Genomic DNA, 118,128 nt, shown 5'->3' on the forward strand with positions numbered 1-118,128 from the left:
TCAACCCACTATACTACACTAATAATTTCTTAACCTCTCAAAAGTATCTGTTTTTAGAAGGTTTAAAGCATCTCGTGCCTCTCACGGTTGGGAGGCTGTGAACAATCACATGTGGCCAGACAAACCTGTAAGGCAGGCTAGAGAACCTTCAGAGGAGTTTGTAGGTTGAAACACTCCTGTCACGCCCAGGAATTATTATTAACTGGAGCTCTAAGTTAACTCCTTCTCCAAAAGAGGTGGTGGGGGACAGCCCCCCGTAAAGTCAGAGGTGTAGGTGAGAGCACAAAGCAGTAAAGTAGGCAGACTCTGGTTTTAGGGGTAGATGCTTGAGAATTTCCAGGGGGACTCCTGAGGCTCGACCCCGCCTTTGCGTATGCCGAGCCTCCTTCCTCATGATCTTTGCCATGGGCGGAGTTCCTCACGCTGGCTCCTGGCACTAAATAGCAGAAGAAAAATGTAGGGTCTTAAAAAATACCAAAGAAATCTGAGATATGAAACAAAAAATTGTATTCTGCAAGCCAAAATAAAAAGAGATTTTACTTACAAAGAAATGCTACTCAAACATTAAGAGGTCTTTTGATTAGGAACACAGCACAAGCCTTGTCTCCAACTTTACATTAAAGGATCAGACTCAGTCTCTCTGAATATAGGGTGGACCATGACAGGATCTTACTAGCCACAGGCAGGTGATTAAATGTATGTGGATATGGTACTTATGTGGATATGGTACCATGTTTGTGAGGTAATTACAGTTAATTAACTCTTTACTAGCCATTCACTAACATCAGCAGTGGGTGTCCTCATTTCAACTTTCAAAAAGGAAACTCCATCTTCAAGATTTTTTTCTCTTCTGATGACTTTCAATGAAAGTTTTTTTTTTTTTTTTATGCAGAAAAGGACAGAACACAAAATATACTTGAAATGTAACATGAAAAGGCAAAAATCTGTTTTTCACCCTGTATTTTTGTAACAAAGTTCATGTACCAAACATTAACTGTGACATAGACACTGCATAGACCGTGGTTGAGGCCACCCAAGAATTTGTTTTAAAGCATTTTAGAAGAGGATCTACTCTTTATATGCCCACATTTTTGCTTTATGTCTGAACACTGTTGTGGAAATGAGAGGTTGAAATGTGTTGAGAACCGCAGATGCAGGGCAGGGCTTCTGTTTGCTGTGACCCTGGCTGCCTCTGCTAGTTCACTTGCTCCTATGCGAGTGCCCAGCTACTGCATTCAGTCCACGGTTTTTCCCTTCTTTCAAAAATTTTTTTATTATTTTTCAGTGGAGATATAATTGATATAAAATGTTACATTAGTCTCTGTCATGCAACATAGTAATTTGATATTTGTATATATGCTGAAATGGTCACCATACTAAGTCAACACCTCTCACTGTATATAGTTACAGATTATTTTTTTTCTTCCAAGACGAAGTTTTAAGATCTACTCGTTCCTTTTTTGGTTAAATATTTAAGCAGAGTTACTGTTTTTACAATTGACTGTATATTTATTTGCTCAAATTTGTGAGAATAAAAGGTTTCCTTTGACGATTTGAAGGAACGGAACAATGTGCTCCGACCTGGAGGCACATGGCGCCCATCTGCTGTGACTGAACGATGTCTGTCATCTCAGAAGCTCCTGTACACTCCAGAAACATCCATGCTGCTCAGGACCAGAGCAGATCCTGGTACCAGATGGGGAGCCTGAGTCCTGGCTCTGCCCCTGTCAGTTGTGGGACCCTGGACCAATCACTCACCCTCAGTCTCACCTGTCTCCGTGTAAATGGAGACAAGGACAGTACCGTCCTCCCAGGACTGCTACTCTTGCTGCCTGCAGAAGTTAGGGTTTGTAGTTAATGTCTGACACAGAGACATTCTGGTTTAGTCAACAAAATGAATTAAGTCAACATTATTTAGGTTATTGGGACTCTGAGGTATTTTTCAATATTCACAAATTTATACCTCTAAGAAAAATGTTTATAAAAATCTACTGTATGAAAGGTATGGTTATAATATCACAACCATATTCTATACATTTTACTTTGGAACTACTCTCAGTGGTACACACCACACAGTGTGAATAGCACTGCAAAGTCCTCAAAAACTGCAGTATTTGGACCTGCCCTTCAAGAGCAGGTAGGAACTCACATTCCATAACTAGGTCAATTCTCAGCTAACAGAAAAACTCAGCACTTGCCATCATATTTAAAAATACTTCCTAGAGCCCATAACCTAATATCCAAAATGTGCAGGATACAATGCCCAATTACTCAACTTACAGGGAACTCAGAAAATCTCAGCATCTTAATATGGAAAGGTAAATTAACAGATGTCAATCCTGGGATATTGCAGATGTTGGATTAACAGAGAAATTAAAGTTGTTACAGTGACCATGGGAGGAAATGGAAAGAGAGGCAGAGACAGAGAAGTAAAATCCCTAAGAATCATAAATGGAGAAATGGAAAAGGAAAGATAGGTGTTAGAGACAGACAAGTAGAGGGAGAGAAAGTGACAGAAATAGAGATGAAGAAGGAAATTGTAAAACAGAGGAGAGATAAAGGGAAAGAGGGAAAGGAAAGAAGTCAGATCTGGAAAAAAACAAAAAGACAGAGAAGGAGCCATGGTGGGGTTGCAATAAGAAAGGGAAAGATCTGTGGACAAAGAGGTGGACCGACAGAGGGATATGAAGAGCAGTACAGTGGGGGAGAAGAGAAACACAACAGTAGAGAGAGAAAAAGAGCAAGTCAAGAGATAGAGCTGTAAAGCAGTCAGGAAATTAGGGGCCACATATTGGTAATTATATATATATATATACCACAGCAACTTTATTTATCCATCTATGGGTACTCAACTTGTTTCTAAGTCTTGGCTGTTATAAACAATGAACATAGGCATTTACATATATTTTAGTGTTTTTGTTTTCCACGGATAAACACTCAGAAGTGGAATTGCTGGATCAGGTGGTAGTTCCACTTCTAACTTATGGAGGAAGCTCCATACCGTTTTCCATAGCACCACACCAGTTTACATTCCCATCAACAGTGCACAAGGGTTCTCTTTTCTCCACATCTTCAACACTTGTTATTTCCAGCCTTGCTTATAATAGCCATTCTGACAGGGATGAGGTGATACCTCATTGATGCTTTGATGTCCCTGAATTTCAAATAAATGACAACTGTTTTTTTTTTTTTTTTTTTTTAGTTTGTTCAAAATACTGCAAACCTCCTTTTTTTAAAATGAAATCTGGAAACTCAATATAAGGCAGCCTTTTACTTGAGAATGAATATAAATCCTCCATCAAATTGATTTATAAGACATGCACACAAACACCCATATATTTACTTTTAAGGAGAGTCAAATGTAGACCAACATAACTGATCTTAATTTTTATAATAAGGCAGATTCAATTCTTATTAGGTTTGAGAGTTATTGCCTCAGAGTTTGCTTACAGGTGTAAAAAGAATGATAGTTCAGGGAAAGAATATAAATTCGTTTAATCACCGGACAAGACCATGGCATCAATACTAACACTGAAACACTGAACTGATGGGAATTTAGCCCAGCTCAGCTCTGCTCACTCCACTAGGCCACAGGCAAGCTTGTCCACATTTCTCTGCCTGCCCCTCCATCTGATCCCTCTGCTTGCAGTTCTGAGCTCTCAGTGCTCAGGCTTCTCTTCTCCTGTGGGGGAGGCGGCTGCTCTCAGCTTGCCACAGGGGGGCCCTCCAGAAAGGCGTTGGTACAGAGAGGTGGGGCTCCTCCCCAGGTCTCAACCAGCCCCCACCCACTCTGGGCTCGGCCTGGTGGTCTTTAAGAGAGATATTCGCTGACTGACCTGCCTGTCACTTATACTGGGAATCTAGTCTGGCTCACTGTCCCAGGCATGATGCGGGTCCCAGCGCTGCTTCTGGTTTTCCTGGCTCCTGGTAAGTGTGTTGCCTGGATGCTGGGGGGATTGTTCTGTGTTTTGTGGCAATGGTGTATGTGTGTTGCGGGGCGGGGTGGTCATACTAAGAAATGATCTTTCCTCTTCCTCATTGTTTTTTGTTGCTTTTCCAATTTCAGTCACGCAGGTGTCTTCCAACACAGAAGGGGAGAAGATGTCTATCACTAAGGCAACTGGGTCTGGGTCGTCTGTTGAAATCATTTGTGATCTTATTACCCAAACCCTCAAATATATCCACTGGTACAAGTACCAGGAGGGCACAGCTCCCCGACGCCTTCTTTACTACGACATCTCCTACTCAAAGGTTGTGTTGGAATCAGGAGTCAGTGAAGGGAAGTACAAAGTTTATAAAGAGAAGAGCTATACTTTTGCAATCTTAAACCTGCAAGAAAGTGATTCTGGAATGTACTACTGTGCTGCCTGGGAGAAGCACGTTGGTTTAGACTTCCTTTACACTGCACTGGAAATTTTGCTTGTCACGGCAAAGCACAGCCGTGGTATACAGTATAGACCAGCCCTTGCCTCACTTACTGCCCCCAATCCTCTTTACTCTGAAGGAAGAGAAATCCTGAGTTCAGTGCCCATTCCCCAACATTTATATTCAATTACTACTCACCCCTCCTCTCAGAAGTCACATTTTTTCTAAAACTAGATCCCCACCTTTAGGCCTCAGGCAAACAGCTGCCAGGCAACATATTCTTTTAGCTCCCCTAGGAGCTAGTGGCGGAGAAGGCAATGGCACCACACTCCAGTACTCTTGCCTGGAAAATCCACGGTCAGAGGAGCCTGGTGGGCTGCCGTCTATGGGGTCGATAAGAGTCGGACACGACTGAAGCGACTTAGCAGCAGCAGCAGCAGTAACAGGAGCTAGTGGAGTCTATTTCACCTTCTCTTTAGGACAGACAGGGCACCTAGGATTGATCTGTTCCTGGAGATACTTAGGAGAATAGAATGAAATGATTAGCTATACTGAATCATTTATTTAATCATTATCCAAAGCAGATGACAGGGAATGAAGCACCTTCATTATTCAGGATTATGAAGAATGAGAAAAGATAAATGAAAACTTGGACTTTCTGAACCTCAAGCTGGTATCTGACTTATATTTTGAACAAACTGATATTTTCCTTACATCACCAACCAGGGCATGGCCAACACAGGGAAAGTGTAGGCAAAAGGTGATTGCTGTAGTTGGGCTAACTGTTGTATTCTACTTACAGCTTCTGTTCAACCCACAGCCAGAACTGTTCTGTTTTAAACAAGCAAAGCCAGAGATTCTTTCCAGGCAGTCTCCAACTTTGATATGACCAAATTCTAAACTGGAATCAGACTTATCAGATTATATTTTTCTCAATAATTCATCTGAAAAAACAATTTGGGTCAACAACCAGACAATGAGTGGTATCTATTTCAACTGAAAGTTCAATTAAGAAAGGGATGAGACTTTCTTATTGGGTTAGGTTTAAGAACATAAATTAATACTGAAGTACAGAAATGCCAGATTCATATGTATATGTCTCTTTTATACTGGATCCTTCAAATTTCTATCAGAACAATGTTTCTTAAACTGTGGTCCGTGGACCACCTGCATTAGAAATATCTGAATTTGAGTAAAAGTGCACGTTCTGGGCGGCATTCAACACCATGAACACAAATCTTGGACTGACAGCTGGAAATGAAGCTTCAATAAACTCCACATGAAAGTAAAAGTTGCTCAGTCATGTCTGACTCTTTGCGACCCCATGGACTATACAGTCCATGGAATTCTCCAGACCAGAATACTGGAGTGGGTAGCCTTTCCCTTCTCCAGGGAATCTTCTCAACCCAGGGATCCAACCCAGGTCTCCTGCATTGCAGGTGGATTCTTAAGCTCCATGCTGCTGCTAAGTCACTTCAGTCGTGTCCGACTCTGTGCGACCCCATAGACTGCGGCCCACCAGGCTCCCCCTTCCCTGGGATTCTCCAGGCAAGAACACTGGAGTGGGTTGTCATTTCCTTCTCCAATGCATGAAAGGGAAAAGTGAAAGTGAAGTCGCTCAGTCGTGTCCGACTCTTCGAGACCCCATGGTCTGCAGCCCACCAGGCTCCTCCATCCATGGGATTTTCCAGGCAAGAGTACTGGAGTGGGGTGCCATTGCCTTCTCAGCTGATTCTTATTCAAGTTGATTTATAAGAACTGCTGTGCTAGCAGTAACAGATAAAGTGACATGTCTCCTTCTGAAATGGGCTGATTCCCAGCCTGACACAGGAAAGCATTCTATACTATTGCTCATGCGCTTATCCCCAACCCCAAATCCCCCCTGTTCTGTTGCACCCTGGATGCTGCTGCTCTCCCTGGTCACCACACTTCTCCATGAGAATCCCACAACCACAAGTCAAGGTTTCAGGTCCTTCTCACTTCTGTGACTGCAAAGAAGAAGGGATTGGATAGTAAAGGAACAAATTTGAACTTGTTTCTCTGGGCCAGGGACCATGTATTTTAACTATTTTGCAACTTCAGAAAGCCTGAAGCATAAACTTAATGTCATTTATATTTTACCAATGTTGTTTAGGTTCTCTTCTGCACATTTATTTCTTTGATCTGCTTTGAATTCAAATTTTGGGTATGGGGTAATGTAGAGAACTCTCTGCAGAGAATATTTTATATAATAAATTTTTCCTGACATCTGAGTTCTAAGAATTTTTTATGAGAAAAAATAGGCATAACAACTCTATCGAGCCAAAGAAAAGTATCAGGATGGAACACAAAGACATGCCCCTTGATTATCATGTTTGGTACTGCACCGCTCCATTTCAGCCTGCTGGGAAGGACAGAAATATTCTCCATAGGTGGCAGGAAAAGAGAGCAGAGGACTTCCAGCTCAGTCATGGGCACTGAATTCATAGGTTTGTTTGACCACTTTCTTTACTGGAATTCTTCACTGAAATTCTTTTGGACACACTCCTGACCTCACTGGTAACAGCCTGAGAGCTGCTCAGAAATGTGATAAGAACCTGAGCACTAGGGTGTATGGTGTGACTAAGAGGTCACTGTGCCTGAGCTGGGAGAGGACAAGTTCATGGAGGAGGTGGCCACCACATTGAAAAAATTCAAAAGTGAATCAGGGATTTTCGGAAGCAGCTGTACAGAGTGCTAATTGACTTACTGTGTGCAGTTCAAAAATTGTGTTGGAGCATGTCCCTTTCCACCTATGACACCCTTTTTTTATAATATGTGTAGGTACCCACACAAGACATATAGCAACCTTGTTCAATGTTCTCAACTTCAGTCTCTCCATTAATTGAAAGGATGTAATGAGTGTTCCCATGTTGTAGGATTGCTGGAAGATTTATCGGGTCAATACATATAGAGAACTTAGACCTGTGCCTGTCACACACTAATAACCATTAGTGCTTGTCAATGTTATCTGTGGCCTCAGCCCTGAGTAAACAGGGTATTAGTGAGACAGACGAGAGTCCTCCACAATGAGCTTTCCTCCCAGGAGCCACTTGGAGCCCAGATGGTTGAAAGACAAAACCACAGCCTTGGCTGAGATAGGCCCATTACTCTCTGCTTCCTCTCTGCTGCCAAAAGCATTCAGCAAGGGCTGAGCACCAAGGAGGTGCAGAAGTCTTAGTGGAGCTAGACGATTTAAATTAATATGTAGCTGAATAAGAAAGGGCTTCCCTGGTAGATCAGCTGGTAAAGAATCCGCCTGCAATGTGGGAGACTTGGGTTAAATCCCTGGGTTGGGAAGATCCCCCAAAGAAGGGAAAGGCTACCCACTCCAGTATTCTGGCCTGGAGAATCCCATGGACTGCAGTCCATGGGGGTCACAAAAGGTCAGACAGAACTGAGCAACTTTTACTTCACTAAATAAGAAAATGAGAGGGTCTACTTTTGTCACACTTGGCATGGTTGAACCAGTAAGAGGGATCAGTATAACAGCTTCTGAATCGTTTTCTATACTGAAAGAATAGGTCTTTGGAGAAGAACATCCCAATGTTTCAAACTTCCTGTATCTCCTTGGCACAGAAAAAAATAGAATATTTGCACCCAGCTCCCTCTTTACCCTGGTTTGCTGTGAAGTGATTGAAATCTTCCTGAAGGACTTGGATAGGATGGCTCCCTACAACCTTGACCATGAAGCTCCACCGCACAGAGTGTGTATTGGGATATTAAAACATCTTTTTCTTTACTTTCAGCATTGTTAATAATTTGAATTTTTCATGTGAATACCTTAGAAATTCTGACAAACATGTTAATATTTATTGTACCAGCCCTTCTGTCCATCCTCACTGTCACTGTGGTAACCTGGGTCCTCAGACACCTCTCAGTGGCTTACGACGACCATCTCTGAAACATGTCCGCTTCCCTGGGATTGTGCCCTTGACCAACTCACCATCCTGCACTTTATCTTCCTAAAGCTCAGAGCTGCTCATGTCACTCTCCTCTCTACAATCTTCAGTATCTTCTTGTAATGAATTCTTTAAAAAAAAATTACTGATTTGGAAATGCTGTAGAAAGGAAAGATTGTCTACATTCTTCTTTCTTAAAAATTAAGTACGTCTCCTGTTCTCTTGTCATCTTTCTATTCCAAGTTTCTCTATCCAAGGACCCAATTAGTTTCCACTTGTTCTTTCTAGCTCACACCTCTAGATGTTTTAAAATATAAATCTAACTTATGGTGTTTGATAGAAAGCTATTTTTGTTTTTGCAACAAATAACTGATGGTTCAAATCTAGTTTTAAAATAATCTATCATTTCTCCAACATTTAAAGATGCTTTTATAGTTTTATTTCAGTATATACTTGGAGTATTGGCTAGAAGATTTCTGTTTCATTTATGTCTCAATATTCCTATACCATTATCATATTATTTGCAATAGCAGATGAGTTCTGCGATGCCAAATGTCTATTCATTATTATTCTTAAAAAATAATTTTTTAATTATTTCGTATTTATATAACTTAACTAGCTTACTCCCCAACGCTTGTAACATAGAACAAAACCAAAATATTTTCTTAATTCTGATTGGAATTCTAAGCATATACATGAATTTAGGAAAGATTAGCATCTTTATGATTTTCAGTTTTTCTTTTACAACTATGATATGTCTTCATTTATTCAGGTTTAATTTTAATGCCCTTTACTAAAATCTAATACTCTTCTTCTTATAGTTCTTGTATTTCTTTAGAAGTTAATAAATGATTAAATAAACGATTTTATAACCCCATACTTATATTTTGCATTTTATTATTCAAAACTTTTGTAAATTTTGAAATATATACAACTCCTAAAGCTCCTGACAATTCAATTCATGGGCTTAGAATAAGAAAAAAACAGATCACAAGGTATCAGAGAGGTACCGAGTAGGTATCATTCAAATCTAGATGGGGGCGGGGTTCAGGATGGGGGAAACGTGTACACCCGTGGAGGATTCATGTTGATGTATGGCAAAACCAATACAATATTGTAAAGTAATTAGCCTCCAATTAAAATAAATAAATTTAAATTAAAAAAAAACTACATAGGTGCAAAGAGTATTTGACAACTGAAAGCACTAATAACTTAATTTTTAATTACCAAAAAAATGTTTTCAGCAAAATATCCACCCAGGTCTCTCTTCCTCTTCTATGACGTTGAGCGATGTGGGCTGCTGTGAATGAGCAGTTGCCCACCGTGTCCTCTTCTTACTTTCATCCTCAGGGCAGAAGCAATGACTGCCTCCTGGACTAAAGATGGGAGCAGGTGGATCTAGCGAGGACATGGGAATAGTCAGGGCCTGTCCTCTTTGGGGCCTGGCAGATGGTCAGCTCATCTGTGCTCAATGGAGCACTCAGCTGCTTCTGGCAACTTCTTTTTCCCATGATTGAGGATGAATGGTTTAAGATTACACTACAGGCTCCAAGAGACTACTTTCAACATATCAGAGAAATGGATATTACTTTCAAGTTTTAGTTTAAATAAAGAATTTATTATTTCAAAGGAGAAAGAATTCTGCAAATTTCGTTCTTTATCCTAGGAAAAATAAGTTATCCCAGGACTTGTTTTCTCACCTTGTGTTGGCATGATAAAGAATCTTGTTGCCCGATAAATGGAGAACTTTGCTCACATTTCACAAATACACTTGTGATGGTATATTTGCATTTTCAGTTACTGAAGAGATTCCTCTTTTCAGAGATACATTCCCAAATTGCTAACAGACTGGCCCTGGTCATTGTGAGAACAGAAGAGACTTTATCTGATGCATTTTCTGAGCAGTTTCAACAGAGTTGAACATCTGGAAATTAAAAAAAAAAAAAAAGGTTTAATTCTTTGAATCCTTTTCCTGGAAATGTAGAAGAGTAGGTGGCTAACCAGTTGGTGCCATACTCTTTTTTTTTTTTAAGTTTATCAACAGTTACTCATATTTTATTATTCTAAATATTCCATCTAATAAGCACAGTTCCTCAAAGAGGGTAAGAGAGCACGACATCACTACTTTGCCTACCAAAGTAAAGAAAACCTCTTTTAATAACATAAAACATCAAAATAATGATAAAATCAGTATTACATAATCAAAAAAGGAGCTTATACACAAGGCACATGTCTACAAGTCTCAAAACATAGAATTAAATTTTTGGCACCCGATTAATAAAAATTGCAGAAAAATAAGTCTGAAAGATTTGAACAAGATTGGCAAATCCTTGATCTAGCTGACCTTTTTAGAACAATATATTCACTAACTGGAGAATACTCATTTTTTTGGCATTCCCATTGTGTATTCACCAATGTAGACCACAAGCTTTGCCATAAAATAGGTCTCCGTAAACTTAAAAGAACTGAAAATATACAATGCCTTCTCATCATAACAAAATTGAATTAGAAATCAACAATAAGATATCTAGAAACATCCTAATATCTGGAAAGTAGACAGCATGTTTTTAAACAATTCATGAGCCAAAGATGAAATGAAAAGTGGTAATAGGAAGTGTTTTGAAGGGAATGTACAGACATCAGCTGATACCAATGCTCATGGGATATAGGCAAAGCAATTCATAGAGGGGAAGACTATCTTCTATCTTTAGTGCTTCTAAATTCAAGGACTAAGGATCTACATTTCCAAGCCTGGGAAAGAAAAGTAAGTGAAACCAAGTAACTGGAAGGAAGTAAATAATAAAGAGCAGAAATCAATGAAACAGAAAAGCAGATACATGATAGAAAAGTTTAAAAGACAAGAGCTAATTCTTTGAAAAGATCAACAACGTTTACACATCCTTAAAATAACTTGACCGACTAAACAGTAAAAGAAAAGAATGAAAATCAATAATATCATAAATAAAAAAGCAAGGTTATCACAACAGAGAGAATGAGTGCAGTAACACTATGAAAAGAGTTTTTTTTTTTTTTTTTTTGTGGTTATTTTGGTCTCTTTCTCAATGGTACTTAAATTTCTTAAGTTATATCACTTTAGATGAGTCCTTATCATACCTTGGCGACTTTTCATCTCAGTTTCTTTTTTTTTTTTAATTAATTTTATTTTATTTTTAAACTTTACATAATTGTATTAGTTTTGCCAAATATCAAAATGAATCCACCACAGGTATACATGTGTTCCCCATCCTGAACCCTCCTCCCTCCTCCCTCCCCATACCATCCCTCTGGGTCGTCCCAGTGCACCAGCCCCAAGCATCCAGTATCGTGCATTGAACCTGGACTGGCATCTAGTTTCATGCATGATATTTTACATGTTTCAATGCCATTCTCCCAAATCTTCCCACCTTCTCCCTCTCCCACAGAGTCCATAAGACTGTTCTATACATCAGTGTCTCTTTTGCTGTCTTGTATACAGGGTTATCATTACCATCTTTCTAAATTCCATATATATGCGTCAGTATACTGTATTGGTGTTTTTCCTTCTGGCTTACTTCACTCTGTATAATAGGCTCCAGTTTCATCCACCTCATTAGAACTGATTCAAATGTATTCTTTTTAATGGCTGAGTAATACTCCATTGTGTATATGTACCATAGCTTTCTTATCCATTCATCTGCTGATGGACATCTAGGTTGCTTCCATGTCCTGGCTATTATAAACAGTGCTGCGATGAACATTGGGGTACACGTGTCTCTTTCCCTTCTGGTTTCCTCAGTGTGTATGGAAATAGAACTGCCTTATGATCCAGCAATCCCACTGCTGGGCATACTCTTCTTTTTCTCTTTTTAATTCCTTCATCTATTATCAGTATTTTCAATGATTTCTCCTCCAAGGAAAACAAACATTTGTGTCCATTTAGGTGAGGAAAACTTGTAAAATATCAAATGCTGTAACCCTAACCCTAACCTATGTTCAAGGACTTCCAAAACAATCCACAAGACCAAATTGCCAGGACAAACTGCTGTCATGGCCTGAAGCTTAGGAGAAGGCTAAGATTTTTGTAGGAGCTTTAATCAGTGTGACAGTCCAGGAAGGAATAAAATATTTGGAAAAGTGATTGAGCTCATAGTAGCTCCCCCTTGTCAGTAACTTTTTTTCTACTTTTACCTGGGTTATAAAAGACTGACAGATTTTTTAAAATTAATATTCCTTTTATCTGACTGTCACATTCTTGGCCTCAACATAAGAATAGCAATTCTTCAGCTACTGGTCATTGTGTAGGGAAACTAAATTACTTTGCAACTAATATATTTTCTGCTTGGATGTAGACTAAAATTCTCCTTTTAAAATACACACACACACAATAGACTAAAATTAGATAGTAAACCATTTTGAGAACCATGTATGCTTTATTGTTTCATTTATGTTTCAATATTCTTACACCTTTAATATACTATATCATTATGTTGGTAAAAGTTATTGGTTCAAGTTCCTTTTCTTATAGACAATATATTAAGTGAGAAACACTTTTCTTAATTATTTGTCCTCTAGAGTTTGAGATAAAGCGCAGTGCTCCTATCTCACAATAATCTTTAAAACCTATATTATTGGTTTTCATCTCATCCTTAAAATCTGTGCATAAAAATTCATATAGTACATGACTATGCTGCTGCTGTTAAGTCGCTTCAGTAGTGTCCAACTCTGTGTGACCCCTGAGACAGCAGCCCACCAGGCTCCCCCGTCCCTGGGATTCTCCAGGGACTATAGATATTGATAAATTCCACTGAACTTCTTGGAGAGAGCCTGAGATCAGTTGAAATTCCTGCAGTCACATATCTGGCTACATTGCCTGGATATGGACCAGTTTCATGGAATTTGTGAGCTCAATGAGCCATCTCAGCTCCAAAGTCCATGAAAAGGGTCTGCATGGTTGTGCATCCTCATTTACTTATTGTTTCAGCAAATACTTATTGAAGACATTTTCTGTGCTGGATGCTGAGATAAAAGGGTAAGCAAGACACAGATAGAACAAGTCCTAATGCTCAAACAGCTTCTACTCTAGGAAAGCATTCTAGATTCTGGCTTGGTTGGGACCCATGTTCTATGGTGTGTAGCTCAGAGGCAGGAGTTCTTGAATTGATGAGCTTATTTCTCTTCCTAATTGGTGTAATAGTTATTATGTTGGATGAAAGCATTTGATGAAACCTTCCTAAACCATCCTGTTGAATATTTTAATATTAGCTACTATTTTCTGAGGGCCAGACACCATGATAAGGCGTTTCAGTGCCTTATCTCTTTCCTCAACAGTAATCTTCTTATTCCCACTTTGTTGGTAAGGAAATAGATTTAGAGAAGTTCCGGTACTTGCTTAAAATTATGACAGGTTACATTACAAAGTTTAGGATCCAATAGAGACTTGTCTATTCTAAAGTGCATGGTCTGAACAATTAAGTCATATGAGAAATATTTAAGTCATATTTTTATGTTCTGAGTATTAACTGTTCCTAACAGTAGGAACCACTGTTTTTCAATTAGCTCATAAGTTGTTTTACTACTCATGTGTGAAAACAATGCTTCTGCTTCTAATCATGGCACTAAAATGACTTCTCTTCCCCCTAAGAAGTTTATAGAAGTCATATTGAATATAGACTTATTAAATATTCAAAATTGGATTCTTAGTGTATCTCAACAGAATGACACCATTGCACTGAATTTTCTTTCTGTTTTGCATCATATTTGTCAGAAATATTGAAGCTTTAAAAGAAATGGAGCATTTGTACTAAAGTTCATTGTACTTAATTTCATATCCCATGGCTGCTTCCAATCATGATGGAGGTAGAAAACACCCAGCCAAATACTGCAGAAAATACCAAACCCAATAAAAACCTCTTTTGAGCAAGATATGATATTCATTTAATGCCCTAGAAAATATCAGTCAATTTTCAAGTCAAAAGGAGCAGTCTTTCAGCAATGAATAGCTTACAAGCTCATCATTCAGAATTCAAAGTCTGTTACCTATAGTCTGTGAAATACGTCAAAAAGAGAAAAACAAGTATTGTATATTAATGCATATATATGAAACCCAGAAAAGTGGTACAGATGAACCTATTTGTAGGGTGGGAATAGAGACACAGATGTAGAGGACCAACTTGTGGACCCATGGGGATGGGGAGGGTTGGACATATATCCACTACCCATGGGGATTGAAAGAGTACCATGGACATATATTCACTGCTGCTGCTGCTGTTAAGTCGCTTCAGTTGTGTCTGACTCTGTGCAACCCCACCAGGCTCTGCCGTCCCTGGGATTCTCCAGGCAAGAACACTGGAGTGGGTTGCCATTTCCTTCTCCAATGCATGAAAGTGAAAAGTGAAAGTGAAGTTGCTCAGTCGTGTCCAACTCTTCGTGACCCCATGGACTACAGCCCACCAGGCTCCTCTGTCCATGGGATTTTCCAGGCAAGAGTACTGGAGTGGGGTGCCATTAATAGATGGCTAGTGGAAAGCTGCTGTATAACACAGGTTGCTCAGCCTAGAGCTTTGTGATGACACAGGTGTGTGGGATGGAGGGATGGGAGGGAGGTTCAAGAAGAGGATAAATTTATACACGGGGCTTCCCAGGTGGTCCTAGTGTAAAGAACCTGCCTGCCAATGTAGGAAGGTGGTTTTGATTCCTGGGTTGGGAAGATCCCCGGGAGGAGGGCATGGCAACCCACTCCAGTGTTCTTGCCTGGAGAAACCCATGAATAGAGGAGCCTGGCAGGCTACTGTCCATAGCGTTGCAAAGAGTCCAACATGACTGAAGCGACTTAGCAAGCAGGCACACAGCTACCGTGTTGCACAGCAAAAACTAACACAAGGTTGTAAAATAATTATACTGCAAAAAAAGTCCATAACAACTCATGTGGTCTCCTGAATGAGGGTTGATTCTGGAATGAAGCTTCTTTAGAATCATTTGACATACTTACACCTCAACACTACAAATCACAAAAATACCTGTAAAACATATTGAACACACACTTATTAAATGCTCAAGTATATTATTCCTATAAATATTCCTCATTGATAAGTAGAGACATATTAACTCTGCATCACACTCTCGGCAAAGAATTGACTTTATATATGAAAGTTTTTGAAAGGAGATTTAAAACATTCAGGCAAAATGGTGAGAAAAGGTGAAACCCTACTCCCAATTGATGTAAGACGGAAACAGACGTAAGCTAAGCAGCCCAGGCAGAGAAGGGACGGTTCTTCAGTTCCTGACACATTCATACTGTATGTTATTTGCTGGGAGTCACCTCTGTGTCATGGTAGCCCGGCCAATTTCTCTCTACATTTCTATAAGTATTGAAACAATATGGACACGATTTTAAAACAGGCACAATTTTTTAAAATTCTGTATATTGTGTATCTTTATCAAAGAATTAAGATTTGCAAACATATTATCTGATTCCTCCTGCCATATTGGAGTTAGAACTTACTAAATTATCAACCCCCAGGGTAGAAAAGGAAACAAGCTATAATGCACAGACTATTATTTAAAATGCTAGTTTAAATGCTAGTTTAAAATTTAAAATGCTAGTTTCCAAAATCTATTTGAGAAAACATAAGATAAAATACATAGGTACAGACCATGGCAAAAAATAAGACTAGAAGATCAAAGTCACTCAGGGAAGTAGAAGGAAAGAGGCCTGTGATGACCTAGCAGGAAGCACAGGATAAGATTTCAATCTCTTCTATCTCTATTAAAAAAAGTAAGCAAAAAATTTAAAAGATGAAAAATGTAGTGGAATAACAGTTATAATTAACTTTCGTGTGATAAGGGAGCACACCAAATTTTACAGTAAGATATGTTTTTCCTACCATAAAATTAGAAAGGGACCTCGATGCTGGAGTCTTTGGAAGGAAAATGAAGAAAAAGGGGATCATTGACTTCAACATCTATTCTATAAAATGGAAGAAATAGTCTTGAAATAAAGCCAGTTCATGCCTTAGGTGCATCAATAGTACAAGCATCATAAAATTTAATGTCATTCATTTGGTGACCCTGCAGAGAGGGTTAGGCAGGTAAGGTATTGGTGATGAGACATGACTGTCCACTCACCCACAAAAAATTGAATTTGAGTTACTTGTCTCTCTTTAGCATGCTTTATCCCATTTGGTGAGAAAAATTAGATTTAAATGTATGTTTTTGTATGTCCTGTAGAGAGATCATCATAGGTACCTGGTCTCCTTTTGTATACTCATTCCCACCATACCGCCTGAAAGTGAAAGTGAAAGTGAAGTTGCTCAATTGTGTCCAACTGAGACCCCATGGACTGAAGCCTATGAGGCTCCTCTGTCTATGGAGTTTTCCCGGCAAGAATACTGGAATAGGTTGCCATTTTCTTCTCCAGGTCCATACTACCTATCCTCCCTGAAATAGGCTCCCCTATGATAGACCAAAAGAGATTTTTTAAATATATTTTTTTCTAGTTTTTAAAATTTATTTTATAATTGGTGGAAAATTTCTTTACAATGTTATGTTGGTTTCTGCCATAATTATACACATATCACCTCCCTCTTGAGCCTCCCTCCCCTCTCCTCACCCCCCTTCTAGGTAATCATAGAGTGCCAAACTGGACTCGCTGTGTCAAATAGCAGCTTCTCACGAGTTATCTATATTACACTTGGTAGTGTATATATGCCGATTCTCCTAATAAAAGAGATTGTTTTAAAATGTGTTCATGAATGTTGGAAGCCTTGATATGGGGCACTTAAAAGTCACACCTCACTTTAACATGTGGAGAAAGAATGAAGGCCAACGTGTAATCTATCCTCTGTTACTTAATAGCTGGGACTTTTTTCAAGTTACATGATGGCTTGAATTTCTCTTCCCATTGAAAATAAGAACAGCAGTGACCACTAACCATCTACTGCAGATGAACAGCCAGCCTGTAATTCAATGGCAACTTTTCTTCCTTTTACCTCTTGCTGGGTTGTTTCAATCCACACCACGTTTGTATTTATCTAGCAACTCTTTTTAATGACTACTTTATTTTCCCCTACAGATAGAGACCTTGATGTAGACATGTCCCCCAAGCCCACTATGTTTCTTCCTTCAATTACTGAAATCAACCACGATAGTGCTGGAACATACCTTTGTCTTCTGGAGAATTTTTCCCTCATGTTTTTAAAGTTTATTGGAGAGAAAAAAATGGCAACAGAGCTCTGCCATCCCAACAGGGAAACACCACAAAGACCACTGACACATACTTGAAGTTCAGCTGGTTGACCCTGACTGAAAAATCCATGGAGAAAAAACACATGTGTATCATCAAACACGAGAAAAATAAAAGATGAAAAGATCAGGAGATCTTTTTTCTTAAGTTAATGAAGGTATATGTATATACCCAATGCAGCCTTCCAGAGGATTTTTTTCAAAGGTAAAACCCCATATCTTCTGTAAAGCATTAATGAAAAGCAAATATAAATCTTTTTTTAAATGTTGAGCTATTTCCTTACAGAATGGAAAAAGTGTAGGGTTTGAAGCTTAACAAAGAGATCAGTTCAGTTCAGTCGCTCAGTCGTGTCCGACTCTTTGCTACCCCATGAATCGCAGCACGCCAGTCTTCCCTGTCCATCACCAACTCGCCAATAAAGAAAGAGATAAATGTGCTTAAATATTACCCATCTTGATTTCATCAGCCAAAACATTAAGTTTATAATGATGCCTTTTAGGATTGTTATATGGTTTAAATAAAACAATGTATATTGTTTTACAATATAGGAAGCACCTATAGAGTTCATAGCATACTTACTGTTCAGTCTCTCAGTCGTGTCTGACTCTGCGACCCCATGGACTGCAGCATGCCAGCGTAAGCACACAAAGACAAATGCCACTGTTGTTGATCTTACGTGATCAGGAAGGAAGAATAATTGTGTCTTTTATGAATATTCTGCTTATCAAGCAAAGTCACCTCATCTCAATCGTGCTTACTCAAACTATGATCCATAAATGCGTATTACTGACAAAATGGTGTTTGTATGAGACAGTCAGATTGCAGCTCTATAGAAAGTGGAATAATTCAACTACTGTACTTTAGTCATGGTCCATGGTCTTGTTTTCAAGAATTGTGTTTTATATACCACCATAAGGTAAAATTTTGTAGACAAAAATAGGGTGAGGCTAAATTGTAGAGACTTACATTCTATATAATGAATGTATTTCTTGCTAATGGAAAATTCCTCCCACAACTCTAAGTGCAGCCTTAGCACATGCTGGGCCTGGAGGGATTTCTGGATGAACACACTGGGGTGAATTACTCTTCTAGGAGGATGCCCTACAGTAATGAGTATATGGCTTTTCTGTAATCACTCAAAAGTTCTGAATCACTTAAAGTCCTGAGTATGAACACAACTGCCCAAAGGTCAGTTTGAACTTTTTTCCCTTTGGTTAAAAACCCTTTTTAAACAATGAGAAGCATGACCAAAATATAATAAAATGTACGGAGACTTTTGCACTAAGCCATTCATATTTTTGAAGTAAGTTTCTCTGATCCTTAGTTTGTCCAGTGATCAAATTAGGTTGAACCACTTGCTTTGAACATTTTGTTCTGGGACTGCAATGAAGAGTAAGTGAAGTAATGACAGTGGAAATGCTTGCTTTCAAAAACAACACAGGCGTATTTATTCATGTATTCATTGTGGTTTTTTTGTACCTTTTGTAAGACTCTTTAAGATTACAAAATAGCCCCGAATCTTTATTTCCGTGGCTAAGAAATAAAGAGGAAGCAAACAGACAAAGTGCTGGTTTAATATAACTACGGACTTAATCGTCCTTAGATTTTAAGTTTTCTAGTGATCAGAAAAAAATAAGAATTCAAGTAACTTTCATGGTGATGTTATCATAAAGGAGAGAAGGTTAGGGTTATAATGTGTTACACTTGGCACTTAATTGATCAGACAAATGTTTCCCACAGGCTACTCACGGCATCAAAGTTAATGAGGGCATTTCTGTTAATTTCATTCTGCAGCAAATTTCTAAGGAGGAACCCAGTTGGCTATTGTGACTCTGCTTTCCTCTATCCAACAAACCATTATCTATACAAAAAATGTTTTACTTATATGTATGCCTTTAAAATCACTGCAGATGGTGATTGCAGCCATGAAATTAAAAGATGCTTACTCCTTGGACACCACCCTTATGGCAGAAAGTGAAGAGGAACTCAAAAGCCTCTTGATGAAAGTGAAAGTGGAGAGTGAAAAAGTTGGCTTAAAGCTCAACATTCAGAAAACAAAGATCATGGCATCTGGTCCCATCACTTCATGGGAAATAGATGGGGAAACAGTGGAAACAAAAATCACTGCAGATGGTGACTGCAGCCATGAAATTAAAAGACGCTTACTCCTTGGAAGGAAAGTTATGACTAACCTAGATAGCATATTCAAAAGCAGAGACATTACTTTGCCAACAAAGGTCCGTCTAATCAAGGCTATGGTTTTTCCAGTGGTCATGTATGGATGTGAGAGTTGGACTGTGAAGAACGCTGAGCACCAAAGAATTGATGCTTTTGAACTGTGGTGTTGGAGAAGACTCTTGAGAGTCCCATAGACTGCAAGGAAATCCAACCAGTCCATTCTAAAGGAGATCAGTCCTGGGTGTTCTTTGGAGGGAATGATGCTGAAGCTGAAACTCCAGTACTTTGGCCACCTCATCTGAAGAGTTGACTCATTGGAAGACTCTGATGCTGGGAGGGATTGGGGTCAGGAGGAGAAGGGGATGACAGAGGATGAGATGGCTGGATGGCATCACTGACTCGATGGATGTGGGTTTGGGTGAACTCCTGCAGTTGGCGATGGACAGGGAGGCCTGGGGTGCTGTGATTCATGGGGTCACAAAGAGTCGGACATAACTGAACGACTGAACTGAACTGAACTGATGCCTTTTTAAAAATTGCAAATAAATACAATTCTTGCCTCAGGTTTTCTTTAGTCAGGGGATTATAAATGTGATTTGACCTATTTTTCTGTCCTTTAAAAAATTCCACTGAAATGCCAAGCCCCCGTAATAAAACTGTCATTGCTAAGAATACTTGATATATATAGAAGAGAAGATGGTTTTAGTGTCCACAGTGATGGAATTCTGTTTTCACTCTATAGATTAATTTTTTGCATTTCTATGGATTATTTTTACAAGGCAAAGTGAAGTCGCTCAGTCATGTCCAACTCTTTGTGACTCCATAGACTGTAGCCTACCATAGACTGTAGTCAACAGGCTTCTCCATCCATGGGATTTTCCAGGCAAGAGTTCTGGAGTGGGTTGCCATTTCCTTCTTCAATTTTTACAAAGTACGTTCCATATGTTTTGTCTCATTTAATGCCCCACCGTGATCCTTGGAACGCTGGCTCTGCCATCATTGGTGTGACTCTCGGCAAGTTACCCTCTAATTCTTATTCCTGTTTCATATCATGAAATCTTCCAAAACACAGTCACTGTCCACTGTGTCCACTGTCACTGGGACAAGATATTGCATGTGAAGTATTTAAATTAGTGCCTGGCACAGTAATAATCACTCAGTGACTGTTAGACTCTCAATATTGTTTTCTTTATTCCCATCCACACCACATCTGTAGAATCTTGTGCAAGAGAAGCTGATAATGGGAATATGAGTGATGTAGAAAGGTGTGGCTGGTTGTTTATTTTTCCCAGATTGGAAATTTGCTTGAGCCAGACTCCTCCAAACATGAGATTCCACTTTAGTTTCTGGGATCAGATGAGTTCATTTTGATGCTGAATTGACCTACTGAATTGCACAGAATCAGACCAATTATTCCTGGATCATGGGGCTCCTATTTTTAATGAATGTTTCTTTGTCAGCAGAGTATATACTTAGATGTGTGTGTTACAATAACACATGTATAAACCCATGTGCACACTGTCAAATAACAGGCATGAAAAGTTTATTAATAACTGTTCTCATTTCTTGTAGTTGTCACTTCAATTGTCATTACTACTGAACTTTCAAATGGCGGTTTGATGGATGAAAGGGATAAGGTTTTGTATATGTTTGCCTGTAAGTCAGGCTTCAGTCATTTTTCCCTTCTGATTATTTTTCCTTTTGAAGTTTTCCTGGCTTAAAAGGCAACCCACTCCAGTATTCTTGCCTGAAAAATTCCATGGACAGAGGAGCCTGGCGGGCTACAGTCCATAGGGCCTCAAAGAGTCAGACAGGACTGAGCAACTGAGCAAAGTAAAAAAGACCAATTATCTGCAATTGAGGGGTTCATCATTGTCAAACTTTTAATGACTCCTCTTTTGTCTCTCTGTCAGGAGAATATACATACATATGTACAGATGTATGCACACAAACACACATGTACATGTACAGACATATGGACAGACTCTAAAATAATAGGTAAGGTTGACTGATAATATTTGATTCATTTCTGTTAGAAGGCACTGATATTTATTCTACAAAAGCTGTCCAACACAGGAAAATGGTAAATTTTTGAATATATATGCATTCTTTTCATCCTCTAGTTTTTCCCCCTCCTAATCAAATTATCTTTTTAACTTCCCTGGTCTGTAGTGGGAAAGACTATAGTGGATTTGTGGGGCTGATATTTTTAATCAGTATCTCTCCTGACTCTTTATTGGCAAAGTATATATTATATATATATATTTAAATATATATATATATATATATTTAAATACATAGATTATACATGATAAAATATGTAGATTATGAGTGTGTATATAGACACACACACATACATTCATATTACAGTGTCAAAAACTAGGTATGAACAATAAACTAATACTTGGTCTCCTTTCTTCCAGAAGTCACTGATGTTCATTCTACAAAAGCACGTCTGAACGATGAAAACAGTAGGTTTTGTCTGTGTTTGCCTTTATGTCAGGCTACAGCATATTTTTTTTCCTCTGGATAAACTTAAGTTTTGAACTTTCTTGGTTTAAGGTAGAAAAATCAGACTGGATTTGCAGAAATAGACTGAGTGATATTTTAATTCAATATACTATCATTTCCTGCTGCTAAGTCACCTCAGTCGTGTCTGACTCTGTGTGACCCCGTAGACGGCAGCCAACCAGGCTCCTCCGTCCCTGGGATTCTCCAGGCAAGAACACTGGAGTGGGTTGCCATTTCCTTCTCCAATGCATGAAAATGAAAAGTGAAAGTGAAGGTGCTCAGTCATGTCCAACTCTTCGAGACCCCATGGACTGCAGCCTACCAGGCTCCTCCATCCATGGGATTTTCTAGGCAAGAGTATTGGAGTGGGGTGCCATTGCCTTCTCCGATCATTTCCTAGGACCCATCTTAATATGGTAAATGCTGGTTTTGGTGTGAGTGAACTGTAAATTAGAGGATATAGTGATAGACCCTGAATTATCTAAACAATGGGCTTCATTCATTAGTGTGGCTTTGTTTCTTTTTAAAAATTATTTAAAATTTTTTTCTCTTTTTTATTTTTTAAATTATGAAAGTACAATAACACATTAACAGGAGATGTGGAAAATACAGAACAAACTTACATATAGTTTCAATATATATTACAGTTATTTTTTTAAGTAGATAAATTAAGATTTTAGTTGGAATTTCAATACCAAACTCTGAAAAATTAATAGAATGAATATACATAAAAGTAGGACGATATAGTAGATACGAAAAATCACTATGAACCAACTCAACATAATTAAGATTTATATAATTTTCAAACAGCAGCAGGATACAAATTCTATTTAAGTTCCCATAGACTATAAACCAGGAAACACTGCAACATGTCTGGGGACATAAAGCAAGGTGCAAAAATTTCATAGTTTTGTACTGAAATCATACAGTCTGTTCTCTCATCACTGTGGAATTATGTTATAAATCAATATCAAAAGATATTTGAAAACAGCCCACATATTTTCTAGTGCAGGCTAAGTTGTGTTCAACTCTTTGTGACCCTATGGACTCACCAGGTTCCTTTGTCCATGGGCTTCTCCAGGCAAGAACACTAGAGTGAGTTGCCATGCCCTTTGCCAGGGTATTTTCCTGACCCAGTGATTGAATTGTGTCTCTTTTCTCTCCTGCATTGGCAGGTGGGTTCTTTACCACTAGCGCCATTTGGGAAGCCTCATTTTCAAGGGCAACATAATGTTTACCAAGAGAAATCTTTGATTAAGCCATTGAAAGCCTCAATAAAGTTGAAAGACTGAGAAAACATAGAAAGTGATTATAGAGAAAGTGAAAGAAAGAAAGTGAAGTCACTTAGTCGTGTCCGACTCTTTGTGACCCCATGGACTGTAGCCCACCAAGCTCCTCCATCCATGGAATTTTCTAGGCAAGAATACTGGAGTGGGTTGCCATTTCCTTCTCCAAGGGATCTTCCCAACCCAGGGATCGAACCCGGGTCTCCTGCATTGCAGGCAGACTTTCACTGTCTGAGCCACCAGAGAAGAAAGCATTTAAATGAGAAATTAATATCAAAATGAGAGATTAATATCCAAGATACTTTTGAAATCCCATGGGTTTGGAAATTAAATGTCTACTTTTAAATTATGAGTGTATCTAAGAAGAGTGTGACTTTGCTTCTAATGACCAGGGAAACCTGATTTCTCTTTGCTTCTAGATATTTTTCATCTGTATTCAATGCTAGTAGCTAACACATGAAATCTGACACTAACTGAAAGCTTCTTATGAACAAGGTGTTGTACTGTCTCTTGCATGCGTGTATTTTCTGCTTAATCCTCATTCAACTCCCAGGAGGTGGTATAATATTTCCCCTTCAATATTATTGAAGGGAGCAAGCTATTAAAATTAAGTCCCTTGAACGAAGCCACACAGCTAGATCTGGGGATTCAACCCAGGCCATCTGAATAAATGGTTTATACACTTACTCAATTCTCTATTCCTCTTTTATGATATAGATATAGAGCAAGAATCCCAAAGCCAGGCCCTGAGACAGTAAGGCCTGTGGGCAAGGGTGTAAGTGCATGGGCTTCTGAGTATCACAGACTGAAATTTAAACACCAGTTCTTTTCTTTATACATGCACATCACCAGATGGTCAACACCGAAATCAGATTGATTATATTCTTTGCAGCTAAAGATGGAGAAGCTCTATACAGTCAGCAAAAACAAGACCAGGAGCTGACTGTGGCTCAGACCATGAACTCCTTATTGCCAAATTCAGACTTAAATTGAAGAAAGTAGGGAAAACCACTAGACCATTCAGGTATGACCTAAATCAAATCCCTTATGATTATACAGTGGAAGTGAGAAATAGATTTAAGGGCCTAGATCTGATAGATAGAGTGCCTGATGAACTATGGAATGAGGTTCATGACATTGTACAGGAGAGGGATTAAGACCATCCCCATGGAAAAGAAATGCAAAAAAGCAAAATGGCTGTCTGAGGAGGCCTTACAAATAGCTGTGAAAAGAAGAGAAGCAAAAAACAAAGGAGAAAAGGAAAGATATAAGCATCTGAATGCAGAGTTCCAATGAATAGCAAGAAGAGATAAGAAAGCCTTCTTCAGTGATCAATGCAAAGAAATAGAGGAAAACAACAGAATGGGAAAGACTAGGGATCTCTGCAAGAAAATGAGAGATACCAAAGGAACATTTCATGCAAAGATGAGCTCAATAAAGGACAGAAATGGTATGGACCTAACAGAAGCAGAAGATATTAAGAAGAGATGGCAAGAATACACAGAAGAACTGTACAAAAAAGATCTTCACGACCCAGATAATCACGATGGTGTGATCACTGACCTAGAGCCAGACATCCTGGAATGTGAAGTCAAGTGGGCCTTAGAAAGCATCACTACGAACAAAGTTAGTGGAGGTGATGGAATTCCAGTGGAGCTATTTCAAATCCTGAAAGATGATGCTGTGAAAGTGCTGCACTCAATATGCCAGCAAATTTGGAAAACTCAGCAGTGGCCACAGGACTGGAAAAGGGCAGTTTTCATTCCAATCCCAAAGAAAGGCAATGCCAAAGAATGCTCAAACTACCACACAATTGCACTCATCTCACATGCTAGTAAAGTAATGCTCAAAATTCTCCAAGCCAGGCTTCAGTAATACGTGAACTGTGAACTTTCTGATGTTCAAGCTGGTTTTAGAAAAGGCAGAGGAACCAGAGATCAAATTGTCAACATCCGCTGGATCATAGAAAAAGCAAGAGAGTTCCAGAAAAACATCTATTTCTGCTTTATTGACTACGCCAAAGCCTTTGACTGTGTGGATCACAATCAACTGTGGAAAATTCTGAAAGAGATGGGAATACCAGACCACCTGATCTGCCTTTTGAGAAATTCGTATGCAGGTCAGGAAGCAACAGTTAGAACTGGACATGGAACAACAGACTGGTTCCAAATAGGAAAAGGAGTTCGTCAAGGCTGTATATTGTCACCCTGTTTATTTAACTTCTGTGCAGAGTACATCATGAGAAACGCTGGACTGGAAGAAACACAAGCTGGAATCAAGATTGCTGGGAGAAATCTCAATCACCTCAGATATGCAGATGACACCACCCTTATGGAAGAAAGTGAAGAGGAACTCAAAAGCCTCTTGATGAAAGTGAAAGAGGAGAGTGAAAAAGTTGGCTTAAAGCTCAACATTCAGAAAACGAAGATCATGACATCCGGTCCCATCACGTCATGGGAAATAGATGGGGAAACAGTGGAAACAGTGTCAGACTTTATTTTTCTGGGCTCCAAAGTCACTACAGATGGTGACTGCAGCCATGAAATTAGAAGACGCTTACTCCTTGGAAGGAAAGTTATGACCAACCTAGATAGCATATTCAAAAGCAGAGACATTACTTTGCCAACAAAGGTCCATCTAGTCAAGGCTATGGTTTTTCTTGTGGTCACGTATGGATGTAAGAGTTGGACTGTGAAGAAGGCTGAGCGCCGAAGAATTGATGCTTTTGAACTGTGGTGTTGGAGAAGACTCTTGAGAGTTCCTTGAACTGCAAGGAGTTCCAACCAGTCCCTTCTGAAGGAGATCAGCCCTGGGATTTCTTTGGAAGGAATGATGCTAAAGCTGAAACTCCAGCACGTTGGCCACCTCATGCGAAGAGTTGACTCATTGGAAAAGACTCTGATGCTGGGAGGGATTGGGGGCAAGAGGAGAAGGGGATGACAGAGGATGAGATGGCTGGATGGCATCACTGACTTGATGGACGGGAGTCTCATTGAACTCCGGGGGTTGGTGATGGACAGGGAGGCCTGGCGTGCCACGATTCATGGGGTTGCAAAGAGTCGGACACGAATGAGCAACTGATCTGATCTGATCTGATCTGATCTTTTCTTTATTAGCTATATGAAAAATGGGTAAATCTCTTATATTTTCTGAGCAATACGTTCCTCTTTTGCTATCAGGGAACAGATTCCTTCGGGATTCTCAATCCCTTTGCTAGATCCCCAGATTGGGAAGACTGATGTGGGGCCTAGAACCTTCGCAACAGTGTGAGAACTTCTTTGATAGTATTGTTCTCCAGTTTGTGGGTCACCTACCCAGTGGGTATGGGATTTGATTTTACCGTGATTGCACCCCTCCTACCATCTCGTTGCAGCGTCTCCTTTGTCCCTGGACCTGGGGTATATTTTTTTTTGTGCATTCCAACATCCTCCTGTCTGTGGTTGTTCAGCAGCTAGTTGTGATTTTAGTGTTATTTCAGGAGAAAAGTGTACATCCTTCTACTCTGTCATTTTGGGATAGTCAACTCATTGGAAAAGTCCCTGATGCTGGAAAAGATTGAGGGCAGGAGGAGAAGGGGGTGACAGAGGAAGAGAAGGTTGGATAGTACCAATTCAATGACATGGGTTTGAGCAAACTCCAAGGAACAGTGTAGGCCAGGGAAGCCTGGCATGCTGCAGTCCATGGCGCTGCAAAGAGTCGGTCATGACTTAGCAACTGAACAACAATAGAGAACAATCACACCAACTCAGTTATTAGAGAGATAAGATCACATATGTGGAAAGTCTTCCACAAGGAATCCATTTAGCTAGCACAGAATCAGAACTAGTTGGTGGCCCTTTCTCCCTACATGAAAGTTCTTAGTGAATTTAGATGCTCTGGCTCTGGTCCTGCTGACCCCTCCTCCATTCCCAGTATCAGGGGACCCGGAATTCATCTAACATCTGACCTAACCAAGGGCAGTGAGTTAAGAGCATGTCACCTTCTGAGATCCTTTCCATACCAAATGCTAGTGATTCTGGAGTTCTGACTCTATTGAAATAAAGTGTGGAAAAGGAAAATTTCCACAGGAAGAAACTCAGCCTTATAGTTAATTGAGTAGACAAGTCAGATCCATCATCATTGTTGTTAGTTTTTGACATCATATATTTCTTGCAAAACTTCAAAGGAGAGTAAGTGCAATTTTCCTATAACATGACAGCTGTGATGTTAGAGATTGAAGGAAAACAGGTGAGTGAGGCTTGAGCTCCTAAAGTTTCAGGAACCTGGGATCAAGACTTTGATCCATTATTTACAGTATCCTCTTTACTAAAAGCCCCTGCCCACACGACTGTGAACCCCACCTGATTTCCATGGCTTGTATTCTTCTTAGGAATCTCATTGATGCACAGTATATAATGGCTCAGATGCCAAATCAGCAATTTAACTTCATATTTATACTAAACTCTGATGTCTGGAGTATTTATTGCACATGGAGATGCAGGATTACAGAGCAGCTAAGACTGTGTTCTTCAAAGTCATGTTGCTGCAATTGAAATGTGGTTTCTGGTAATTTTTAAATATAAGGCATAGGCAAATTATTTCTGTGTTCAGTTTACTGGTAAAATGGGATTGAAACTAATAATCTCATTGGTTATTTTAAAACTTATATAAAAGTAGAATTTTACATACAAAGCTCACAGAATAGGTGTTTGACATTTGATTAGTGGTTAGTGAATATTACCTATTATTACTCAGAGATGTGGTGGGGGCAAAAACAGGCTAAATGCTATTTATCAAAAATACTTTTTTCTATTGGACTCATTCATTAAAAACATAACCTTGCTTTTTAATATTTTGGGAGGATCTAGTCAATTTAGCTGAGGTTGTTGATTGACTTGAATTGTCAAGTGGGTTCTGCGTTGTACTGGTGGTGACAATGCTCATGGTGGTTGTACTTGTTTTCTTTGGGGTTTGATGGTGCAGAGGTGTCACTAGGTTACTAGAAATAAATAGTTGTGACCACTGCTTCCATTAATATATCCTATTCTCTCAAAAGAACACTTGAAACTAACCAAAATGACTTCTACTAGATACCCTGCAACTACAGCTCATGAACACCTCTGCCTATTACACCTACTTCTCTTCATCCTCAAGAGTGTGGTCTATTTTGTCTTCATCACCTTCTCTGTGTGATGAAGAGGCATCTGCTATGATGGAAAGAGCTCGTGACAGAGGGGACCACAAAAAGGTCAATTTTCCTTCATCATCTATCCCTAAAATTCTCTACTTTCTTGCTGGGTTTGGACTGTCTCGGTTCATAGGTGTATTTATCTATTATGTCATTTTTAGGTAGCAATTTTTCAAGCCATTGGGCAAACTGAGAGTTTGACTGTAACAAGGAATTCTGCCATTACTCGGGGCAGGGCCCAGGGCTGGTCCGGGGACCCTCTCCCACCACTGTCCCCACAACCTCAGCAGCTCCTCCCACCCCTGAATCCACAGGCCTCCTGAGCACACACAGCAGGCAGCTCCCCGTCTCCTCCCTCAGTGCAGCCACCCAGACCATGACCCTGCCCCTCTCTGCCCCATACCCTGTAGCCTCCAGCTTTGTTGCTTGAACTCTGAACTTTAATTTTCATAATAGGCACAAAATTTAAAAATACATAAAAAGTCCATTTTTGTCTGTACTTTAATTCCATGAAATCTAATCAAGGTAAGAAACAGCATGACAACTGAGCTATCAAATTCAGCATGGTTGTAATAATGGTCAATACCACATTTCTATGTCTGAGTGATTATGGTCTTTCTTTGGGACATTGGTTCCAAGAGGAGCCACAGATAAAGGAAGGTACCCATCTGGTGACTTCTCTTTCAAAGTCACCAGACTCATTGGTTTGGGATATTTGTATGTTGATACTGTGACACCCAGCATTCTTTGCACTGTTTGTGCTCAGATTGTACTGGAGTCTCACAAACACTGCCTCCTGATCCTCACATTAAACCCATGAGAACTGCTCCACACCAAAAGAGCATCAGATGGAGGGTAAAGCATGCAGACTATGACCTTTGAAGGCCTGCATTTGAACCCTGGACCTGTATTAGGATCCGTGTGACCTCAGCAGCAATTTGAACTCTCTGTGCCATCATTCCCTCATCTGTGTAATGAAGTTACAGAGCCCTGTCTCCTGGGCATGTGGAACAGATGAGTCAGTGATGTTTGATCCATGCAAGTCCTCAACAGCAACTAGTTTCTACTGTTCGTAGCTCTACTGTAGAATCAGTAGGTTCCACACAAACATGGAACCACTAAGAATCATCTCTAATTTAATTTCCTTCACACACAGGTTAGATGTGGATAAAACATCTAACATGTTGGATTAACATCTAACATGTTAGATGTTAATCTAACATTAACATCTAACATTAACATGTTAGATAAAATATCTAAAAGTGTGGATTAACATCTAACATCCCTAAAATAGGGATTCAGTTACTATCTTTCACTAGGTAATTTCATTAATCCTCTAAGAGCCCTTGAAGGAAGGTACAGTTATAGTCCACAGTTTAAAGACGGAAGAGGTGGAGTTATCTGCTCACTACAACCATTTTGTAGGTAATAATTATTTAGAGCCGAGTTTCTCTGATCTCTGTGCCTGTATTTTGTTGCCTCACATCTCTAATTCATTCATAAGAAGGAGGTCCCAGAGAGGCTAGGAAATACCCAAGGTTAAACACAGAGCAGTGGCAGAGTCCACATGGGCCAGGTCTGCCTGACTTAAATCCTGCTGCTTTTTTCAGTGTATCAGTGGCTTTCTTATTATAACTGTAAATAAATGATTACATTGATAAATAAATAATACATGCCTGCACGCTCAGTTGCTAGGTCATGTTCGGCTCTTTGTAACCGCATGGACTGTAACCTGCGGGTCCTCTGTCCATGGGATTCTCCATGCAAAAATACTAGAGTGGGTTGCCATTTCCTTCTCCAGGGGGTCTTCCTAACCCAGGGATCAAACCCATGTCTCCCGCATTGGCAGGTGGCTTCTTAACCATTGAATCACTAAGGAAGCTGAAGTAATACATAGATAATAATAGTAAATAGATAAATAAATAAAAAGTAATTAATCATATAAGAAAAAAAAGTTACCAGAGTCAGAGTTCATCACAGCCCAGATATCAGACTTTTAAAATCTCCTTCAATATTAAATAACTAACGTGCAGCCAGGTTGAGGCATGAAATAGCGACTGAAATAGTTCCAGCATTGCCAGCTCAGATCTCAGGCACAAGGAGCCATCACAGAACTCATTATACAAGTGTACAATGTGCTTTACTCTGAAAGTGACTTACCATCCACTTATCAATTTCACAAGGAAACAAAACATACATACTAAATTTATGTCCCTGGATGTTCATTCATTGTAGTACCATTTACTGCAACCCCTCGTGAACCATAATCAGCAATAAAAAACTGAAAATAAATGATGTCATGTGACAGACTACTCTGCATCTTTAAAAAATGTAGATTATTTTTAGAAATGGAACATCAATCAGGAAGTGTCATTGAAAAAATAATCTGCATTATGAAAGTGAAAGTCACTCAGTTGTGTCTGACTCTTTGTGACCCCATGGATTATACAGTCCATGGAATTCTCCAGGCCAGAATACTGGAGTGGGTAGTCTTTCCCTTCTGCAGGGGATCTTCCTAACCCAGGGATCGAACCCAGGTCTCGTGCATTGCAGGTGGATTCTTTACCAGTTAAGCCACAAGGGAAGGCCAAGAATACTGTAGTGGGTAGCCTATCCCTTCTCCAGTGGATCTCCCTGACCGAAGAATTGAACAGGCTCTCCTGCATTGTAGGCAGATTCTTTACCAACTGAGCTATCAGGGAAGCCAATCTTCATTACAGAATCCATCAAAAATTTTGGATAATATCTTTGCATGGATCTTAAATCAATCAAAACACTCTAAAAAATACACCAACTAACCTTGCTTGAACCATTGTATTTACTTTTCTTCCTCTTTAACATTCTGCTTTTGCTTTCTCTGAATCTTTTATAGCAAATATGAGTGTACATATGAATGTATATGCATGTATACATATTCTAACTTCCCTCTTTATACTCAAAGGTAGCATTCAGCATATATTGTTTTGAACTTCTCTGTACTTACACAACCTAGAGCTCTTTTTCTGCAAATGTACAGAGATACTTGAATAGCTAGGTTAATATATAATAATTTATAAAATAATTTCCCCTCATAATACACTATTATATTACACATTTTGCTTTTACTTTTAAAATGCTGAAATCATAATAGTGTTTTATATCATGAAGACTGTGTATGTTTGTCATTTTGATGGGAAAAAAAGTGAAAGTGAAAGTTCAATGGAAAGAATCCGCCTGCCAAAGCAGGAGACTCAGGTTCAATCCCTGGGTAGGGAAAATCTCCTGGAGAAGGATATGGCAACCCACTCCAGTATTCTTGCCTGGGAAATCCCATGGACAGAGGAGTCTGGTGGACGACAGTCCATGGGGTCGAAAAAAGTCAGCCATGACTTAGCAACCAACTTTCACTTCACTTTTTTTTCTCCATTCACAAAGTAGCTGAATGTCGGGACAGTGTTGTGAAATGTGCGATTTTGCTACTTGGACAAGTGAAAATAGAAAAAAACCTAATCTACTCAATTCCTTGTTGTTTAGTCGCTGAGGTGTGTCTGACACTTTTGGGACCCTAGGAACTGTAGCCCTCCAGGCTCCTCTGCCCATGGGATTATCCTGGCAAGAATATTGAAATGGGTTGCTATTTTCTCCTCCAGGGGATCTTCCCAACCCAAGGATCGAACTTGGGGTCTCCTGCATTGACAGGTGGATTCTTTACCGCTGAGCCACTTGGGAAGTCCAGATCAACTCCTTGGTTCTTAGGAATTTGATCAGACTTCTTTAGACGAAATATGTGGCCCTGGTCTTAGAGATTTGGAACTATTTATTCACTGTGAAAAAAAACAGTGTATTTAAGTGTAGAAGGCAAGAAACGGAAATGTGCAAATCACTGAAAGTTTTATGCAGCTGATGTCACAGTCAGGGCCCTGCTGGGCGTGTCTCCTGTGGTTTCCAACTTCTCAGCAACCTCCTGCCCCAACTTGCCCTGGACTGCCCTAGCCTGGGAGGGGCAGAGAGGGAAGGGTAGTGGGGCTGGGGGTGACAGTCTGCGTGGCAGCAGGAGGGGGTTGATATGCTGATGCGTTGATCGGGTTTCATTTTCTCAGGCTTCTTTGTTCACCTGCTCTGTGGAACGTGGTTGATAAATGGAAAATGCTCAAACTGGCCTCTACTGGTTGGGACTGTGCAAGGAAACGAGAACAGTTAAACCACAGCCAACTTTGCTCACTTTCAAAGGATCACAGCTAATGGAAGAAAAGATCCTTCTGCAAACACATGTGATTGTTATCAAACACACTCTAGACTGTGTGACCCGAATTCCTCATTATTTCTTTGTATAGTTCCTCTGATGAGCTCCTACATGAGTTGGGAACTTTATGCTCAGGATGTTCATATCTGTATTTTTGTCTATGCTCATGACCCTGAAGAAAGGAGCAGACAGGACCCCTTGCAGCACTAAGATCATCCCTGACTTTCCACCAGCCACCTAGGGTCTTCCATGATTTGTGATTTTCTGAGGCTGCTACTTCTCGGTTTCATTTTTCTCTGTGTAGACTAGGTGACATAAGACCCAATCTTTGAACCAAGCTTCATGGACAGATGTGACATGCTTGGTTCCTCACAAGAACAGAGATTTGGAGGCCTGATCTCACCTGTGCAATTGAGTCTGTTATGTACTAAGTCATGGAAGTTCTCTAAAAGGGAAAAAATGATTTCATAGTCAATCCGAGCAAGGCTTCCTAGGGGCACTAACATCAGGTGACAATGTAACAGGTGAGTGACAGAGGGCTGCTCAGACACATCAGCATGAAGAGCAGGTGTCCCACCTCCAAATATTGCAAAGCTCCTTGCTTTATTTATTTTTGTTTTTTTGAGAAACGTGGCAACCCAATGTGAGGTGGCTTTTTACTTAGGGATGAACATACACTCTCTATCAAAATGATTCGTAATGCAGACACACACACATATATCCCTTTACTGCTGCTACTGCTACTGCTACTGCTACTGCTAAGTCATTTCAGTTGTGTCTGACTCTGAGAGTCAAATGCAGACCAACATTATAACCTTAATTTTAATAAAGCGGGTTCAGTTCTTATTGGATTTGCTGTTTGTTGTCTCAAAGTTTGCTTATAGCTATAAGAGGAAAGGTAGCTCGGGGAAGGACTATAGACGTTTCATCACTGGAGAAGACCACGGCAGCAGCATTAACGCTGAAACCTTGAACTGCAGGGAACTTAGCCTGATTCAGATCTGCTCACTCCACTAGGCAACAGGCAAGTATTGTCCGTGTTTTTCCATCCACCCCTCACCTGATCCCTCTGCTTGCAGTTCTGAGCTTTCAGAGCTCAGGCTTCTCTTCTCCCGTCGGGGAGGTGGCTGCTCCCAGCCTGCCACAGGGGGCCCTCAAGAAAGGGGTTGGTGTAGAGAGGCGGGGCTCCTCCGTGGGCCTCCCCCAGCACCCACCCCTTCTGGGCTCAGCCTGGTGGTCTTTAAGAGAGATCCTCGCTAACTCCCCTGCCCGTCACATCTGCTGGGAACCCCAGTCTCACTATTGTCCCAGCCATGCTGCGGGCCCCAGTGCTGCTTCTGGTGTTCCTGGCTCTTGGTGAGTGTGTTGCCTGGATGCTCCTGGGATTTTTCTGTATTTTTTGGCAATGGTGTGTATGTATGTGTGTGGTGTGTGTGTGTGTGGGGGGGGGGGTCATACTAAGAAACGCTGTTTCCTCTTCCTCAAGATTTTTTGTTGCTTTTCCCATTGCAGTCATTCAGGTATCTTCCAACATGGAAGGCGACAGGATGTCAATCACCAGGGCAACTGGGTCCTCTGCTGTAATCCCGTGTGATCTTCCTACACAAAACAAGCAATATATCCACTGGTACAAATTCCAGGAGGGAACTGTACCCCGACGCCTTCTCTACTACGATGTCTACTACTCAAAGGTTGTGCTGGAATCAGGAATCAGTCCAGGGAAATACCATGGCTATGAAGACACAGACAAGATATATACATTTGTAATCTCAAATCTTCAAGAAAGTGATTCTGGCGTGTACCGCTGCGCTGTCTGGGAGAAGCACATTGGTTCAGCCCTCCTTTACACTGCACTGAAATTTTGCTTGTCACTGCCAAAAAACAGCCTGATACACAGGATAGACCAACACCTGCCTCACTTCCTGCTGTCAATGCCAATTCTCTTTACTCTGAACAAAGTGAAATCCTGAGCTCATCGCCCATCACCCAACTTTAATAGTCAATTGTCACTCACCCCTCCCCACCAAAGCCACAGTTTTTTCTAAAAGCAGGCTTCCATCTTCACGCCTCAGACAAGCAACTGTCAGGCTTCATCTTCTTTTAACTGGCCTAGGAGCTGCTGGAATCTATTCAACCTCCTCTTTAGGAGACAGGGCACCTAGGGTTGATCTGTTAAAGGAAGTATTTAGGAGAGCATGGAAAGGTTGGGAACCTCACTGTGGTTCAGTGTTTAAGAATCTGCCTTGGAATGCAGGGTGCTTGTGTTCTGGAGCAACTACACCTGCATGTTTTGAAGACCCTGTTCCACAACTAGAAGTTCCTGTGCCACAAGGGAAGACCCCACACGATGCAAAAGAGATCCTGCATGTCGCAACTAAGACCTGATGCAGAAAGTAAATAAGTTATCAAAAAATAACAAAAATCACAAACATAAAAAATAATGAAAACTTTAGCTATGCTGAATCATTTATCTGATCATTATCCAGAGAAAATGGCTGAGAATGAACCATCTTCAATATTTAGGAGTATGAAGAGTAAGAAAAGAGGAAAATGAAAACTTGGACTTCCTGAACCTCAAGCTAGTATCATATTTCTCTTGGACAAACTGATATTTTCCTCATATAACCAATCAGGGCATGGTTATATGTTTGTGCTCTCAGCTTGGACAGAGTGGGGTGCCAGTAAGAGAGGGGGGCGAAGTTTGAATACTGAGTTTCACTACAGGTAGTGAAAGTGTAGGAAAACAGTGATTTCTGTAACAATGTCAACCATTGTACTCTTCTTCCACTTTCTTTTGAATTCAGTCAGTCCACAACCAGAACTGTTCTGCATTAAACAAGTCAAGCCAGGGGTTCTTTCCACCCCTACCCTCTACATTAACATGGCCAAGTCCCAAACTGGAATGAGATTTATCAGATTATTTTTTTCTCAGTAATTCATTGTAAAGAATGCTTTGGGTGAACAATTAGACAGTGAATAGTATCTCTTTTAGCTGAAAAATCATACATGAAAGGAGTATGGCTTTCTTATTGGGCTAGATTTAAGGACGTGAAATTCCTGGTGGCTCAGCAGTAAGGATCCACCTGTAATTAAGGAGCTGCAGGAGACCTGGGTTTGATCCCTGGGTCGGGAAGATCCCCTGAAGGAGAGCATGGCAACTCACTCCAGTGTTTTTGTCTGGAGAATCCTTTGGGTCGCAAAGAGTTGGACACAACTGAAGCAACTTAGCATGAACAGAAATGTTGGATTCACATGTATGTGATCTCCTGTGTATTGGATCCTCCAAATTTCTATCAGAGGAGTGTTTCTTCAACTGTGGTCCATTGACCACTTGCAGCAGAAGCACCTGAGTTGGGATAATAGTGCTAGTTCTAGGTGGCACCCAACACCATGAATACAAACATAGGAATGAAGGCTGAAAATGTGCATTTTCCAATAAACTCCATAGCTGATTCTTATTCAAGTTGGTTTTTAAGAACTGCTGTCCTGGTGGTAACAGATAAAGTGACACACTTCTCTCTGAAATGGACAGGTTCCCAGCCTGACACACAAATGCATTCCAGAATGGTACTCATGGGCTTGTTCCTAACCCAAAACCCTTCCTGTCTTGTTGCACCCTGGATACTCCTGCTCTCCCAGGTCATCCTATTTTTGCTTGAGAACCCACAACCACAGGTCAAGTTTCAGGTTCTTCTTATTTCTGTAATTGCAGGGAAGAAGGAATTGGATAGTAAACAAACCAACTTTAACTTGGTCTCTTGTATCAGGGACCATGTGTTTTGACTATTTTATGACTTTAAAAAAGAGTGAAGCATGAACTTATTGTCATTTATATTTTTCTAATATTGTTTAGGTTTTGTTCTGCATATTTATTTCCCTGATCTGCTTTACACTGAAATTTTGTGTATTGGGAAAATGTAGAGAATTCTCTGCAGAGGGATTTTTTATGCAATGAATTTTTCCTGACTTCTGAGTACTAGGAATTGTTTTTCAAGGCAAAAAGACATGACAAATCTCTTGAGCAACAGAAAATCATCAAGATGAAACACTAAGATGCCCTTTGATTACTGCATTTGGGGTCGCACTGCCCCATCTACCCTCCTGGGAAAGACAGAAATATTCTTCACAGGTCATGGAAAAGGGTAAATAATTTCCTGCTCGATCATGGGGACTGAAGTGAGAGGTTGGTTTGACTGGAGTTCTTCACTGGAATTCTTTTGGACACACTCCAGACCTCACTGTTAGCAGCCTGAGAGCTGCTCATAAATGAAAAACCTTTAGTGGTGAGAACCTGAAGTTTAGGGTGTATGGTGGCAAGGAGGTCATTGTACCCGAGCTGGGTGAGGATAGGTTCAAGGAGGAGGTGGCCGCCATATTGAAAAAAAATTCAAAAGTGAATCAAGGATTTTTGGAGGCATCTGTACAAAGTCTTATGGACTTATTGTGTGCACTTCAAAAATTGTGATGAAGCATGTCCCTTTCCACCTCAAATGCCCATTTTTTTCTAATATGCATTGGTGCCCCCACATAGGACACACAATTACCCTGTTCAACATTCTCAGATTCAATCTCTCCCTCAATTAAAGGGTTGTAATAAGTGTTCCCACCTTGGAGGGTTTGTGGACAATTCATTGGGTCAATCCATGTAAAGAACTTAGACCCATGCTTGCCACACAGTACAAGTTCAATAACTGTTAGTGCTTGTAACTGTTATCTGTGGCCTGGCCTCCATGTAAAGAATATACAGATGAAGCAGACAGGAGTCTTCCTCCCAGGAGCCACTTGCAGTCCAGACAGTTGAAGACAAAACTGCAGCCTTGGCTGAGATGGCCCCATTACCCTGTGCTTCGTCTGTGGCTACTGGGAATACTTGGCAATGGCTGAGCACCAAGTAATTTCCAGACCTGAACTTGACCTCATTTTTTCTGACTTAGGTACTATCATATCCTCCCCCACCCCTAACGCATGGTGAACTTGGGATTCAGAGAAACTCTGTAGCATCCAAGATCACAAAGGCATTAATATCAGAAGAGACACAGTTTGAAGCCAAGTATAAATGTCATTTAAACCTATGCTTTTCCCTACACTCTACCCAGAACCAACAAGAAGTAATGAAAGGATAAAGAAGAGAAGTGGGGGAGTCAGGGTGACCTGTATATTCACAGAGATGCAGCATGTGTTCTTGCAAATGTATCCAGGTAGGAAATTGATCCTCTGATGAAAATGGTTGGAACAGAAAGAATTCCCATCTTTTGGATAAAACATGATTAAGCAATATAACAGCTCACATATTTAGAAAACAATGATAGGAATTGCACTGATATTTAATATGTACCTCAAAGGAAATATCAAGTTAAACTAATGATTTGTTCATTTCCTCTAGTCAGAAATTAATGGACCATTGAGAATGCTATGTGGAGCCAGAAGATCCAAGTCAATATGTAGCCGAAAAGTGAGTGGGTCTATATATGTCATACTTTGCATGGTTGAACCAATAAGAAGGATCAGTAAATAGCTTCTGTAGTTAAGTTTTCTATACTGAAGGGGTAAATATTTGTAAAATAGCAGCCTGAATTTTTGATCATCCTCTATCTGGTTGGCACAGGAAAAATAGAATATTTACACCCAGCTCCTAACTTGCCCCTGATTGCTGTGAGATGGGTAGGAATTTCCCTGAAGGACAAGGATGTGTGTGGCTGCCCCACAACCTTGACCATGAAGCTTCACCACACAGAATGTGTCCCAGGATGTTAAAACATCTTTTTCTTTACTTTCAACCTTGCTAATGGTCATTTTATTTATCTCGTTAATTCCTTAGAAGCTCTGACAAACCTGCTAATATTTATTGCACTAGCCCTTCTATGCATCCCCACTGTGTCAGTACAGTGACCTGGGTCCTCAGAGACCTCTCAGTGGCTCATGGCGACCATCTCTGAAACGCGTCTGCTTCCCCGGGATTGCTCCCCTGACAACCAACCTTCCTGCTATTTTTCTTTCTAAAGCACAGATCTGATCATATCACTTTCCTCCCTATCACCGTCAGTATTTCCTCATCATTCATTCTTTTCTAAAAATATATATTTGAAAATGCTGTAAAAATTTCTCACATTCCTACTTTTTAAAAAATAACTATTAAGCAAGGATGTCTCCGGTTCTCTTTCTATTTGAAGTTTCTCTATTCAAGGAGTCAATTAGTCTCTTCAGATCAGATCAGATCAGATCAGTCACTCAGTCGTGCCCGACCCTTTGCGACCCCATGAATCGGAGCACACCAGGCCTCCCTGTCTATCACCAACTCCCGGTGTTCACTGAGACTCATGTCCATCGAGTCAATGATGCCATCCAGCCATCTCATCCTCTGTCGTTCCCTTCTCCTCCTGCCCCCAATCCCTCCCAGCATCAGAGTCTTTTCCAATGAGTCAACTCTTCGCACAAGGTGGCCAGAGTACTGGAGTTTCAGCCTCAGCATCATTCCTTCCAAAGAAATCCCAGGGCTGATCTCCTTCAGAATGGACTGGTTGGATCTCCTTGCAGTTCAAGGGACTCTCAAGAGTCTTCCCCAACACCACAGTTCAAAAGCATCAATTCTTCGGCGCTCAGCCTTCTTCACAGTCCAACTCTCACATCCATACATGACCACATGAAAAACCATAGCCTTGACTAGACGAACCTTTGTTGGCAAAGTAATGTCTTTGCTTTTGAATATGCTATCTAGGTTGGTCATAACTTTCCTTCCAAGGAGTGAGCGTATTCTAATTTCATGGCTGCAGTCACCATCTGTAGTGACTTTGGAGCCCAGAAAAATAAAGTCTGACACTGTTTCCACTGTTTCCCCATCTATTTCCCATGACGTGATGGGACCGGATGTCATGATCTTCGTTTTCTGAATGTTGAGCTTTAAGCCAACTTTTTCACTCTCCTCTTTCACTTTCATCAAGAGGCTTTTGAGCTCCTCTTCACTTTCTGCCATAAGGGTGGTGTCATCTGCATATCTGAGGTGATTGAGATTTCTCCCAGCAATCTTGATTCCAGCTTGTGTTTCTTCCAGTCCAGCGTTTCTCATGATGTACTCTGCATAGAAGTTAAATAAACAGGGTGACAATATACAGCCTTGACGAACTCCTTTTCCTATCTGGAACCAGTCTGTTGTTCCATGTCCAGTTCTAACTGTTGCTTCCTGACCTGCATACGAATTTCTCAAGAGGCAGATCAGGTGGTCTGGTATTCCCATCTCTTTCAGAATTTTCTACAGTTGATTGTGATCCACACAGTCAAAGGCTTTGGCATAGTCAATAAAGCAGAAATAGATGCTTTTCTGGAACTCTCTTGCTTTGTCGATGATCCAGCAGATGTTGGCAATTTGATCTCTGGTTCCTCTGCCTTTTCTAAAACCAGCTTGAACATCAGGAAGTTCACGGTTCCCATATTGCTGAAGCCTGGCTTGGAGAATTTTGAGCATTACTTTACTAGCGTGTGAGAAGAGTGCAATTGTGCGGTAGTCTGAGCATTCTTTGGCATTGCCTTTCTTTGGGATTGAAATGAAAACTGACCTTTTCCAGTCCTGTGGCCACTGCTGAGTTCCAAATTTGCTGGCATATTGAGTGCAGCACTTTCACAGCATCATATTTCAGGATTTGGAATAGCGCAACTGGAATTCCATCACCTCCACTAGCTTTGTTGGTAGTGATGCTTTCTAAGACCCACTTGACTTCACATTCCAGGATGTCTGGTTCTAGGTCAGTGATCACACCATCGTGATTATCTGGGTCGAAGATCTTTTTTGTACAGTTCTTCTGTGTATTCTTGCCATCTCTTCTTAATATCTTCTGCTTCTGTTAGGTCCATACCATTTCTGTCCTTTATCGAGCTCATCTTTGCATGAAATGTTCCTTTGGTATCTCTGATTTTCTTGCAGAGATCCCTAGTCTTTCCCATTCTGTTGTTTTCCTCTATTTCTTTGCATTGATCACTGAAGAAGGCTTTCTTATCTCTTCTTGCTATTCTTCGGAACTCTGCATTCAGATGTTTATATCTTTCCTTTTCTCCTTTGCTTTTCACTTCTCTTCTTTTCACAGCTATTTGTAAGGCCTCCCCAGACAGCCATTTTGCTTTTTTGCATTTCTTTTCTATGGGAATGGTCTTGATCCCTATCTCTCCTTCAATATTAAATAACTAAGGAGCAGCCAGGTTGAGGCAAGTGACTGAAATAGTTCCAGCGTTGCCAGCTCAGATCTCAGGCACAAGGAGCCACCACAGAACTCATTATACAAGTGTACAATGTGCTTTACTCTGAAAGTGACTAGCATCCACTTATCAATTTCACAAGGAAACAAAACATACATACTAAATTTATGTGCCTGGGTGTTCATTCGTTGTAGTACCATTTACTACAGCCCCTAGTGAACCATAATCTGCAATAAGAAACTGAAAATAAATGATGTCATGTGACAGACTGCTTTGCATCTTTAAAAAATGTAGATTATTTTTAGAAATGGAACATCAATCAGGAAGCGTCATTGAAAAAATAATTTCTGCATTATGAAAGTGAAAGTCACTCAGTCGTGTCTGACTCTTTGTGACCCCATGGATTATACAGTCCCAGGAATTCTCCAGGCCAGAATAGTGAAGTGAATAGCCTTTCCCTTCTCCAGGGAATCTTCCTAACCCAGGGATCGAACCCAGGTCTCATGCATTGCAGGTGGATTCTTTACCAGTTAAGCCACAAGGGAAGGCCAAGAATACTGTAGTGGGTAGCCTATCCCTTCTCCAATGGATCTCCCTGACCAAGGAATTGAACAGGCTCTCCTGCACTGTAAGCAGATTCTTTACCAACTGAGCTATCAGGGAAGCCAATCTTCATTACAGTGTCCATCAAAAATTTTGGATAATATCTTTGCATGGATCAAAAATACACCAACTAACCTTGCTTGAGCCATTGTATTTACCTTTCTTCCTCTTTAACATTATACTTTTGCTTTCTCTGAATCTTTTATAGCAAATATGAGTGTACGTATGAATGTATATGCATGTATACATATTCTAACTTCCCTCTTTATACTCAAAGGTAGCATTCAGCATATATTGTTTTGAACTTCTCTGTACTTATACAACCTAGAGCTCTTTTTCTGCAAATGTACAGAGATGCTCGAATAGCTAGGTTAATAAATAATAATTTATAAAATAATTTCCCATCATAATACACTATTATCTTACACATTTTGCTATTATTTTTAAAATGCTGAAATCATAATGGTGTTTTATATCATGAAGACTGTGTGTATTTGTCATTTTTATGGGGAAAAAAAGTGAGAGTGCAGTGTAAAGAATCCGCCTGCCAAAGCAGGAGACTGAGGTTCAATCCTTGGGTAGGGAAAATCTCCTGGAGAAGGATATGGCAACCCACTCCAGTATTCTTGCCTGGGAAATCCCATGGACAGAGGAGTCTGGTGGACTACAGTCCATGGGGTCGAAAAAAGTCAGCCATGACTTAGCAACCAACTTTCACTTCACTTTTTTTTCTCCATTCACAAAGTATATGAATGTCGGGAGAGTGTTGTGAAATGTGGGATTTTGCTACTTGGACAAGTGAAAATAGATAAAATCTAATCTACTCAACTCCTTGCCATTTAGTCGCTGAGGTGTGTCTGACACTTTTGGGACCCTACAGACTGTAGCCCTCCAGGCTTCTCTGCCCATGGGATTATCCTGGCAAGAATATTGGAATGGGTTGCTATTTTCTCCTTCAGGGGATCTTCCCAACCCAAGGATCGAACTTGGGGTCTCCTGCATTGGCAGATGGATTCTTTACTGCTGAGCCACTTGGGAAGTCCAGATCAACTCCTTAGTTCTTAGGAATTTGATCAGACTTCTTTAGACGAAATATGTGGCCCTGGTCTTAGAGATTTGGAACTATTTATTCACCGTGAAAAAAACAGTGTATTTAAGTGTAGAAGGCAAGAAACGGAAATGTGCAAATCACTGAAAGTTTTATGCAGCTGATGTCACAGTCAGGGCCCTGCTGGGCATGTCTCCTGTGGTTTCCAACTTCTCAGCAACCTCCTGCCCCAACTTGCCCTGGACTGCCCTAGCCTGGGAGGGGCAGAGAGGGAAGGGTAGTGGGGCTGTGGGTGACAGTCTGCGTGGCAGCAGGAGGGGGTTGATATGCTGATGCGTTGATCGGGTTTCATTTTCTCAGGCTTCTTTGTTCACCTGCTCTGTGGAATGTGGTTGATTCATGGAAAATGCTCAAACTGGCCTCTACTGGTTGGGACTGCGCAAGGAAACGAGAACAGTTAAACCAGAGCCAACTTTGCTCACTTTCAAAGGGTCACAGCTAAGGGAAGAAAAGATCCTTCTGCAAGCACATGTGATTGTTATCAAACGCACTCTAGACTGTGTGACCCGAATTCCTCATTATTTCTTTGTATAGTTCCTCTGATGAGCTCCTACATGAGTTGGGAACTTTATGCTCAGGATGTTCATATCTGTATTTTTGTCTATGCTCATGACCCTGAAGAAAGGAGCAGACAGGACCCCTTGCAGCACTAAGATCATCCCTGACTTTCCACCAGCCACCTAGGGTCTTCCATGATTTGTGATTTTCTGAGGCTGCTACTTCTCGGTTTCATTTTTCTCTGTGTAGACTAGGTGACATAAGACCCAATTTTTGAACCAAGCTTCATGGACAGATGTGACATGCTTGGTCCCTCACAAGAACAGAGATTTGGAGGCCCGATCTCACCTGTGCAATTGAGTCTGTTATGTACTAAGTCATGGAAGTTCTCTAAAAGGGAAAAAATGATTTCATAGTCAATCCGAGCAAGGCTTCCTAGGGGCACTAACATCAGGTGACAATGTAACAGGTGAGTGACAGAGGGCTGCTCAGACACATCAGCATGAAGAGCAGGTGTCCCACCCCCTCCCCACCCAGCAGGCCCAGGATGGGGGTCCATGTCCTGGATTCCATCTGTCCAGTCTCAGAGGGAAGCAGAGGGAAGCAGTCTCAGATGGAAAGTCTCAGAGGGACCACTGCTGAGGTCTTGGCTTCAGCTCTCACATTCTGACCTCAGGGCACATTCAAGTCACATCCTTCATTCCTCCTGGTCTCTGCTCTGAGAGCCAACATCTAGGGAGCCTTGCCCTCCTAGGAGGACTGGCTGCATCTAACTGGTGCAGCCAGTGTGTCAGGAGTGGAGTCCTTTCTCAGGTTAAAGTCACATCCTGACGTCCAGCTCAGGCCCCATCTGTGGTGCTGCTGTGGGCACGAGACCACTCCTGACTCAGGACAAATCATTGTGATGACACTACTGAATTCTTGAGGTTTGAGTCCAAGGCCAGACTCAGCATGTTCTCCATGTAAGGAGCTCTCCCTGCTTAGACCCCATCCTCCCAGGGAGCCTCTGTCTGCATTTCTGTCCTGTGGCCCATTCTTAGACCAAGCGTGGATGGAGTTGATTAGATCCACATAAATGACCAGTTTCCACCCGAGCCAGACCATTTCCTTCATTACTTGAATGACGGTACCTAATGAAAGGAAACTGACAGATACGCTGCCTTCCCATGAAGCACTGCATTGAGTATTTCTGTTTTACAAAGGCAACTCAAAATATAATTGAGTTCATTTGAGTTCAGACTGGCTAAACACAAGGGAAAATGACTTCATAGTGTGGGTTCAAAATAAGAGTACTCAGACTACCTTAGGGGCTACATCTGTAAGAAAATTGTTATTTCATGATACACAATACAAAATGCCTGGTACCTTTTATATGTATTCAAAACCCATCATGTCTTCTTGTTGTGATCCCAGTCCTTCAGGCCAAATACATAATGCAAAATAGGAAAAACAAAACTAATCGTTTTGATATTTCAATATTACTACTTTTTACAATAGTACAAATCGTGCATGTGCATGAAGTAAAAACCTGAGAAGAAATGTAAGGTGTTGAAAAACATAAAAAGAAATCTGAGACATGAAACAAGAATTACCTTCTGCATATCAAAACAGAAAGAGATTTTGCTTACAAATAAATGCTACGCGAATTTACTAAGAGGGTTTTTGATCAGGAACACAACACAAAACTTTTCTCCAACTTTTCATTAAGAGATCACTCAGTCTCACTGAATATAGGGTGGATCTGAACATTATCTTACCAGCCACAGTCAGGTGTATGTATATATGTGTGGATATGATACCATGTCTGTGAATCAATAAATTCTTTACTAGCCATTCACTAACATCAGCAGTGGGTGTCCTCATTTCAACTTTCAAAAAGGAGACACCATCTTCAGTTTTTTCCCTTCTGGTGACATTCAATTACGTTTTTAAAATTAATTAATTAATTTTTTATTGAAGGATAATTGCTTTACAAAATTTTGCTCTTTTCTGTTAAACCTCAACATGAATCAGCCACAGGTATACATATAACCACTCCCTTTTGGAACTCCCTCAATTATGGTTTTTTTACATTCTTAAAAAGACAGAACCCCTAAAATTTGAGATGCAATGTGAAAAGCAAAAAGCTACATTTTACTCTGTATTTTTATAGCAGTTTATGTATCAAACATGAGGCATGAGGTAGACACTGAAGAAACCAAGAATGAAGTCACCCAAGAATTCAAAGTATTTTAGAAAAGGATCATACTCTTCACATGCCCACATTTTTGCTTTATGTCTGAACACTGTTTTGGAAAAGAGGCCAGAGTGTCTTGGGAACATGCATTCGGGGCAGGGCTCCTGTTTGCTCCAACTGGCTGCTTGTGCCGGTTTGCTTGGTCCTATACCTGCTGCGCAGATATTCCATTCAACCCACTACTTTTCTCTCTTTTTTAAAAACATATTTTAAAAATAAAATATTATATTATTTTCAGTTATACAAGATAGAAATTTGATATTTTATATATATTGAAATGGTCATCACAAGAGTCAATATCCTTCACTGTATATAGTTACAGATTATTTTTTTCTTATAAGGTAAAATTGTAAGATCTACTTTTTCCCTTATTGGTTAAATATTTAAGCAGAGTTACGCTTACTCCTTGGAAGAAAAGTTATGACCAACCTAGATAGCATATTGAAAAGCAGAGACATTACTTTGCCAACAAAGGTTTGTCTAGTCAAGGCTATGGTTTTTCCAATGGTCATGTATGGATGTGAGAGTTGGACTGTGAAGAAAGCTGAGAGCCAAAGAATTGATCCTTTTGAACTGTGGTGTTGGAGAAGACTCTTGAGAGTCCCTTGGACTGCAAGGAGATCCAACCAGTTCATTCTGAAGGAGATCAGCCCTGGGATTTCTTTGGAAGGAATGATGCTCAAGCTGAAACTCCAGTACTTTGGCCACCTCATGCAAAGAGTTGATTCATTGGAAAAGACTCTGATGCTGGGAGGGATTGGGGGCAGGAGGAGAAGGGGACGATAGAGGATGAGATGGCTGGATGGCATCACTGACTTGATGGACGTGAGTCTGAGTGAACTCCGGGAGATGGTGATGGACAGGGAGGCCTGGCGTGCTGTGACTCATGGGGTTGCAAAGAGTCAGACACGACTGAGCAACTAAACTGAAGTGAACTGTTTTTATAATTGACTGTATGTTTATATGCTCATGTTTGTGAGACTGACGTGTTTTCATTGATGTTTGGAAGGGAGTGAACAATATTATCTGACCTGGATGCACATGGATTCCATCTTCTGTAGCTGGACCACATCTGTCATCTAAGAAGCTCCAAAACACTCCAGTAGAGTGCTGTAAATCCACCACATAATTAGGGCACAAAATGGTAGTTATCTCTCTCTCTCTCTCTATATATATATATATATACACACATACAACACACATATATACCATATATATATATATATATACACACACATATATACCACACCTAGTTTATCTGTCCATCTGGTTTTGGGCACTTAGGTCGTTTTTGTGTCTTGGTTGTTATAAACAATGAATATAGAGGTGCTGGTATCTCTTAGTATTTTTTTTTCCTATGGATAAACACTCAGAAGTGAAATTGGTGGATCATGTGGTAGTTCTATTTCTAACTTGTGGAGGAAGCTCCATACTGGTTTCCATAGTGACTACACCAGTTTACATTCCCAACAACGGTGCACAAGGCTTCTCTTTTCTCCACATCTTTAACACTTGTTATTTCCAGCCTTGTTGATATTAGCCATTCTGACAGGAGTGAGGTGAAATCTCATTGTGGTTTTGATTTGCATTTCCCTTAATTTCAGATAAACAAAATATATATTTTTAGTTTAAGTTTGTTCCAAATATTGCAAAGCTCCTTGCTTTATTTATTTTTGTTGTTTTGAGAAACGTGGAAACCCAATGTGAGGTGGCTTTTTACTTAGGGATGAACATACACTCTCTATCAAAATGATTTGTAACGCAGACACACACACATATATCCCTTTACTGCTGCTACTGCTACTGCTACTGCTAAGTCATTTCAGTTGTGTCTGACTCTGAGAGTCAAATGCAGACCAACATTATAACCTTAATTTTAATAAAGCGGGCTCAGTTCTTCTTGGATTTGCTGTTTGTTGTCTCAAAGTTTGCTTATAGCTATAAGAGGAAAGGTAGCTCGGGGAAGGACTATAGATGTTTCATCACTGGAGAAGACCACGGCAGCAGCATTAACGCTGAAACCTTGAACTGCAGGGAACTTAGCCTGATTCAGATCTGCTCACTCCACTAGGCAACAGGCAAGTATTGTCCGTGTTTTTCCATCCACCCCTCACCTGATCCCTCTGCTTGCAGTTCTGAGCTTTCAGAGCTCAGGCTTCTCTTCTCCCGTCGGGGAGGTGGCTGCTCCCAGCCTGCCACAGGGGGCCCTCAAGAAAGGGGTTGGTGTAGAGAGGCGGGGCTCCTCCGTGGACCTCCCCCAGCACCCACCCCTTCTGGGCTCAGCCTGGTGGTCTTTAAGAGAGATCCTCGCTAACTCCCCTGCCCGTCACATCTGCTGGGAACCCCAGTCTCACTATTGTCCCAGCCATGCTGTGGGCCCCAGTGCTGCTTCTGGTGTTCCTGGCTCTTGGTGAGTGTGTTGCCTGGATGCTCCTGGGATTTTTCTGTATTTTTTGGCAATGGTGTGTATGTATGTGTGTGGTGTGTGTGTGTGTGTGTGGGGTCATACTAAGAAACGCTGTTTCCTCTTCCTCATGATTTTATGTTGCTTTTCCCATTGCAGTCACTCAGGTATCTTCCAACATGGAAGACGAGAGGATGTCAATCACCAGGGCAACTGGGTCCTCTGCTGTAATCCCGTGTGATCTTCCTACACAAAACAAGCAATATATCCACTGGTACAAATTCCAGGAGGGAACTGTACCCCGACGCCTTCTCTACTATGATGTCTCCTACTCAAAGGTTGTGTTGGAATCAGGAATCAGTCCAGGGAAATACCATGGCTATGAAGGCACAGACAAGATGTATAAATTTGTAATCTCAAATCTTCAAGAAAGTGATTCTGGCGTGTACCACTGCGCTGTCTGGGAGAAGCACATTGTTTCAGCCCTCCTTTACACTGCACTGAAATTTTGCTTGTCGCTGCCAAAAAACAGGCCGGATACACAGAATAGACCAACACCTGCCTCACTTCCTGCTGTCAATGCCAATTCTCTTTACTCTGAACAAAGTGAAATCCTGAGCTCATCGCCCATCCCCCAACTTTAATATTCAATTGTCACTCACCTCTCCCACCAAAGCCACAGTTTTTTCTAAAAGCAGGCTTCCATCTTCATGCCTCAGACAAGCAACTGTCAGGCTTCATCTTCTTTTAACTTGCCTAGGAGCTGCTGGAGTCTATTCAACCTCCTCTTTAAGAGACAGGGCACCTAGGGTTGATTTGTTAAGGGAAGTATTTAGGAGAGCATGGAAAGTTTGGGAACCTCACTGTGATTCAGTGTTTAAGAATCTGCCTTGGAATGCAGGGTGCTTGTGTTCTGGAGCAACTACACCTGCATGTTTTGAAGACCCTGTTCCACAACTAGAAGTTCCTGTGCCACAAGGGAAGACCCCACACGATGCAACAGAGATCCTGCATGTCGCAACTAAGACCTGATGCAGAAAGTAAATAAGTTATCAAAAATAACAAAAATCACAAACATAAAAAATAATGAAAAGCTTAGCTATACTAAATCATTTATCTGATCATTATCCAGAGAAAGTGGCTGGGAATGAAGCGTCTTCAATATTCAGGAATATGAAGAGTAAGAAAAGATGAAAATGAGAACTTGGACTTCCTGAACCTCAAGCTAGTATCATATTTCTTTTGGACAAACTGATACTTTCCTCATATAACCAATTAAGGCATGGCTGACATAGTGAAAGTGTAAGAAAACAGTGATTTCTGTAACAATGTCAACCATTGTACTCTTCTTCCACTTTCTTTTGAATTCAGTCAGTCCACAACCAGAACTCTTCTGCATTAAACAAGTCAAGCCAGGGGTTCTTTCCACTCCTACCCTCTACATTAACATGGCCAAGTCCCAAACTGGAATGAGGTTTAACAGATTATTTTTTTCTCATTAATTCATTGTAAAGAATGCTTTGGGTGAACAATTAGACAATGAATAGTATCTCTTTCAGCTGAAAAGTCATACATGAAAGGAGTATGGCTTTCTTACTGGGCTAGATTTAAGGACGTGAAATTCCTGGTGGCTCAGCGGTAAAGAATTCACCTGTAATTAAGGAGCTGCAGGAGACCTGGGTTTGATCCCTGGGTCGGGAAGATCCCCTGAAGGAGAGCATGGCAACTCACTCCAGTGTTTTTATCTGGAGAATCCATTGGGTCACAAAGAGTTGGACACAACTGAAGCAACTTAGCATGAACAGAAATGTTAGATCCACATGTTTGTGATCTCCTGTGTATTGGATCCTCCAAATTTCTATCAGAGGAGTGTTTCTTCAACTGTGGTCCGTTGACCACTTGCAGCAGAAGCACCTGAGTTGGGATAATAGTGCTAGTTCTAGGTGGCACCCAACACCATGAATACAAACACAGGAATGAAGGCTGAAAATGTGCATTTTTCAATAAACTCCATAGCTGATTCTTATTCAAGTTGGTTTTTAAGAACTGCTGTCCTGGTGGTAACAGATAAAGTGACACACTTGTCTCTGAAATGGACAGGTTCCCAGCCTGACACACAAATGCATTCCAGAATGGTACTCATGGGCTTGTTCCTAACCCAAAACCCTTCCTGTCTTGTTGCACCCTGGATACTCCTGCTCTCCCAGGTCATCCTATTTTTGCTTGAGAACCCACAACCACAGGTCAAGTTTCAGGTTCTTCTTATTTCTGTAATTGCAGGGAAGAAGGAATTGGATAGTAAACAAACCAACTTTAACTTGGTCTCTTGTATCAGGGACCATGTGTTTTGACTATTTTATGACTTTAAAAAAGAGTGAAGCATGAACTTATTGTCATTTATATTTTTCTAATATTGTTTAGGTTTTGTTCTGCATATTTATTTCCCTGATCTGCTTTACACTGAAATTTTGTGTATTGGGAAAATGTAGAGAATTCTCTGCAGAGGGATTTTTTATGCAATGAATTTTTCCTGACTTCTGAGTTCTAGGAATTGTTTTTCAAGGCAAAAAGACATGACAAATCTCTTGAGCAACAGAAAATCATCAAGATGAAACACTAAGATGCCCTTTGATTACTGCATTTGGGGTTGCACTGCCCCATCTACCCTCCTGGGAAAGACAGAAATATTCTTCACAGGTCATGGAAAAGAGTAAATGATTTCCTGCTCAATCATGGGGACTGAATTGAGAGGTTGGTTTGACTGGAGTTCTTCACTGGAATTCTTCTGGACACACTCCAGACCTCACTGTTAGCAGCCTGAGAGCTGCTCATAAATGAAAAACCTTTAGTGGTGAGAACCTGAAGTTTAGGGTGTATGGTGGCAAGGAGGTCATTGTACCCGAGCTGGGTGAGGATAGGTTCATGGAGGAGGTGGCCGCCATATTGAAAAAAAATTCAAAAGTGAATCAAGGATTTTTGGAGGCATCTGTACAAAGTCTTATGGACTTATTGTGTGCAGTTCAAAAATTGTGATCAAGCATGTCCCTTTCCACCTCAAATGCCCATTTTTTTTTCTAATATGCATAGATGCCCCCACACGGGAAACACAATTACCCTGTTCAACATTCTCAGATTCAATCTCTCCCTAAATTAAAGGGTTGAAATAAGTGTTCCCACGTTGGAGGGTTTGTGGACAATTCATTGGGTCAATCCATGTAAAGAACTCAGACCCATGCTTGTCACACAGTACAAGTTCAATAACTGTTAGTGCTTGTAACTGTTAGCTGTGGCCTGGCCTCTATGTAAAGAATATACAGATGAAGCAGACAGGAGTCTTCCTCCCAGGAGCCACTTGCAGTCCAGACAGTTGAAGACAAAACTGCAGCCTTGACTGAGATGGCCCCATTACCCTGTGCTTCCTCTGTGGCTACTGGGAATACTTGGCAATGGCTGAGCACCAAGTAATTCCCAGACCTGAACTTGACCTCATTTTTCTGACTTAGGTACTATCATATCCTCTCCCACCCCTAACACGTGGTGAACTTGGGATTCAGAGAAACTCTGTAGCATCCAAAATCACAAAGGCATTGATATCAGAAGAGATGCAGTTTGAAGCCAAGTATAAATATCATTTAAACTTATGCTTTTCCCTACACTCTACCCAGAACCAACAAGAAGTAATGAAAGGATAAAGAAGAGAAGTGGGGGAGTCAGGGTGATCTGTATATTCACAGAGATGCAGCATGTATTCTTGCAAATGTATCCAGGTAGGAAATTGATCCTCTGATGAAAATGGTTCGAACACAAAGAATTCCTATCTTTTGGATAAAACATGATTAAGCAATATAACAGCTCACATATTTAGAAAGTAATGATAGGAGTTGCACTGTGCTATTTACTATGTACCTCAAAGGAAATATCAAATTAAACTAATGATTTGTTCATTTCCTCTAGTCAGAAGTTAATGAACTATGGAGAATGCTTTATGGAGCCAGAAGATCCAAGTCCACATGTAGCCGAAAAGTGAGAGGGTCTATATATGTCACACTTTGCATGGTTGAACCAATAAGAAGGATCAGTAAATAGCTTCTGTAGTTAAGTTTTCTATACTGAAGGGACAAATATTTGTAAAATAGCAGCCTGAATTTTCAATCAACCTCTATCTGGTTGGCACAGGAAAAATAGAATATTTATACCCAGCTCCTAACTTGCCCCTGCTTGCTGTGAGATGGGTAGGAATTTCCCTGAAGGACAAGGATGTGTGTGGCTGCCCCACAACCTTGACCATGAAGCTTCACCACACAGAATGTGTCTCAGGATGTTAAAACATCTTTTTCTTTATTTTCAACCTCGCTAATGGTCATTTTATTTATCTCGTGAATTCCTTAGAAGCTCTGACAAACCTGCTAATATTTATTGCACCAGCCCTTCTATGCATCCCCACTGTGTCAGTACAGTGACCTGGGTCCTCAGAGACCTCTCAGTGGCTCATGGCGACCATCTCTGAAACGTATCTGCTTCCCCGGGATTGCTCCCCTGACAGCCAACCTTCCTGCTATTTTTCTTTCTAAAGCACAGATCTGATCATATCACTTTCCTCCCTACCACCATCAGTATTTCCTCATCATTCATTCTTTTCTAAAAATATATATTTGAAAATGCTGTAAAAATTGCTCACATTCTTACTTCTTAAAAAATAACTATTAAGTAAGGATGTCTCCTGTTCTCTTTCTATTTGAAGTTTCTCTACTCAAGGAGTCAATTAGTCTCTTATTTGTTCCTTTTAACTTACATCTCTCAGTTCAGTTCAGTCTCTCAGACATATCTGACTCTTTGTGACCCCATGGACTGCAGCACACCTGGTTTCGCTGTCCATCACCAACTTCTGGAGCTTGCTCAAACTCATGTCCATAGGGTTGGTGATGCCATCCAACCATCTCATCCTCTGTCGTCCCCTTCTCCTCCTGCCTTCAATCTTTCCCAGCATCAGGGTCTTTTCCAGTGAGTCAGTTCTTCACATATGGTGGCCAAAGTATTGGAGCTTCACATCTCTAGACGTTTTTTAATATGAACTTCACATATATTGTGTTTGATAGAAAACTATTTCTGTTTTCCCAACAGATTATCAATTATCCTAATCTAGTTTTAAGATAATCTCTTTGTTTCCCTACAATTTAAAAACGACTTACCATATTTTTATATCAACATATACTTGAAGTATTTGCTAGAGGACTTCTGTTTCATTTATGTCTCAGTATTCATACACCATTATCATGTTATGTCAGTAACTTTGCAATAAAGGTTTATATCTATTAGGCCAAATGTCTATTCAATATTATTCTTAATCATATTTAATGTTATTTAACTTGCTAACCCTGAACCCTTATATCATAGAACAAAAAATGAAATATTTTCTTAATTCTCATAAGAATTATAGTAACTTCATAAATGTGAATTTAGGAAAGATCAGTATCTTTATGATATTTAGTTTTCCTTATACAAATATGATATGTCTCTTTATTTATTCAGGTTTAATTTTATGGCCTTTATAAAACCTTACACTCTTTCTTCTTATAGCTCTAGAATTTACTTATAAATTTGACAAATGATTTTATAACTCTTTACTTACTCTTTTGCATTTTATTGGTAAAGCTTTCATGGGTTTGGAAAAATAGGCAACTCCTAAAGCTCCTGATAATTTGATTCATGGTCTAGAATAAGGAAAAACAGAGTACAAGCTACCAGAGAGGTACTGAGTGGTACCTCAGATACCACTGAGATCTCAATAGGTCCAAATGGTATTTGACAACCCAAAGTATGAATACTATTAACTTAATTTTCAATTAAAAAGAGCTTTCTAAACAAAATATTCATCCAGATCTCTCGTCTTCTCCTGTGTCTTAAGGACTCAGCTGCTATGAATGGACAGTTGTCACTGTGACCTATTTTCATTCTCAGGGCAAAGGCACTGCTTGGTGATAGGACTTAGGCCAGGACCAACCAGGTGGATCTGGCATGGACAGAGGGATACTTGATCTGTCTTGTGTGGGTCTTGGGGGATGGACAGCTCATGCGTGCCAGAGGAGCACCCAGATGCCTCTGACAACCTTTTTTCACCCTGATCCAAGATGAGTATCTCCAGATTACGAAACAGTCTCCAAGAGTCTTCTTATAACTTATCAGATAAATGGATATTGTTTTAAGTTTTAGTTTCAATAAGGAATCTATTATTTCAAAGGAGAAAAAATTCTACAGATTTCTTCTTAAATCCTAAGGGTGAAAAGAAAAACTCATCACAGAACTTATTTTCTCATCTTGTGTTGCCATGGTAAAGAATGTTACCCAGTGAATGGAGAACTTTGCTCACATTTTCCAAGTACACTTGTGATGGAGTATTTACATTTTCAGTGACTGAAGAGTTACCTCCTTTCAATAATATAGCCCCAAATCCCTAAGGGAGAGGTTCTGGTGTTTGTGAGAACGGAAGGGTCTTTCTTTGATGCAAACTCTGAGCAGTTTCAACAGAGTTGAACACCTGGAAATTAAAAAAAAAAAAGGCTTAATTCTTTGAATACTATTACTGGAAATTTAGGAAGGCAGGTGGTTAACCCGTTGGTGGTGAACTCTTCTTTTCCTGTTTTTCTTCCTTTCATCTTTCATCAGTGCCTTCAATAATTTCTCCTCCATGGAAAGCAGATATTTGGGTCCATTTGTCTGAGGAAAACTAATAAAACATCAGATACCATAAAACCTATGTTTAAGGACTTTCAAAAGAATCCATAAGATCAAATTTCCAGTACAAAATGTTTAACTTCCAGTCATGATATGAAGTTAGGAGAAGGCTAAGATTATTGTAGGAGCTTCAACCAGTGTGATAGTGCAGGCTGGAAGAAGATATTTGGAAAAGCAACTGAGCTCATAGTAGCTCCTCCTGGTAAGTAATGTTTTTCTCTTTTTTGCCTTAGTTATGGGAAAGTGACAAGTGTTTTTGTAGAGAAAACAATCTGTGCTGTGTGTTAAGTCACTTCAGTCATGTCCGCCTCTTTGCGACCCTGTGGACTATAGCCTGCCAGGCTCCTCTGTCGATGGGATTCCACAGGCAAAAATTCTGAAGTGGGTTGCCATTTCCTTCCCCAGGGTATCTTCTTGACCCAAGGATCTAAAGTATTCACTTTGTCTAACTGCCGCATGCTTGGTCTTAGCATATGAACAATAATTCTGCAGCTACTGGTTGCTGTATATGGAAACTCAACTATTTTGTAAATGATTTATTCTCTCCTCAAAAACAGAATGGAATTTTTCTTTTAAAATACACACACACAAACATAAACCATTAAAATAGACTCAGACTAGATAGTAAAATGGAGATAGTAAAAATGGAGAAGGAAATGGCAACCCACTCCAGTGTTCTTGCCTGGAGAATCCCAGGGACGGGGGAGCCTGGTGGGTTGCCGTCTATGGGGTTGCACAGAGTCAGACACAATTGAAGCGTCTTAGCAGCAGATAGTAAAATATTTGAGGATCATGTCTTTTTTACTGTTTCGTTTATGTGTCAATATTCTTACACCATTAACATATGTCATTACATTGGTATAAGCTATTGATTAAATTTCCTTTTCTTCTAGACAACCTATTAAGTGAGAATCACTTTTCTTAATTATTTCTTCTCTACAGTTTGAGATAAAACACAGTGTCCTTGTCTTCCAATATTTTATAAAACTACATTATCGGTTTTCATCCCATCCCTAAAATCGGTACATAAAAATTCTTATAGTAAATGACTATAGAACATAGATAAATCCCATTTCTTATTACTGTAGCTTCTTAGAGGGAGGCTGAGATAAGTTGAAATGTATGTAGTCACATCTCTTGGTACATTGCCTGGATATGGATCAGTTTCATGGAATTTGTGAGCTCAATGAGCCCTGTCTTCCCTGGTGGCTCAGGTGGTAAAGAATCTGCCCGTGATGCTGAAAACCCAGGTTTCATCCCTGGGTGAAGAAGATACCCTGGAGAAGGGAATGGCTACCCACTCTAGCATTCTTGTTTGGAGAATTTCATGGACAGAGGAACCTGGTGGGCTACAGTCCATGAGGTTGCAAAGAGTCAGACATGACCAAGAGACTTTTACTCCCTCTCTTATGAGCCATGTCAGCTCCAAAGTCCATGAAAACAGTTTACATGGTTGAATATCCTCATCTGCCCATTCTCTCAGCATTTATTTATTGAGGACAGTTTCTGTGTTGGATGCTGGAGATAAAAGAGTAAGCTAGACAAAGATAGAGCGAGTCCCAACAGTCAAACAGTTTCTATTCTACCAGATGAGCTTTATAGATTCTGCCATGATTAGGACCCATGTTCTATGATCCGTGGCTGCTAGACAGACAGCAGATCTTGGATTGATGGGCTTGTTTCTTTCTCAATTGATGTAATATTTATAGCTTATAAAACTCATGTATTTTATCTGGTGGAAGAATTTAATGAAATGTCCTTACCTTAAGTCATCTCACTAAAGAGAATTTTAGTATCAGCTGCTATTTACTGAGAATCAGACAGCATAAGAAGTTTCAGTGCTGTATCTCATTCCTCAGCAGGAATCATCTTATTCCTAGTTCATATATAAGGACACTGAGGTTTTAAGAAGCTCAGTTACTAGCCTACAGTCACCTAACAAGATATATTGCAAAGTTTAGGATTCAATAGGGATTTGTCTATTCCAAAGTACATGATCTGGACTGTTATTGATGTTAGAAACATTTAAGTCATGTTTGTATATCCTGAGTATTTACAGTTCCGTAGCCTGACCTTTTCCAGTATCCTCACCTGAAAAATCCCATGGTCAGAGGAGCCTGGCAGGCTGTAGTCCAAAGGGTCTCAAAGAGTCAGACACAACTGAATGACTAAGCACTCAGCCTCACCTTTTAAATGACTACTTTGATTGACTATTTAGTAGCTTATAATTTGCTTTACTGTCATTTGTGAAAACAATGCTTCTGTTCCTCTTTGGTAATGAAAGACATATTTACTCTAAGTGACACTCTTGACCAGGAACTGACTTTACACTGAAAACACTTTTTGAAAGGAGATTTAAAAAGATTCAGGCAAAATAGTGAAAAAAGATGCAACTCTACTCCCAATGGATGTGGGATGGAAACAGAGGTAATCCAAGCAGCCCAGAGAGAGCAGGGAGAGTTCTTCAGTTCTCGGCACATTCTTACCTTATGTGGTTTGCTGAAAGTCACCTCTGTGTCACCGTAGCAGGGTCAACTTCTCCATATATTTATGTAAATATTGAAAAAAGTTGGACAGAAATTCAAAACAGACACAGTTCTCTATGTCTTGCATCTATCTCACAGAACTAGGATTTGCAAACACGTTATCTGATTCCTCATGCTTTGTTGGAGTTGCTGCTGCTGCTGCTAAGTCGCTTCAGTCATGTCCGACTCTGTGCGACCCCATAGACGGCAGCCCACCAGGCTCTCCCGTTCCTGGGATTCTCCAGGCAAGAACACTGGAGTGGGTTGCCATTTCCTTCTCCAATGCATGAAGGTGAAAAATGAAAGTGAAGTCACTCAGTCGTGTCCAACTCTTCGTGACCCCATGGACTGCAGCCTACCAGGCTCCTCCATCCATGGGATTTTCCAGGCAAGAGTACTGGAGTCGGGTGCCATTGCCTTAGAATTTACTAAATTATCAAAATCCAAGGCAGAAAAAGAAACATGCTATTTGTTATTTTATGTAAGTTGCTTGCTTCCAAACTTTATTTGAGAAGAACTCTGGGAGTTGGTGATGGACAGGGAGGCCTGGCCTGCTGCGATTCATGGGGTCGCAAAAAGTCGGACATGACTGAGCAACTGAACTGAACTGAAGATAAAAACACACATACAGGGACTTTCCTGCTGGATCAGTGACTGGGTCTCTGAATTCCCAGTGCGGGAGCCTGGGTTCATTCCCTGATTGGGGAACTAGATCCTGCATGCTGCAAAGAAGATCCTGTGTGCCACAACTAGAGACCTGATGCAGCCAAATAAATGAATACTTAAACACACACACACACAGGTTCAGGCAGGGCAAAAATAGGAATAGAAAATCAAAGACACTCATGGAAGTAGAAGGAAAAAGGCCTGTGAAGACCTGGCAGGAAACACAGTGTAAGATTTCATTCTCAGAGATAGGAGAGATATGTGGATGTTCTATATCTATAAACAAGTGACTGAAAATTTTAAAAGTTGAAAAAATGTAGTGGAATAATATTTTTAATAAAGTGATAAAGAAGCATACCAAATTTTCCAATAAGCTATGTTAAAATAATATTAGAAAGAGATCTCAATGCAGGAGTCTTTGGGAGGAAAATGAAGTAATAGGTGGACATTGGGTTCAACACCTATTATATAAAATGGAAGAAATGGTTTTTAAATAAATCCAGTTCTTGCTTCCAGGGCATCAATGTTACGAACATCATAAAGTTTAATGTCATTCAGAGATGACCCTGCAGAGAGAGTCAGGCAGGGAAGGTTTTCATGATGCAATATGACTCTAGGGGAATTTGAGGACCAGGTATCCTGCCATTTCTCTAGTCATCCTGTCTTAAAGGCCCACTGCAAGGACTCACAAGTTGAACTCTGTTCATGAGCTGGATAGAAGTCAATTCAAGGCTAAAATTTCTAGTCAAAGCTTGGAGCCAAAATCAATTGTGGTCTTGACTGGGGGGAATGCCATTTGTTTTTTTTTTTTTTTTGGGGGGGGGCCTGTTAGCAGGACTGGAAACAAAGCGACCTTCCTCTGCCCCCCTCCTCAACTCCACTGGGGCCACGTAAAGTCCTATCCCTGCCTCCCAACCCGTCTTCTCCACAGCTTACAAGAAAAAAACAAAAAAAACCATTTTATTTCTTTGGAGGTTGGCCCCGGGACAAACAGCGACGTGAACAGGATGGGGTGTATTCCCTCTGCCATTTGTTTTGAACAAAACAAGTGAAGCAGTTTCATATACTAACTGAATATATTAGGCTTTAGCCAATGTTCCTTTTGATTTTTTTAACCCTGGAAATACATTGGCTAAGACAAGACTAATAATTGCCTATCAATTTGGTTTGTGAAAGGCATGTTTCCTGTGATGATAGAGTTGAGGATTTCAGACAATTGAGAGCACAGTGGAATTGCAATCAAGGGAACCAGTGTCCAAGGTTAATTGGCAGGGATTCAGTTGCAACCAAAATACTGAATTCTGATCAGTAAGGATGAGCTCTGGTACCATGATATAAAAATGTCATGTTGGAACACACAATCAACACAAACAAATCACTAATAATGAGAACTATTATCTCTTATTTCCATAGCATTTTTAATCAACTTACTTTTCACATTTTGTTTCGTTTTGGTCTCACTGCAGCACTGGTTTGCTGTTGTTGTTTAAATGCTAAGTTGTGTCCGACTCTTTTGCAACCCCATGGACTGTAGCACGTCAGGCTCCTCTGTCCAGGGGATTTCTGGGGCAAAAACACTAATGATTTACATGAACTTCATTTTCAAATAAATAAAGTATCAAAGGCTTTAATTGACCCAGTTGGCTCAGTCACAGAACTTATGAGGAAAATGAAGCAGGACCAGAAGCCTGGTCTCTTGAACTGAAGGCCACCATAGTTTCCCTAGGATATGAAGAAGTCAGAGAAGCTAAATTAGTCTAACGATTTCTATATGGGTTGAATAATTTTGAAATTATTATAGAAAAATGTTTGTTAACGGAATAAAATTTTTGTCATAGGTAGATAGCAGGAGAAAGCAATTTTTTTTTTCAAGGGAATTGGGGAAGGCAAGAAACAATTCAAGGAAAAATATATGGTTCTTTGGAAGGAATGATGCTAAAGCTGAAACTCCAGTACTTTGGCCACCTCATGTGAAGAGCTGACTCATTGGAAAAGACTCTGATGCTGGGAGGGATTGGGGGCAGGAGGAGAATGGGACGACAGAAGATGAGATGGCTGGATGGCAACACCGACTCGATGGACGTGAGTCTGAGTGAACTCCGGGAGTTGGTGATGGACAGAGAGGCCTGGCGTGCTGCGGTTCATAGGGTCGCAAAGAGTCGGACATGACTGAGCAACTGAATTGAACTGAACTGTAGAATGTTTAGGAAAAAATGGGAATGTGAAAGAGGATTAGATGTGGAAATCTTAGGAAGAATTTTAAAACAAATCCCTGTTTGTAAAAGACAGTATGGAAAAACACTGTGCAAGGAACCTAATAGGATTTGTCTTGTGTACATGTGGACTATTACTAAGGATTCATGTATAAAGTGTGCAGTCATTTTGAAAGTGTTTGGCCCAAGGTTTAAATTTGTTATTACAAGTAAGTTTTGTGAGTTGACATATTTCCTTTCCTGATGTGGAAGAGTGTTTTCAAAGAACCTGGGCTTTGGAATCATGTGGACTTGGAACTTCAGGTGTACCACTTATGCTTATGTGAATTTGGGCAATTATTTTCTGGCCTCAGTCTCTAATCCATAAAGTGGGATAATAATGTATACCCAGTACGGGTTGTATGAAAACTAAATGAGATAATGTGTAGCTATCATATTTGGTACATTGTCTTGGCAGATGATGGGGAATGTATATATGTACCTACACTCAATTCAAATGTTAAGGGAGAATTTTATCCAGTAGGGAGTTGTTTGCAGACAAGAATGCTGACTGAACAAAAATTCTCCAGAAAATACAGCTGTACTTTTAATTCCTCAAATGGAAAGTTATCTTACTGTCCACTCACACACAAAAAATTGAATTTGGAGATATTTGTCTCTCTTTAGCATACTTTTTCTCACTTGACAAGAAAAATGAGTTATAAATATGTTTTTTAATATGCCCTATAGAGACATTTTCATAGTTACCTGGTCTTCTCCCTCAATCCATTCCCACCACGCACTCCCATTCACCCTAAAACAGTTTCCATTATAGTAAAATAAAATAGATTTTTAAACAATAAATGTGTTCATGAAGGCTGGAAGCCTTGATATGGGGCAGTTAAAAGTCAAACCCCATTGTAACATGCGGAGAAAGAACAAATGTCAAGGTTAATCCAGCCTCTGTTACATATTAGCTGGGACTTTAAGTTTTATGATGTCTTGAACCTCTCTTCCCATTGAAAACAAGAACAATAAAACACACCTCACCACCTTCTGTGGATGAACAACCAGGCTATCTTCCTCTTACCACTTGCTAGGTTGTTCCAAATAACACCAACATTTGTGTTTGTGTAATAACTCTTTTTAATTACTGTTTCATTTTCTCCTACAGATAGAGACCTTGATATAGACATGTCCCCCAAGCCCACTATGTTTCTTCCTTCGATTACTGAAATCAAGCATGATAATACTGGAACATATCTTTGTCTTCTGGAGAATTTTTTCCCTCATGTTATTAAGGTTTATTGGAGAGAAAAAAGAGGCAACAGAGTTTTGCCATCCCAGCAGGGAAATACCGTGAAGACTGCTGACACATACATGAAGTTCAGCTGGCTGACCGTGTCTGAAAACTCCATGGATAAAGAACACATATGTATCGTCAAACATGAGAAAAATAAAAGAGGAGATAATCAAGAGATTCTTTTTCCACCAGTGAATGAAGGTATGTGAGTAGAAATATAAGTATAACCTCCTAGAACAATTTTTCAAAGGGATACTCCACCTCTTCTGTCAAGCATTAATGAAAAACAAATGCAAAACTTTCTTAAATTGAAAGCTATTTCCTTACAGAATAAAAAAAAAAAAAAGTGTAGTGTTTGAAATAAAAAAGAAAGAGAAAAGTTCACCTAAACTTTGTCAGCCTTGGTTCATCATCCAAAATATTAAGGTCATAATATAGTATTTTGGGGTTGTTATATGGTTTAAATCAAACAACATATATGGAAGTACCTAACAATTTAGGACACTATAAACACACAAAAAGAGATTCCACTGTTGAAGATCTTAGTTTATTAGGAAGTAAGAATAATTGTATGTCTTTTATGAGTGTTCTATTCATCAAACAAAGTCATCTAACTTCAATCTTGCTTTACTCAAACTGTAGTCCAGAAACGAGTCTTAACATCAAATTGATGTTCTTATGCACGAGCCAGATTGCAGATCAACAGAAATCAGAGTAACTTGGCTACTGTACATTTATTATGGTCCATGGTGTTAGGTTTTTAAGATTTGGATTTTTTTATATATCACTTGGAGTAGAATTTTGTGATTAAAGATGGGGTGAGGCTAGAGCACACAGACTTACTTGCATTCTACATAATGAATGTATTTCTTGCCATTGGAAAATGCCTCTCACTAACTTTCATTGCAGCCTAGCATGTTACGTGCCAGGCCTGAAGGGAGTGTGTACCCATGCCCCTTGCATTGGCAGGCAGATTCCTATCCACTGCTCCACCAGGGACGTCCTCCCCTTAGTTAGAGGACTATAAATGTGATTTGGCCTATTTTTCAGTCCTCAAAAGAATTGCACTGAAATGCTGAGCTCCTGTAATAAAATCATCATTGCTAAAAATATTTAAGAAAGGAAGCTATTTTTGGTGCGGAATTCTGTTTTCTGTTTATAGATTAATTTTTCTGCATTTCTATGGATTATTTCTACAAAGTACTTTTCTCAGCTTTGTCTCATTTAATCTCCCTCAACAATCCTTAGAGTTCTGGCTCTGCCATCACTGATATGACTCTAAGCAAGTTACTTACCATCTAATTCTTACTTACTCCTTTGTAACATGGAATCCTCCAAAATACACCTCAGTCCAGTGTCAGTGGGGGATTAAATGACGTATTGCATGTGCAGTATGTAAGTGAGTGCCTGGCACAGTAATAATCACTCAATGGCTATTAGCCTTATTAGTATTGTTTTCTTTATTCCCACACATATCACAATTGCAAGAGTATTGGATGCTGGAGATATGAGTGATATAGAAAGGTGTGGCTGGTTTTTTATTTTTCCTCGATGGGAAATTTGCTGGAGCCAGACTCCTTCAAATAAGAGATTCTGTTTTATTTTCTGGGATTGGATGAATTTATTCTGATGCTGAACTGATGTACTGAATTACATAGAATCAGACCAACTCTTCCTGGATTGTAGGGCTCATATTTCTTAATGAATGTTTCTTTCTCAGCAGATTATCTACTTATATATGTGTGTTTTAATAACACATATATAAACATAAACGCACATTGCCAAATAACAGGCGTGAAAATTTGACTAATAATTGTTCTCATTTCTTGTAGTTGTCTCTTCAGTTGTCACTGCTACTAAACCTCCAAATGATGGTTTGAAGAATAAAAGTAAGTTTTTGTACACGTTTGCCTTTATGTCATGCTTCAGTCTTTTTTTCCTTCTTATTCCACATCTCCTGCATCTCTTGCATTGCTTTCTGATGAATTTCCCTTTTGAAGTCTACCTGGCTTAAAGTAAAAAGACCAATTACCTGCAATTGTGGGGCTCATCATTGTTATACTTTTAATGACTCCTCTTCTGTCAGGAGAATGTATTCTATCAGGAGAATACATATATGTGTACAGACATATAGACAGACTAAAATAATAGGCAGGGATAATATATATATGACTTCCCAATATAAAGAATCTGCTTGTAATGCGGGAGACCCGAGTTTGATCCCTGGGTCAACAAGATCCCCTGGAGAAGGAAATAGCAATCCACTCCAGTATTCTTGCCTGGAAAATCCAGTGAACAGAGGAGCTTGGTGGGTTATAGTTAATGGAGTCACTAGAGTTGGGCATGGCTTGGTGACTAAACCACAACCATGGCTTCCCAGGTGGCCCAGTGGTAGGGAATCCACCTGCCAGTGCAGGAAATGCAGGAGATCTGGGAGATGTGGGTTCAATCCCTGCGTCGGGAAGAGCCCCTGGAGGAGAAAATAGCAACCCATTCTAGTATTCTTTCCAGAAGAATCCCACGGACAAGGAATCTGACAGGCTAAGTCCATGGGGTAGCAAAGAATTGGACAGGACTCAGCAACGGAGCATGCATATAGATGTCTATATGCACATACATATCACACTGTCAAAAATAGTTATGCACAATCAACTAATACTTGCTCTCCTTTCTTGTAGAAAAACAAGTCCCTGTTGTAAATTCTACAAAAGCATGTCTGAAAGATGAAAACAGTAAGTTTTGTTTAGTTCTGCTGTTATGTCAGCTATAGCACTTTTGTCCACCATATAAAATTAACTTTTGAACTTACTTGGTTTAATGTAAAAAAAGCTATACTGTTGGGATTTGCAGAAATAGACTGAGTGGTATTTTAAGTAAATCTATCATCATTTCTCGGGCTTGGTGGCTCAGTGGTAAAGAATCTGCCTGCCAATGCAGGAGACATAAATTCAATCCCTGGGTTGGGAAGATCCCCTGGAAAAGGAAGTGGCCACCCACTCCAGTATTCTTGCCTGGGAAACCCCATGGACAGAGGAGGCTGGTGGGCTACAGTCCATGGAGTCTCAAAAGAGTCGGACACGACTTACCCACTAAACGTTATCATTTCCTAGGGGTCATCTTAGCACAATAAATGCTGGTTTTAGTGTGAGATGACTCTAAATTAGAAACTGTTCATGATAAACTCTGAAGTATTTACACAGTGGATTTCATTTCTTAGTGTGGCTTTTGTGTCTAATGACCGGGAAACATGATATGTTTTTGTGTCTAGTATTTTGATTGTGCTGGTAGTTAATACGTGAAATGACACTTACTGAAATCTTCTTATATGGAAGGTATTGTGCTGTATCTTGCACGCATTTTCTGTGAATGCAATGTTCTCTGTACTAAACCCCACTATCCACCCTCTGTGAACACCAGAAAACTTCATGGATTGTAACTTTTGTAGGAATCTCACTAACGCACAACATATAATGGCTCAGATGCTTCCAAGTCAGCAGTTCCACTTGATGTTTATGCTAAGACTTTCCTGTCTGGAGTATTTATCGCATGTGGAGATGCAGGACTCCAGAGCAGTTAAGAATGTGTTCTTTACAGTCAGATTGCTGGGAATAAAATACGGTTTCTGGTATTTTCTAAATGTGTGACATCTGGCAAATTCATTCTCTCCATTCACAGTTGACTTGTAAAATGGAAATGAAAATAACAATCTTATGAATTATTGTGAAATGAAGTAAGATTAGAGCTTTGCTTGCAAAGCTCTCAGAATAAATGCCTGGTATTTGGGGTTAATGAAGATTAGCTGTTTTTATTACTTAGAGACATAGTGAGGGCAAAGAAAATGCTAAAATCTCTTAAAAATTCTTTTTTCCCACTGCATGAATTCATTAAAAACACAAACTTATTTTTAATATTTAGAAAGGTTCTAAGTGAATGTAGCAGAAGTTGTCGATTGGCTTGAACTTTGAGTTGGATTCTGAGTAGTTCTGGTGGTGGTGTGATGGTAGTGGTGGTCCTTGTTGACTGTGGGGATTGGTGATGCTGGCGTGTCACTTTATAGTAGGTCGTCAGAAAGAAAGAATTGTGACCTGCTCCCATCACTGTGTACTGACCTTTCAAAAGAACAGGCAACTAATCAAAGGGCTTCTCCTAGATACCCTGCAGCTGCACCTCATGAACACCTCTGCCTATTACACATACCTCCTCCTCCTTATTACGAGCACGGTCTACCTTGTCATCATCACCTCCTGTGTGTTCAGGAGAACAGGCGTCTGCGGCATTCAGAAGAGCTCGTGATAGAGGGGCCCCATAAGAGGATCAACGTTCCTTCATCATCTATGGTCTCTAAAAGCTCTGCTCAGAATCTAGCCTGGTTTTTATTCTGGATTTGGGTTATTTCAATCCATGTGTTATTTTTATATTATGTCTTTATTTTGTAAGAGTTTTTCAAACCATTGGGCAAACAGTTTGACTCTGTAACAAGAAATTCTGCCATTACCCAGGGCCAGGACCCAGGGTGGGTCCGGAGAGCCTCTCCCCTCACTGTCCCCACAACCTCATCAGCTCCCTGGGCTCCTGAGTCTTCACACCTTCTCAGCGCACACAGTAGGCAGCTCCCCGTCTCTTCCCTCAGCGCCTCCCCCCAGATCCTGACCCTGACCCTCCCTGCCACACACCCTGGGGCTGCCAGCTTTGCTACTTGAATTCTGTATTCTATTTCATAATAGATGAGGTTAATAAAAAGAAAAACTAAAAAGTCCATTTTTGTCCGTGTGTACTTTAATTTTATGAAATCTAACTAAGGTAAAAAACAGCATGACAACTGAGCTATCAAATTCAGCCCTGGTTATAATAATGATCAACAACACATGTCTAAGCCTTTCCCTGGGATGGTGGTTATGGTGCTTTCTTTGGGGCACTGGCCCCAAGAGGATCCATAGTCAAAGAAAGGTGCCTGGGTTCTTTCTCTTTTAAAGTCAGCGGATTCAAACTTATTGGTTTGGGACATTTCCGTGGTGACTGACACTCAGCATGACTTTCACAGTGTGTGCTCAGATCTGTGCTAGGGTCTCATAAGCACTGCCTCCGGATCCTCATATTAACCCCACGAGAACTGCCCCAACACCAGAGGGGCATCAGGTAGAGGAGGAGCAGGCAGACTCTAATCCCTGAGGGCCTGCATTTGAACCCTGGGTCTGTGTTAGCATCTGTGTGACCCCAGGCAGTGATTTGAACTCTCTGCATGATGAAGTTACAGTGCCCTGTCTCCTGGAGCAGGTGAAGTAGATAAGTTCATGATGCGTGGTCCATGTAAACCCTAAGCAACATTAGCATCTACTGTTGGTAGCTCTACTGTAGAATCCATAGATTTCACAATTACACAAATGCACTGAGAATTTTCTCTAATCTCATTCCCCACGGACAATTTAGATGTAGATGGAACAGGGATTCAGTTGCTACAGTTCACCCAGATAATTCCATTAATCCTCTAAGCACCCTTGGAAGAAGCTACAGTTAGAGGCCACAGTTTTCAGATGAGAGAGGTTATCTGCTCATCACATCTACTTTTAAAGTAATAGTTATTTAGAACTGGATTTCTCTGACTTCTGAGCCTATATTTTGTTGCCCAACATCTCTAATTCACTGACAAGAAGATGAGGTCCCAGAGAGGTTATGAAATATGCCCAAAGTTAAACACAGAGCAGTGCCAAACTCCACTTGGGCCAGGTCTGCCTGACTTAAACCCTGCTCCCATTTTCAGTACACCAGTGGCTCTCTTATTATAGCTATAAATAAATGATTAGAGAAATAGATTGATAAATGTATAAGAAAAAAAGTCACTGATGTCCAGACTACATCACAGGCCAGGCATCATACTTTAAAAAATCCTCCTTCATTAATCCTAATGTGCAGCCGGGTTGAGGCATCAAGTGACTGAAACGGTTCCAGCATTGCCAGCTCAGATCTCACGCAGCGAGGGGCCATCACAGAGCTCATTACACAAGTTAGAATGTGCTTTACTCAGAAAGCGATCTTAACATCCACTCATCAATTTCCTAAGGAAATAAAATGTACTAAGATTTATTTATGTTCATTAACTGCAGCCCCCAATGAACCCTAGTCCCCAATAAGAAGCTAAAAAATAAACTAAAAGACCACTATGCGTCTTCCAAAACATATATATTGTGCATATTTATTGACTATTCCAAAGCCTTTGACTGTGTGGATCACAACAAACTGGAAAATTCTTCAAGAGATGGGAATACCAGACCATCTTACCTGCCTCCTGTAGGGAGGTCAAGAAGCAACAGTTGGAACCGGACATGGAACAGACTGGTTCCAAATCAGGAAAGGAGTACATCAAGGCTGTATATTGTTACCCTGCTTATTTAACTTATATGCAGTGCACATCATGTGAAATGCTGGGCTGGATGAAACACAAGCAGGAGTCAAGATTGCTGGGAGAAATATCAATAACCTCAGATATGCAGATGACACCACCCTTACAGCAGAAAGCGAAGAAGAATTAGTCTCTTGATGAAAGTGAAAGAGGAGAGTGAAAAAGTTGGCTTAAAACTTAGCATTCAGAAAGCTAAGATCATGGCATCTGGTCCCATCACTTCATGGCAGGTAGATAAAGAAACAGTGAAAACAGTGACGGAGTTTATTCTCTGGGGCTCCAAATCACTGAAGATAGTGACCTCAGCCATGAAATTAAGACACTTGCTCCTTGGAGGAAAAGCTATGACCAACCTAGACAGCATACTACAAAGCAGAGACATTACTGTGCCAACAAAGTTCCATCTAGTGAAAACTATGACTTTTCCAGTAGTCAGGTTTGGGTGTGAGAGTTGGACTATAAAGAAAGCTGAGCAAGGAAGAATTGATGCTCTTGAACTGTGGTGTTTGAGAAGACTCTTGAGAGTCCCTTGGACTGCAAGGAGATCCAACCAGTCTATCCTAAAGGAAATCAGTCCTGAATATTTATTGGAAGGACTGATGCTGAAGCTGAAACTTCAACACTGTGGCCACCTGATGCGAAGAACTGACTCATTTGAAAAGACCCTGATGCCTGGAAAGACTGAAGGGAGGAGGAGAAGGGGACGATATAGAATGAGATGGTTGGATAGCATCACTGACTTAATGGACATGAGTTTGAGTAAGCTCTGGGAGTTGGTGATGGACAGGGAGGCCTGGTGTGCTGCAGTCCATGGCATCACAAAATTGGACACGACTGAGCAACTGAACTGACTGAACTGGTCTTAGAGATGTAGAACTATTTCTTCATTGTGAAGAATAAGTGTATTAAATGTAGGAGGCAAGAAGGGAAATTTGCAAATCACTGAAAGTTTTGTGCAGCTGATTCCACAGCTAGGGCCCTGCTGGGCAGTGTCTCTTGTGGTTTCCAACTTCTCAGCAACCTCCTGCCCCAACTCTCTCTGGGCTGCCCTGGCCTGGGAGGTGCAGAGAGGGGAGGGCCTTGGGGATGGGGTGACAGCCTGAGTGGCAGCAGGAGGGCGCTGGTGTGGCTGATGGGGTTTCATTTTCTCAGGGTTTTTTTATGTTTACGTGCTCTGACAAATGTGGTTGATTCGTTGAAAATGCTCAAAGTCAAACTGGCCTCTAGTGCTTGAGGCTGTGCAAAGGGTAGCTGGGGTGTCACAAGGAAATTAGAACAGTTAAACCACAGCCGACTTCCTGCAAGCAACTCCTGTGTGAGCTGGGGACCTTATGTCCAGGATGTTCAGTGGCTGCATTTCTGTCTATGCTCAGGACCGTGTTCTGGAGGAAAGAGCAGACGGGACTCCTTGCAGCACTAAAATCACCCCTGACTTTCCACCAGCCACCCAAATCAACACCATTTTCATCACACAGAGTTTAACTTTTTGAAATTACACAAGTGAATAATGAAAAGGAACTTACAGACATGCTGCCTTCCCATGAAGCACTGCATTGAAAATTCCTGCTTAACAAAATCAGCTCACAGTATGAGTTAATTTTAGTTCAAACTAGCTAAACATACGGAGAAGGCAGTGGCACCCCACTCCAGTACTCTTGCCTGGAAAATCCCATGGACGGAGGAGCCTGGTGGGCTGCAGTCCCTGGGGTCGCACAGAGTCGGACACGACTCATGCGACTTAGCAGCAGCAGCTAAACATAAGGAAAATTGATGGCAATGGTGTCATAGAATGGATTCAAAGTAAGAGTACTCGGAGTGGTTTAGAAGATATGTCTAAGAGAGAAACATTTCATGCTACATAATAGTTTGATACTTTTACATGTATTCGCAAGCCATCTTGCCTTCCTGTTATAATTCAACACTGTAGGCCAAATACATAATGCAAATCAGGAATGAAACTAATCATTTTAATAGGTTCAGGGTTTTTTATTTTGTTTTATTTTTTAGCTGCAGTGAAAGTGCTGAGTCCTAGCCACAGGACCATCAGGGAACTCCCGACATACTCTGTTTTCTTATTTTTTACAATTGTACAAATAGTGCATGTGCATGAATTTAAAAACACAGTAGACAGGTAGGGTGTTAAAAAAGATATTAAAAAGAAGGCCAAGACACAAAAGGAAAAAATACCCTCCATTCTGCAAATCAAAATAAAATAAAAAATAAAAAGAGATTTTGCTTACAAAGAAATGCTCCTCCAATATATTAAGAGGTCTTTTGGTTAGGAACAAAGCACAGGTCTTTTTCCCAACTTTTCATTAAGAGATCAGACTCAGTCTCATGGAATACAGGGTGGATCATGACACAACCTTATCAGCCACAGGCAGGCAACTATATCTAGGGTGCCATGTCTGTGAAGTACTACAATCAAGAAAACCTTTATTAACCCCCGAATAACATCAGCAGTAGATGTCACCGTTTCAGTTTTCAAAAAGAATAACCAATTTCCAGTCTTTTTTCCCCCTCTAGTGATTTTCAATGAAGGTTTTTCATGCAGAAAAAGAAAGAACACAAAAATTATTTGAGATGTAGCATGAAAAGGCTAACTATTGCATGTTACTTTGTGTTTTTTTTTTTATAACAAAGTCTATTATTTCATGGGCTGTGAAATAGACACTGAAGTGTCTATATGATTTAGGCCACCCAAGAATTTATTTTAAAGCATTTTAGAAAAGGATTTACTCTTCACATGCCCACATTTTTGCTTTATGTCTGAACACTGTTGTGGAAACAAGAGGCCCAAGTTCGTTGAGAACCACAGATGCACGGCAGGGTCTCTGTTTGCTGTGACTGTGGCTGCCTCAGCTGGCCTGCCTGTCCCTATATCAGCTGCCCAGCTACTCCATCCAGTCCTCTGCTTTCCCCTTCTTTTAGAAAAGATTTTATTAGCTTTCAGTGGGGCTATAATCGACATGAAACATTACATTAGTCTCAGTTATCAGCATAATGATTCCATATTTATAAAGGGTCCCTGGGCTTCCCTGGTGGCTCAGCGACACGAAGTTTTAAGATCTACTCTCTTTTCCCTTCTATGGTTCAATAATTATGCAGAGTCACTGCTATTACAACTGATCATATGTTTATTTGCTTGTGTTTCTGAGGTTGAAATGTTTCTTTGGTGACTTGAGGGACTGAACAATGAATGTTCCTGGACTTGGAGGCACATGGAGCTGCACTGCTGGCACTGGACGGTGTCTGTCATCTCAGAAGCTCCAGTGTGCTCCAGAGACACCCACTGGTGCAGGATCAGCATGGATCCAGGTACCAGACAGGGCGCCTGAGTCCTGGCTCTGCCTGTCAGTCGTGGGACCCTGGACCAGTCACTCACCCTCGGCCTCACCCGTCTCCGTGTAAGTGGAGACAAGGACAGTACCAGCCTCCCAGGACTGCTGCCCTCACTGCCTGCAGAAGTTAGGGTTTGTAGATAAACCATGTCTGACACAGAGACATTCTGGCTACATAAATAAAAGTGAACTAAGTCATCCTTATTTGGAAATTTGGGACTCTGGGGTGATTTTCATGCTTCACAAATTTGTACCTAAAAAGAAAAGGTTAAAAAAATCTTACCTTATAAAATCATATTCCTGAAATTTTACTTTGAATCTACTCAAAGAAAGGCTCCATATTTAACTACTTTGTCATATAGTTTCATTTTTCAAAGACTTACTTTAACAAAAGAGTTCTCATTGTCCTGAAAGTGGTTTTTCACTATCCTGCTTTTCTTCTGCTTCTCCTGAAGATCCTAGATTGTGGGAAAGAGGAAGGAGAAAAAGTACTGTGTTTGATTGCAGTCACAAATGATTTCTTTTGCATTGCAGTACACATGGTTAGAATATAAAATGAGAGGTACGTAGGTTTAATCCTTGAGAGATTTAGGTTAACACAATACCAACTGCAAACTAAAGTTTTATTTTATTTCTTGTCAGAGGAAAACCTGTATACCAGGAGCTACCTGTTGCACTAATTTGTCAAAAGGGGTTTCACGTATGTCCATCTAAAAATATTCATCTAGCCCGAGAACTATTATCCACCGTCCCTCCTCCTGCATTTCTTTACTGACAAGCTTGTGCAGGTTCATCAAGTGCAGTTAGTTTGGACTTTGGTACAAATAATTTACCCTTCATATTTGGACAAATGGCTATATTCAGTTAGTGAGAGAGTTCCTAGTGCGGAGATAAAACCGACAGTCATGCTCTCATGTGAGCAACCATTGTGTTACAATCTTCCGTGGTCAGTGTCTCCTGAACCTTTTATTGTTGTTGAATTTTACCCAGATATCCACTCCGGAGTTATCTCCAAACTACACTGTTATACATCTATTTAATATATGAATATGCTTGATATAATAAATAATATGTCTTTCTTTGTCTCTTTATATATTTTAACTTCCTGCATATTTTCCCTATCTATCTCTCCGACTGTCTGTACTATTGCACAATAACACTGTATGACAAACATCCCAAAGCATACTGGTTTAAAACAGCAATCATTTATTAATCCTCATTAACTCTCTGGTCAGCTGGGCTGTTCTCCTGATCTGAGTCACACTCAGCTGGTGACCACCTAGGCTCCAGCTAACCCATCAGCGGAATACCAGGTGACTAGGTCAAGGTAGCCTGGGCTAGGATGAATCTGCTCTATACGCGGTGGGTCTTCATCCTCCAGGACTTGTTGTCATGACAATGGTGGGGATTCAAGAGACCTGCCAGAATCTCATTAGGCCTTTTAAGGTCTAGACTCAGACCTGGAACCCCATTCTAATGGGGGAAGAAACTACAGCCTTTGATTAAGGAACTAGGAATTCACATTGCAAGGAGTGAGTTCCAATCTGGAAAATTTGCCGAGAAGCACATTTGACCTTTGGATATCTCTTACTAAATGCAACTAACACCCTTGATTTTGGGAGCTGCAAAAAATAAATGACAGCAAGTATTTTGCAAAAGAAAATCATAAAGTTAGCACCACTGAACTGATGGTGAGTTTCTCTTATTTTTCTTTTGGTCTCCCCTAGCTGGCACTCAAAGAAGCCTGAAGCCTGAATGTGCATCAGGTGCAGAGAGAGGGACGGGGTGCTCAGTGGGCCAGGAGCACTGCTTTTCTGTTTTTGCTTGTGCTTCTTTTGTCCTTTTCCATTCTCTCCCACTCTTACCATCCCACACGCACACTCCCAACCCAGGCCATCCCAGTGTCTGTGACAGCAGCCGTGACTGCATGGAGGTTGAGCCCTGAGGGAAGGGACCTTCTTGCTCACACAGGAAACTGTGGTCCCAAGAGCACATGGAGAATCCAAGTGGCTTTTTTCTCTCTGTCCTCTTCCTTCTTGGTGTGGAAGGGAGACACAGTTGCAGGAATGCACAGCAGAGCAAATATACTAAAGACCACTTATCTGGTCTAAGAGCCAGAAGGATGATTCCTGTGAGCTGGAAAGTGGTACAGAGCTTGCAGAGAGGAGAGAGATTAAGAAAGAAACCTCATAAGGGTGTTTGACAGCTAGGATCACCGCCCCCCTAGCTGCACATTCATAAAGTGAAAAAAAAGTGAAAGTGAAGTCGCTCATTCTTGTCCGACTCTTTGAGACCCCATGGACTGTAGCCTACCAGGCTCCTCCATCCGTCCATGGGATTTTCCAGGCAAGAGTACTGGAGTGGGTTGCCATTTCCTTCTCTAGCACATGCATAAATGTGATCCAAAACAGACTTTGCAAACTGATTTGAGTGTAAACAAACACCCAGGGCTACTGGGTGGCACACACAGTGCAGTGTGAATAATACTGCAAGTGCTTTGAAAACTGCACTATCTGGACCTGCCCATCAAAGACAGGTAGGGATTTATATTCCACAACTGGATTATTTCCCAGCAAACAAAAAATCAACACGTGCAGGATATAATCCAAAATTACTCAACTTATAGAAAGCCAGGAAAACCTCAACACACTAATGTAGAAAAGTCAGTTAACAGATGCCAATCCTTAAATAGGGCTTCCCTGACAGCTCAGCTGGTAAAGAATCCACCTGCAATGCAGGAGACCCCGGTTCCTGAATATTACACATGTTGGAATGACAGAGAAATTAGAATAGTTATGAGGACCGTGGGAGGAAATGGAAAGAGGGAGAGATAGAAAGTAAAATAGTTAAGAGATATAAACAGAGAAATAGAACAGGAAAGGCAGGTGGTGGATGTAGGCAGGTAGAGAGATAGAAAGAGTCAGAAATAGAGATGAGGAAAGAAATAGTAAAACAGAAGAGAGATTAAAGAGAAAGAGAGAAGGGGAAGAAGTCAGAGCTGAAAAGAAAGAGGGGACAGGTGTAGCAATAGGAAACAGAGAAGATCTGTGAACATAGAGATGGACAGACAGAGGGATATAAAGAATGGTGCATTGGGGAGACAGAGAAACAGAAACGTGATAGGAGAAAGCGCATCAGTCAAGAGACAGCTGTAAAGCAGTCAGGAGAGTCGTCTAAACCCATCATATAATTAGGGGCCATATAATGGTAATTTCATGTATTCATATAACCACAGCTACTTTACCTGTTCATCTGTTGATGGGCACTTAGCTGTTATAAACAACGAACTTAGGAGTACAGGTATCTTTTACTGTTTTTGTTTTCTTTTGATAAACACTCAGAAGTAGAATTGCTGGATCATGTGGTAGTTCCATTTTTAACTTTTTGAGGAACATCCACATTGTTTTCAGTAGTGACTGAACCAATTTACATTCCACCAAAAGTGTACTTAGATGGCAAAGAATCCCTGGTGGCTCAGATGATAAAGAATTTGCCTGCACTGCTGGAGACCTGAGTTCTGTCCCTGAGTTGGGAAGATCCCCTGGAGGAGGGCATGGCAACCCACTCCAGTACTCTTGCCTGGAAAATCCCCATGGACAGAGGAGCCTGGTGGGTTACATTCTGTGGTGTCACACAGAATCGGACACAACTGAGCGACTAAGCACAGTGAAAATGTACAAGGGTTCTCTTTTCTCCACATCCTTACCAACATGTGTTGTTTGTGTTCTTTTTGATAATAGCCATTCTGACAGATGTTAGATGATATCTCATTGTTGTTTCGATTTGCATGTACCTGAATTTCAGATAAGTAAATTATTTTTTCCTTTGTGGATGTTTCAAATATTGCAAAGTTCCTTGCATTTTTTTCCCCACAAAATCTGGAAACCCTAAATGAGACAGTCTTTTACTTGAGAATGAACATAAATCCTCCATTAAATTGTTTTGTGAGGCATGCACACACACAAACACATATCTGTTTACTTTAAAGGAGAGTCAGATGTAGACCAGTATAACTGATATTAATTTCTTTTAATAAGGCTCATTCAATTCTTATTGGATTTGCTGCTCAAAGTTGGCTTACAGGTGTAAAAGAAAAGGTAGTTCAGGGAAACGATATAAAGATGTTTAATCACCAGACAAGACCACGGCATCAACATTAACACTGAAAGGCTGAACTGCAGGGAATTTAGCCCGATTCAGGTCTTCTCACTCCACCAGGTAACAGGCAAGCTTTGTCCATGTTTCTCCCCCCAGCCCCCAATCTGATTGATCCCTCTGCTTGCAGTTCTGAGCTCTCAGTGCTCAGGCGTCTCTTCTCCTGGGTGGGGGAGGTGTTCCCAGCCTGCCACAGGGGTGTCTTCAAGAAGAGGGTTGGTACAGAGAGGCACAGCTCCACCCAGACCTCTTCTGACACCACCCTCTCTGGGCTTAGCCTGGTGGTTTTAAAGAAAGATCCTCTTTGACTCCCCTGCCTGTCACATCTGCTGAGAACCCCAGTCTAGCTCACTGTCCCAGGCATGTTGTGGGCCCTAGTGCTGCCTTTGGTTTTCCTGGCTCTTGGTAAGTGTGTTGCCTGTATGCTCAGTGGATTCTTCTGTATTTTGTGGCATTGGTGGGGGCAGGGAAGGGTCATACTCAGAAACTGGTGTTTCCTCTTCATCATTATTTTTTGTTGCTTTTCCCATTGCAGTCACTCAGGTGTCTTCCAACGCCAAAGGGGCCCAGATGTCAGTCACTGGCAAGACTTGGGAGACTGCTTCTTTCACTTGCGATCTTACACAAGATGCCACATATATCCACCTGTACAAACAACAGGAGGGGATGGCTCCCCGACGCCTTTTCTACTATGATGTCTACTACTCCAAGATTCAGTTCGAATCAGGAACCAAAAAAGAAAAATACAGTGTTTATAAAGTCACAGGAAGGAGCTACAGATTTGCAATCCTAAATCTGGAAGACAGTGATTCTGGGGTGTACTACTGTGCTGTCTGGGATAAGCACTTTGGTTCAGACTTCCTGTACACTGCACTGGAAATTTTGCTTGTGGCTGCCAAGTGCAGCTCTGGTAACAACCCCTGCCTCACTTCTTCCCCCAGATTTTCTTTACTCTGGACAAAGAGAAACCCTGAGCTCAATGCCCATTTCCGAAGTTTTATATTCTATAGCCACCTCCTCCCTCTCCACAACAGCCATAGTTTTTCCTGAAAACAGACCTTCATCCCCAGGCTGTAAGCAAGCAATATAGCAGGCAGCATATCCTCACTCTCCTAGGAACTGATAGAGTTCATATAATTTTTTCTTTAGAACAAACAGGGGATCTAGGATTGATCTCTTAGGAAAGACATTTAGAAGAGCAAAATGGAAAGGCTAGACAATATGGAATCATTAATTCCATCATTATCCAGAGAAAATGGCTGGGGATGGAGCATCTTTATTATTCAGGAATATGAAAAATAAGAAATGATGGAATGAAAACTTGAGACTTCTTAAACCTCAAGCTGGTATCTGATCTCTCTTTTGGACAAATAGATATTTTCCTCATATAACCAACTAGGGCATGACTAACATAGTGAAAGTGTAGGGAAAAAGTTATTGTTTTAGGTAAGCCAACCATGATATTCTACTTACACCTTCTTTTGAAGTTCAGCCCACAGCCAAAACTGGTCTGGTCTGGTAACAGATAAAGTGGTATGTCTCCCTTTGAAATGGGCCAGGTCCCAGCCTGACACAGGAGTGCATTCTAGAAGAGTGCTTGTGAGCTTCCTCCCAACCAAGAAGCCCCTCCTCTCTTACTGCACCCCTGGGCACTGCTGCTCTCCCAGGTCATCATATTTGTTCATGATAACCCCACAACCACAAGTCAAAGCTTCATGTCCTTCCACTTCTGTGACTGCAGGGAAGATGAGATTGGCTAGTAAATGCACCAACTTTAACTTGCTGTACTGCTCAGCAAGCTCTTGGAGTTGGTGATAGACGGGGATGCCTGGCGTGCTGCGGTCCATGGGGTCACAAACAGTCGGACATGACTGAGCAACTGAACTGAACTTGAACTGATCAGCAACCACATGGTTTAACTGTTTGCAGCTTTAGGACAGTCTGAAGCATTCAATATATTTTAATTTAGATTTTTCCAGTGGTGGTAAGATTTTGTTCTGCACATTCGTTTCTTTGATCTGCTGTGATTTCAATTTCTGTGTATGGGGGTAAGGTAGCAATCTTAATATGGAGATCCAGTTTCTTCCCCAGTTACTGACAAATACATCATTACACCACTGTTTTTCATCATCACATAGTGATAACTATCTTTTTATATGCTCACATTTTCTCCCTCCTCTTCCACTCTCTATCTGCTTATACAGGCCAGTTTCTCCAAGGGCACAACTAGAGATGGCAGTTACTATGTACACACAAGAAGCACAATCACAATCATGTGTAGGATAAAAACTATGCTATACACAACCTGTGTGTGACCAAAGAAATCAGAGAAAATAAAAAATACTTGAAGACAATAAAAATGGAAGTGAGTGAAGTGAAAGTTGCTCAGTCATTTCTAACTCTTTGCTACCCCATGGACTATGCAGTCCATGGAATTGTCCAGGGCGGAATACTGGAGTGGGTAGTCTTTCCCTTCGCCAGGGGATCTTTCCAAACCAGGGATAAAACCCAGGTCTCTTACAGTGCGGGTGGATTCTTTACCAGCTGAGCCACAAGGGAAGCCCAAGAAGACTGGAGTGGGTAGCCTATCTCTTCTCCAGAGGATCTTCCTGACTCAGGAATTGAACCGGGGTCTCCTGCTTTGCAGATGGCTTCTTTTCCAACTGAGCTATCAGAGAAGCCCCAATATAGAAGAACATCATAAAAATCTGTGGCACACAGCAGAAGCAATTCTAAGAGTAAGGTTTATAGTGATACAAGCCTACCTCGGGAGACAAGAACAACCTGAATAAACAGCCTAAACTAACACCTAAAAGAACTAGAGAAAAGAAAAACAAATTAACCTAAAAGTAAGAAGAAGGAAAGATTAGTAAAGATCAGAGCAGATATAAATAAAATAGAGCATAAAAGAACAATAGAAAATATCAGTGATATCAAGAACTGGTTATTTGAAAAGACAAATTGGAAAAACAAATTTATCAAGTAAAAAAGAGAAAAATCTCAAATATGCAAAATGAGACTTGAAATAGAAGAAATTGCAATTGACACCATCAAAATACAAATGATAATAAGACATTACTGCAAATAATTATTTGCCATGCAAGAAAACAGACCACCTAGAATAAATGGATGAATTCCTAGAAATGTAAAATCTCTCCACTTAACCAGGAAGAAATAGAAAATATAAATACACCATCAGAAATGAAACTGCATCAATAATCAAAAGCATTCCAAAAACAAAAGTCTAGGACCAGACAGCTTCTCAGATTAATTCAACTTAATATTTATAAAAGAACATCTGTCTAAAAATATTCTAAAAATATCAAAGAGGAAGGAACACTTCCCACCACATCATCAAAAATTAAATATTAAGTAATGATGTCTCCTAATGTTTAATCCTTAAGTCATGTCTGACTCTTTGCAACCCCATGGACTGTAGCCTGCCAGGTTCCTTTGTCCATGGGATTTCCCAGGCAAGAATACTGGAGTGCATTGCCATTTCCTTCTCCAGGGGATCTTCCTAACCCAGGAATCAAACCCACATCTCCTGCATTGGCAGGTAAATTCTTTACCGCTGAGTCACCTGGAAAGCCAAAGATGTCTCTTTCCATCTTCTCATTCCAAGTTTCTCTACCCGAAGATCCAGTCAGTCTCCTACTTGTTCCTTCTAGCTCACATTTCTCAGATCAGATCAGATCAGATCATTTGCTCAGTCGTGTCCGACTCTTTGCGATTGCATGAATTGCAGCACGCCAGGGCTCCCTGTCCATCACCAACTCCCGGAGTTCACTGAGACTCATGTCCATCGAGTCAGTGATGCCATCCAGCCATCTCATCCTCTGTCGTCCCCTTCTCCTCTGCCCCCAACCCCTCCCAGCATCAGAGTCTTTTCCAATGAGTCAACTCTTTGCATGAGGTGGCCAAAGTACTGGAGTTTCAGCTTTAGCATCATTCCTTCCAAAGAAATCCCAGGGCTGATCTCCTTCAGAATGGACTGGTTGGATCTCCTTGCAGTCCAAGGGACTCTCAAGAGTCTTCTCCAACACCACAGTTCAAAAGCACCAATTCTTCGGCGCTCAGCCTTCTTCACAGTCCAACTCTCACATCCATACATGACCACAGGAAAAACCATAGCCTTGACTAGACGAACCTTTGTTGGCAAAGTAATGTCTCTGCTTTGGAATATGCTATCTAGGTTGGTCATAACTTTCCTTCCAAGGAGTAAGCGTCTTCTAATTTCATGGCTGCAGTCACCATCTGTAGTGATTTTGGAGCCCAGAAAAATAAAGTCTGACACTGTTTCCACTGTTTCCCCATCTATTTCCTATGAAGTGGTGGGACCGGATGCCATGATCTTCGTTTTCTGAATGTTGAACTTTAAGCCAACTTTTTCACTCTCCTCTTTCACTTTCATCAAGAGGCTTTTGAGTTCCTCTTCACTTTCTGCCATAAGGGTGGTGTCATCTGCATATCTGAGGTTATTGATATTTCTCCTGGCAATCTTGATTCCAGCTTGTGTTTCTTCCAGTCCAGCGTTTCTCATGATGTACTCTGCATAGAAGTTAAATAAACAGGGTGACAATATACAGCCTTGACATACTCCTTTTCCTATTTGGAACCAATCTGTTGTTCAGTTCTCACGTTGCTTCCTGACCTGCATACAAATTTCTCAAGAGGCAGATCAGGTGGTCTGGTATTCCCATCTCTTTCAGAATTTTCCACAGTTTATTGTGATCCACACAGTCAAAGGCTTTGGCATAGTCAATAAAGCAGAAATAGATGTTTTTCTGGAACTCTCTTGCTTTTTCCATGATCCAGCGGATGTTGGCAATTTGATCTCTGGTTCCTCTGCCTTTTCTAAAACCAGCTTGAACATCAGGAAGTTCACGGTTCACAAATTGCTGAAGCCTGGCTTGGAGAATTTGGAGCATTACTTTACTAGCGTGTGAGATGAGTGCAATTGTGCGGTAGTGTGAACATTCTTTGGCATTGCCTTTCTTTGGGATTGGAATGAAAAGTGACCTTTTCCAGTCCTGTGGCCACTGCTGAGTTTTCCAAATATGCTGGCATATTGAGTGCAGCACTTTCACAGCATCATCTTTCAGAATTTGAAATAGCTCCACTGGAATTCCATCACCTCCACTAGCTTTGTTCGTAGTGATGCTTTCTAAGGCCCACTTGACTTCACATTCCAGGATGTCTGGCTCTAGGTCAGTGATCACACCATCGTGATTATCTGGGTCGTGAAGATCTTTTTTGTGCAGTTCTTCTGTGTATTCTTGCCATGTCTTCTTAATATCTTCTGCTTCTGTTAGGTCCATACCATTTCTGTCCTTTATCAAGCCCATCTTTGCATGAAATGTTCCTTTGGCATCTCTGATTTTCTCGAAGAGATCCCTAGTCTTTCCCATTCTGTTGTTTTCCTCTATTTCTTTGCATTGATCACTGAGGAAGGCTTTCTTATCTCTTCTTGCTGCTCCTTGGAACTTTGCATTCAGATGCTTATATCTGTCCTTTTCTCCTTTGCTTTTCGCTTCTCTTTTCACAGCTATTTGTAAGGCCTCCCCAGACAGCCATTTTGCTTTTTTGCATTTCTTTTCCATGGGAATGGTCTTGATCCCTGTCTCCTATACAATGTCACAAACCTCATTCCATAGTTCATCAGGCACTCTATCTATCAGATCTAGGCCATGCCCATGGGGCGACCCAAGACAGGCGGGTCATCATGGAGAGATTTGACAGAATGTGGTCCACTGGAGAAGGGAATGGCAAACCACTTCAGTATTCTTGCCTTGAGAACCCCATGAACAGTATGAAAAGGCAAAATGATAGGATACTGAAAGAGAAACTCCCCAGGTCAATAGGTGCCCAATATGCTACTGGAGATCAGTGGAGAAATAACTCCAGAAAGAATGAAGGGATGGAGCCAAAGCAAAAACAATACCTAGCTGTGGATGTGACTGGTGATAGAAGCAAGGTCCGATGCTGTAAAGAGCAATATTGCATAGGAACCTGGAATGTCGGGTCCATGAATCAAGGCATATTGGAAGTGGTCAAATAAGAGATGGCAAGAGTGAATGTGGACATTCTAGGAATCAACGAACTGAAATGGACTGGAATGGGTGAATTTAACTCAGATGACCATTATATCTACTACTGCAGGCAGGAATCCCTCAGAAGAAATGGAGTGGCCATCATGGTCAACAAAAGAGTCCGAAATGCAGTACTTGGATGCAATCTCAAAAATGACAGAATGATCTCTGTTCATTTCCAAGGCAAACCACTCAATATTACAGTAATCCAAGTCTATGCCCCAACCAGTAATGCTGAAGAAGCTGATGTTGAATGGTTCTATGAAGACCTACAAGACCTTTTAGAACTAACACCCAAAAAAGATGTCCTTTTCATTATAGGGGACTGGAATGCAAAAGTAGGAAGTCAAGAAACACCTGGAGTAACAGGCAAATTTGGCCTTGGAATACGGAATGAAGCAGGGCAAAGACTAATAGAGTTTTGCCAAGAAAATGCACTGGTCATAACAAACACCCTCTTCCAACAACACAAGAGAAGACTCTATACATGGACATCACCAGATGGTCAACACTGAAATCAGATTGATTATATTCTTTGCAGCCAAAGATGGAGAAGCTCTATATGGTCAACAAAAACAAGACCAAGACCTGACTATGGCTCAGACCATGAACCCCTTATTGCCAAATTCAGACTTAAATTGAAGAAAGTAGGGAAAACCACTAGACCATTCACATTTCTAGGTGCTTTTTTAAAATAAACCTAATACTTTCAGGTGTATAGGCTAGGTTTAGAAAAGGTAGAGGAATCAGAGATCAAGTTGTCAACATTCTTCAGGTCATAAAGAAAACAGGAGAATTCCAGAAAAACATCTACTTCTGCTTCATTGACTATCCTTTGTGTGGATCACAACAAACTGTCTACTTCTGCTTCATTGACTATGCTTTGTGTGGATCACAACAAACTGTGGAAAATTCTCAAATAGATGGGAATACCAGACCTGTCTCCTGAGAAACCTATATGTGAGTCAAGAAGCAAGAGTTAGAACTGGACATGGAACAACTGTGGAAAATTCTCAAAGAGATGGGAATACCAGAGCACCTGACCTGCCTCTTGAGAAACCTATTATATTCTTTGGCTGCAAAGAATATAATCAATCTGATTTCGGTGTTGACCATCTGGTGATGTCCATGTATAGAGTCTTCTCTTGTGTTGTTGGAAGAGGGTGTTTGTTATGACCAGTGCATTTTCTTGGCAAAACTCTATTAGTCTTTGCCCTGCTTCATTCCGTATTCCAAGGCCAAATTTGCCTGTTACTCCAGGTGTTTCTTGACTTCCTACTTTTGCATTCCAGTCCCCTATAATGAAAAGGACATCTTTTTTGGGTGTTAGTTCTAAAAGGTCTTGTAGGTCTTCAGGTCAGGAAGCAACAGTTAGAACTGGACATGGAACAACAGACTGGTTCCAAATAGGAAAAGCAGTATGTCAAGGCTGTATATTGTCACCCTGCTTATTTAACTTCTATGCAGAGTACATCCTGGGAAATGCCAAGGCTGGATGAAGCACAAGCTGTAATCAAGACTGCTGGGGGAATTGCCAACAACCTCAGATATGCAGATGATTCCACTCTAATGACAGAAAGTGAAGAGAATCTGAAGAGTCTCTTGATGAGGGTGAAAGAGGAGAGTGAAAAAGCTGGCTTTTTCAACATTCAAAAAATGAAGATCATGGCATTTTGTCCCATTACTTCATGGCAAATAGAAGGAGAAAAAGTGGAAGCAGTGACAGAATTTATTTATTTTTTTTTGGATTCCAAAATCACTGCAGACTGTCACTTTAGTCATGAAATTAAAAGACACTTGCTGCTTGGAAAGAAAACTATGACTAACCCAGATAGTGTATTAAGAAGCAGAGACATCACTTTGCCAACAAAATCTGTATAGTCAAAGGTACAATTTTTCTAGTAGTCATGTATGGATGTGACAGTTGGATCATAAATAAGGTTGAGTGCCCAAGAATTTATGCTTTCAAATTGTGGTGTTGGAGAAGACACTTGAGAGTCACTTGGACAGCAAGGAGATCAAACTAGTCAATACTAAAGGAAATCAACCCTGAATCTTCATTGGAAGGACTGATACTGAAGCTGAACCTCCAATACTTTGGCCACCTGATGCAAAGAGCTGACTCATTGGGAAAGAACCGGATGCTGGGAAAGAGTGAAGACAAAAGGAGCAGGGAGAACCAAAGGATGAGATGTTTAGATAGCAATACTCTAGATGTACATGAGTTTGAGCAAACTCTGGGAGATAGTGGAGGTCAGAAGAGGATGGTGTGCTATAGTCCACGGAGTTGCAAAGAGTCAAACATGACTTAGCAACTGAACAAGAGCAATCATTTATATAGTATTTGATAAAGAGCTATTTTTTGTTCTCCCAACAAATGATCAGTAGCTCAAAGCCAGTTTTAAAACAATCTCTCATTTCTCTACAATTTAAAAATTCCTTATCATATTTTTACATTAATATATGCTTGGAGTGTTTTCTGTAGGACTTTTGTTTCATTTATGCTTTAAAATTCTTACAACATAATTAGCTCAACCCCAATCCTTACAACATACAACAACAACAAATAAAGTTTATCTTAACTCGGATAGGAATTATAGTCAATTTATGTGATTTTAGGAAGGATTAGCATGTTTATGATATGGGGTTTTTCTTTCATGAATATGATATGTCCCTCTACTTATTCAGGTTTTTTCCAGCCCTTTAATAAAATCCTGTACTGTTTTCTTCATATGGTCTTGTATTATTTGTAAATATAATCAAAGATTGTGTAACTGTTTACCTATTCTTTTACATTTTATTACTTAAATCCTTCATGGGTCTTGGAATACAGACAACTCCTAAAGCTTAGGAAAATTCTGCTCATGGTCTTAGAATAAGGAAAAACAGAAGACAAGATGTCAAAAAGGAGATGAGTGGGCATCACTCATGTCTATAATAGATGCAAAGAGTATATGTCAGCCCCAAGTACTAATAACCCAGAACTTTTAATTTAAAAAAAGAGATGAGATGCGCTTAGTCGCTCAGTCATGTCCAACTCTGCAACCTCATGGACTGTAGCCCGCCAGGCTCCTCTTTCCATGGGGATTCTCCAGGCAAGAATACTGGAGTGGGTTGCTGTTCCCTCCTCCAGATCTTCCCAACCCAGGGATCGAACCCAGGTCTCCTGCATTACAGGCAGATTCTTTACCATGTGATCTACCAGGGAAGCCCTTAAAAAAAGACTCCTTTCTAAATATGATTTTCATCCAGGTCTCTCATCCTTTTATATTGTGTTGGGTGCTGTGAGTGGACAGCTGCTCACCATGATCTCCTCTTACTTTCATCCTCAGGGCAGAGGCATTGAGTGCTCACGGGCCTCAGGCCAGGACTGGGTGGATCTGCCACGGACATGGGAATCTCAGGGCCTGTCCTGTCTGGATTCTGGCAGCTGGACAGTTTATCTGTGCTCAGAGAAGCACTCAGTTGCTTCTGGATATTTCTTTTTCTCCTGATCTAAGGTGAGTGGCTTGAGATTACAGAACAGCCTCTAAGAGTCTTCTTTCAACATATCAGAGAAATGGATATTGTTTTCAAGTTTTAGTTTTAGTAAGGAATCTAATCTCAAAGCAGATAGAATTCTACAAATTTCTTCCTTTATTCTAGGAAAAATAGTAAGTCGTCATAGGACATGTTCTCTCATCTTGCATTGCCGTGGTAAAGAATTATGTTATTCAACAATGGAGACCTTTGTTCACATTTCTCAAGTACACTTGTGTTGGCATATTTGCATTTTCAGTTACTGAAGAGTTTCTTCTTTTCAGAAATACATTCCTAAATTGCTAACGGAGCAGCCCTGGTGTTTGTGGGAACAGAAGGGTCTTTACTTTGATGTAAACTCTGAGCTGTTTCAACAGAGCTGAACACCTGGAAAAAAAAAGTCTTAATTCTTTGAATACTATTCCTGGAAATTTAGAAAGGCCAGTAGTTAACTGTTTGGTGCCAATGATGTGTTCTTTTCCTGCTTTTACACTTTTCATGTATTATCAGTGTTTTCAATGATTTCTCCTCTGGGGAAAGCAGATATTTGGGTCCATTTATCCGAGGAAAATTAATAAAACATCAAATACCACAAAACCTATGTTCAAGGACTTTCAAAAGAACCCAGAGAATAAAATTGCCAGTACAAAGTTTTCAACTGCTAGTCATGTCATGAAGGTAGGTGAAGGCTGAGATTATTGTAGGAGCTTCAACCAGGGTAATGGCTCAGAGTGAAAGAAGATATTTGGAAAAGGAACTAAGCTCATAATAGCTCCCCATGGTAAGTAACTTTTTTCCATTTTTTACCTTGGTCATGAAAGACTAACAGATGCTTTTCATTTTATTTTATTTTGGGGGCTTGTGGGATCTTAGATCCCTGATCAGAGATCGAACCCAAGCCCATGGTAGTGAAGTGCCAAATCCTAACCCCTGGATAGCCAAGAAATTTCTGACTGATGGTTTTTAGAGAAAAGCAATTTAGGATTCCTCCTTATCTGACTGCCACATTCTTGGTCTCAGAATACAAACAGCAATTTTTCAGCTACTGGTCTCTGTATATGGAAACTAAACTACTTTGGAAATGGTTTATTTTTTCTGCTTGTAAACAGTTGAAATTTTTCTTCTAGAAAACACACACACATGCAGAATAGGATCAGGCTAGATAATAAAATATTCCAAGGACTCAGTTTTATTGTTTCATTTCTATTTCAATATTCTTATACCATTATCATGTTCCTTATTATGTTAGTGTAAGTTTTTGGCTCAGGTTCCTTTTCTTGAAGATGGTATATTAAGTGAGTTACTCTTCTTTTAATTAGCTCTTCTCTAGAGTTTGAGATAAATCTGCTCCATTCTCCTAATAACTTGCAAAACAAATATAGATTTTCACCTCATCCCTAATAGCAGTGCAAAAAGATTCTATAGTAAATGACTATAGAACTTTGATAAATCTCACTTCTTATTACTCTAGCTTCTCAGAGGTAGGCTGATAGTCTTTAAAACTTGAGCTATTGCATCTCTTTTTTAAATTAATTAATTTTTTAACTGAAGGATAATTGTTTTACAGAATTTTGTTGTTTTCTGTCAAACCTCAACATGAATCAGCCATAAGTTTCTTGGATATGGACAAGTTTGTCAGCTTGAGTCATTTCAGCTCCAAAGTCCTTGAAAATGGTGTGCATGGTTACATATCCTCATTTGTTCTTTCATTCTCTCAGCAAATATTTATTGAATTGTTTCTGTGCTGGATGCTTGAGATAAAAGTGTGAACATGACAGATAGAACAAGGATAACACTCAAACAAACCATTTCTATTCTAGTGGGAAAGTGTTTGAAATTCTGGCTTAATGGGGACCCATGTTCTATGATATGTGGCTGCAGAGAGGCAGGACATCTTGATGAACTTGTTTCCTTTCTTAATTGATTAAATAGTTGTTTTTGTTGAGTCATTAAGTCATGTCCGGCTCCTTTGTGACCCCATGAACTGTAGCCTGCCAGACTCTTTCGTCCATGGGATTTCCCAGGCAAGAATACTGGAATGGGTTGCCATTTCTTTCTCCAGGGGATTTTCCTGACTCAGGGATCGAACTCATGTTGCCTACATTGGCAGGCAGACTCTTTAACACTCAACCACCAGGGAAGCCCAATGTAATAGTTATTGCTTGTAAAATCTACACCTTTTGTTTGGTGGACGACTGATGAAACGGCCTCAAAACCATCCCATTAAAGAGAATTTTAATATTAGTCAATATTAGCTATATTTACTGAGGGTCAGACACCATGGTAAGTATTTCAATGCCTTATCTTTTCCTCAACAGGAATCCTTTCATTCTCATTTCATAGATAAGGAAACTGAGGTTTAGAGAAGTTCACTTAAATGCTGTAAGTCACATGACTAATTACTGTTGGCAAAGTTTGAGATCCAATAGGGATTCCCTTGTGGCTCAGCTGGTAAAGAATCTGCTTGCAATGCGAGAGACCTGGGTTCAATCCCTGGGTTGGAAAGATCCCCTGGAGAAGGGAAAGGCTACCCACTTGAGTATTCTGGCCTAGAGAATTCCATGGATTGCATAGTCCATAGGGCCGCGAAGAGTCAGACATGACTGAGTGACTTTCACACTCACACAGAGACTTGTTTATTCTGAAGTAAGTGGACTAGACCATTACATGATGTTAGAAACATTAAGTCATGTTTTTATATCCTGAATATTTACTCTCTGTAGTCTGACCTGGATCCTTCAATTAACTACAGTGTTGTCATAGCGCATACTTTGTATTGCTACTCATGTGTGAAAACAATGCTTTTGCTTTTAATGATGGCACTGAGATGACCTTTCTTTATGCCCAAAAGATCATGTAAGTCATATTGAATATGCATTTATTAAATGTTCAGAATATGTGTCAGTTCTATCTCAATACAAAAGAAGCAAGTAATAAAAAGAAATAAGAAAGCAGAAAAAAATGTAGTGGAATACATACTATCTGTTAACACACCAAATTTGATAAACACACCAAATTTTAAAATATGATATGCTTTTCCATCCACAAAATTAGAAGAGAACTTCAATGCAGGAGTCTTTAAGAGGAAAGTGAAGTAAATAAATAATTAAAAAGGGGACTTTGCCTTCAACATCCATTTTATAAAATGAAATAAATGGTCTTTAAACATATACATTTATACTTCCAGTACATCAATGCTATGTCCTCCAACATTTAATGTCATCCACAGATGTGACCCTCAGCAGGAAGGCAGGCAATGTTTTAGTGATCCAAGGAGAAAATAGGAGGATTTGAGGACTGGGCATCTTCATTTGGAACAGGCCATTTCTCTTAGTCATTCTGTCTTAAGGTTCAGTGCCCAGAGTTGCAAGTTGAACTTTGGGCATAAGTTAGGTAGAAGTCAGTTTGAGGCTGAAATTTCAGGTAAAAGCTTGGAATGCCAGTAGATGTGCTGTTAATGGGGGGAAAATGCCATTTATTTTGGACAACACCAGTGAAGAAGTTCCATGTACTGATTGCTTCAGTCAATGTTCTCTTTGGATTTCTTAAACGTGGAAATACAACAAATAAGAATAAACAAATGATTGCCTATTAATTGGGTATGTGAAAAGCTGTGATGACGGTTTTGAGAGGTCTAGACATATTACAGCATAGAGTAAAGCAAACAAGTCATTAGTTGCTACAAATCTAATTGCAAACCCCAAACACTGAATTCCTATCAGGGTATGCAAAATTTGGTCCCATGTTATTAAAATGTCACGTTGGACCACACAATTATCAGAAATAAAAATGCTAATAATAATGATAATACAGTAATTTTTATAGTATCTTATCTCCATATTATTTTTATTCAAATCACTCTTCAGTTCTTGTTTTGTTTTGATCTCACTGCAACTGTGATAAGGATGTTCAATTGACTTAACAGTAATAACATCTTTTACAAATAAATGAAGTATCTAAGGGTTTAGCTTATTTGATTTGCTCAGCCCCAGAACTTGTTAGGAGCAAAATGAACTAGGACCTGAATCCTGGTGTCTTGAATTCCAGGCTATCATAATTCCACTAGAATTTGAAGGAATCGGTGAAGCTAAATTAGTCTAAAGTTTTTGATACAGCCTGAATCACTGTGTAATAATTACAAAAAAAACTTCAATGTTGGAACAAAACTTGTTGTCACAGGTAGGTATCAGAGAATGTAATTTTTTTCCAAGGTAATAGAGGGAAAGTGAGGAACAACTAAATGAGAATGAAAGCCACAAAAAATGGGTATGTGGTTGGGGATTAGATTTAGGAGAGATTTTACAAGTTGGAAAAGACTCTGATGCTGGGAGGGATTGGGGGCAGGAGGAGAAGGGAACAACAGAGGATGAGATGGCTGGATGGCATTACCGACTTGATGGACGTGAGTTTGAGTGAACTCTGGGAGTTGGTGATGGACAAGGAGGCCTGGCGTGCTGCGATTCATGGGGTTGCAAAGAGTCGGACACGACTGAGCGACTGATCTGATCTGATCTGATCTGATAGTAAAGGAGCGTGTAGACAACACTGTGCAAATGTTGTAATAGGATTTGGCTTTGTATCCATGTGGACTTCAATAAAGGGCCCATGTGGCATTCTTGCCTGGAAAATCCCGTGGACAGAGGAGCCTGGCAGGGTACTGTCCATGGAGTCGAAAGAGTCGGGCATGACTTAGCAACTAAACAATAATGTAGTATATGTAATAGTCATAAAAGTGTTTGGCCCAAGGTTGAAGTTTGTCATTACAGCTAAGTTTTGTGAGTTGACAGGTTTCCTTTTCTGATGCTGAAGATGTATTTTCAAAAACATGGGCTTTTGAGTCAGGCTGACCTGGAGCTTCTGACCCACCACTAACTACTTATGTGAACATGGGGGTGATTCTCTGGCCTCAGTCTCCTAATCCATAAGATAGGATAACAGTGTATATTCAGCAGGGGTAGTAGGAGAATTGAATGAGATAAAGTGAATAAAGTACTTAGCACATTGGCTAACACCTCATAGGTGCTGGATAGTTGTTTATTCAAATGTAAAGTGAAAATGGCCTCCAGGAGGGAGAGTTTTTTGCAAAACTGTTGACAGCACTGACATTCTTCAGAGAATGCAGCTGTACTTCTGACTCCTCAAATGAAAAGTTATCTTACTGTCCACTCACACACACACAAAATTGAATTGGGGGGATTTGTCTCTCTTTAGCAGGTTCTTGTCTACTTAGCAAGAAAAATTAGATTAAAATGTATTTTTTTTTAATATGTCTTGTTGTACTATGTGGTTTAAATCTTAATCCTTTAGCTTACTTGGTATCATTTCTAACAACAATATTTATTGGCTCTTAAATATATAGTCAATAAGTTTGGGCTTCATGCTCATATTTATCAGAAAAAAAGTTTTAATTTATAAAGAAAGTGATCAAGAAGTGAAGTCAAATATAGAGGGAAATATCATGAATTTGAAACTGCTATTTAAAAATGAAATAGTTCTAATTATCTAATTTATAAAGGAAAAGTGAGAAGAAAAAAAAGAGAACACGTAAATGTCAGCATAGTATATGGTTGGAGAAATACACAGTGTCTTGCTATGATAATGAATAAAGTACTACTTGTTCTAAAAGGAAGATGCATAACATTAAAATAAACACGTTAAGACCCAACTATATTTAAAGCATGAGTAAAAAATCAACATCTTCTTGTTTACTGATTTAGTAGAAAAATCAGGAGCTTTGCTGCACAGGCAGAAATTCTGAATAATTCTTTTCTTCTCATGTGAGAAGTCCAATTTTTCTTTTCTTAAGGTATTTCCCAATGAGGGGCTTCCCTGGTGGGTCAGTGGTTAAGATTCCGCCTTCTAGTGCTGGGGGCACAGGTTCGATTCCTGGTTGGGATATACACTCTATTCAGTAGGTGGAAAAGAGCGAATAGTGGTGCTCCAAAGCAGTTCAGCAGCCTTATACGGTAGGTTCAAATGAGAGTCAAAATGTTGTATGTTATTCCTGAATTTAGATGAAATTCCAAAGTAAAATGTGATTTGGTGCACTTTCTGAATTGAGACAATATTCTGATAAATGCATTACTTGGTAAGTTCAGTGTAAGAGCATTTCTGAAAACAATGTGTGCTTAGTTGCTTCAGTTATGTCTGACTCTTTGCGATCCATGAACCGTAGTCCACCAGGCTCCTCTGTCCATGGGATGCTCCAGGCAATAATACTGGAGTGGGTTGCCACTTCCTCCTCCAGGGGATCTTCCCAACCCAGGAATCGCACCTACTTTTCCTGCGTCTGCTGCATTGCAGATGAATTCTTTACCGCTGAGCCACTCGGAAGCTCTTCTGAAAATAATACTTTTTTTAAAAATGGAAGTATAGTTGATTTACAACATTGTGTGAGTTTCAGGTGTACAGCAGAATGATTCATTTATACATATATGTGTATGTGTGTGTGTTTGTGTATCTGTGTGTGTATAGTCTTTTTCAAGTTCTTTCCTATTATTACAAGGTTATTACAAGATATTGGATGTAGTTCCCTGTGCTATATAGTAGGTCCTTATTGTTTTATCTATTTTATATATAGTATTGTGCTATCTGTTAATCCCAAATTAGGAGTTTGGGATTAATTGTACGTTTTAAATAAAAGTTTTAGAAATATAGCTATCTTGCTTCCACATTCAAGGCACTGTAAATAATGTAGTGCTCTACTAAAAAATCTGGAGTGGTTCAGATGTAAAATTGAGAGGTTATATAGAATTAAAAATAAAGAGGATTCCAGCACTTAAGAATTGGGCATGGGACCCACATTTGGAGAGAAAAGTTAACTTCATACATTGTCACATACCCGTGGACACTGACTCCATTTTAAAAAGCAATTGCATATCACTTTTTAAAAATGATAAACTTCTCTGGGTGTTTATTTTTGTGGGAAATAAAATAAATATGGTGCATCCCAGAATCAGTTAAATGAATGAGTTTCCACAGAGTTTCAGAACATAAGAATGTGTCATTTGGCGAAAGAGAGCATAAGTTAAAATACAAGATAAGATGGGAAAGGAAAGTAGTTTAGAAGGCATCAAAGATTCTCACAGATAGAGAAACCATCAGAGTTACCTGGTCTCCTCCTCCATCCGCATTCCCACAACCCCCCCATCTACTCCAAAAGAGGCTCCACTATGATAGAGCAAAAGAGATTTTTTTTTTTTTAAATCAGGATTTCCCTGGCAGTCCAGCGGTTGGGACTTTGCACTTCTACTGTAGGAGGCACAGGTTCAAAGCATGGCGCAGGAACTAAGATACGGCATGCTGCATAGTATGGTCAAAAAACAAGCAAACAAAAAAAATAAGCTGACAAAACAATAAATGTATTCATGAATTTTGGAAGCCTTGATATGGAGTGTTTACGTGGGGTATTTAAAAGTCATACGCCATCTTTACAAATGGAGAAAAATGAAGGTCAAGGTATAATCTAGCTTTACTACTCAACAGCTGTGACTTTGGGCAAGTTACATGAAGTCTTGAACTTTTCTTTCCGTCAAAGATAAGAACAATAATACGCATCTGACAATCTATTGTGGATGAAAGGCCACCGTGAGCACTGGTTCAATGATGCCTTTCTTTTACCACTCGCTGTGCTGCCCTCAGTCATTCACTTGTGTCCGACTCTTTGCTACCCCATGGACTGTAGCCTGCCAGGCCCTTCTGTCCATGAAATTTTCCAGGCAAGAGTACTGGAGTGGGTTGCCATTTCCTTCTACAGGGGGTCTTTCCAACCCGGGAACTGAATCCACATCTCTTGTGTCTCCTGCATTTGCAGTGGATTCTTTTCCACTGGGCTACCTGGGAAGCCTTATTACTTGCTGCTGCTGCTGCTGCTAAGTCACTTCAGTCGAGTCTGACTCTGAGCAACCCCATGGACTGTAGCCTACCACGCTCTTCCGTCCATGGGATTTTCCAGGCAAAGAGTACTGGAGTAGGGTGCCATTGCCTTCTCCGTTATTACTTGCTAGGTTTTTCCAAATCTCAAAATGTTAGTGTTGCTCTAATGATTCTTTTTTTTTTTTTTGCAAATCAAATACCAAAGGAAAAAAAAAAGTCAGATTCTTTTTAATTATATTTTATTTCTCCCCACAGATAGAAACCTTGCTACAGACATTTCACCCAAGCCCACTATTTTTCTTCCTTCAATTGCTGAAATCAATCACAGTAAGACTGGAACATACCTTTGTCTTCTGGAGAAATTTTTCCCTGATATTATTAAGGTTTATTGGAAAGAAAAGGATGGCAACAAAGCTCTGCCATCCCAGCAGGGAAATACCATGAAGACTACTGACACATACATGAAGCTCAGCTGGCTGACCGTGACTGAAAACTCCATGGACAAAGAACATATCTGTGTCGTACAACACGAGAGAAATATAGGAGGAATTAATCAAGAGATTCTTTTTCCTTCAATAAATGAAGGTATGTGAATAAACATAAAACAGAACCCTGTTTTTCAAATAAAATACACCACTTTTTCTGTTAAGCATTAATGAAAAACAAACAAATGTCTTTATAAAATGATGTTTTATTTAATGGTAGCATAAATGTTCTGCTATCTCTCCCATAGAATTAAAGTGGGATAGGCTTTGGTACCAGAGAAGGCAATGGCACCCCATTCCAGTACTCTTGTCTGGAAAATCCCATGGACGGAGGAGCCTGGTGGGCTGCAGTACATGAGGTTGCTAAGAGTCGGACACAACTGAGCGACTTCACTTTCACTTTTCTCTTTCATGCATTGGAGAAGGAAATGGCAACCCACTCCAGTGTTCTTGCCTGGAGAATCCCAGGGATGGGGGAGTCTGGTAGGAGGCCGTCTACAGGGTTGCACAGAGTCGGACACGACTGAAGCGACTTAGCAGCAGTAGCAGCAGTAGGCTTTGATACATAAATATGAAAAAAATTTTACTTAACCTTTTCAGATTTGGTTTCATCTTCCAAAATATTAAGATCATAGTAATGTTTCTTAAAGTTGTTGTATGGATTTAAGGAAACAACATCTGTGAAAATATCTAGCAACTTGCTGCTGCTGCTGCTAAGTCGCTTCAGTCGTGTCCGACTCTATGCGACCCCATAGACGGCAGCCCACCAGGCTCCCCCGTCCCTGGGATTCTCCAGGCAAGAACACTGGAGTCGGTTGCCATTTCCTTCTCCAATGCATGAAAGTGAAAAGTAAAAGTGAAGTCGCTCAGTCCTGTCTGACTCTTAACGACCCCATGGACTGCAGCCCACCAGGCTCCTCCACCCATGGGATTTTCCAGGCAAGAGTACTGGAGTGGGGTGCCATTGCCTTCTCCAACTTAGCACATAACAAATCTCCACTGTGGATGACCTTGGCTGATCAGGAAATGAGAACATGTATGCATCTTTTAGGAATGTTCTACTCAGCGAATAAGTCAGTGTCATTTTAATTCTGCTTTATGCAAGGTACAATTCCACAACAATGAGTTATTAAATGATAAAACGGTGTTTGTATGATGGAGGCAGATTGCAGTTCAACAAAACGTAGAATAATTAGACTCCTGGGGTTTTATTATGTTTTTAGGTTTTTGAAATTTGTATTTTACATATCATCATAAGATAAGCTAAAATTTTGTAATTAGAGATGGGGTGAGGCTAAAGTATACAGACTTACTCTCATTCTACATAAAGAATGCATTTCTTGCCATTGGAAAATGCTTCTCACAAACTCTCATTGTAGCCCTAGCACGTGCCAGGCCTAGAGGGAATGTGGATGAACACACTCAGGTGAATTACTCTCCCAGAAGGATGCACTACAGTCAAGAGAATATCAGATCAGATCAGATCATATTAGTCACTCAGTCGTGTCCGACTCTTTTCGACCCCATGAATTGCAGCACGCCAGGCCTCACTGTCCATCACCAACTCCCGGAGTTCACCCAGACTCACGTCCATCGAGTCAGTGATGCCATCCAGCCATCTCATCCTCTGTCATCCCCTTCTCCTCTTGCCCCCAATCCCTCTCAGCATCAGAGTCTTTTCCAATGAGTCAACTCTTCGCATGAGGTTGCCAAAGTACTGAAGTTTCAGCTTCAGCATCATTCCTTCCAAAGAAATCCCAGGGCTGATCTCCTTCAGAATGGACTGGTTGAATCTCCTTGCAGTCCAAGGGACTCTCAAGAGTCTTCTCCAACACCACTTGTCTCTTAATCACTCAGGGTTACTTGTGATTTGGGCAAGGTGTACCAAAGGAGACCCTGTGATGCAGATGTTGGGCAGAGGGCTGGAAGTGCGCTGGCCCTGGCAGTGATCCTGTAACTCACAGGACTCCGGACTGAAAGTCTTCAGTATTCACCTAGCAGGCCAAAGGCCCCAGAGTGTCCCTAATTAGGAATCATTGCTGTGCCTTTCCTGTGGTTAGGAAGCCCTTTTTAAGCAGTGGGAACTACGTGCTTAATCAAATGTACATAGACTTTTACTGGGCACCAGTCCAGATTTTTGAAGCAAGCCTATCTCTTCCCTGATCCTCAGTTTGTCCACTGATCAAATTAGGTTTGAACACTTGCCTTGGCTTTGTCCTGGGACTGCAGTGAAGAGCAAATAGAATAGCACCAGAGAAAATGTTCCAAAGCATGACATAGATGTATTTATTCTTATATTCATCAAATCTATTTGTATCCTTTCCTAAAACTAATTAAAAGTAAGAATACAAAAACAGCCCTAAATTGTTATTTCTACTCTTTATAAATAGAGAGGAAGCAAATTTGCTAAGTGCTGTCTAATGTAACCACAGCTCTGATTGTCCTACTAGGTTTTAATTTTTCTTGTAGTCAGGAAAAAATGAGTCACTGTGACAATGACCATACTGGAGAAAAGCCCCAGTTCATAATGTGTTTTACCTGACACAACTTCTGAAACAAATGCTTTGCAAGTGGTTCTAACGGCAGTAAAACTAATGAGGGCATTTCTGCTAATGTCGTTCTACCGCAGATTTCTAATGCTGTTTCTTAGAAGCTTTTTGTTTTTGATAAAAGCTAAGAATATAACATGGAAGTACAGACTGATGAAATGATTTTGAAGAGAAATAAAATTAATCTGGTCCTAGTTTTCAACCAGCCTTTACTGAGAAATTGAACTTATCATAAACACATGAAGTTTATTACAAAAATTTGTTTCTTTATTGTTTCTACCTCAATCAATGCATGGTAGTAAGAAATTTGTTTATCTTCTAACAATTTAAAAAATTTATTTATTTTATATTTTGCTGCACTAGGTCTTCATTGCTATTTTGCTGCACTGGGTCTTCATTGCTGCACGGGCTTTTCTCTAGTTGCAGTGCGTGGGCTTCTCACTGCAGTGGTTTCTCTTGTTGCAGAGCACGGGCTCTGGGGCTTGTGGGCTTCAGTGGTTGTGGCACACGGGCTCCGTAGTTGCAGCTCCCAGGCTCTTGAGTGCAGGCTCAATAGCTGTGGTGCATGGGCTTAGTTGCTCTATGGTATGTGGGATCCTCTCAGATCAGGGATCAAACCCATGCTTCCTGCATTGGCAGGCAGATTCTTTACCACTGAGCCACCAGGGAAGCCCCTATTTACCTTTTAATGAATAAAATCATTATAAGGAAAGAAAGGGACTTATTAAAGTCAGTTCTTGAGGATACTTTAACATCAAAACATGACTCTACTTGTATTTTCATTCTTGGGATTTACTCCAAAGCATTCATACCTCAAATCCAAGTTTTAGATTATAGGGAAAAAAATATCTCATTGAGGGCATAAAAAATATAGCAGACTGTATTCATGTGGACATGAACCCATCCAGGAGAAAAGCGATAAACCAAACAACTTCTGTGACTGTTTTCCTCCATCCAACAGTCCATGATCTTTTAAAAAAATTTTGTACTAATATGGTTGTATTTTCCTTTGACATTACTCATGAATAAAATTCTCACTTCAAGTTTTATCAAGCCAGATAACTAAAAATGTGATTTGATCTATTTTTTTTAACCCTGGAAAGAAATGCTGAGCTCCTGTAATAAAAAGGTCATTGTTAAGAATAATTAAGATCTCTAGAAGAGAAAATGTTTTTAATGTCCACAATGGTGGAATTCTGTTGTCTTTGCATAGGTTGATTTCTCTTTCTAAGGCTTATTTTTAGAGTACTCTCCACTTGCTCTGTCTCATTTAATCCCCAACAACCATCCTTTGAATGGTGTCTCTGCCACCACTGGTATCACTGATATGACTCTCCGCCAGTTACCCTCTAATTCTTATTTCTTCCTTTGTAACATGGAATCCTCCAAAACACAAATCACTCCAGTGTCACTGGGGGATTAAAGAAGATAATGCACGTGAAGAGTTAAGCGAGTGCCTAGCCCAGTTACAGTCACTCAGCTATTAACCTTGTTAACATTGCTTTCGTTATGCCCATAAGCTCCACAACTACAGAAAAATCATGTCCATGAGCCAAGGATACCAAAGATGTGTGTGCTTTGGAAAGCTTCAGCGCTTTCTTTTGCTTGATGGGAAATATGCCTTAGCCTAACTCCTTCAAACGTGGGATTCCCTTGAGGACTCTAGCTTTGAATGACTTTGATTTGGTAGCAATTCTTCATCTTGGCAGTGGGTGCTGAAGTTATGGAGCAGCCACTTTTCCTGATTACTTGTCTTTGCAATAAGTATTTCTCCAACACCTACTTTGTGGTAAGCACAGTGCTAGGAGCTATGAATACAGAAGGAAAATAGGATGCCATTGGGTATTACCCTCCAGTTATGGTAAAATGTAGCCTTCACGAACTTCAACATTTCCATGTGTAGAAAACTATATGCAAATGAAATCTATGAATTACATGGAATCAGACCAACTAGTTTTGGAACTGTAGGGCTCATATTTTTAATAACTGTCTCTCTCAGCAGATTATCTATATATATACATATATATGTATTATACAATAACACATGTATAAACACACACAATGTCAAATAATGGGCACAAATAATTGACTAATACTTTTTTCATTTCTTGTAGTTGTCAGCTCAATTGTCCCTACCACTGAGTCTCCCAGTGACTGTTTAAACCATGAAAGCAGTAAGTTTTTGTAGATGATTGCCTTTATGTCATGCTTTAGTCTTTTATTTCCTTTCTAATCTATTTATCTTTTGAACTTCTCTGGCTAAAAGTACAAAAGACCAACAATTATCTGAAATTGTGGGGCTCATTGTCGTAGTTTTAATGATATCTCTTCTGTCTCACTGTATCTCACTATCTCACTGTCTCACTATATATAAATATATATATTTATATATACACAGATACACACATTTTACATACATATGTACACATTGTAAAATACTGGGCAAGGACAACCAATTAATACTTGCTTCCATTGTTTCTAGAAGTTACCGGTACTGGTTCTAAAAAAGCTTGTCTGAAAGATGAAAGTGGTAAGTTTTTGACTTTGTTTGCCTTTACAAAATCCTATAGCATTTTTTCCCTCCTGATCAAATTACCTCTTGAACTTCCCTGCTTAATGGTAGGAAAAAGCAATTATTCCTAGAATTGTGGAGTTCATACATTTAATCAGAGTATCTCTCCTACTTGTGCTAGCAAATTTTACCTTATATATACATATATATTAACACACATATACTTAATCACATATGTGCCACTGTCTAATAATAGATATGAACAATTGACAATACAATTAATACTTGCTCTCCTTTCTTCTAGAAGTCACTGCTGATAATAATTCTACAAAAGTGTGTCTGAAAGATGAAAGCAGTAAGTTTTGCCTTTGTGTCATGTTACAGCACTTTTCCCCTCTAAATAAACTTAACTTTTGTACTTCTTTGGTTTAAGATAGAAAGCCAGAAGTCTGGATATTGTAGAATGGATGGTATCATATTTTAAGTAATTCCATCATTCCCTAAGAGTCATCTTAGCACAGTAAATGTTGGTTTTGGAGTTTTGAGGATGTAGTGATAGGTTCTGAATTACTTCAACAGTGGGCTTCACTTAGTTGAGTAGCTTTTGTTTGTAGTGACTAGAGAAATGCGATGTCAAGTTGCTTCTAGACATTGGAGTTTTAGCCCTTGTTTGCATATAATACATGAACTGACACTGAGAGCTTGATATACACAAAGTGTATTGCTATATCTTTCACATATACTCTGTTTGCTCCTTATAACCACTCCTATGAGGTGGTACAATATTTTTGCAACATTTTGCAATCAGGGCAATGTGCCAAAATTAGTTCAGTCCTTTGTACAAAGTCACACAGCTAGATCTGGGGATTCAACTTAGTCTATCTGAAACAATGGTTCACACAACTTACTCAGTTCTCTATTCCTCCTCTAAGAGGTAGACATAGAGCAAGACTCCCAAAGCCAAGGTCCTGAGACAGGATGAACCCATGGGCAGGGGGTTAAGTGCATGGGCTTCTGAACATCACAGTCCCCAATACTTTTATTATTAGCTTCATGAAAAATGGGTAAATTAGTTACATTTCTGAGCAATACTGCCCTCATATGCCAGTTGGAAACAATAATAGACTGAACTCAGTTATTGGAGATATAAGATCACATATGTGGAGTGTCTCCAACAGGGTATCCATTTAGCTGGCACAGAATCAATACTAGTTGGTGGCCCCTTCTCCCTACATGAAGGTTCCAAGTGCATTTAGAATCTCTGGCTCTAGCCCTGCTGATCCCTCCTCCATTTCAAGTATCAGGGGGCCCAGAATTCAGCTAATACCTGACCTGACTGAGGGGAATTAGTTATGAGCAGGTCACCTCCTGAGATCCTTTCCATACCAAATGCTACTGATTCTGGAGTTCTGACTCTATGAAGATGGAGTGTGGGAAAGAGAAATTTCCATAGGAAGAAACTCAGTCTTGAGATTAATTGGGTAGCCAAGTCAGGCCCATCATTAGTGCTGTTAATTGTTTTTTGACAGCATATATTTCTTGCAAAACTTCAAGGACACATAAGCGCAATTATCCTATAACATCACAGCCATGATGTTAGACATTCAAGACAGACAGGCAAGTGAAGCATGAGCTCCTGATGTTTCAGGAATTTTGGACTAAAGACCTTCTTCCATTTAATAAAATATCCTCTTTACCAAAACCTTCTGCCCACTACACTGTATCACAACCAGATTTCCATGACTTGTATCCTTCTTAGGAACCTCATTTATTCACAACATATAATGGCTCAGATCCTTCCAAATCAGCAATTCAACTTGATATTTATGCTTAACTTTGATGTCTGGTGTGTCAATTGCACACGCAGTTGCAGGATTACACAGCAGCTAAGAATGTGTTTTTCAAAGTCATGTTGCTGGGATTGAAATGTGGTTTCTGGTACTTTCTAAATGTGTGACCTCAGGCCAATTATTTTGCTCTGTGCTCAGTTTACTTGTAAAATGTGATTGAAACTAATAATCTCATGCTCTGCTTTGCTTAGTCACTCGTCATGTTTAAACTCTTTGTGACTCATGGACTGTAGTGCACCACGTTCCTCTCTCCATTGGGATTCTCCAGGCAAGAATACTGGAGTGGGTTGCCATGCCCTCCTCCAGGGGATCTTCCCAACCCAGGGATTGAACCCAGGTTTCCTGCATTGCAGGTGGATTCTTTACCATCTGAGCCACTAGGGAAGCACAATAATTTCATAGGTTATCTTAAAGCTTAGATAAGAGTAGAATTTTACATGCAAAGCTCTCAAAATAAGTGTTTGATTAGTTGTTAATGAATATAACCTGTTATTATTACTCAGCGATGCGGGAGCGGGGCAAAAAATGCTAAATGCTATTTATCACAAATATTTTTCCTTTTGGACTCATTCTTTAAAAACACAACTTTTTTTTTTTTTTAATATTTTGGAAGAGTCTAGTGAATTTAGCTGAGGTTGTTGATTGACTTGAATTGCCAACTGGATTCTGAATTGTCCTGGCAGTGGTGGTGCTCATGGTGCTTGTACTTGTTTTCTTTGGTGTTTGGTGGTGCAGGGGTAACACTTCACAGTAGGTCAGCAGAAATAATTATGACCTCCTCCCACTACTGTGTATTGACCTTTCAAAAGAGCAGGTAACTAATCAAATGATTTCTCCTAGATACCCTGCAGCTGCAGCTCATGAACACCTCTGCCTATTACACCTACCTCCTTCTCCTCCTCAAGAGTGTGGTCTACTGTATCATCATCACCTCCTGTGTGTTTCGGAGAACAGGCATCTGCTGTGACAGGAAGAACTTGTGATAGAGCGTCCCCGAAGGAGTCAGCTTTCCTTAATCATCTGTTGATACTGAAATTCTCTGCTTGCATTTTGGATTTGGGTTATCTCAGTGTATATGTGTTTTTTCCCCTATTATGTCATTATTGTGTAACAATTTTTCAAACACTGGGCAAACAGACAGCTCTACCCTGAAACAAGGAATTCTGTTATTACTCAGGGAGCAAGGCCCAGGGCGGGTCCAGGGGAGCCTCTCCCACCACTGTCCCCACCCGCATCAGCTCCTTCCACCCCAAGTCCTCGTGCCTCCAGGGTGCACTAAGCGGGCAGCTCCCCATCTCCTCCGTCAGCATCTTCCCCAAGACCATGGTCTTGACCCTCCCTGTTACACATCCTGGGGCAGCCAGCTTTGCTACTTGAACTCTGTACTTTCTTTTTCATAATAGGCACAATAAGTAAAAAAATAAATAAAAAGTCCACACATTTGTCTGTGTGTACTTTAATTTCATGAAATCTAACCAAGGTAAGAAACATCATGACAACTGAGCTATCAAATTCTGCATGGTTGTAATAATGGTCAATACCACATGTCTAAGTCTTTCCCTGAAATGGTGGCTATGGTGCTTTCTTTGGGGCACTGGGGCAAATGAAGGTGCCCAGGGTCCTTCTCTTTCAAAGTCACCAGATTCAGACTCATCAGTTTGGGACGTTCTGATGGTGACAGTGTGACACCCATCATGTCTTGCACCGAGTGTGCTCAGATTGTACCAGTGTCTCACAAGCACTGAATCCTGAGCCTCACATTAACCCCATGGGAACTGCTCCAGCACCAGAAGGTCATTCAGTGGACGGTGAAGCACACAGACCATGACTCCCAAGGGTCTGGGATTGAACCCTGGATCTGTATTAGCATCTGTGTGACCTCAGGCAGTGATCTGAACTCTCTGTGCCATAATTTCCTCATCTGTGTAATGAAGTCACAGTGCCTGTGCTCAGTTTACCTGTAAATGGGATTGAAACTAGTAATCTCATGCTGTGCTGTGCTTAGTCGCTCAGTCATGTCCAACTCTTTGTGACCCCAAAGGGTAAATGAATAAACAAGTTAATGATGCTTAATCCATGCAAGTTCTCAATAACAGCATCTACTGGAGGTAGCTCTACTGCAGAAATCATAGATTTCACATGTACAAAAATGCACTGATATTCATTTCAAAACTTACTTCCCCACAAAGAGATTAGATGCAGATGGAATAGGGGCTCAGTTTCTACTTTCGTCAGGAATCCCGTTAATCATCTAAGAATCCTTGAAGGAAGGAACAGTTAGAGTCCACAGTTTATAGGTTGGAGAGGTTAATTTGTCTGTTCATGGTCATTATTTTATAAGTAAGAGTCATTCAAGTTTTTCTGAACTCAGAGCCCATATTTTGTTACCTAGTATCATGTAGCTTTCCATTGACTCAATTTCTATTGGGGAAAACAAACAAACAAACACAGCAAAACAGAAAACGCACTGCTTCCTTACTAAAGGCTTTCTCTAGGGATTCATTGAGGATTTTCTTAAGGACATATGGGTGCATCTGTCTTCTCCTCATGTATATAATCTGGTATCACCATAGCTGCCCTCTTGATTGTCAACATGGTGGAAATTCTGCCTTATTCTGTGTGTGTAGACTTAGAACTTCTTTTAAGGTGAACTATTTGTTCATGTCTTTCAACCATTTTTTTCTATTAAGTAATAATACTAACAATCAGAACACTCCTAATATGTATTTCTGTGTATTTCTATAAACAGAGACATAAAACAAGAAGTTCAATTCACGATAAAAGGGAGAAAAAATAAGTGAGTGTATATTTTCTATTTTCTCTAATGAATCCTTTTAAAGGAAAATTTTTAAGGTATTAGAATAAAACACTGTCTCATTTAAAACCAAGGAGGCTTTTTGTTTGTTTCTTTGTTTATAATCAGCTTCAGTGTGTGTGAAACAAGTCCTTAGAACACTAAACAGAAGTTCCTCATTTGAAAGCAAAAAAGACCAACCAAATAGAAAGAAGATAGAGGAAATCCAGTTTAGATTGGCTCCACTCCTTGCTTCCCACTAATTTGATCAGACCTCTTTAAACAAAATAAGTCACTCTCATCTTAAAGATATGGAAATATTTCTTTACTGGAAACAAATAATGTAGTAAGGAAAGAAGTCAAGGAGTTCCCAGGTCATTCAGCGGTAAAGAAGATAGATTAGTTGCTCAGTCACGTCTGACTCTTTTTGACTCCATTGTCAAAAAGACTGTGGATTGCCAGGCTCCTCTGTCCATGGGATTTTCCAGACAAGAATACTAGTGTGAGTTGCCATTTCTTTCTCCAGAGGATCTTCCTGACTTAGGTATGGAAACTGCATCTCCTGCATTGCAAGCAGATTCTGTACCATCTGAGCCACCAGGGAAGCTCTAGCAGTAAAGAATCCACCTGCCAATGGACAGAGGAGCCGGTTGGGCTACAGTCCATAGGGTCGATATAAGTCAGACACAACTTAGTGACTAAACAAGAATAACAACAGAAGCCAAGAAGGGAAACTTGCTTTGGCTATTGTACATACTGCTGCAATGAACTTTGGGGTACATATGTTTCCTCAAATATGGTTTTCTCCAGATATAAGCCCATGAGTGGGATTGTTGGATCATGTGTGGCATGCTCGGTTGCTCAGTCATGTCCAACTCTTTGTGACCCCATGGACCATCGCCCAACATGTTCCTCTGTCCATGGGATTTTCCAGGGAAGAATCCTGGAGTGCTTTGCCATTTTCTTCTCCAGGGGATCTTCCCGATCCAGGATCATATGGTAGTTCTATTACAACATGGATGGATTTAGAGATTATCATACTAAGTGAGGTAAATCAGACAGAGAAACACAAATATCCTATGGTATCACTTATATGTGGAAAGTAAAATAATGATACAAGTGAACTTATATTAAAAAAAGAAACAGACTCACAGACTTAGAAAACAAATCTATAGCTATCAAAGAGGAAAGAAAGATGGGGGGAGGGTAAGTTAGGAGTTTAGCATTAACACATACAAACTACTATATATTAAATAGATGATCAACAAGGACCTACTGTATAGCACAGGAAACTCTCTTCAATTTTCTATGATAACCTACATGAGAAAAGGATTTGAAAAAGAATGAATATATGTATTAATATAACCGACTTACTTTGCTGTACACCTGAAACTAACACAACACTGTAAATTGACTATATGCTGTGTGTGTGTTAGTTGCCTAGTCGTTTCTGACTCTTTGCAACCCCATAGAATGCAGCCCCACCAGGGCCCTCTGTCCTTGGGATTCTCCAGGCAAGAACACTGGGGTAGGTTGCCATTTCCTTCTCCAAAAGGAACTATAGAAAGAAAGAAAGTGAAGTCGCTCAGTTGTGTCTGACTCTTTGCAACCCCATGGACTGTAGCTTACCAGGCTCCCCCATCCATGGAGTTTTCCAGGCAAGAGTACTGGAGTGGGTTGCCATTTCCTTCTCCTGACTATACTTTGCTGCTGCTGCTGCTCCTAAGTCACTTCAATCGTGTCCGACTCTGTGCGACCCCATAGATGGCAACCCACCAGGCTCTGCCGTCCCTGGGATTCTCCAGGCATGAACACTGGAGTGGGTTGCCATCTCCTTCTCCAATGCATGAAAGTGAAAAGGGAAAGTGAAGTCGCTCAGTCGTGTCTGACTCTTAGTGGCCCCATGGACGGCAGCCTACCAGGCTCCTCCATCCATGGGATTTTCCAGGCAAGAGTACTGGATTAGGTTGCCATTGCCTTCTCCTGACTATACTCTAATATGAACTAAAAATTAAATTTTAAAAATGGAAGCAATAACATTTTAAAAAGAGGCTAAACCTACATATCTCTGAAAATTTTGTGTAGCTGATTTCCCTGCCAGGGCCCTGCTGGGCAGCGTCTCTTGTGATTTCCAACTCTCAGCAACTTCCTGCCCCAGCTGCCCTGGGCTGCCCTGGCCTGAGAGGTGCAGAAAGGGGAGGGCATTGGGGGTGGCAGTGGCAGCAGGAGGGCGCTGGTGTGGGTGATGGGGTATCATTTCCTCAGGCTTCTTTGCTCATTTGCTCAAAACCACATTTTGGTTGATTTGTGGAAAATGTTTAAAGGCAAACAGACCCTACCAGTTGGGACTGTGCAACAGCTAGCTGGGGTGTCACAAAGAAATGAGAACAGTTAAACCACAACCAGCTTTGCTCACTTTCAAAGGTCACAGTTAATGGAAGAAAAGAGTTCTCTACACAGGCATGTGATTGTTAGCAAACAAACTGCAGGCTGTGGCTCAGGTTCCCCATTATTTCTATATGCATTTCCTCCACTATGTCCATTTAAGAATCCACCTGCAGTGTAGGAGACCTGGATTTGATCACTGGGTCGAGAAGATCCCCTGGAGAAAGATATGGCAACCCACTCCAGTGTTCTTGCCTAGAGAATCCCATGGACAGAAGAGCCTGGCAGGCTACAGTCCATGGGGTTGCAAAAGAGTTGGACACGACTTAGTGACTAAACCACCGCATACATCCTATGTGAGCTGGGAATCTTACCCCCAAGGTGTCCAGATGCTGAACATCATCCACAACAGTGTGTCCATCCACACTCAGGACCCTGTTCTGGAGGAAGGAGCAGAAAGGACTCCTTGCAGCACTAAGATCATCCCTGATGTCTCACCAGCCACCTGGGCTCTTCCATGATCTGTGACTTACTGAGGCTGCTTCTTCTTGGTCTCATTTTCCCAGTGCAGATAGGGTGACACAAAATCCCATCCCTGAAACCAGTGACATGGACAGACCACAGGTGTGGGCAACAGCAATCTGCTTTGTTCCTCAAAGACAGTAGTAAGGAGGCACCTGTGCAATTAAGTGTCGTATATGGAGTCACCTAAGTCCCTAGGAGCCTGGTGGGCTACAGTCCATGGGGTTGCAAAGAGCTGGACACAAGTGAGAGACTTCACTTTCTTTCTTTCTTTCTAAGTCCCCCTAAAGGGACAAAATGACTTCAGAGTCAACCTGAGCAAGGCTTACTAGAGGACAGTAAGTCAAATGACAGTGTTATGTGTGAATGAGCAGAGGGCTGCTCAGCAAAGTCAGTGTGAGTAGCAGGTGTCCCCCTCCCCTCCCCTTCCCCATCCAGCAGGTCCAGGGTGGGGGTCCAGGACCCGGCCTCCATCTATCCAGTCCCAGAGGGAAGCAGGGCTCCACTGCTGAGGTCACAGCTTCAACTCTGAGAGTCTGACCTCAGGGCATATTCAAGTCACATCGTTTGTTCCTCTTGGTCTCTGCTCCAAGAGCCAACATGTGGGATGCCTTGCCCTCCTAGGAGGACTGGCCGCCTTTAACTGATGCTGCCAGTGCTTCAGGGGTGGAGTCCCTTCTCAGGTTGAAGTCACACTCTGATGTCCAGCTCAGGCCCCATCAGTGGTCATGCTGTAGATGCAGATTCACTCCTGACACAGGACGTTCTCATTGTGATGACACCAGGGAATTCCTGAGGTTTTAGTTCAAGGCCAGACCCTGGCACTTCCCCTCCCCTTGTCTCCATGCAAGAAGCTCTCCCTGTTGAGGCCCCGGGCTCCCAGGGAGCCTCCAGAGGCATATCTGTCCTGTGGCACATTCTTAGACCAAGCTCGGATAGAATTGATTAAATCCACACAAACGGCCAGTTTTTACCCAAACCAGCATCACTACCACTATACACAATTGGGTATTTCTTGAATAAAACAATGAATAATGGAAAAATCTAATAGGCATGCTGACTTCTCATGAAGCATTAAGTTGAATACATTTTTATTTGAAAAAAAAATCTCACAATATAATTGAGTTCATTTTAATTCAAACTAGTTAAACACGAGGGAAAAGGATGGCAAAAGATTTCATAGAGTAGGTTCAAACTAAGGGGACTCAAGACTATTTCAGAAGATATGTCCAAGAGAGAGATATCATTTCATTTGTTACTTTTAAAATTTGTACACAGAACACATGTGCATGAGTTAAAAGAACACAAGAGAAATGTAAGGTCATAAAGAAGAAATACAGAGATCTGAGACATGAAAAAAAATTCCATTCTGCAAATCAAAATATAAAATGTCTGGCATTTTTTATATGTATTCAGCCATCTTGTCTTCCTGTTGTGATTTCAACACTTTAGGCCAAATACATAATGCAAAAGAAAAAAAACAAAACTAATCATTTTGATATGCTCAGTTTTAATACTTTTATAATTATATAAATACAATTATACAACTGTACAATTGGCCAGTTTCCCAAAGCAGCAACATTACCACTATACACAATTGTGTGTTTCTTGAATAAAACAATGAATCATTGGGAAAAAACAAAAACAAAAACCTTGTAGACATGCTGCCTTCCCATGAAGTATTACATTGAATATTCCCGTTTGAAAACAAAACAGCTTACAGTATTGCTGAGTTCATTTTAATTCAAACTAGCCATACATAAGGGGAAATAATGGCAATGTTTCAGAGTAGAGTTTCAAAGTACTATTTTAGATCATACTTCTAAGAGAAAGATACTGTTTCTGGTGACCTTTTATATGTATTCATATCCCTTCTGTTCCTCTTTTGTAATTCTAACACTTTAGGCCAGATATATAATTCAGAGCAAGAAAAATAAAACTATTTTGATATATAGGAATTTGTTACTTTTAAAATTTGTACACAGAACACATGTGCATGAGTTAAAAGAGCACAAGAGAAATGTAAGGTCATAAAGAAGAAATACAGAGATCTGAGACATGAAAAAAAATTCCATTCTGCAAATCAAAATAAAAAGATTTTCCTTACAAAGAGATGCTATTCCAATTTATTAAGAGCTCTTTTAATTAGGAACACAGCCCAAGACTTTCTGCAACTATTACTTAAGAAGTCAGACTGTCTCACTGAGTATAGCATGGATCATATTATCTTACCAGCCACAGGCAGGTGACTAAACATATGTGGATATGGTACCATGACGGTGAGGGGTTATAGTCAATAAATTGTTTACTAGCCATTGAATAACAATAGCATGGGTATAACCATTTCAATGTTCAGGTGGGAGACCCCCATGTCCTTCTTGTGACTTTCAATGAGGGTTTCTTCCTGCTTCAAAAAAGAACACAAAACTATTTGAGATGTAGTGTAAAAAGGCAGTGTTACATTTTGCCCTATGTTTTTATAAAGATGTCTATATACTGAACATTGACTGTGTTTAAGACACTTAAAGAACCATGTGGAAGGTCACAGAAGGATTTATTTTAAAGCTTTTTAGAAAAGGATCTATTGTTCACATGCCCACATTTATATGTCCAAACTCTGTTGTAGAAAGACGGGCCAAAGCATGTTGGGCACCTTCCATGGGATACATGGCTTCCAACCACTGCTGCTTGTTTTGATTTCCATTGTTATTTTTCTATGTAGATGTCACTTCAGTTATCACTTTCTTTCCACTTGTGGTTCAGACAGTAAGAAATCTGCCTGTAATGCAGGAGATCTGGGTTTGATCCCTGAATTGGGAAGATCCCCTGGAGAAGGGAATGGCAACCCACCCCAGTATTCTTTGCCTGGAGAATCCCATGGACAGAGGAGCCTGGCTGGCTACAGTCCATGGGGTCACAAAGAGTTGGAAATCATTGAGAGACTAACAGTTTCACTTCTTTCCACTTAACCTTTACCATGGCTGGGCTAGACATCTCTGGATGGTATAAATGATAGCTCCAGAATATTCTTTCAGCAAGTATTCTATTAGCTTTATATTTGACCGACACCTCACCAGCTCAACACAACCCAAGAGCCTTCACTGTGGGACTCATGAGGCTTGCATTTTGGTTACAGCTAAGCATGTCTGAATTCCAGCTCTGGAACTAGGTCTGCTCTTCTGCTGAAGGACCCATAGCTTCCCTGCCCAAGCCAAGTCCTGTTTCCTCACCACACCCTCTGTCCCCTTCTCTTGGTCTTCAAAGTAGAATTAGCCTGAAACATTAGCATCACTTTACATACCCAGGAGGCCATGGGCACAATTAGCAAAACTGGAAAGGAACCCACATTTCAGTTGGAAGTCATGGCTACCTTTATTCTAGAAGCTTCATTTCTGGTGGATTCCTCAGCTGATCCTTCCCTGTGCCCTGCCTTCAACATTCCTGAGGATATGGTGCTGGAGCAGGAGGACTTTTGTTGGAGGATGGCTTCCAAGATTTTAAAAAAGGTTCAGAAATAGAGTGTGAAGTAGTCAAGGAGTATGGATTGGAGATATACAGTATCACTGCAGGGGGTGGAGTCATTTACTTAGGGAAGGAGAACAGGAGAGCAGTCAGCATCACCATGTGCTTCATCCAGTGTAGCTTCGTGGGTGGCATGAGCAGCAGAGTTGGATTTGTGTGTCCAACTGTTTGCAACCCTATGACCTGGCCTGTAGCCTACCAGGTTCCTCTGTCCATGGGATTCTCCTAAAGTGGGGTGAGTTCCCATTTCTCCCTCCAGGGTATCTTCCGGACCCAGGGATCGAACCTGTGTCTCTTATGTCTCCTGCATTGGCAGGTGGGTTCTTTACCACTAGGGCTACCTGGGAAACCCCAGAGTTGGATTTAACTTGGCCATGTGTGGATAATCACAGCAACACCTCCTCCCCCATCATCCTTTCCCAACCCTCATCTCCTCACAGAAATCTTAGCTATCTCCTTGCTAACGGAGAGGAATATTGTTCAGAGATCTTGGCGATTCTATCTCAGCTTTCAATATTTCTCCCAATGACGTCTTGCAAAAGTTTTGTTTTGTCACTCACTTTTTCTCTTCACATCCCACAATTCTTGTGGTATTTCCCCCCTGTTATCAGTATTATGCAATAGCGTTGTATCCTGACTAACCAATTTTCCAAAGGGGATGAAGACAACTGGGGGAGAAGTATAGTTAAGGCTCTAAAACTATGCCAATAACATTAAATATCATTTATTAAGCACTTGATATGTCCTAGGCATTTGACATACACTTCCAATTCTTTCAACAAATCCTTCATTTTAAAGGAATGGAAACTCAGAAAGTAAAATGAGTCACCCAGCTGATCAATGTCTGAGTTAGATCCAAATCCTGGCTTGCCTGCTCCATGGTGCTGACTCTGGACACTCCACTCTAACCTTTATTTGGCAAGGCAAAATTAAGCTTGTGTTGCTCCCATTCCATCTACACATATTCAAATGTTGCTGGATGGGGCTTGCCTGCTGCTGCTGCTAAGTCGCTTCAGTCGTGTCTGACTCTGTGCGACCCCATAGACGGCAGCCCACCAGGTTCCCCCGTCCCTGGGATTCTCCAGGCAAGAACACTGGAGTGGGTTGCCACTTCCTTCTCCAATGAGTGAAAGTGAAAAGTGAAAGTGAAGTCACTCAGTCGTGTCAGACTCTTAGCGACCCCATGGACTGCAGCCTACCACGCTCCTCCGTCCAAGGGAGTTTCCAGGCAAGAGTACTAGACTGGGTTGCCATTGCCTTCTCCGGGGCTTGCTTACATATCTTTAATTCAAAGTGCTGCTTCTAACCTCTCTTTCCAGACGCCAGAGACAAAAATTCTAGTTTTCACATTACGAACCGAACTCATTCCTAAACACTGAACTTTTACTCCTGTCATATTCCCCAATTTTAAATCTCTGGATACATTCAGCTGTATTTACAATACCTTGGCAATGTTGACATTTGGGGCCAGGTAATTTTTGTCTTGTTGGGACCTGTCCTGTGCATAATAGGTTGTTTAGCAGCAACCCTGACCTCTACCCACTGGATGCTAGTAGCATCCTCTCCCTAACTGTGACGACCAAAAATGTCTCCAGATGTTGCCAAAGGTGTTATGGAAGTCAAAACTGTCCCTGGTGGAGAACCACCAGTTTAGAAGTAAGTGAAGTTGTTCAGTTGTATGCGACTCTTTGAAATCCATGAACTGTAGCCTACTAAGCTCCTCTGTCCATGGAATTTTCCAGGCAAGAGTACTGGAATGGGTTGCCATTTCCTTCTCCAGGGGATCTTCCCAAACCAGGGATCGAGCCCAGGTCTCCTGCATTTCGGGCGGACACTTTACCCGCTGAGCCACTTAGTTCAGTTCAGTTCAGTCGCTCAGTCATGTCCGACTCTTTGCAACCCCATGAATCACAGCATGCCAGGCCTCCCTGTCCATCACCAACTCCTGGAGTTCACTCAGACTCACGTCCATCGAGTTGGTGATGCCATCCAGCCATCCTTCTCCTCCTGCCCCCAATCCCTCCCAGCATCTGACTCTTTTCCAACGAGTCAACTCTTCGCATGAGGTAGCCAAAGTATTGGAGTTTCAGCTTCAGCCTCAGTCCTTCCAATGAACAAGCAGGACTGATCTCCTTTAGTATGGACTGATTGAATCTCCTTGCAGTCCAAGGGACTCTCAAGAGGCTTCTCCAACACCACAGTTCAAAAGCATCAATTCTTTGGCATTCCCTTCTTCACAGTCCAACTCTCACATCCATACATGACCACTGGAAAAACCATAGCCTTGATTAGACGGACCTTTGTTGGCAGAGTAGTATCTCTGCTTTTCAATATGCTATCTAGGTTGATCATAACTTTCCTTCCAAGGAGTAAGTGTCTTTTAATTTCATGGCTGTAATCACCATCTGCAGTGATTTTGGAGCCCTGCAAAATAAAGTCTGACACTGTTTCCACTGTTTCCCCATCTATTTCCCATGAAGTGATGGGATCAGATGCCATGATCTTAGTTTTCTGAATGTTGAGCTTTAAGCCAACTTTTCCACTCTCCTCTTTCACTTTCATCAACAGGCGTTTTAGTTCCTGTTCACTTTTGCCATAAGGGTGGTGTCATCTGCATATCTGAGGTTATTGATATTTCTCCCGGCAATCTTAGGGAAGCCTAATTAGAAATAAAGATTACATAAAAAATAGTAAATTCATTTTTCTTTAAAAAAATATTAAAAATTTTATATTGCCACTTTGTCCATAACAATTACAGATAAGTTTCCTTTGTACTTTTTGGCTTTACAATAGGTTTTTGTTTTTTTTATAAAAAGATGAGCTCTTCTCAGATTTTGCCTTCTTTATAATTTTCTAATAACTCCTTACATCAACATCTTCTTCTGATGCTGAATTATTTGCAACAGTACTTATGCTCTCATTACTTTGAAAAAAAAACTGTAATAGTACTTATCACATTTTATCATAATGCTTTAAAAATTCACATATATAGTAGTCTTGGCTACAAGATTATCAACACTTTGAGAATGGAGGCAATATTCATTTCTGCACTGCCAGCATTTACAAAAATCCTAAGTATGTGCTTAACTTGTGCTTTTAAATCACATTACAAGGCTTTTCACTTGTTGGCTCTTTCAATTGCCTGTGCCCACAGAATGTCCTCATGCGAAGAGCTGACTCATTGGAAAAGAGTCTGATGCTGGGAGGGATTGGGAGCAGAAGGAGAAAGGGACGACAGAGGATGAGATGGCTGGATGGCATCACCAACTCGATGGACGTGAGTTTGAGTGAACTCCGGGAGATGGTGATGGACAGGGAGGCCTGGCGTGCTGTGATTCACGGGGTCTCAAAGAGTTGGACATGACTGAGCAACTGAACTGACTGACTGACAGAATGTCTGGGCTTCCCTGCTAGCTGCTGGTAAAGAATCCACCTGCAATGCATCAGACCCCGATTTGATTCCTGGATTCAGAAGGATCTGTTGGAGAAGGGATAGGCTACCCACTCCAGTATTCATGCCTGGTGGCTCAGATGATAAAGAATCTGCATGCAAGGCAGGAGACCTGGGATGGATCCCTAGGTTGGGATGGTCCCCTGGAGGAGGACATGGCAACGCCCTCCAGTATTCTTGCCTGGAGAATCCTCATGGACAAAGGAACCTGGCAGACTACAGTCCAAAAAAGTTGGACACAACTGAGAAACTAAGCCAAAGGCTAACAGAGTTTTGCCAAGAGAACACACTGGTCATAGCAAACATACTCTTCCAACAACACAAGAGAAGATTCTACACATGGACATCACCAAATGGTCAATATAGAAATCAGATTGATTATATTCTTTGCAGCCAAAGATGGAGAAGCTCTAAACAGTCAGCGAAAAACAAGACTGCGAGATGACTGGGGCTCAGATCATGAGCTCCTTATTGCCAAATTCAGACTTAATTGAAGAAAGTAGGGAAAACCACTAGACCATTCAGGTATGTCCTAAATAAAACCCCTTATGATTATACAGTGGAAGTGATGAATAGATTCAAGGGATTAGATCTGATAGAGTGCCTGAAGAACTATGGACAGAGGTCTGTGACATTGTACAGGAGGCAGTGATCAAGACTATCCCCAAAAAAAGAAATGAAAAAGGGAAAAATGGTTGTCTGAGGAGGCCTTACAAATAGTTGAGAAAATATGAGAAGCTAAAGGCAAAGGAGAAAAGGAAAGATATATCCATTTGAATGCAGAGTTCCAAAGAATAGCAAGGAAAAATAAAAAGCCTTCCTCAGTGATCAATGCAAAGAAATAGAGGAAAACAATAGACTGGGAAAGACTAGGTATCTCTTCAAGAAAATTAGAGATATCAAGGGAACATCTCATGCAAAGATGGGCACAATAAAGGACAGAAACAGTATGGACCTAACAGAAGCAGAAGATATTAAGAGGTGGCAAGAATACACAGAACTATACAAAAAAGATCTTCATGACTCAGATAACCACGATGGTGTGATCACTCACCTAGAGTCAGACACCCTGGAATGCAAAGTCAAGTGGGCCTTAGGAAGAATCACTACAAAAAAAGCTAGTGGAGGTGATGGAATTCCAGTTGAGCTATTTCAAATCCTAAAAGATGATGCTATGAAAGTACTGCACTCAATATGCCAGAAAATTTAGAAAACTTAGCAGTGGCCAAGGACTGGAAAAGTCAGTTTTCATTCCAATGCCAAATGAGGGCAATACCAAAGAATGTTTAAACTACCACATAATTGCACTCATCTCAAAGGCTAGCAAAGTAATGCTCAAAATTCTCCAAGTCAGGCTTCAACAGTACGTGAACCATGAACTTTCAGATGTACAAACTGGATTTTAAAAAGCCAGAGGATCAAATTGTCAACATTCGTTGGATCATCGAAAAAGCAAGAGAATTCCAGAAAAACATCTATTTCTGCTTTCTTGATTATGCCAAAGCCTTTGACTGTGTAGACGACAACAAACTGTGGAAAATTCTCAAAGAGATGGGAATACCAGACCACCTGATCTGACTCCTGAGAAATCTATATTCAGGTCAAGAAGCACAGTTAGAACCAGACTTGGAACAACAGACTGGTTCCAAATAGGAAAAGGAGTACGTCAAGGCTGTATATTGTCACCCTGCTTATTTAACTTCTATGCAGAGTATATCCTGCAAAATGCTGGACTGGATGAAGTACAAGCTGGAATCAAGATTGCTGGGAGAAATATCAACAATGTCAGATATGCAGATGACACCACCCTTATGGCAGAAAGTGAAGAGGAACTGAAGAGCCTCTTGATGAAAGTAAAAGAGGAGAGTGAAAAAGCTGGCTTAAAGCTCAACATTCAGAAAACTAAGATCACGGCACCTGGTCCTATCACTTCATGTCATATAGATGGGGAAACAATGGAAAAAGTGACAGACTTCATTTTCTTGGGCTCCAAAATCACTGCAGATGGTGACTGCAGCCATGAAATTAAAAGACACTTGTTCCTTGGGAGAAAAGCTATGACCAACCTAGACAGCATATTCAAAAGCAGAGACATTACTTTGCCAGCAAAGATCCATCTAGTCAAAGCTATGGTTTTTCCAGTAGTCATGTATGGATGTGAGAGTTGAACTATAAAGAAAGCTGAGCACCGAAGAATTGATGCTCTTGAACTGTGGTGTTGGAGAAGACTCTTGAGAGTCCCTTGGACTGCAAGGAGGTCCAGCCAGTCCATCCTAAATGAAATCAGTCCTAATGTTCACTGGAAGGACTGATGCTGAAGCTGAAAATCCAATACTTTGGCTACCTGGTGCAAAGAACTGACTCATTGGGAAAGACTCTGATGCTGGGCAAAATTGAAGGCAGGAGGAGAGGGGGACGACAGAGGATGAGATGGTTGGATGGTATCACTGACTCGATGAATATGAGTTTGAGCAAGCTCAAGGAGTTGGTGATGGACAGGGAAGCCTGATGTGCTGCAGTCCATGGGGTTGCAGAGAGTCAGACAGGACTGAGCGACTGAATGAACTGAATGAACTGAGGAACCAAGCACAGCACAGCCCCTATTGCTCGTTAGGGCTTGTCATCTTTTATTACAGGCCTGCCATCTAGTGGCCAATTCCTCAAACTGTAGGTACAATATCTAGGATAAAACTAAGCTAATATGCCATGTTTCTCAAACACAAAAATTTAAAGCTACATTCAGTATCACAAGAAAGAGATACTACTTAAACACCTTCATTCATATGCAGATATATTTTTCAACTACTGAAATATTTCTACTTTAACTCTGCTTGAGTGGAATTAATTCACATGTATAAGATTTTTGAAAGTGAAAGTGATAGTTGCTTAGTCATGTCCAATAAGGTGCTTTGCTCCAGTATATAGCATTTTTTATTTTAAAACAAGGGTTTATTTAATGTCCACATTGCCCACCTTTTATATTAAATAATGTCCTTTTCCAACCAAACTCAAGCTTTGCTTTTTTTTTTTTTTCCTTAGAGACTTCTCTCCCTAACGAGTCTAAGCCATTGGACAAAATGCCTACCAGGACCCCAAACTCAGCTACATAGCCAGATCTCAGGAAAAGCTCCACAGCTAGGATGATTCATCATCTGATTGGAGCCAGAGCTGTTCTGCAATTTGGATTGAAATAAGCAGTTTTTACCTGGAGGAGGGCATGGCAATACACTCCAAATTTTAATCAGTACGTTACTAGTGTGGTTATAGGACTGACTGAATTGATTCATCAGTTCAACCAACTAGGTTAGAAAATTAATCTAAATATTAAAAACATTAATTCTGAAGAAGCATTTTCATCACTAACTCATTGTCTTCACCCATTATATGTTTTCAAATGTCTCATTCATACATTATTCTCCTGTTATAATTAGAATAATACTGTTAACTAATAAAGAGATTGGATGGGGGGACAAGAGAATGGAAAAAGGATGAGAGATAAGGGTTGGCAATTCAGTTTCAACTTTACAATTTAGCATTTGAGAGATCATAAATATATTACCAACTCATATTTATGAGTTATGAAGTGTATCTGCCTTAGCAGGGAGACATAACTAAATGTCCCTAAAATATGCTGAATTGTTCTGTCACTTATCTGTTCTGCTGAGATCATTAACAGGTTTTGAAGCCAAATGTAGCAGATGTATAAATTCTCAGATATTTCTCATTCTTCCTAATATTAGCTCCCGATACATCATTGATTTGCAAGATGAATATTTAATTTTAGTACTACAAACTTACCAGTGGCATGACCCCATTTCTTTATTCTCAGATATTTTAAATATCTGAAGAAATTAAAAATATTATTTAGACTGACTACTCATTGCACATGTGGAAAGACTGAGGTTCTGAGAGGCTTGGTGCCTTGTCCAAAGTAATGGAGCTAATTGTGGCAGATGATTCTAGAGCTCTCAGCTCCTGACAGACTAGTAGTCCTGAGGCCACACTGCAAATTAATGCCTGGGGCTAACACACCACTGAGAGTATTACCAGATGTGGGCATGCATGCTAAGTCACTTTAGTTGTGTCTGATTCTGTGCAACACTATGGACTGCCAGGCTCCTCTGTCCATGGGATTCTACAGGCAAGAACATGGGAGTGGGTTGCCAAGCCCTCCTTCAGGGGATCTTCCTGGCCCAGGGATCAAACCCTTGTCTCTTAAGTCTCCTGCATTGACTGTTGAGTTCTTTACCACTATCGCCACCTGGGAAGCCCCATTACGAAATGAGCCTCTCACCACTAATCCCATCATCTTCACCTCCCCAGGTGTTCAATACTTCACCAATCTGCAGGAGGCCCAGCCTCTCTAACTGGTTCTTTTTCTCACAAATTCTATTTGTCTTCTCCACGTACCTCTCTTCTTACACAAACCCTTCCAGTGTCTCCTGTGACCCCAACCTGTGACCAGCTGTTCTCCCTTCTTCAAATATTCCCTTCATCTCTTTGGTTTACTTAAAATCTACATGGGTCCTGAGCAAACATCAGAACCAGGAGTTGAGGTACATGTGTTCCTTGCTACTTTCAAATTATCTCACCCTTTCCCTCCTGCAAGTCTCTGTTCTTTTAATGCGAACATCATTGGGATATATAGCATTCTTTCTATGTCTTCTTCCACTCTTCTGCTCACCTCCTAGTCACACGTCCTCATTCACTAGTCTTCTGGTCCCAGGAAAGTCTTCTATTCCTTTTGGTTTCTGACCTTTATCGTTGGTGATTTCAATAAGTGGATGACCCATCAAAAAGCCCCAGCTTCTCAATTTCTTGATTTCCATAATCCACTCTCATTTACCTTTTGCCCCTTCAATCACTTGTTTTATGGTCACACCCAGGATCTTTTAAAAAATATGAATCTTTTCAAGTTGAAAGACCTAACTTCCTCCTGCATAGCTGTGCAGTTTATTGATACAAGTACTTCCATACAACCACATGGTTCTTCAGTAATGTGGAGGCATTTGATCCCTTTATCCTGCCACTTTCTTGTTATCCATCAATCCCCTCTCATCTCTTTCTATCTTCTTCAGCACAGATTCTATTATCATCAGCATACTGCTCCTTTGCAAATACTTTCTACTCCCTGTTCCTTCTTTCTCTCAATTGAGCTCACCCTATAAAACCCCAATCCATGTATGAATACATCTTGCTTCAGGGTTTTTTGCACCCAAACAGGAAAAAATTAGTTGTCATAGGAATCACACAGATGACTCATTTTGTTTTAAATCTATAATCTCAGGCCACAGTTTGAATCTTGAGAAGACCCAGAAATCTTGTTACATTTCTCTAATAAGTCAGTTTTTCTGCTCCC

The 118,128-nt window shown here is 40.5% G+C and overlaps 3 gene segments (V, D, J or C); all 3 read left to right on the forward strand.

The window, feature by feature from the left end:
• Window positions 1–3,817: 3,817 nt before the first annotated feature.
• On the forward strand, window positions 3,818–66,076 carry LOC133246335 (T cell receptor gamma constant 1-like). The segment is given in 6 exon segments: window positions 3,818–3,927; window positions 4,067–4,384; window positions 54,786–54,836; window positions 61,192–61,521; window positions 63,999–64,052; window positions 65,471–66,076. Coding segments are annotated over 6 exon segments (939 nt in total).
• Window positions 33,538–36,051, forward strand: LOC133246336 (T cell receptor gamma variable 8-like). The segment is given in 2 exon segments: window positions 33,538–34,225; window positions 34,382–36,051. Coding segments are annotated over 2 exon segments (501 nt in total).
• A 9,417-nt stretch (window positions 66,077–75,493) lies between the features above and the next one.
• On the forward strand, window positions 75,494–101,533 carry LOC133246331 (T-cell receptor gamma chain C region C7.5-like). The segment is given in 6 exon segments: window positions 75,494–75,618; window positions 92,955–93,284; window positions 97,848–97,907; window positions 98,219–98,263; window positions 98,550–98,600; window positions 100,936–101,533. Coding segments are annotated over 6 exon segments (672 nt in total).
• The last annotated feature ends 16,595 nt before the right edge of the window (window positions 101,534–118,128 follow it).

Source organism: Bos javanicus, chromosome 4 (genome assembly GCF_032452875.1).
Source record: "Bos javanicus breed banteng chromosome 4, ARS-OSU_banteng_1.0, whole genome shotgun sequence".
Classification (NCBI taxonomy): domain Eukaryota; kingdom Metazoa; phylum Chordata; class Mammalia; order Artiodactyla; family Bovidae; genus Bos; species Bos javanicus.